Source organism: Sturnira hondurensis, unplaced genomic scaffold (genome assembly GCF_014824575.4).
Source record: "Sturnira hondurensis isolate 20B ecotype Veracruz unplaced genomic scaffold, ASM1482457v3 Scaffold0007406, whole genome shotgun sequence".
Lineage (NCBI taxonomy): Eukaryota > Metazoa > Chordata > Mammalia > Chiroptera > Phyllostomidae > Sturnira > Sturnira hondurensis.
This window is the reverse complement of record NW_028080037.1, coordinates 11450153-11559973: the sequence shown is the minus strand read 5'-3', so window position 1 is coordinate 11559973 and position 109821 is coordinate 11450153. Positions and strand designations below refer to the sequence as shown.

At 56.8% G+C, this 109821-nt stretch overlaps 3 protein-coding genes across 5 annotated transcripts in view; 1 reads left to right on the top strand and 2 right to left on the bottom strand.

Annotated features, from left to right (window-relative positions):
• Nucleotides 1–292: 292 nt before the first annotated feature.
• FAM222A (family with sequence similarity 222 member A) lies at nucleotides 293–48378 on the top strand. Its single transcript, XM_037052301.1, has 3 exons — nucleotides 293–1359; nucleotides 29568–29695; nucleotides 45936–48378. Exons 2-3 carry the CDS (start codon nucleotides 29614–29616, stop codon nucleotides 47207–47209), a joined length of 1356 nt encoding a protein of 451 aa, XP_036908196.1. The 5' UTR covers nucleotides 293–1359; nucleotides 29568–29613; the 3' UTR covers nucleotides 47210–48378.
• A 9641-nt stretch (nucleotides 48379–58019) lies between these two features.
• Nucleotides 58020–96902, bottom strand: TRPV4 (transient receptor potential cation channel subfamily V member 4). 3 transcript variants are annotated; one of them, XM_037052299.1, is made up of 17 exons: nucleotides 93768–93786; nucleotides 79990–80371; nucleotides 78731–79144; nucleotides 77085–77257; nucleotides 72430–72582; nucleotides 71526–71666; nucleotides 70638–70936; nucleotides 69107–69286; nucleotides 67178–67336; nucleotides 66924–67016; nucleotides 66564–66637; nucleotides 65704–65869; nucleotides 65390–65456; nucleotides 62470–62786; nucleotides 61034–61161; nucleotides 59176–59297; nucleotides 58020–58694 (listed from the first exon to the last, which is right to left on the bottom strand). In XM_037052299.1, exons 3-17 carry the CDS (start codon nucleotides 79111–79113, stop codon nucleotides 58537–58539), a joined length of 2613 nt encoding a protein of 870 aa, XP_036908194.1. In that variant the 5' UTR covers nucleotides 79114–79144; nucleotides 79990–80371; nucleotides 93768–93786; the 3' UTR covers nucleotides 58020–58536. The 3 variants fall into 3 exon arrangements, with proteins under 3 accessions (XP_036908194.1, XP_036908195.1, XP_036908193.1); XM_037052300.1 differs by lacking the exons at nucleotides 79990–80371; nucleotides 93768–93786 and adding an exon at nucleotides 96790–96902; XM_037052298.1 differs by lacking the exon at nucleotides 79990–80371 and having other exon boundaries at nucleotides 93768–93829.
• A 6060-nt stretch (nucleotides 96903–102962) lies between these two features.
• Nucleotides 102963–109821, bottom strand: part of GLTP (glycolipid transfer protein) — a 20350-nt gene continuing 13491 nt past the window's right edge. Inside the window, exons 3-6 of the mRNA XM_037052297.1 lie at nucleotides 109499–109557; nucleotides 108364–108497; nucleotides 105989–106139; nucleotides 102963–104112 (exon numbers count right to left, since the gene is read on the bottom strand). Of these exons, the coding sequence (XP_036908192.1) occupies nucleotides 103930–104112; nucleotides 105989–106139; nucleotides 108364–108497; nucleotides 109499–109557 (527 nt within the window). The 3' untranslated portion in view covers nucleotides 102963–103929. The remainder of the gene's footprint in view (nucleotides 104113–105988; nucleotides 106140–108363; nucleotides 108498–109498; nucleotides 109558–109821) is intronic.

Here is a 109821-nt window from a genome sequence, read left to right as displayed (position 1 = left end):
CTGCAAGTACCAGCATGCCCTGCACCACCATCTGGGGCCCCACCGCCCAGGGCCTGCGTGCTGCATACCGGGAGATGCAGTCCTTTCGAGGCTGGCCCCGCCTTGCCCCAGCTTGGGGGAGGAGGTTGGAGAGCCGCCCTGCCGGTCTTTGAATTTTGCCGCGAAAAGCGCGCGTGGCGGCCCCTCGGCCACGCCCCCCACAGGACGCGGCGCCGCGTCACCCTGGTAACCGCCTCCCGGCCTTCGCTGATTGGGTCGGACCTCAGAGGGAGGGCGGGGGGCGAGACACCGCGGCAGTTGCCGGCGCTCGCTCCTGTCAGTCGGGCCGGAGCGGAGCAGCGGGCAGGACAGCAGGGCTGGAGGCTCCGCGAAGAGGCTGCGTGCCCCAGCAAGGGAAGGCGAAGAGCCGGGCCCACCACCTCCGAGGCGAGGCGTGCGGCAACCGGATCTCAAGCGAGACGAGGCGCCGGCGCGCGCCAGGCGGCGCGAGGCTGAGGTCCCGGGAGCCCCCCGCATGCCACCCCGGGCCACGGGCGCGTGAGAGCCCGGTGCACGCCGCCCCTTCTGCACCTCGCGAGCTCGCACTCCCGGTGCACCGTCCTCCGGGCCGTCCTCACGTCCTCCCTGTTGTAGCCGGACAGATTATTTCTCGGCGCTGAAGCCCCCGGGGCTGTATCCGAGCCTCCGCCGCCCGCTGTCACCGCCTCGGCTGCTGCTGCTCTCCGCCTTCCCCTCCCCCAACACCCGGGGCTCGGAGCAGGAGGAGGAGGGGCCGGTGCAATCTCGCTGCCTCTCTTTGCAACCTGCGGAGGCCGGTGCATGCCCGGCGAAGCGCCCGGACCGCTGCAGGTGCCTGCAATTCTAAAGGAGAAAACCCTCCCACCCCTGGGCGAATCCCAGGGCTGCAAGCCTCCAGCGGGCGGTCGAGCGAAAGGAAGCAACAAAGACAGGCTGCAGCTGGGGCGGGCGAGAGGGGCCGCGGCTGCGGGGCTCCCGGCGCAGGCGGAGAGGGCGCCCCGGGGAGCGGCGAGGGCTGAGCTGCAGCCCTGAGCGGGACCCAGAGGGGAGGCGCAGCGCCGCCCGCGGGACGCGGTGAGCACAAGCCTCCGCGAGGATGAGCCGCTTGAGCGCCGGCGCGGCGCAGGTTCTGGGCGGGCGCGACCCCTGCTGAGCAGAGACCCTCCAGCCCCGACTTCGGACGGCGCGGGCCGGCGCCTGTATTGGCCTCACCGACAGCATCCCTTTCCACCCGGAGAGAGATATCGGCCCCCAAGAGGGGCCCTGTCAGGCAGCCTCTGTCACCTCTGCATGGCTGCAACCCTGCCAGCGGAGAGTCGCCGCTGAGACCTGGTTGATCCGGTGAGTCCCGCGGGGCAGGGTTGCCGGTTGGAGCTGGGGGCACCCCCTGGCGTCGGGGCAGCCCGGACGGAAAATAAAGGGAACTCGGACTGTTGGGCATTCTGAAGCATGGGTGCTTCTTGGCCCTCCTTTCCTTCCCACACACAACTTGCCTCTACTCGCCAGCAGGCCAGAGTGGAGGTTAGGGACTGTTGTGTGTACTCTGCTGGGCCCTGAGCCGGGTATATGTCACCCCATCCCTAAAGCCAGCAGACAAAAGTAGCAGGGGTAGCGGCTCTGTCTTCTCAAAATCCGCCGGGAATTCCTGCCCCTTGTAGTGTTTGAGAAGGGGGGCACCCAGCATGGGATAGCGTGGTGTTCTCCCAAGTAGCCTCTGAGATGTTCAGGGGACATTGGGTCAGAGGGGTACTTGGAGACCCAGTGACATGCAGGTGGCTGCTTTTGAGAATTGTTTCTCTGAGGCTAGACTGTAGCGGGTCCCCTTACAATCTATGTTCCTATTAAAAAAAAACTGGCAGGTATGGCAGGTGCCCAAGGCAGCCGTGGTGTGACATCACTACCAGGCCTCTGGTGTCACTGGGGTCGCAGTGGGGACACAACTTGTCCTAACCCAAAGAGAGCATGAGGGCCACTGCATCCAAGGGCGGGGCTGGATGCCTCTGGGTAGTGGAGGGGTGAAGGCAGACACCCCAACCCAAATGCAGTCCCCTGACCCAAATCCCCAGTGCCCTGATGAGGTGGGGGAGGGGGGAGCAACACCAGCTGTCCCTCATGCTCCTCCCCTCAAGGACAGGTGTTCAGCTTTGGTCATATAGCCTTTGGGGGCTTAGGACTCCCCAATAGCAACTTTCTGCTTTCAAAAGGGGTGCAACAGAGACCACCTGCTGCAACACACCCAGCCAGCAGGCTGAAGTTCCCTGGGTCCCCAGAGAGCTGTGGGTCCCCTGCCTTAAAAGGGGGTTCCTACTTCTGGTCAGGAAAACCTGGGTGCCTCACCCCCAGCCAGGGAACGTGCAAAGGAGCTGCTGCCTTCTGCCCTCCAAGTCCAGAGGGCGCCCTGCTGTTCGCTGCCAAGATAAGGGGCCTTGGCCAAGCCTGAACTCCCGACTGCCCCCACTCCTTTTGGTGTTTGGGATGATTTTGACAAGCTCCATGTGGTGTTCGTTAAGTGAATGGAGGGCAAGTCAGGCCCCTCAGTGCCAAGGTCTGAGTAAAGCATGTCTCTGCCAAGGAGCCAGTTTTCTTTATTTTTTAAAGATTTTATTTACTTATTTTTAGAGAGAGGGGAAGGCGGGGAGAAAGAGAGGGAGAGAACTATCAATGCCCCCAACTGGGGACCTGACGGGCAACCCAGACATATGTCCTGACCCAGAATGGGACCGGCTTGCAGGACGACACCAAACCCACTGAGCCACGCCAGTCAGGGCAAGGGGCCAGCACTGACCCTGCTCCTCGTGAAGGCCCAGAGGACCCTCAGGCAGCGTCCTGCTGCTGCCCCCTCGATGCCTCTTCTAAGTTCCTTCCAGCAATTGCTGCCAGTGTCGGAGGTGCTGTGATCACATTTCTAGGAAAAGGTTAGAGAACTGTGTCACCACTTCAGTGGTGCAGGGTGGGGTGAGAGCAGGGAAGGTGGGTGTATGTGAGTTCATTATGAGAGGCCAGGCCCCTTCTCTATGCAGCAAGCATTTTTTTCCCCTGTTTAACTCGGCTCTCTAGCTAGATGAACAGGTCAATAAATATCAGTGGAGCTGCCTTTGGGGGCTTTGCAGGGAGATGATATTTCTAGCTGAAACGGTGTCGTTAAACACACAGGCTTCCAAGGAAAGAGGAGCAATAGCAGATGGGGAGCGAAGTGGGAGAGGTGGGCAGAAAGGCTGTTTGCACTGCCTCTCGGAGCTTCCCAGTTTAGAAACACGCTGCGAGTGCGCCGGAGATCCACAAACACAGGCGGCTGGAGGGCCTCCACGCAGTATTTACACTTCCGAAGCCAAGGCGGAGGGAAAGGCTGTCAGAATTGGGCGATTCCTTCTGTTCCCTTCCCTGGGCTTGGCAACAGCACCAGGTGTCACACAGGAGGGAGCGCCAGCTTACCCAGCGTGCCAGCATTTCATGGGATCTCAGTTACTCTTTGCCGTGACTCACGTGCTGTAGCCCATTACACAGATGAGGAAACCGAGGCTAAAACAGAGGAAGTGATGAGATGCAGGTGCTCAGCCAGGAAACTGCAGAGGTTAGGCTCTCAACTGTGCTGGCTTCAGAGTTCCCAGGTCTTCCCACCCTCATCTATGCAGGGGAGGCACTGACACCCCCCCCATTGGACATAGTCCCTGTAAGAGTCAGGGGCCATTGGCTATAGAGGAAATTTGGCCTCACCATGATGTCTTGCCACACTGAAACCGAGGTTGGGATCAGGCTTCCCGTTACCTACAGATTGAGCAGAGTAAGCACTTCTACTTTGGCCTTGTGGGCAGCCTGCTTCCTTCTCCCCTGGCACCTCTTCCTCCAGCACCAGGGGAAGGAAGGGAGAACATGAAACCCGCCTGCCAGGAAGGGGTGCGAGAGCCAGCTTAGGCTCCTTGTCGTCTGCCTCTGTGGGCTTACCTGGGGTGGAGAGTGAGGCTGCCCCAGCCATCCCAGGGTCCCTCTCAGAGGCATCCCACTGGTGGGGAAGTCAGGAATATAGATGGGGCAAGGGCACCTTTGGTAGATGTGACCTGCTAACCCAGCCTGGTGGTGGGGGTGTGCCCTGTAGGAGGAGTGCCCTTTGACTCTCAGAAAGGGCAAATAGGGATCCGCCAGGCGGGGAGGTGAAAAGAGTGTCCTGGGCAGTGGGAGTGGCCACGGAGGGGGCCCTCGAGTGGCCCTGGGGTGTCCTGGAGGCTTAGGCGGATGGGGGAGGTTTGAGCAGGAGAGAGTCTCATCAGAGATGGAGACCCTGGACATCCTTCCAGTAAGGGTGGGGAGGGCCTCCTCAGCTCTCTGGGCCATCCTGTGTGTCAAGGTTAGCTGTCCACCCCCCACCTTCTCTAATCCTTATCACTTACCTAATTCCGTGTAAGCTCACCCATCCCGTCCCTTCTGAGTCTCACAGTTGCTCTGCACCTGGGCTGGGTAACTTAAAGCCCCGATGGTAAAGAGCCCAGCTATGGAGTGGGTCTGTCCCCTGCTGGCTGTGTGACCTTGAGTGACCAGCTTTGCCAGTCTGAGCCTCAGTTTCCAGATCTGTGAGAAGGAGCTGATAATAGCACCCACTTCCCAGGGTGTGATAAGGATTCAGTGAGGGCTTAGCACAGGTGGTGGCATACAGTAAGCACACCATAAATGCACATTCTCCTGGCCATTGTCAGCTTCAACCTCAGAATGGGGCCTTGAAAGGCTTTCCCAGTCCCTCTTGGACCCAAAGATCAAAGGCCCCAGGGCAGGTCTGGGCCTCCAACCCTTCCAGTGGCCTCTGCTGGGTCTCTCACCTAACCTACACTGGGTACCCCATATATGTGGCTTCCATCTGAGCTCCTGGGGTGGGTGCTGGGGCCTGGCCAGGGGGCCCCTCCCCAGGCCCCCTCCTGCCCTCTCAGCCTCCCAATCCCTCACAAACCGGAGGAAGCAAGCGGAGCAGCTCATATTCATGAACCGTAATTCAATCAGGCGGCGATTCCTCTGGGCGTGGGGCGGGGGTGAGAACGAAGGGGCGCGCACAAAAGGGCCGCTTTATTACCTCCCGCGGGCCAGGAATTGCGGCTCGCCCCCGGCAGCGGCCGGAGCCTCCTTTATTGTGTTAACCCATTTGCGTGTCGAGAGCTATTGTGCGCTTTCTCTGCCTGTGCTGAGCAGGCTGCGGGAGGAGGGCTTGGCGCTGGCCGGTCACCTCCGCGGGCGCCGCCCACCGCCCTGATTGGTTGCTAAGTGATTTGCATCCAAGGTAATCACTTTTATCTCAGAAGGATGTCGACTATAATTATAAGCTACTGACATCTTTTGAAATCTGCCTAATGACTATTTTAGTCTGCACCGGGAGGGGAGGGGGGATTCTGGAGGCTAAGGGAGTGGGGGAGGGAGGAGGCTGGAAGGTGGTTGAATTCCTTCCACCGGGACCTTTGCTTCGTTAGTTGAGAAATATCTGAGTGCCTACTGCGTGCCTCAAACAAAAGACGGTGCGGAGATGGGGGTGTTGCCTTCCTGTGGGCGGAGTTGGTACCATTTCAGAGATGGGGAAAGAGAGGCCGTGGGGAATGCGCCACCTGCCCAGCACCACAGGCCCAGAAAGTGGCTGGAAGCTGAGTCTAACCCCAAAATTCCTGTGATGGCACTGGAGTGGGGTATAGACAGAAATAATGGGATCATTCCTGGGTAGGGGTCACCTGTCTGGTAACTTCCCTGGGCTTATGTCATGACCCCAAGAAATGCGGGTGCTGCCCCATTTTGTCAGGGAGGAACAGGGCACAGAGGAATTATGTCGCTGCCCAAAGTCCCACAGCCAGAGAGTGGCAGGTGTATGAGGTCTGTTGGTGGCTGTAAGTGGGATTCCAGCTCCCCTCCCCCCACCCCCTCCCCGCTGCCACGCCCCGAGTGTTTCTATTCAATAAACACCTGCCATCAGCCTGGGCTGGGCACCCCGTGGGCCACTCTCTGGGTGACACAGCTCTAAGAAATCAGACGGCCCACAGCTTCCACGGGGAGTAAAATGATCTGCAACTCACCTGATTTCTGGACAGAGCCAGCGCAGGGCTAGAGGAGAGACATCAAGGTGGGGAAACTACAGCTGGTCATGGAGGGCTTCCTGACAGAGGGGGCTCTTGCTCTGGGCCCTGAAGCCTGGGTAGATCTGCCCAGAATGCAATGAATGGGGATGTGACTGGCAGAGGGAGCTTGAGAACCAAGGGGCATAACCAGTAAGATCAGGGGAAGCTTATAAGAGGGTGGAGGTAAAGGGGATAAATGAGGAGGGTGTGTGAGGGCTGGAGTATGACTGGGAGGAACCCCAGCTCCTGTCCTCTCATTGGCTGTGTGTCTTCCAACAAGTCACTTTACCTCCCTGGGCCCCATTTTCCTCATCTGTTCAAGGGAGTCACAGTGGTTTTCTCACAGGCTTGTGGGTGAAATGAGCCTGAGTGTGTGGCGCTCTCGGGTGAGCTTCGCTGAGCCTTTCAGAACTGGGTGGGCAGGGCTCAGGCCCCAGCCAACCATCCTGGCCCCACAGCAGCTGTTTGGGGCCCCGGGAGCCCCCGCCATTGTGCAGAGGGCACAAGGGACAAAGGCCGGAGAGGTCAGGGGGTAAGGCTGAGGCCAGCGGTGCACAGGCGCCTGGGGATGGGGATGTAATGACACGAAAGTTAATGGCCCGGAGTCTGTGGGGAAGGGGCCTCCTTTGGAGGAGGAGGGGGGTGGTGCAGCCACCAGCTGTCTGCTCCATAGATCTGCTCCCCCAGCCGGGTCCGCTGCCCCACGGGGTCCAGGTCTGAGCTTGGCACCGGGGAGGCCGAGGTGGCAGCGTCTCCCAGCCAAATTCAGTCCCCAGGCCTGATTTGGGGGCTTGGCCCTGCCCCTCACATCTGAATAATCCCAGCCTCATCATCTGTCAGATGAGCCAGGGATCCACTTTGGAGGGCAGCTGCGAGGCTTGGCAGTAACCGATAGCAAGTGGGCAGTAAACAGGAACTGCTATTTTCGCCCTTTATTCATCCGATCACTCAAAGAGATTCAGTGCTCCCTGCCAGGCTCCCTGCCAGGTGCCGGGGATGCGAAGATGAACAAGGCCAGTTGCCTTGAAAGGTGGCAAGGCCCCCAACAAACACATCGCAGTGCAGAGGGTTCGTTGCCACAATACAGGAATTCACGGTCTGCAGGCGCCGTGCCAGGACCTGGGGGACAGCCGTGAACAAGCCAGACTGGGGTCCCCAGGCTCTCAGAGCATGCTAGGAAATCAGAGGTTGGAATTATTGCTTCCAGCTGATAGCCAGGGATGGCTCCCTGGAGGTGGGGGCTTCTGTTTACACACCTTTGCCTGTTACGGTGGCATCTGCTGTGTGCCAAGTTGAGCTTCGCGCTTTGGCATTTTGTCCTCTCAATCCTTACATGGTTCTGGGCTGTAAATGAAGAAACTGAAGCTCAGTGAAGTGAGGCAACAGCCCGGGGCCATGTGGCAGGCCAACACAGTCCCCTTCCTTATCCACGCAAGCTTTTTCCCATTTCCTGTCTTGCGAGGGCATGGGGCTGGGTGAGGCTGTCACGTGAGAATCCTTGGGCTGTAGCTGAGAGGATCCAGTTCTAGGCCAGCTGTTGCCTTAATAAGCTACACGACCTTGAGCAGGTCACCCCCCAACGCCAGCTGGGCCTCAGCTGCGTCCTCTGGAAAATGTCAAGGATGGCAAATCCATCGCAGGCCCATCTTGCTTTACACTGCTGTGCCCTTGGCAGACATCGCCAATCAATTGCTGCCCTCTTTCCCCTGCTGAGTTCTTCCCCTGACCTTGGGTTCTTTCCAGGGCTTTGGGCAGGCAGCACGAATCAATCAGCAGGGTTCTTTCCAGGACTCTGGGCAGGCAGCACCAATCTATGAGCTGAAGCCTGCTCGCCTGCCTGGCCCTGAAGAGCTCAGGAGTCCCTCTGGCCCTGCTCCATGTGGTTCAGAGGATCAGGGTACCAGAGTGAGGGAGACCGGGGTATCTTCTCCAAGGAGATGGGTTGTTCTTCAGCCACAAGAGCTGTGCAGGTGTGAGGGTCTGCTGCCTTCCTTCATCTCCCAGGGGGACCTGTGTCCCCACCCCTGCAGCCCAGCCCATGCTCAGCATGATTGCTCTGGGCAGATTCCAGATGCTTTCAGTCTGGATGATAATGGCAGCGTTTATTGAGCTCTTCCTGAGAGCTGGGACCTTCTTGGCCGCCCTCTCATCCATCATTCTGCACACTACCTGCAGTACGCCTCTCAGCTCCCCTAGGTGGAATTCTTAGCCCATTTTCAAGATGAACAAAACGAGGCTTGGTGTGATGAAGAAGAACAAGGCCATGCACATGCTGAGTGGCTGGCTGAGTGACATTCGCACCCAGGTCTCGAAGCTGGCAGCCTGGAGCAGGGTTGGTCAGAGTGTGAAGGAGGTTTCATTCAAGAATGGTTGGCTTCTGACAGGCAGAGGTGGAGGGAACAGCGTGAGAAGCAGGTCAGAGGCAGATAGATAAGAGTATTTAGGTTGCGGAACTAGTGTGTGGCTGGATGTGGCTGGAATGTGGAGAGAAAGGGACCGTAGAGGGAGCCGGGGCTGGTCTTGGCACTTGGACTTCGCCCTCCTGTGGCAGGGAACTGTGGCAGCCCCTTGAGTAGATGAACAGCCCAGCAGTGCGTTTATTCAGCATCTCCATGAACCTCGGGTGAGGTCAGCTGGTGCTTGGGACTACCTCTGGTCTCCTGGAAGCTTTAGCCTAGAACAGTGCCTGGTGCCCAGTAGGTAGGCATCTGAGAAACTGTTGAAAGAATAAATGAATGCTTTCTGGACTGAAATGTTCCCGACCCCCTGTGGGGCCAGCCACAAGCAGGAGAGGCCAGAGTTCCCTCTTTCTAGGAGAAGCTGAACTTCGGGTCAGGGGTTGGACCTTGGGTGGGTCCCTGGGGCAAGGGTTTCCCTCCCAGTGCGGTGGTCCCTGCCCCCTGTCCCCACGGCCCATCCTAGACTTTCTAAGGGATGTCCCCGCCTCCCTGCCACTCCTGGCCGGCAGCCTCAACCCAGCGCTTGGGAGAATAAAAGATGAAGGTTCATGACCATTTTTTAACTCAATAAAGGGAGAGACAAGCTGCAGGCTGCAGGCCGGAGATATAATTAGTTCGCAGCAGTGGCGCTTTCTTGATTTAGCTTCTGAGAGAACAAGACAAGGATGTTATACCCAATTAGCAGTAACATCCAGTCTGAGGCGCAATAGGTGAGATAACAAGCTATTTTTATGACTTTTCTTTTCCAGCTTGGAGGGGGTGGGGGGAGGCGGGTATCAGGGCCTTCTTTCTTTTCATCAGGGAACAATTATTAGCAATCTCAGGATTTCCCCCAAGGCAAATGATGCATTCGCAAACCCAAACAACCAAGTATCCTGGGGCGGCAGGCTGGCCTTTTGAGTCCAGGAATTAGTGGAAAGGGTGCAGGCCCCTCGGCCCCCTTTCGGAAGCCCTCCAGCAAGGCTCTGGCACACAGAGAGCCCTTGCGATGTGCTCCGTACCTGCCTTGACTTCCCTCCCTGCTTCCAGGAGGCAGAGGGGCCAGTTCTGGCCCATGGCAGCTCTTCCTGGCACCACCCTGGGTCTCTTCTGCCAACTGGGCCAGAGATTCTGGTTGCTCAGCCTTGAACCTGCCGTTGCACTCTGCCTGCTGGACCCCCGTTATGGCTTGCACTGCCCGACCACCCTCCCGCCTGTCCTGGGTCCCAGACCCAGTCTCTGGCAGGGTCCAGGTAGTGACTAGGTCCTCTCTGTCCACCCTCATCACCCTCTGCGCCAGGACATCCTGCTCCGGCCAAGTCTCTGCTGGACAGGGAAGCCCTGCCAAGCCCCACCCCAGCTGCCTGGCCACACTCCGACTCCTGGCGAGGGCTAGGGGATGCCCAGAGAGGTGGCTGGCATGGCTGTTGTGATACCCCATCAGGCAGGCCCCATGCCGGGAGCAGGTTCCTGGGCCTCTGCCCATCCTGGAGCCTCTGGCCCCACCCAGCCCCGAGTCCCGTCTCCCTGTCCGTGTGGAGCCCCGCGCTCGTGGTTCAGACAACTGACAAACCCAGCCATGCAAAGTGGGAGTTTAATTGCAAACAGTTTTTATGGATCATGGGCCCATCTGTGCCACCATATGCAAAAGGAGAAAAAAAAAACATTTAAAAAAATATCTCCCTGCCCCACCCCCCCAAAACTGACTCCAAAAGAAACAGTTGCCAAGGTTTCTCTGGCCGTCGCCACAGAGTTGGGACTTGTCCTGGGGGGCTTCCTGTGGGGTGGGCCTGGCAGTCGGGGGACCAGGTGGGGCAGGGCTGAGAGGCCCCCCTGGAGCCCGCCTGCCGAGAGGGGGCGATGGCCTCAGCCAACTGCCGGCAGTTCCTGGGCCCACGGGCTCTCTCTGGGCTCTGGGCCTTGGCACAGGCCGTGCAGCTGTTCCGGCACTCGCTGTCCTTCCCCAGCTACCTCGCTGCTGCTGTTTGCCTGGCCTCTGGAGCAGCGCTTGGCGCGGAGTGGGCATCACACAGTGTTGATGGCAGTGTGAGAATGAGTGTGTTTGGGGGGGCCCACAGACGAGCCACCTCCTCTCCCATTTCTGGCCCCGAAAATGGACCCCAGGAGGGGTTTGAGATATTCAGTGACTGCCTTGATTTGCCTACCTGCTTCCAAGAGGCGTCAGGAGAGGCTGGGCCAGTTCCCCTCAGGGCAGCCCAGGTTCACAGAATCGCTGTTCTCAGCGGTCCCTTCTGCCATGGTGCCCAGCTCTGAAGATGAGCCCCACCCAAGAGCCAGGCCTCGTCAGTGAGGGCTTCCACCTGGGCTCCGAGTGGGCCGGTCATCGGGATTCTGAAAGGCCTCCCCTCTGCGGTGGCCTGCCAGGGTTTGATTGTCATGCCACCTTACCCCAGCGACTTCAGGCCATCGTTTCTGCCCCTCTGTGCCTCGGTTTCTTCCTCTGTGAAATGGGGATAAGTTGATGGGACACTGCGTGTGAAGGTCTGTCATTTCTCTTTCCCTTGGGAGGGTCTTTGCTTTGTTCACTGATGTCTTCCCAGCATCCCAATCAGGACACGTGATGTGCCGTGAAGTGAGTGAGTGAGTGAACACACACACCCATGAGTGAGTTGTTCGAAGGACTCCAGGGAGGGAATGAGATGTAGGCTTTGGGCTTGCCAGAAATTCAGGGTTGTTATACCCTTTTTATTGAAGTCTAGAAACCACTGGGACACCTGTTGGGCTTTGTGAACTGTGTTGTCCTGATGAGGGAAACTGAGGCTTGGAAAGGTCAAGAGACTCTCCCAAGGTCATGAATCTGGAAGGAGGCTGGAACTGGAACTGGAACCCGGATCCTATGACTCCAGCTGACCGAGTCCCTGCCCCTCACATTATAGGTGAGGAAGGTTAGGCCCAGAGTAGGGAAGGGACTTGGCCAAGTTCACACAGCAAGGCAATAGCAGCCAGCATTTGTGGGGTCCTTCCTACCCCCATTATAAGATGAGGAAACAGGCCCTCCAGCCTCATAGGCAGGCCAGCTGAGTTTACTGCTCTTCCCTCCCTCCCTCCCCTCCCTCCCTCTTCCCTAAGCCTGTGCAGGGGATCACTGTGCCCATGGGTTTCCCCATCAGCTTCACAAGCCAGCAGCACCATGTATGCCAGCAGCCAGGCCCCATGCTGGAGATCCCTGGGCCCAAGACCCCAAGGCCTGGTACTCAGTGCAGCCCTCCCACAACAGGTAGCAGGGGGAAGTGGGACCCCAGCGACCCAGGCAGGCACGGGCTGGCCAGGCCCCTGGCAGGAGCCCAGGCCAGGCACCAGGCAGCCCGTTCCCCTCCCGGCAGTGATCACCAGCTCCCGTTGTAATCATTAAAACTATTAGAAGGAAACGTTCGCTTGAAGCAAATGTCAGGCGTCGAGCTGTGCTTTGTAAACGCTCACAATTAATGCCAATCAGGCCCGGAAAAAAGCCGGCCTGGAATCCTGTCTGTTTCGTCTCGTTTGTCAGCTGGTGCCGCTTCATGTTGCACATTTTCATACAATTGCTATAAACATAAAAGGGAAACTCCACAGTGTTCCCGGGCGCCCGGATGGTGCGCGCCGACTTAATTACTTGGTGTTCTGCTGTTCACTTGGCCGCCCAGAGCGGGTGGGAGGGAAAGAGGCAGCCTGTGTGTGGCAGGGCACGGTTCTCCTGGGGGTCAGCAGGGGGGTGGGTCTGGCTCCAGGCCTGGGTCCCCTGCCTCACCCACCCTGGCCCACAGGGCTGAGGGTGTCTGTGAAACGAGAATGAAGTTCTAAAATGCTCACAAAATCCTCAAGGAGGCAGAGGGCACCAGGGCCCATTAGACTTGACTTCCAATGCCTGGTCTGTTGCCCAGAATGATCCCACCTCCTGCACAGCAGACACGGCATCCCTTGCCTGCTGGGCCTCGGTTTTGCCGTGTGTGAGTTGGGAGTAAGAGCCCAGGGGTCAGGGTGTAAGCTGGCTGGGGCCAGTCCCACTTCTGGGAGTGATAGAGCTGGGGTTTGGGCCTGGGTGGCTGGACTGCCGAGGCCATAACCACGGTGCTACCCTGCTGTGCCCTCCCTCCCAGGCAGGGTAGCCATAGGGTTGAAAGGAGATGAGGGAGCTAAAAGTCGCAGCACATAGTAGGTGTTTCATGAACGGGTCAGCTGACAGGCCAGGGGCAGTAGGGGGCTCAGGCCCTGGCCTGAGGGTCAGCACCAACACACAGGGACCTTGCTGGGTGGAGGACAGAGGGGTCTACAAGGGGTGCCACTCCCCCTCCCTCCCCAGGGAAGGGCTAAGGGGGGAGATGCTGAGAGCATGCCTGGCCAAATGCTGGGGCACTCCTGCCCACCACCCTTCCCCACCGGTGCCTCTAATCTGGCTCTGAGGTGCTGGGTGCTGGCTGCACGCCAGGCCCCACACCACCTAACTGAGCCTTCAACATCCCAGAAAGCCGGGCATGTTACTATCATTGTCTCCATTGTACAGACGAGGAGACCGAGGTCCAAACTGACCTCAGGTTACACAGCTGGGGTCGGGGGGAAGCTAGAGTCAGGTTCATCCACTCCAAGGTCTTTTTCATGGCTTTCCGGCCCCCTCCTTGTCTCGGCCTGGATGTGGCCCTGCCGTTCACTGTGAACCCTCCCCAAGGCCCCTTTGAGCTCTCTGGCTCTCTGTGGACGGGTGTTCTGGAGGCCAGGCCGGCTCTGCAGGGACACATCAGCCTTTGTGTAGGCTCGGGCCAGGCGGGGCAGCCACGATGGCCAGGGATAAATACTCGGAGCCAGGAATAGAGGCCCCTTTGTGTGGTGCTCACTGGGGGAGGGGGTGCTGCCAGCTGCTACCCTGTGTGACCAGGGAGGTCTGAGCCCTCCACAGAGGTCTGCCGCCACCCCCAGGGGACTGGCCAGGAGCCTGTTATCTCCCCTGCGGCCTCCTTCCACCATTATTTGCCTTCCTCTCATTTCCTGGGGGCTTCTGGCTCCTATGGAGCCACTAGAAGCCGTTCACTGGGTTTGCTGTGGGCCTACTATGTGCCGCCACTGGGCCAGACACTCCACCACCCTGCAGGTAAAGGGCAGTAGTCCTATGAGACACATGAAGACACTGAGGCTCAGAGAGGACAAGCGACTTGCCTTACTCCCAAAGCTGGCTATGGGGCCAGGATCTGTGCCCTGCTGGTCTGGGGGTCCCAGGACCTAGGGCAGCAACTTGAGGTGCCCACCTCATTGCCTGGATGGTCTCAAGAGGGCTGCTGGCTGTGTGTGTGTCCCTTGGATGGACACCACATGTCCGTTCCATCCTTCTGTCCTGCTCAGGCTCTGGCCTAGTGGCTGTCGCGGCTTTAGCAGGGACCCTGCCCAAGAAACCCTCCCTGAGCCTCAGTTCCTTGGCTTAAACGTGGGAATGAAACAGAACCCAGCATGGGGGATGGGCTGGGGGCACAGGTAAAGCACGAGCTCCGTGTCTGCTCCGCATGCTCAGGCTGCCCGCACGTGGCTTGCATTTCCAGCATCCCTCCTGTGTCCTGGGAGAGGACAAGCTGAGGCAGGGGGTGGGTGACAGGGATGGGAGAGTGACTCAGGAGCAGAAGGTTTGTCTCACTGGTCCCTGCCGCAGCCCCATCGTACAGGTCATCAGACTGAAGCTCAGGTCATTGAAGGGACTGGTCAAGGGCCCCAAGGAGCCAGGAACAAGGAAAGGTAGCTTCCTGGAGCCCCGCCCTTAATCTCTTCCTCACCCCCACCTGGCCCATGGCAGCGGCCCATGGCAGCTGCCCCTGCAGAGGCTGCCTGACTCCCTTTGTGAGGCAGCCCCGTGGGAGGCCCCAAACCTCCCACAGGAAGTCCCCAAAGGCTGCTGGGCTTTTCGCAGCATTTTCCAGCCTCCTGGGACCAGCTCCCACTCACCAGGCCACTCCCTCCTCTGGGCCATTGCTCACACCAGGACTTTCTCCAGCAGCGCCTCCACTAGCCCCATCCCCAGCTCACTTGTGTGTATGCGCACACACACACATGCACGCACAGTCTCTGCAGGGGTAGCTCCAATGTGCCTCTTCCCTAAATACCCCGTGTCTAGTTGAGGCTTGGGGTCCCCTCCCGGGGCTTTGTACCCTACTCAAGCCACCAGAGCCCTAGGCCTTTTCATCTCACCCAGCTCTTGGGTGTGGTGCATAGTAGGTCTCCAGTGAAGTCTGAAACAGACACAGCCCTGCCCTTCAGGGACCTAGTCCCCGCCTAACAGGACACACATATAAACAGATCATTGGCAAGGCTGCATTTCTGGGAATGGGGTCAAGTGCAGGACACCCGAGGAGCAGGAAGCTCCCTCCCACCCTGGCCCTGCCTGCTCTACAGAAGGGAATGAACACTTCCAAGCCCCTACTGTCTCCTGAAAACTCAGTCATCTTGTTTTAACCTTCCTAAGGCAACTCGGGTTTACCGATGGGAGAGGAGGCTCAGGGAGGCAGGCACCCATTGAGGCCTCACCGAGGCTCCGCCCATCTGACCCCAAAGCCTGCGCCCTTCCCCAAGGCAGGAAACTCAGGTACCCACAGGGCCAACCAGGTGGCACAGGGAACAAAGCAGCTGCCATTTAGCCTCGTGGGAACGTGGACTCAGTGGTTCCAGAGCAGCCAGTTTTGGTTTGCTTTCAAGAGAAATCAGACAATGAGAATTTTAGATGGAATTTTTGTTGTTGCTTTGCTTTTCTTTGTAGTGTTGGCAACCACGTCACAGTTTTTTATGTTTATGTTTCTTTTACTTTTTTTTTTTTTTTTTACCATAGCAAACGAGAAGAAAAGATGTTTGTGGGGAGGTCTGCCCCCTTCGAGCACATGGGACTGTCTGGGTGGAGGGCATGCGTGGGGTCCCAGGGCGTCTCACCCTCCCCATCCTTAGCCAGCAAGAGCCCCCAGAACCCAGAGGCAGCTCAAGACACCCCCAGACACCCCCAGACACCGTCTTCGCTGCCAGAGGCAGGAGGCAGGGCTCAAGCCCCACGAGGGCACCACCCAAATAGCTATAATCAGCAGCCTCGCCAAGACTTCAAACTCACCCAATTATCCTGTGAGGGAAAAAAAACACAAAATGAAAACAAATTAACATGTTTGCATAGAAGCTGCTGCAGCAACACAGCCGTGCGCACGCACACGCTGGCGCGTGCCCCGGGGAGACTCGAGACTGTGGCCGCCCTCCCCAGGCCTGGCGACCACCTGACAGTGCTGGGCGAGGTGTGCCAGGCTGTGCCTACTGCCCGGGGCCACTAGGCCTGGCAACCAGACTGTCCCCAAACCTGACTGGGTCTTGTCTCAGTCTACCAGCTTTCGGGGTTTTTTAAAAAATATAATAAACCCATCAAATTCATTATGTGCCAAAATTCAACCTCATTGATCTGAACCCCTTTTGTCGGATGGGAACCTGAAGCACAGAGAGGTTCATTGACCTGCCCGAGGCTGCACAGCCGGCGAGTGGAAGAGCTAGGGTTTGAACCCAGATGGGCCAGCTCCAGCGTCCTCCTCTGCGGCTCCCTCCTGTCTGTGGATGATGTGCCCAGGCCTCAGCCTGGCCTTCGAGGCCCCTCCCAAACCGCAGCTCCTCCAGCCTGTGCCCATCCTTCTCCAGCACACCCCAACCCTGCCCTGCACGTGCGCTCCCGCGGAGGGGCTGTGGGTGGACAGTCATGATCACAGAGCCAGACGGATATGTGTTCAAATGCCTGCCGCCCCAGTCCCTTGCTGGATGGCCTCAGGCAAGTGGCTGCTCCTCTGTGCCTCAGTTTCCCTCCTGGAAGATTGGGCACTGCCCTGGCCCCCAGGAGCATGCAGCCAAGGGGTTCAGATTCTCCCTCCTCTGGGAAGCTGCTCCTCCTGGGAATGACCCCTCTTCTCGGGGCTTCTTCAAACCTCTGTCTGACCCGAGTTCAGGGTCACTGCGGGTGTGCTCAGTCATTTTGCTGTGTCTGAGTCGTCTCTGGTCCCACAGCCTGGCACGCAGCAGGTGCTCAGGCGAGCCTTGGCGAATGCAGCCGTCCCTTTCCCCACTCTCACCTGGGCATATCTGGGGCTTGTCCCTGGGCTAGGAGGAGTTGGGTTTTAGTTCTTGAAACGCACGGGTCCTCAGGCCAGGGCTGCAGATGCCTCCCAGGCCCCTTCCCCCTCCTCTGCGGGACCCCTGACAAATCTTTTCACCGCTGTAAGCCCCTCGCTGTCATTTCTGGCCCATGATGGTGACAGCTGAGGGTGGCCATTGCTGGCACAGCAGGCACCAGTGGGCAGTGGATTTTAAGGAGCTAAGGGGGCAACAGTGAGAGTAGCCACTGCCATTGAGCGAGTGACTGCAGGCAGTGCGTACCTCGTCTGGCTTAGCCCTCGTCATGGCCAGGGGACAGAGGCACAGTTCCTAGCCCCGTTTTTCAAACAGAGAAGCTGAGGCCCCAAGGGAGTTTCTGAAGAGCGTCCTGCTGTTAAGTAGCAGAGCTGGAGTTGGAACACGGCCGTGCTGGGTTGGGGGTTTAGCCGCGGGGCTGTTTGGCCCCTTCTGGGTGCTCCTGAAGAGGCTGAGGCAGGTGAGGCTGGCAGCGCCTCAAGCATCGGAAAGTGAGGACCAGTCATAGGGTGAGGTCCTGGTGGAGGTGGTTGAGGGCTGACTTCAGTGACCTCACAGAGACCCTTTTGGCATCAGCCTCTTGGCCTATAGTCACATGGGCCACTCAGGGCTAGGCTGGTGCCTGGGGGAGTTGGCGCAGCGCCCACCCCAGGAGTGGCCAGTCTTTGAGGACATTGGCCGCCCATTTGGCATCCCAGCCTTCCCTCGGCATGGCCCTGCCACAGACTTGGACAAAGCCTCTGTTCCCCCTGCACAACGGGAGCCAAGAATAAGCCTGCACCTCCCAGGATGTGCTCAAGGCCGAGGTGTGGTGTCCCGCTGTGGCCACTGCCAGAGGAAGCAGCCCCTGCCTAGACCTCCTAAGGGGCGGCTCTTTCTCTCCTCCGGAAGCTCCCTAGCCCTTGAGCTGCCAGGGCACGGCTGGCGGTGGGGCTTGCCTCGCCTCCCAGACCGAGCCAGAGGGGAGGTTTTTGCCTACTTAGCACCAGCCCTGCGCCTCTGCCCCCTCGCTGCTGTGTGCATGGACACTCACTCGTTTCTCCGGGGTCCAGGTGTTACAGGTATGTAGAGGGGTTTGTTGGGTGGAAGCGGTAAAATGTTCAGTGAAGTGAGGAGGAAGAGACCCCAAGGCAGATGACCAGAGAGGAGAGGAGACCCATGAGCCCGGACCATGCAAGGCGTGGGTAAGAAAGAGAGGCCCCGATGTACCTCTCTGTTCACTGTGGATTGATGGAGCGGGTTCTGTGTCCCTGGCCTTGGAGCAGAAAAAGACTAGAGGCCTCTGTGAGGCCCAGCTCGATTGCCTCACTGCTGTGTGCCCCGGGGCGAGCTGCACAGTCTCTCTGGACCCACCACCTCGAACGGGCTGTGGGGAGGGTTGCAGCAAGAAGGCATTCAGCAGCAGTTGATTGAGGGCCTGGGAACTGCACACTCAGAGGATCAACTCTGCCCCTCGTCCTAGGGGTGGGGTCAGAGCCAGTTCCAGTGGCTGAGCATGAATGGCAGGGGTGTGGCTCCTTCTTGCCTACCCTTCAGAGGCTCAGAGAGCAAAAGCCAGGGGTTGGTGGCATACAAGAAGGAGGAAGAAGGTTCTTTTTCCTCCCCCAATACAAAAGCAATGTTTATTTTTTAGTATTTGGAAATGGCAAGCCGGATGCGGAAATATTCAGCCATCACCCAACTGCCCCAAGCCGAGCACTTGGTTTCACAATGGGGACACTCTTCCCCAGGTGTCGGGCACTCGGGAGGTGTTTCACGTCACCTTGCGTAAATGACTGTCTTGGTCAGGCAGGGCTCCCGGGAGTGACTGGCTGCGTGGACACGGCCAAGCCCAGGACCTGGCCCAGGGGAGTGGCCGGCTCCACGCTAAGCCTGTCCTGGGCGCTGCATCCATGGGCATGTTCTGGACTGGGCTCCCGGGCGCCACCTGCTCGCCCACCCGCTCGCCCGCCCAGCCGGCAGCCCATTGTCTGGCATGCGGGGGGCGCCTCACAGCCGCCTCTCCGCACACATCTGATCCCGTCTCCTGCACATCAGATCATTTGTAACCGTCACCAGGCAGTCGGGCCCGTCGCTGATTCAATCTCGGCTTTGTGCTGTCACAGCCGTTTTTCTGCGCTGGGCTGATTTTGAAAAGAGGCCCCTCTTCTGGGCCCCCTTTTTATAAGTGGGGGAGGGGTGGGGATCTTTACGTGTACGCATGTGTGTGTGTGCGCGCGTGTCCGTCCCTCATACACATGCGCGCACACAGACACATTAGTCTCTGCCTCTTGTCCCTGAGAGGAGAATTTGGAAGGTGGTAGGTGGGCAGGGGCCCCAGGCTGCCATCCCAATGCCCATCTTCTACCACCTGCACACCCCGAGTGCCTACTGTGTGCCCCAGGACTCAGACACAGCAGAGTGTGCAGTAGAGAAGATAGATGCTAAATCATTCGTCAATGAAATAATTTCAGAGTGGTAATGACCGTGAAGGAACTACAGTGGTGATGGGATAGTGGCCAGGCTGGAGGGTTGCTGACTTAGAGGGAGTGATCAAGGAGGGCCTCATGGAGGAGGTGACGTTTGTATTGAGGCATGAAAGAGGAGATGGAATTGGCACAGAGAGTTTTATTTAGCCTTACCCAATCTGAACAAAGATGTCCTGTCAGTGTAAAATCCACCTCAGATTTCAAAGACTTCGTATAAAAAAAAGGAGGGTAAACATCTTTTAAAATTTTTTTATTTATTTTTTAAAGAGAGGGGAAGGAAGGGAGAAAGAGAGAGAAACATTGATCAGTTGCCTCCTGCATGCCCCAGACTGGGGACCTGGCCCACAACCCAGGCATGTTCTCTGACTGGGAATCGAACCAGCGACCCTTTGGTCTGCAGGCCGGCACTCAATCCACTGAGCCACACCAGCCAGGGCAGAATGTAAAATATCTTATTAGTACATTTTGAGTATTGATTACATATTAAAGGGATACTGTTTTGGATATACTGGATTAAATACAATTATTAAAAATAATTTCTCTGGTGGATACTAGAAACTGTATTTTTTTTTGGAGAGCATTGTAGTAGAATAATTAAGCAGAAGTAAAACTGCAAATGCAAAGGCCCTGGGGTAGGAGCCGAGTTGGCCAGTTAGAGGACCAAAGAAAGGCCTAGGGGAGGGGAGAGGAACAGTGTGGGGAGGGAGAGGGCAGAGGTTCACACAGGGCCTCGGAGGATGCCGTTAGAAACTCAGCAGGGGTCAGTGGGGGAGTTGTGAGTGGAGAAGGCAGTCAGCCCACGTGGAGAGGCTCAGCCTGGCCCCCACGGGCGGGTAGGGTGTGTAGGGGCCGTGGAAGCTGGGAGGTGACCAGGCATATGGTTGCCACAGGGGTCTGTGGTAGAAATCATTATTGGCAGGACCGGCTCTGCCCCCCAACCTGAAGCTCCCTGCTTCCCTCTGCTCCTGCTCCTGGATTTCCCAGCCCTGGACCTCCCTGTTCTCCTGCTTTGCTCCCCACCCATCTTCACCTTCCCTGGCAGAGACCCGTGTAATTCTCAGGCCTGCCTCCCCTGCTGGGCCCTTCTGCCCCTTCCACTGCTGGCTTTCGGCCCTGGATAGCCCCTTCCCCCCCTCGGGCTTCTGTTTCCTCCTGGGTATAGCAACCACAGTAATTGTCTCTTCCTCCCCGGGGTGGGGCAGGTTAAATCAGGTGACGCCTGTGAAGTGCTGAGCCCATGGGGAACACTAGAAATAAAAACTAGCTCCTATTATTGCTCTTATTATTAGATTCTTCTCCTTCCCTGTTGCTGACTGAACCCTGACCATGGTGCAGGAGCCTGGAGGAGGGAGGGAAGGGGGAATAGGCGAGAGGGTGGCTGGGAGCACCCAGCCCTTCCCATCTCCTTCTGTGTTGCTCCTCCAAGGAGGTTCTGTGACCTCCTCCAAAAACACTCAGTTGAGGCCTTTCCATGGGGGCTTCCCCAGCCCCTGTTATGGCATCCGGCACTGATGGCACTGGGTGCTGATTCCCAGCTTCACCCCCCATCTCTCTGATGGAAGGTGACAGTGAGACTTGGTAGCGCTGTGATTAAAGAACCGAGGCCTGAACTAGGCGAGGGGAAGCCTTGAATGACTTGTACAGTTGCTCCTGCCCCAAACTTCCCATCTTGGAGGTGGAAGCTGGGGAGAGGTCTGGATTTGGGGGCTTTGCTCCCCCAACTAGGGTTTCCTGAAGGCTCATTTGCGTGACAGTGAGCCCCCCATTTACTCCCTAGGTGCTGACCTTCAGGAGGCTCTGGCTCTGGGATTGGGCCAGCCAGGGACAACAAGGCCCCTCACCCCATCCCCAGGCGAGGCAGCTCTGAGCCTTCATGTGAGCCCCTGCCCCCTGCCGCCCTGCATCTACCCATCCACACACACCTTCTCTTAACCTCTCCCTGCCCTAAACCAGCACTTGTCCACAGTAAGAGGGTCACTGCACCTTGAGGTTGGTTGGGCCCTTTGCCCCGTTCTCTCCATGCTGGCATCGCTGCCTGGCCTCTCGCACAGGGGCTCTCAGGAGGTGCTCACCAACAAGGCAGCTTCCCCAGCCGTTCGGAGCTGCTTCAGGTCCTCCACATACACCAGCTTCCTTCAAGTCTCCATGTGCTTGCCTGTGCATGGGACTGCCTGTCCCCACCTTCTTCTTGTAGCTACTTCCTACCTACCTATCTGTAGGTAATAGTCACCAACCATACTAACAATGTCTACCACTTAGGGAGGTACGACTATGACCCTGGCACTTTAATCGTATTAATTCATGGTGAGGAATTAACTCCTTTCTCAGATGAGGAAGTTGAGACTCAGAGAGGCGGAGGTATTCACCCAAGGCCACCGAATTAAGGGGTAAAGCTGGGATTTAGGAGAGAGATAAAGCTCAGGCATCTGGCCCCAAAGCCCAGGACACAACACTGGCGGCCATACAAGGCAGCGGGGCTATGTTTTTATCTTGACACCCCTAGGATAGGTAGGGTGGGCTGCATTATGGCTTGTTATCCTGCCTTGTAGTTGTCCCTCTGACCCCACCCCCCTCTCCCCGTCAAGATCTGTCACTGCCTCAGCATCTTCCACAGACCCTGGCACACAGTAGGTGCTTCATTTGTCACGTGCTTCCCTTCCAGCAGTAGGAGTGCTTGCTGCCCAGGGCAGATACAGCACAGTTAGTTCCCATGGAGACTGACGTCACTAGGCTCCCAGGATCCTCCCCTCCTTCCTCCAGGTCCCTAGGGCTGGGAGCTGGCCGTGGTGCTGAAGGGCCCAAAAGCGCAGCCCCCGCCCTGAGGGCAGCCCTGGGTGCCAGTGGGACACTTCCTGAGCCCCGCCTTGTCCTGACTCTGCCGGCCATCCATCCTTCCTTCAGGAGACAGTTTCCAAGGGCCTACTATGAGCAGGCACTGGTCAGAGCACCGTGAGCCTGGGGAGGAGGGGGTCATACAGGGAACCCCATCCATTCACTTATTCATCAGCTGTCTATCAAGTACCTTGTATGTCTCTGAGAAGCCCTTGAGGAACCTGGGCTTCAGCTGAATGTAGACTGAAGGGGCAGAGATGTGGAAAGGACTTGTGGGCAGAAAAGACAACTCAGGTAAAGGCCGGCAAGTGTGGCGGTGTGTGGTGTGTCCAGAGGGATGCCCGCCTGCGGACTCCGCTGCCTGCCGTCCAGAATTCAGGGTGGTTGGTTCGCTTCCTGTCCTTTTGTACTTTTTGAGGCTGCATGCAACAGTGATCTAGGGTAGATGAGGCCTCCAGCTGAAGAGGGCAATGTCCCCCACCCCCAGCCTGAAAAAAAAAAAAAAGTCAAAATCCCTTTCCGGTGCTGCGGCCCAAACGGCAGTGGGAAATAATCACTTTTCACAGGCCCCTTATCCACAGCCAGGCCCCGCACCGGTTTAATCAGCGGTGCCAGTGTGACTCGAAGATTCCGGGGCTTGAGAGATCAGGAGAGGGGTTAAAGAAAATTACCCTCGCCTCCTCCATGCTAATGTAATCTCTAACCAGATCTGCCTAGCTGCAGCTCAAATTGCTTTTTAGATTAACATTTAATTATTAACAGGGTCCCCTAGAAGGCCTCGGGCTTGGAACAGGGGTGGGGGAGGGCTTCTCCTCCAGCTGCCTCACAGAGAGACAGAACTGGGGGGAGAAGGAGGAGGGGAGAGTGGGGTCAGGAAGGGAGCAAGAAAGGAGACAGCAGGGAAGAAGGAGGACGGGAGGCAGATGGAGAAAGAGACAGGGGTAGAGGCAGGGGAGGAAGAAAGAGAGAGTTCGACCTCTGGTTGTGGGGGAGGGACTGCGCACCCAGATTTTCTGTGGCCTCCGGGGCAAATGTCCTTCTGCCCTTCTGTTCTGGACGAGGGCAGGCAAATCCTGTCCCTCGATGCTTCTGGAGGTTACATGCTGGCCCGGCTCATGGTCGGTCGTAGGGACGGACCCAGAAGAGCAACCCCCGCAGGGCTAGGGAGCCAGATTCTGACCCCACCCCTCCCAGGCTCCCAGTCCAATGCTGATTCCCCTCCCTGAGCCCTGGGCCTCCTGCCGCCCCTTTGCATCCTTCCCCGCACGTGGGAGCAGGCTCTGTGGCCAGGCCGGGGTGAAGGGAATGGGGCTTCAAGGACAGCAAGGGGGCTGGAGGTGAGAGCTCCTGCCCCCTCCCACGAAGGCTGTAGGCCCTGGGAAGAGCAGGCGTCATGTTTGCAGATTTTCAGGGAACTCCGAGTCCAAACGGTCTGCTCACCGCTTTACAGAACTGCTGGGTTTCTGCAGCTTCCCCCTCATCCCCACTCAAGATTCTAAATACCCCAAGGACAGACTGCATCTAGAACCCCCTTTGTGTGCCCATGGGCTGAAGACCTAACTCTGTGTCTCACGTGATTGTGTCTTGCGTGTCTTATACTGGATTATGTGTGAAAACCAAATTGTAACATCCCCTCCTCCAAGCTGGAAGGCCCTCATACCATCACAAGCCCGCTTGCTCCCCATTAAGATTCTGTGAGGGAAATGGAGACTGAGGTACCGTGAGAGACAGGTCTCAAGGTCGCTCAGCCACTCAGAATCCCAGCACTGGCCATTGACTGGCAGGGGTCGCCCTGAGGCCTCTGAAGCTGGCCTTTCTCTCTGAGCTTCTAGTCTCTTTGGATGCTGGGGAGGGCCTGGCATGACCTTCCCCTCTAAGCCACAGCCAGTCTTTGGCCTTGAGTGGAGCCACAGAGGCCCCAGTGGACAATACCGGGGAGGGAGGGAGGACGGAAAATGGCATGATCCTTGGCCTTCCTGGGATCACAGCCTCACCCTGCTGCGGAGCCCTAGTATTGACATTCTGCCCTGCTCCAGGGCCAGCCCAGCCTGGCAAGGGGCAGGCTGCTGATCTCTCGAGCGCATGCACCAGGGGAGAATCTGCCACCTGCTGACTCCAGGAAATATTGGCAGCTGAGGGAGAGGCCAGGAAAGTCCACTTTTTAAAGATCTTTTGATTATTTTTTAGAAAGAGGAGAAGGGAAGGAGAGACGGGGGGAGAGAAACACTGAACTGAGAGAGAAACATGAATTGTTTGCCTCTTGCATGTGCCCTGACCAAGGACTGAACCTGCAACCCAGGCATGTGCCTTGACCAGGAAGCAAACCTGTGGCCTTTCACCTTGCAGAACGACACCCAACCAACTGAGCCACACTGTCCAGGGCAGCAAGTCCATTTTCAATGGGCTAGATTTGGGAGTGGGCAGCTAGTTCTGGTTGGATCTTCCCTTTCGGCGGGACACTCTTTGATGTTCCTTCTCCAGGCTTCCTGTCTCATCCTCACTCCAGATTCTAAACCTCTCAAGGATGGATTGCATCTGGAACCCCCTTTGTGTGCCTGGCACAGGGCTGGCCCTCAAAAGATGCTCAGGGAATGTTTGCTGCCTGAATGAATGAATGAATGACAGCCACTTAAAGAGGCAGGGCTTAGGCTTTCTCAATGGGCAGAAGTGTTGTTCTGCCCAGCACGTTGCCTCTGGGAATGTCCTCTACTTACAGGATAAGGGGCCCTCCTGGTCCTCCTCTCACCGCCTCCCTCTCTGTGATTCCAGTTCCTCCAAGAGTAGAATCGGGCATTGGGAAGCAGCAGGCCTTGCTTCTGCTCTTTCCTACTCCTTCCTGCCCAGCTGGCTGGGAGCTGAGGGCTGATGAGCCCCTCACCACCGTGGAGCCAGGCGTAGGGGCTGCACCGGGATGTGAGGCCAAGGGTGCAGGCTCTGATGGCGGTGACCCCCTCGTCTCTGCCACCTCAAAGCTGTGTGAACTTGTGCAGATTACTTCCCCTCTTTGGGACCATTCCCTATTCTGTAAAATGGGGCTAAAAACAGAAGCTACCGCAGAGGCGGCTGCGGTGAGGGCTAACAGACAGGAGGCACGTGGGGCGAGGCGGAGGGGACGTTCCATGAACGTGCACAGCTATTATTAGTGCTTGTTTCGGTGTTGTCATTTTCCAGTCCCCCCCCCTCCCACTGGCCAGGGGGTGGTCCCTGAAGCCCCCCTGCAGCCAGACAGGCAGGGAGAGATGACAAAAGGCAGGCAGGGCCAAGGCCCCCAATTCCCCGTTCTTTTAATGAAAATAAAGACAGCCTGTAGACGTCCTCCTCCCATGCATTGTTCTGCCAAGGCAAGCAGCGCAGACTTAATACCTCCTTGGACTTGGAAAGTTCCTTCCATTCTCTCCCCTCCCCTGTCACATTTCCTTTATCTAAATCCTTAGCTATGAAAGGGCATATCGACAACTGGGGGCGTTATCTGGTGCAGGGGACCTTTTCCTAGAGGTGCCTCCAAGATAAGGCATCTTATCAGCCCCCACGTCAGGGCTGGTGCCAAAGCAGTCTGATCATTGAGGCTTGCGACATTTTCCTCTCCCCCCACCCTTTTTTTATTATTAAAGTCACAAAAGACCTTGGGCTTATAAACAGCTCGATTTGCAGATCAGATTTCAAAATGAGCAGTGCTCCCAGGATGGTCCGCGGCTGGGGGAGTCGTGAGTCCGGGTGGGGGCTCTACGGGGCTGGCTTTCTGCAGATGGGAAGATCGTGCGTGTTTCAGGCACCTGCTCCAGTCCTGTCCCCAGCTTGCTGTGTGACCTTGTGCAGGGTGCTTGGCTTCTCTGGGCCTCAGTCCTCCATCTGACAATAACTGATTCTTTGGTTCAGCCATTCATTCAACACCGTTTGTTAAATGGTTACTTTTTGCCAGGCACTGGGGAGAAAGAAAGAAGACATGGTCCTTGCCCCCGAGAAACTCAGAGTCTCATGGCAAGAGACAGACATGAAAATCGGAAGTTAATTTTTTAAAGATTTTATTTATTTTTAGAGAGGGGAAGGGAGGGAGAAAGAGATGGAGAGAAACATCAATGTGCAATTGCCTCTTGTGCGCCCCCCACCAGGGACCTGGCCCACAACCCAGGCATGTGCCCTAGACCTGGGATCGAACTGGCGACCCTTTGGTTCACAGGCCGACACTCAATCCACTGAGCCACACCAGCCACGGCAAACTGGCAGTTACACCTCGGTGTGATTAGGACTGTGAGGGAGGATACCCAGAGGAGGGGTGCCAGAGTCGGGTGGCAGCGCTGTAGGCAGAGGGGCAGCACAGGCGGAGGTCTGGAGGTGTGAGGCAGCCGGGCTAGTGGGAGGACTAGCAGGAAGGGAGGAGAGATGAGGGAGGCAGGTCACAGGGCCTTGCAGGCCAGGCGGTGAGGGCCGGGCTCTACTCTGAGGCCAGAAGAAAGTGTTAGGACCAGGCAGACGGATCTCAGTCTCATTTGTAGATGATGGGGGTGATACAGAAGGTGGAGGCAGTGGTCCAATTCTCCCTGCATGGCTGGCCCCTGCCTACCCCACCCCTCGCACTGGACCCCCACCTGCTCCAGCCCCAGAGCAGATGGTTCCTGGGAGAATGGGCAGTGAGTTAGGGGAACGGGGGATACAGAAAGAAATCCCCCCTCTCCAAGTGACCACCGCCTCTTAGGCTGCAGGGTGCTGCCTGCTGAGCCTCTGGAAGCTAGGGACCATCCAGGCAGCTGTATTGGATAGCTAGGCCAGGGCCTGCAGGGAATCCTCTGTGGTCCCAAGGTGGGACAGGTGACCTCTCGGTTCCCAGGAACACCCAGGCACCATTGCAGCATTCTGAAATCTGGAGCCCACGTGGAGGGCAGGCGAGGGTGTCTGGAGAGGCCCCAGGACAGGCAGCCTGCCCTCCCCTGCCAGCAACAGTGGTCCCCAGCCTGCCCCTCTTGGTTGCAAAGCATGCTGGGATGCATGGCCCCTGGGGCCTTGTGAGGTGGAGGCTGGAAAGGGGCTGGGCTTCTGGGCCCCCGGCACCCCCTAAATGACCAGAGGTGAGGTGGAGCTCCAGAGATGGGCATGGGCAGGACCCTGGAGGAGAATGCCCTGGGTGGGCTCACAGAGTCAGTTTATAAGAGAGGGGCCGTAGCTTCCCTGGGGTCACACCATGGGCACTGGCTTCGGGAGGTTCCAGGCTTCCAGCTCAGGTTTCCTTAGCTCACAAGGTCATGGCCTCCCTCTTCTCTGGCCCAGGGCTGCCCTGGGGTGTGGGCCACAGTGTAGCCCAGGGGTGAGAGGGCAGGCTCACCCAGCCTCTGCTTGCTGGGTGGCCCTGAGCTGGGTGTCACTTCTTCCAGGCTCGGACTTCCCCATCTGTGGAGGGAGAAGCTTGCGCCCTGCAGCCAGCTGGCCTTCTCCAGGCCTCCCCTCTGTCCCCTAAACCCTGCATCAGAGCGGCAAGAGGTGGACACTGCCCTGGGTTGTAGTGCGGGAAAGGCCAGGCTGTGCGCGCGGTAGCCACAGGCCTCTCACCTTCCAGGTGTACACACGGTTGAGTGTGTCTGCGGACTGCGCATGCGTGAGGAGGCCAGCGGGCACGGAGGGGTGTGTCAGGCGGTGTGGGTGAGGGTTCGACAGCGGCGTGCCCTTCTGCAGGAAGACACATTCACTGAGTGAGCATGGCTGCATGTGAACCAGCTCTGAACGGCCCTGGGTGTCCAAACGGGGCAGGGCGTGCCCGCGGGGGCAGGCGTGTCCCAAAGGGCCCCACGGAGGACCAGCCCCGCCACGGGCTCCCATCTCGGTCCCCCAGGAGCCGCGCCGCGTCCTCGCAGTCAAGGGCTTTCATCTCTGCAATAAGCCCACTTCACTCCCTTTTTAAACTGTATAATTTCTGCCTGATTGTAATGGCATATTTTAAAATTACCAGAAATCAAAGCCGGGAAGTGGATACTGCAGCTTTTATCGCGTCGCTGCGTTAAGGCTGGCGATTGGGGGGCGGGGGAGGATGAGCATCACCTCCCCTCCCCCAACCCATCCCCTACTTTCTCTCTCTCTCTCTCTCTCTCTTTTGAGACAGTAATAGGAGAAAATTGGTTTTGAAACTGAATAAAAGTCCCTTTCAGTGTAAATCATTTCTTTCAGGGTACCTTTGCTGAAAGTAAAATAGAGCGTAATGAAAGGTGGCTACGTGATTGTCTTTCATTTACCGAGAGGCCGGGGCAGACAGGAGGCTGAAACCGTCTCCGGGAAATACAAGACTGGAATAATTGCGCGGTAACAAGGAGCTTGTTGTGAAATTAGTATCTTAAGAAAGTAGTGGAAAAAGGCCTTTCCTCATGAATACTTCATTATTAGAAGAAAGCCACAGAATTTAGGGCTCCAGACACCTGTTTAGTATTAAATAACTTCCTTTTCTTCCCCTTAAACACCCCTCCCCAAACGTGCACGTGCACGCGCGCGCGCGCGCACACACACACACACACACACACTGTCTTTTTTTTTAAACCAGCATGAGGATTGAGTTGGCCCAGCTGGGCTGCTGGGGACTCAGGTTGTGGGAGTGGGGTGGGGTGCCAGGGCATCAAGGGGTGTCTGGAGTTCAGCTCTCCCCTGGGCCTGCCATCCCCTTCCTGGGGAGAGAGGGAGAGAGGGGCCTGGCAGAGAAACCCCCACCCTATCCCCATGGCCTCCAAGACAGGCCCTGTCTATGTCACCCTGCCCCTCGGGGACTCGGGGTTCCCAGGAAAGTGTTCACAAAATGGGGTTCCTATATGTGAACGCTGGGCACCTGACTCTGGGTGAACAAGCAGACGCGGTCCTGTCTGCAGCCACATCTGAGCTGCCACCCGAGGAGACGGCTGCCTGGCCCGCGCGGCCCTGCCCTTTCTCTTTGGGGTAGGGAGCTCGGGCAGGAAGCTGTGGCAGCCCTGGGGGCCTTGGCTCAGAGCTCAGTCTGAGATCAAGCCCAGGCTCAGTATGGGTCAGGGTTGGAGCCACCCTGGACATTTCCCCTCCAGGGGCGCTGTGAGAACTCCCCAGGTGGGGGGCAGACCAAGTTCCATAAACCTCAGCACTGCGTAGCCACTGGCAGTCCCTGGGCGCCCCTCCCTGTGGGTTCCCAAGGTGCCGGGTGAGGTCTTCGTCCTGGGTGGGCTCCTGGCTGACTCGGGGGGGTGTGCACATCTGCTCACAGGGGGTTGCAAAGGAGCCGGAAGGACAGCCTGCTGAGGGAACATGGAGGGGCAGGAATCGGGAGAACCTGAGAGGCCTGAGGGCATCAGGGCAGCCCCTTGGAGGGCGTGACCCGAACTCTGAGCAGGGCTGGGACAGGTCTGAACAATCAGTTCTGGCCCCATCACAGTGGAAGTCTATCACTCAGGAGACCCGGAATCTTTTCATCCTCTGAGGCCACAGATGAGCCTCTTGATGCCCCGGGGCCTAGTTGCTGGTCTGTTTGATAAGGGAGGAAGGGTGTCTGCTTCGAAAGTCTCCGAAGTTCTTTGGGGCTCTGGGAGGCTGCAGGCACCGACGCCCAGCTGAGGGAGATGGGAGGCGGGCATGGAGCAGCCCATGTGACAAGTACCTCATCTCCCTTCTCACAGGGACCCTGCCACTGAGCCTGCCGTGCCGAGGGCCCCCAGTTTAGCCATGCTGGCCTGTCTGCAGAGGACCCAGAACCCACCGGGCCAACACCTGGCCTGCCCGACCAAGAGCCTGGAGCTGCGCAAGTGTGAGTGGGCACCCTCACCCTGTACACCACCCTCTGTGCCCTCCCAGTCCCCCCCCCCACCTTGCCCCTTCTCTCCCACTCTGAGTCCACAGGGCTTGCTATCTGGGTTTGGGTACTACCAAACTATTTCCATCTCAGGCCTTTGTGGGGCAGGCCCGGGCAGGGGATGCCATCCACGCCCAGCATGTCCTCCCCTGTACGCCCGACCCAGTCTCGAACTCTGAGTGCCTCTAGGCCTCTGCCCATGTTGTGCTGCCTCCCTGGAGTCCCTCCCCTACAAGGGCACCCAGTCCCTTTGGCCGACTCCCACCAGGTGTGACAAGTAGCTTCCTAGTAGCCATCTCTGACCACTACCAGCACCGTGGCCCCAACCCCAGCCCCCCTGTGACTCCGCCATGTGCCACGTCTGTCTTGCTCACTACCATTTCCTGCCTTAGCAGAGAGTGGGATTATGTGGAAGCAAATGGTCCTGAACGGGACCCCAGCTCTGGGTCTGGTTTGCTGCGTGACCTCAGGCGCGTCCTTTCCCTCTCTGGGCTTTGCTTTTTCAGTGTGTCCAATTACGGAGATGGACTTGGCACTTCTTTTTTTTTTTTTTAATTCCAGTTTTGAGTTTTTTAAAAGATTTTATTTATCTTTAGAGGGGGAGAGGAAGGGAAGGAGAAAGGGAGAGAAATATCAATGTATGGTTGCCTCTCGTGGGTCCCCCACTGGGAACTGGCCTGCAACCCAGGCATGTGCCCTGACTGGGAATCAAACCATGATCGTGTGGATCACAGGCCCACGCTCAATCCACTGAGCTACACCAGCGGAGTACTTCTATTTTGAAGTACCATGAAGTACCATTCTTGGTACTTCTAAGCATTTTAATTATTACAGCATTATAATACATTTTTTTAAATTTTTAACAGCTTCATTGAGATATAACTCATGTACCATACTGTCCACCCATTTGACGTGTACAACTCAGTGTGTTTTTAGTGTGTTCACAGAGTTTCGCACCCGTCACCATCACTTCAAAAAGAAACCCCTTCTTAACTGTTAGCAGTCGCTCCCTGACCTGCCTGCCCCCTTCTGTCCCTGCAGGTTTCCCTGTCCTGGCCTTTCCCAAGGAGAGAATCACGCGATCCAGGGCCTTCTGTGCCTGTCTCCTTTCACTTGGCACAATGTTTTTGAGACTCATCCATGTTGTGGCATGCGTGGAACAATTTTCACATTTGCGGCTGCGCGTTTTTCCTTATTCTTCACTATCCCCCCCAGGCAGAATTTCCTTGGCTTTTTCCTTCATTTTTCTGTCTGAACTGTGGAATCAATTTATCTAGGAAAGAGCAAATGTCCTATTTGTGTTTTTACTAGGACCACATTAAATTTATAAATTAGTATAGGAAGACATGGCATTTTTATGATGATGTCTTTCCATCCAAGAATGTGATACCTTTCTGTGTGTTCTTGTGCATCCCTTGGGAATGTTTTAATAACTTGCTTCATTGAGATCTCACACAGTTTTTTGAGTTTACTTCTGAATAGTTAACCTGTTTGGCAAGTCTTTTCTTTCCTAAACGGAGTTTATTTATATAAAGGCTTTTAACTCCTGCCATCTCACTGAAATCTTTTTGTTTGTAATGGCTTTTTAATTTAGTCTCTTTGGTTTTCCAGTTTACTATTCTATCATTTGCAAGTGATCATTTTACTTCCTACTTTGGAAGTGTTAGACCTTAATTTCTTTGTCTTGTTTAATATCGTTGGCTACTATCCCTAGAACAAAGAAAAATAATAATAGTGCTAATAGACATTCTTGCCTTGTCCCTGGCTTGCAGCGAGAAGCTTCTAAGATTTCCCTATTAGCAAAATGCTGGATTGGGGGCAAATATTTTATCAGGTTAAATACATGTCCATCTATTCTTATGTTATTAAGAATTTTAAAAATCAAGCCTGGAAGTTGAAGGTTTACCAAATGACTTTTCAGAGTCTATGACAATGATCATATGGGTTTTTCCTTTAATCTGTTAATGTGAAGAAGAATATAGATTTCTTAACATTGAACCACCCTAATTTGTATTCCTGGTTGAATCTGACTTGTTCATGGTGACTATTTCTTTTTTAAAAAAAGATTCTATTTATCCATCTTTAGAGAGAGGTGAAGAGAAGGAGAGTGAGAGGGGGAGGATCATTAGTGTGTGGTTGCCTCTCGTGTGCCCTGTACCAGGGACCTGGCCCGCAACCCAGGCATGTGCCCTGACTGGGAATCGAATTGGCGACCCCCTGGTTTGCAGCCCGCACTCAATCCACTGAGCCACACCAGCCAGGGCTGAATATTTCTTTATAATATGCCAGTGAGGGATTGGCTTTACTCTTTTACTTAGGAGGTTTGCCTCAGTTTCGTCAACAGGAGTGGTCTTTAGTTTTTTTTTGGAACAATTTTTTGTTGAGTTTTGCTATAAGTGTTATGCTTAATTACTTCATGAAGAAAACAGAGAATTTCCTTCTTTCTCTATACTTTGTAAGAGTTTAACTAGGAATGGACTCTGTTTTTTAAAGATCGGTTGACCCTCCATTGAATAGTCTAGGCTAGTGCATTTATTTGGTAGCTCTTTGGTAATACTCTTTCTTCTGTAATAATTTTTCTGTTCTAATTGTTCTGCTTCTTGAATGAGTTTGGTAAATTATATTTCTCTAGAAAAGTATTCCTTTCATTCGGGTTTTCGAATTTATTTGCATGAAGTTGAACAAAACAATATACAATGTTTTTTCATGATTAATTCACCCTTATTTCTTAGATTGTGTATTTTGTAGTCCCCCCCCTTTTTTTTCTGATTACTAGTTAGCTGATGAGGTTAGCCATTCCCTTGTCCCAAAGATCCATATTTAGGATTTATTAGTAATTACCCATTTTTGGATTCTAATTCATTCACTTATGCCTTTATCTTTACTAAAATCTTTTTTTAAATTTCTTGAGTTAGAAGCTTAAAATCTTTATACTGATAAAAAAAGGGAAAATTAAGGCTATGAATTCCCTGACCACTGCTTTAGCTACATCCTATAGGTTCTGAGGCGCAGCCTCTTCATCATCCTTTACCCGAGATATTGTATAACTTCAACAATTTCCTCTTGGACCTAAGGCTCATTTGAGTTCCGTCTCTGCAGCCAGGTAGTAGGTGCCTGTGTGTTTTGTTTCTCTCCTTGTTTCGTTGCATTATGATCAAAAGGTTGTCTATGACTTCTACTTTTTTTGTATTTCATTGTTTTCTTTGCGATATCATCTTTGGTCGCATTTTGTGAGTTTCTAAAAATTTATTTTCGAGAGAGGAAGGGGGAGAGAGAGAGAGACAAGATCTGTTGTCCCACTTGATTGATGCATTCTTTGGTTGATTCCTATGGGTACCCTGACCGAGGATCGAACACGCAACCTTGGTGCTTCAGAACGATACTCTCACATCGAGCTACCCGGTCAGGGCCTGTGTGTCTGAGTTTTGAGACTTTTTACGGAGACTTGAAAAGAAGATGGGGCTCTGTTTTCAGGGTCTGGAGTTTGGCGTATACCAGTTATATCCACCCCATTAATTAATGCTACTTAGGTCTTCCATTGCCGCGCTTACTTGTCGTGGAAAGAGAATTGGGTGCCCACTGATGATGGGCTCCAGGCTGTTTCTTTTTGTGGCACCCACAGCTCTGTGGTCACTTACCACATAGCTATTAACACCGTAAGTCTTCATCGTGACTGCAGCTTTTTTTACTATACTCAATACTTCCGGGGGCAGATTCAATTTCACCTGTTAAGATAGTAACCTCTGGCCCTGACTGCTGTAGCTCAGTGAGTTGAGCATGGGCTGCAAACCAAAGGGTCACCAGTGCGATTCCCAGTCTAGGGCACATGCCTGGGTTGGGGGCCAGGTCCCCGGTAGGGGGCACGTGAGAGGCAACCACGCATTGATGTTCCTTTCTCTCTTCCTCCCTCCCTTCCCTTCTCTCTAAAAAATAAATAAATACAATCTTCAAAAAAAAAAAGGTAGTAACCTCTGCTCTTTTAATTCAGAGTTTTCTTGAAACCTCGGCCAACCCTTTTATTTCAGCCTTTCTGAATGACTTTGTTTAGCTGTGACTCATACAGGTTTAGAGCTGGATTAAGCTTTGTGATTCCACCTGAATGCCTTGTAAAAAATTTTTTGAGCGCTTAGCCCATTTACATTTATTGATATGACAGATGTCTCATCTTAGCTCATTTTGTGCTTTGCCGTAATTGCTTTTAAAAGTCTTTCCCTCTGTGCTCTGCATTCTCTGCTTTGTTTGGTGCACCCACTAATCACGAGGAAGGCTGGTGTCTTTGTTCTAGTAACTTGAAATAATGCCCTAATGTTTCCTTTCTTTGGGACAGTCTCTATTATGTTCCCCAAGGTGAACGAAACGATGGCATTAGCGTCCAGTTGACACCAGAACAGCGCGGGTTTGAACCATGTGGTTCCGCTTCCACGTGGGTTTTTAAAAAGAAACCCAGTCAGTGCCACAAATGTATTTTCTCTGCCTTAGGATTTTCTTGGTAATGTTTTCTTTTCTCTGGCTTGCCTTATTGTGAGAACACAGTAGACAATACAGAGATGTTGAATCAACTGTTTAGATGATTAGTAAGGCTTACAGTCTACAGCAGGCTATTGATAGTTAAGTTTTGGGGGGAGTCAAAAGTTTTGTGTGGATTTTTTTTAAAGATTTTATTTATTTATCTTTAGAAGGGAAGAGAAGGAGAGAAGTATCAATGGATGGTTGCCTCTCATGAGTCCCCTGCTGGGAACTGGCCTGCAACCCAGGCCTGTGCCCTGACTGGGAATCGAACCGCGATCATGTGGTTCGCAGGCCTGCGCTCAATCCACTGAGCTACACCAGCCAGGGCTTTGTGTGGATTTTTGACTGTGTGGGGGATTGACACCCCTAATCCCTGTGTTATTCAAGGATCAGCTTTCTTTTTTTTTTCTACAGCATGTCCTTGGAGTTCACGTTACCCCTTTAAACCTCTGTTACCTGACATCAGCCTCAGTGATGTTCTTACACTCCTGTCCCCTTCTCCCCTCCCTTCCATTATTAGGGACACCATTCCTGGGGCTTGTAATGTTAGCATCTGGGTACAGCACCACAATCCCCCCACCCCGTTGTTTGAATCTCAGCCTCCAGGGTAAATGGGGTCAGTTCTCACCACCAGCGCTTTCGCCCTCGTTCCCGTCACCGGAACGCTGGCCCTCCTCTGGTCTGCGGCGTCAGGCCTCACATGAACAGCACCCCTGGCGTTCCGCACGCTCAGGGCTATCTACTTGAGTGAGCTAAAAATGATCTCTGGGCCACTTTGTGTTCTTGAGGGCTTTTGTCGACCTTGCTGTGGTCTTGTGTCAAGCGTTACCACGGAGCAACTGAAGCCTGGGTTCCCCTTCTTTATATTTCATGTCGAGCTGTGTCTTTCATGCCGTTTCTTCACTAGCGTGTGTCCCGGGGCCGCCCGTTCCAGTCCGCTTTTCCCGGGGCTTGTATTATTTCATTTTCTCCCTTTTGGGGGCCCCAGTTAAGCACAGACTGGCTGGCTTTGGCCCTTCTTCCCTAGGTAGCCTCTTCTTTTTTTTTAATTTTTTATTTATTTATCTTTAGATGGGAAGGGAGGGAGAGAGGAAGAGAAACATCAATGTATGGTTGCTTCTCGTGCACCCCCTGCTGGGAACTGGCCCCTGCGGGGGAACTTGCCTGCAACCCAGGCATGTGCCCTGACTGGGAATCGAACCTCGATCGTCTGGTTCACAGGCTCGCGCTCAATCCACTGAGCTACACCAGCCAGGGCCCTAAGTAGCCTCTTCAGATGAAGCCTTTCCAACTCATTGTCTTCTCATTTTGCTCACTTCCATCCCATGCGTGCATTTCTTTTTCCCCCTCTTGCTTATACAGTAAGATTTTCCTTCAACTCATATCTTCGCTTTGTGTTTTTGCTTCATAGAAACAACTGTTACATTTTTTTTCCTTCACAGTGAAAATATGAAGCCATAATCTTCACCTCTTCCACGACCCCATTTTTATGAGGGGAAATATGTATTTGGGTTTTGTTTGTTTGGCCAATCATCCCTTTACTTATGCTTTGCCTTTCACATTTTGATTAGGTCCTATGCCGGCTCCATTTTGATTATTTGTCTCTGGAGGGTGGTGAGTTTTTCCCAGCCCAGCCATTCCCCTCTAGGACTGCCTCAGAGAGAAGCAGGTGCCTACACATATGCCGTCTCTGTGTGTGATTTCTTGTTTAGTGTTCCCTCCTTTGCTCTTTACAACCAAGTCGGGCGGCTCTGTCGGCAGCCAATGTCCCTCTGGTTTCAGGCCCACAAAGACTGGGCGTGGATTCTGCACCTCGGACGGGCGTGTCCCTCACATTTGGAAAGTGGGCTCTGCTGGCTCTTTCTGAAGCCCATCATGGCGGTGGCAGCTTCCCTCCGCCCCCTCCCTCTGCCCCCTGGGCCTCAGCAGCTTTGGGCAGCCGTGCCTGTCTCTTCTGCATGTGTTTGTCCAGGGAGTTAGCCATCTCTTAGTTTTGCAAACATGGACCTTGCGTTTTTATCCCATGCTGCTTTTGGGGTGTTCCCAGGAAGCGGGGCTGGGGGATCTTCTGATGGCGTTCCTTCAGGGACAGGAATTTAGAGAAATGCGCCTGCCCTGTAAAAACAGAACGATGCCAGATCACCTGGGAGGGCCGTCGGTCTTGAGAAAAAGTGCCTTTTGTGCACGGCTCCCTTCGCTCCTTGATGTGACCAGCTCATTGCCTTTTATGTAAAATCACATACTTCCCTGTCCCTGGCACCCACTTCAGGAAGTGTACGTAGAATTCACAGTAAGAAACAGCGCTCTTTCCCAGAGGAAACCAGTGTGAGCGGCTCCTCACACACACCCTCCTGGGAAACACATGTGGGGGGTGGGGGCGGGCAGGAAATACTTCTACGGAAACGCTCACAGCCCTGTGCTGTCCCCAGCTGCTTGCCTTTTCCCACCCTGCCTGCCTCTGAGATGATTCCCCACCCCGCCCTAAAGGAAGAGACCTCGTTCAGCATTTCCATGGTATGACTCAAGGAACACTGATAATGTTTGTAACCTTCCCGTTGATGGACATTTAGGTTGTTTCTAGTCTCTTGCTATCCTGAACAGGGTTGTAATGAACATCTGTGTACCTCTGCCTATACCTGTCCATTCCAGAATGGACTCGCCAGCTCCCAAGATCTGTGCAGTTTTCCCTTTGGTTGCTGCTGTCCAGCTGCCCGGGCTCCCGGCCTGGACCTCTGCTGCCAGCTGTCTGGGGGCAGGGCCTGGGCATGATGACCTAGGCTGATCCGTCCTGGTCCAAGGCTGGGACCAGGGAGTGTGGAGGACGCCCTGCTTCCCCGCCCACTCAGATCCTGTGACATCTGTGCACTTATTGGAAAAGACACGGGCTCTGCCTGTAATTGAAGAGCACAGGAAAGAGAGAGGCAGGAAGGGAGATAAGCAAATTGAATTGGGCGCCCTGCCGCCAGTCAAGGCCTGGACAGTCGGCAGCGGAGGTTCCTGCCCTTCCCTCCAGAGCAGGGTCTGGGGCGACCAGCCCCCCCTCCCCCCGCCGTCCCTGCGGCTCCCCAGGCAGAATTGGGACAGGAAGCTCTGGCCCTGAGTTCTACAACCAGACCTTGAGCTTCACTGTCTCTCCCCAAAGAAGAAAGGTCTGGATTGGGCCGTGTGCACCGTAACCTTGGACAAGTCAGCCTCTTACTAAGGGCCTGTGTCCCTCCTCCCATAAAGCCAAGGATCAGATTGAATGGACCCGAGAGGCTGGCGGCTCTGACCATCTGTGAGGACAATGTCAAAAGCCCAGTGAGGGGAAGACATGGCCAGTCTGAAGCACCCCTCCCTCCTCCCCCTGTAAAATGGGCCAGAGCAGCCGGACTACTCAGGGCTGCACCAGAACTGGCCACTGCAGACATCCTGAACTTGACCACCAAATCAGACACAGCTGCGGCTCCCCTGTCCAGGATGTGAGGTCAGGCAGGTGGCTTGGGTGGCTGGCAGGTGTAGCCTGCTGCAGGTGCCTGGGAAGAAAGGAAGGAGGGGGAGTCCATTCTGCCCCACCCCTGCCTCCAGCCTAAGGTCTTGGACTACTCCCTCCGGCCAGGTCCTGGCCTCCCAACAGGACCTGCCTGCCCCTGGGACAGACAGACACCTGTTTTTCTCAGTTGCTCAGGACCTGCTGATAAATATTTGACTTCCTCTCGTGGTGTTGGCCCACAAGCTGTGAGTCACGCACTGCTGAAAGTTCAGGCTGTTCAGAGAGGCCCTGGGGGCGGGGCTGGGTGGCAGGCAGGGACCTGTCATCCAAGGAGGGCGGGGCTGAGGCAGCTACCCCAGATCAGTGTCCGACCTGGGCCTGCCCCTTGCTGTGGCACACCTCGAGTGAGCAGTGCGCACTCTCCCCCTCAGGCTGCCCCTCTGTCAGCGAGGGCAGCCTGCCCACTCTGCCCTCCGCCCCTGTGAGCCCCCAAGGTGCAGGCTTGAGGTCAAGATGGCCTGGGGGTCAAATCTTGGCTGAGCCCTTCCTAGGTCATGGGCATGGTGCTGGGCATGTGAGGGACAGGCCCTCCCTGGGCCCCAGTTTCCCCTGCTGTCATGTGGGAATAAGAAGGAACAGAAGAGAATCCCCAAGGCCTGGTGGACCCCAGCACTTTACCTGCCCCCATCCCTTCCACAAGGGATGTCAGTGGGGCCTCCCCTCCCCACACCCACAAGGGGGCAATAGCATTCCTGCAGGTGCAGCCGCTCCCACGGACACTAATGAAACACGGAAGAAACAAAGCAATTTCAAATTCCAATAAAATTAAAAACAAACCTCTGGCCTCGCAGCAGATCCAATTATGTAGCTGCTGCCGAGTGCAGCCCTGGGGGACGGAAGCAAGGCCAGCACCGCCCCGCTGTGGGAGCTGAGCCCGGAGTGCACAGAGGCTTGGCCACGGAGGGCAGGGAGGAGGTGGCAGGTGGCGTGAGCCCCACTTCACGATTCAATAAATACAAATAAGCTCTTAGCAAACCAGGGAGGCAGGTAACTCCCTTCATCCACCACAGAGTAGCCAACCACAGTCCCCAGCAAGCCAAGCTGAGGACCGATAAAATCGAGGGACGACAGAGACCCGCATCACTGCCTCTCCGTGCTGCACGGAGTCCTGGCTGGCTCTGGGAGACCAGGAACGTCAATAACAAGTTAGAAGCATTGGAGAGAAGCAGGACTCCCTGCAGAGAAACCCAAGGAGACTGAGAACTCAGCCAAATGGCAGCTACAAGACCCACACACTCAGGCAACCATCTTCCTCTATACCCGAAGTTGGCAGACTCTTTCTGGAAAGAGCCAGTATCTTTGACCACTCCACTCTGCTTCCACGCACGTGTGCACAGTCAGAGGGTGAGAGAGAGGACCCTCTGTGCTGTGTGCAGAAGTGACCGCCACCCTGGGCTGCCCAGCCTGGCCCAGAACGTGCTAGAGGGCAGCCAGCCTTTCCTATGCGTCTCCTGTACACCAAGCCTTCCAACACGCATCCGCTCATTTAACCTCCCCTCTGCCCCCTGAGGGGAAGCCGAGGCCTGGAAGCTGCAGTCACATCAGCCCGGAAGATGCACACCCACATCGGAGGTCAAACACCTGGACCAGTGGGCTGGGAGCAGATCTGGGTGGCCGGAGGGCATCCTGCCCCTTGCCAACAGCCCTCGCAGCAGAGAACAACCGCACCTGCCCCAGTCCGGCGCCTTGCCCCACCCCCACCACGTGGTCCTGAGTGGCCTCATTAGTGATTCTGCTGGTGCCACCAGCTAATTAGTATCATGTTAATTGAGCATGCAAGAGGCTGCCACCTCCAAGGGCAGAGTGTGGGCTGCCAAGGAGAATACAGATGTGGGCTGAGGGCCGGGCCCTGCGCCCGGGGGCCACTCCTGTCCTGAAGCAGCCCTGGATGTCCCTTCCCCCATCTCCTCACAGACAACGCCCACCACGACTTCTTGAGTCCGAAGGGAAGGACAGGAGGTTAAAACCTGTGACAGCGTGGTAGAGATGGCACTTGCTAAACCCGACCGTGTGCCCGGCATACTCTGAATTCTCCCCACTCCCGCGGGAGAGCTACAGTCGGGCCCGCAAGGGAACCGCCTCCCCTGGGGGTTGTCCGGTAGGTCAGTGGACACCTGTGTTCGACTGCACAGTGACTTAGGGTTGGCATATAGCCACAGCGGGCACCTGGGGTTCATAGATAACGCCGGAGTATGGGACCAGGAATTCTGGGCTTGTGCTGTGCCCCTGCCCTGTCCACCCCACCCCCCTCCCGTCCTCACCTCCTCAATGAACAGGCACCACATGCCTCCCAGTGCGGAGCATCACTTGGACCACAGCAGCCGAGACGTGTCCACCCTTCACCCCCTCACAGAGGAGAGACTAAGGGTCACGTGAGGGGCTGCCCAAGGTCCCCCACAGCAAGTGGTAACGCGGGACGTCAAACCACGGAGACCTGACTCCAGCCTGAGTCCAAGCTTCTCATCTCTCAACAGCAGCGCCACCGCCTCCCCTCCCCCGCACCCAGCTTCCACAAGCAGGGAGCCTCCGGGGTCTGCTTCCATGTCTCCCTGTAGCAACATAAAATCCCACTCAAAGGGCTGCTTTTAATTGGCTTAATACACTCGTTAATAGCTGCGCCTACCTAAACGCACCTGTAAAAGGCTCATAACATTAACTTAATGGCGGTGATGCCCGGCCCGCACTGCTAGCCAGCCAGCCAGCCTTTTAAACTTGCCGACAGGGCTTTGACAGGGGCCACGTGGCCAGAGACAAGGCAGGGGAGGCCCAGTACAGGGTGAGCACCTTTGTTTCGGCACATGGGAGCCCAGGTTCTGTCTGGCAGCTGCCCTGTGGCCTCTCGGGGGCCTCAGAATAGGGAATTCTCGGAACCCTGCACCTTCCTGCATCCGTCCTGCCCACCAGGTGTGTGGTCTGCCCCACTCAGTGTTTGCCCATCATTTCAAAGGTCTGCTTCTCTGGGCAGAGCGCTCCCTGCTCACCTCAGTCTGGGCCCCGCCGGGGCTTTCTGGCTTGTTCCCAGCCCGTCTGTCCTCCAGGGGTCAGCAAAAACATGGGAATTTGCATTTGCAGCCCCTGCTTGGTACTGTGTTCCTTGGTGTCCAGCTCCTCTTCTAAAACCCAAGGCCTGCCTCCCAAGGATGCCCTGAGCGCTGGGCCTGGCCAGAGGCAGCCCTGAGCCTGTGAGTGGAGGCACAGGGCCATGGCCATGGCCAGGGCCCGCAGGGTGTGGGGAGGGCTGAGCCGGGAGGCTGCCGCCATGAGTGCTGCCTGAGCATCTCAGTTCACACCAAGGTGCTCACGGCAGGGTTTTACGAGAGAGAGGTGGCTGGGAGCTCGGAGGTGGCACAGTCCACCTGCAGTATCATCTCCCCCTGCTAGACTGCCAGCCCTATGAGGACGGGGACTTGGGTTCGCTTTGATTGCTGCCGCATCTCCAAGGCCCAGGGCAGCGCCCGCTGTACACAGGAGGGGCTCCGGAAGCTCAGGTGGATGCGGGGCTGTGGGGGGGAGCCTCTGGAAGGCACCTGTCCACAGGGCTCTCTCCGGCCTCGCCCCTCCCAGGGCTGACCCCCAGGTGTTCTGACTGGCCCTGAACAGGGGCTCCCAGGCTGCCTGGGTTCCACTGGCTGCGGCCCCATCGTCCATGTGACACGACACTTCTCAGCACCTATTATATGTCCGTGGGGACAGTGAACAAGGCAGCTTGGAAGCCCATGTCCGGTGGAGGAGAAGGACAAGCCCACGGTAGGCAGAATCAGTGCACGGGGGTCCTGGTAGGGCCCCCTGCCCAGCTGAGAGAGCCAGGGAAGGCACGCAAGGAGCAGCGTCTAAGCTGGGTCCTGGGGTCTCCCGATGGGCCCACAGGGCCACGGGCCGCCTCCCCCGCCACACTAGCCCTGTGACTGCTGCCCCCCCCCCCCGCCTCCCCATTGCTTGAAAGCCCCCTGCAGACAGCCAGCTCAGCTGGCTCCTTCACGTGAGGCCTTGTTCTGTGTTGTTATATTTGCTGAAGCAAGGCTGCCGGCGGCACTGAACTGGTGGCTGGGCCCACCTCCCGGGGAAGGTGGGGAGCCTTCGACTGCACTGGGCTCAGGGGCCCCACGTCATAGCCCCCCCTCTGGTGGAAAAGGCCATGTTGGGGGCACCTAGGGTGCTTCAGGAGCAAGGTGTGAAGCAGGGGCCACAGCAGCACCTCAGCCAGGCCAGGTTTGAGACTGGGACTCTGGTGACCCACAGGTCCACCCGGAGTCTCTCACCCAAAACACCAAAGAGCAGGCCCACCCAAGCACATGTCCAGGCGTGACTGGCTCAGAAGCCAAGGCCCTGAGCTGCCCACCCGTGCGGGTCGCCCCCTGCCCCTCTGGGCCTCTACAGGAGGAACTGCAGGCCGGCTCTGTCTCTCCTCCCCATTCCGTGGAAGAAGAAGGACAGGGGGCGACCAGCAGCACCAGGTTCCCGGCTTCCGCAGGGGCCTGGCTTCAGGTGCAGGGGGAGGGGTGGGAGGCGGGTAAGACGACTTGGGGAGCAGACCAGGCCAGACTCCAGCCCTGCCCCTTGCTGGTCATGTGGTCCTGGGAAGCTCTGAGCGCCCTTTCCCTCCTCTGTGAAACGGGGTCCTGTGTTGGTTACCTACTGCTGTGTAGCAAGTTGCCCCAAAACGCAGGGGCGCTCCTGGCTTCTGTGCATCAGGACCTCAGGAGTGGCTTCCCCGGGCAGTTCTGCTCTGTGTTGCTGCTGAGGCCGAGTTGTCATCTGGAGGCTTGACCGGAGCTGAGGGACCCACTTCCAGGAAGGCCCACATGCTTCTGCGGGAGGCCTCAGCTCACCCCCACGTGGGCTCCCTCCGAGGGCTTCCCCCAGAGCAAGTGGTCCAAGAGAGAATGAGGGAGCAGGAAGCTGCGGTGCCCTTTGTGACCTCGCCCTGGAGGTCACACTGCTTCACCTGCACAGCATCTCCCAGGTCAGCCCCGTTTGCAGTGGGAGGGGGACCACAAAGAACATGAATACAGGGATGTGAGAATAATTGGGGTGGGCAGCGTGGAAGGTCTTCCAGGCCACCTGCCTAATGCTATGACTCGTCTGCTTCTTCATCTCTCTAGTGGGGACCACTCCCACCTTTCAGAGCTGGCAGGGGCTCCAGACAGGGGCCTCTGAGACAAGCCATGGGCTTGGCACCCAGCGGGTACTAAGCACCCACCCAAGGGCAGCCTGCATGTTACGCCACCACCATTGGCTCCGACAGAGTCCAGGGGGACCCCCGCCCCCCTGCCGAGGAGCCCCGTTGAGCTGTGAGAGGCCAGACGGGCTCCTTCTTTCAACGAGTGGGAACTACGAAGAGGCCCTGCTTCCCCCAGCCCCCTTCTCCTTAAGGTTTTAAACACCTAATTTATTCCATCCATTAGATAGATTTTGTAGATTTAATCATTTTCACAGTTGGTGGCTCATTGGATACTCAAGATAAACTCCAAATGCAAGTATAATGGTGAGGACAAATGAGTTTTCACACCACAATGGCAGAAACTTGCTTGGGAAGAGAGTTTAAGGGGAACAAAAATACATACAGATATAATTTTTTTCCCCGGCAGCTGCTTTTGCTGACTATAGTAGGGTTACCGCAGTTAATTTCACCAGTTTTGTTCATCTGTAAAATTGCATAAAAGTGACATTTTTGTGCTCATTATAGCAACTGCTGATTTATGGCTGGTAAATGAAGAGCCGGTCCCTTTTTTGCGGGACTCTCCGAGCGCTGCTAAGTGCCCATGAAATTGCTTGTATAATGTAGTTTAAATCCAATCTCAGAGAAAGATTCCCCCGTTGGCCAAAGTGACATTTCCATTCTCCACACTGAGTTTATTTTCGGCCACTTAGGTGGGGGTGGCCCCAACAGGGTCAGGGCGGGGGTCCCTGGCCGGCTCCACCTGCCTGGCCCAGGTCAGACCACACCCCTGCACCCTGGGACAGTGAGGAATGACCTTTCTGACATGTGTGCCTGTCCCTGTGGTCCCCTGCTTAAAGCCTGCCCTGGCTGCCGATGCCCTGGGGGACAGGACTGCTGCCCTGCGGTGGGAAGCATCCCCCTTCCATTCTGGCCCCACACATGCCCTGCCCAGCACAGAAGACCCTCTCTGGGCCTTCTCCGCATGCTCACTGCCCCAGGCTTCTGCTCGATCCCTGAATCGTTTACAGTTTCCACCTGGACACACTTTGTCACCTCTGGACCTTGTCCCAAGCTGCTGCTTCTGCCTGAGATAGGTCTCTCCCCTCCTCCCTCCATTGCCTTAACCAGGGTGCTCACTGTCCCAAAAAGCCACCTCCGAAGCCCTGGCTGGGTTGGCTCCTCAGGGGCCCCACACTGCCTGCCCTTCCCATCAAAGCCCAGGTTGGCTGTGAGCCCATGAGGGGGTCGTGGGCGAGGCTCTGGAAGGGTGGCACGTGGTGTCTGCACTGTGCCAGGCCCTGCCCCTCCCTGTCCCAGAAGGCCTGGCCCCAGGCAGAGGGCAGAGGGCAAACTCACACTCAGGGAGCGCCTGCTTTTGCTGACACACCACACTCGGACGACTTGTTACACCCGCACAGCCACCTGGGGGGTCATGTTAGCAGCGGCACCCCCATTTCACGGACATGGAAACTGAGGCTCAGAGTGGAGTCCCCCAGGGTCACTGGAATGCCCTCTTCACCCGAGAACCCAGACAGGCCACTACCTCCCTGCACCTCCTGTGACACCTCACCCCCTGCTGGGCCATTTGGTATAATCGTTCCTCCAGGTCACCCTGCAGACCTGACATGGTCATTACCCCCTTTCCATTGGTGGGGAAACAGGCTCAGCTGGGCAAGCAACGTACACAGGGTCACACAGCCCCACCACCAGGCCAGCCAGCTCCAAAGCCCAGCCAGGGCCTTCCCACCAACCTCGTGCAGGCCCCCGGCTCCGAGAGGGTCCTGGGCAGCTCAGAGGGACCAAGCGGGGCCTTGGGTGGGAGGAGAAGGTCAGCCTCTCCCTGACCCACATCCCCTGTGGCAAGAGCCAGCTGTGCCCCCAGACACACACACAGAGTGTGGCTCACAAACAAGGCAGCGGTTTTGCAGGCGACAGGCAGACTCAGGAAGGGGCTGGGTGGCCACAGGGGTGAAACCGCTCTTCACCTGCCTACTGGCCACATAGGAAATGTGAGCCCAGATGAAAGCCCACAATAGGGGCACCCCTGCCCCTCCAGGGACAGGCCCCGTGCTGGGCTCTGCCCACAGAGCCACCCATGTGACAAGTGAGGGAGGGCAGGCACCGAGAAGCACGGGGGTAGGAGGCACAAACGCCCACCAGAGCACTGTTGACATGAGAGACACCACCACGCACGGTCGAGAGTGTGAAGCCCTGGGCACTGCTGAGCCCTGCCGATGGGCACCTGCCCTGGCACCGTCACTCTGGCTGTGGGGGCACTGTCTCCTAAAGCACAGCCTTCACTGTCCCTGCACCCTGGGGGTTCTGCTCCCAGGCACGCTCCCAACAGAACTCCCAGAACACGTGCCCCGGGACCAGGGGGCCGTGTGGGTCAGCCCCAACCTGGAACCGACTCCCACGCCATTAACAGGAAGGACGTGTGAACTGCGATGTAGTCACACACGGACGCCACACGCCAATGTGAAAAATGAACCATCACCCCGCACGCCGCCTTATGGGCCTCGTAAATACAGCCTTAAGTGACAGAGGCTTACGCACGTGTGTGTGCGCCGCACGATCCGTCTCACCACGGACACAGACCGGACTCCGCTAGTCCATGTCGTTAGAAGACAGAGAGCTGCTCCCCCTGGGCGTGGTCGGAGACTGGGAGGGGGCGTGGTCGGAGACTGGGAGGAGGCACAGGGGACTCACAGGGGGGCTGGTCATGTCCTGTGCCCGGACCCAAGTGTCGTTATGTGTGTCCCATTGGTGCAAGTGCAGCCATTTGACAATGAGGGCTGATTCCTTTATTTACACTGATCCCAAGCTTAAGAACTGGGCAGGAACAGAGCGAGTGAGTGAATGGAGATAGGAGGAGGGAAGGGCAGCCAGTACCCCAGCATTTACTCTGGGGAGCAGTGGGGGTGTGGCTCCAGGCCTCCCTGTCACCCCGTCAGTGCTCACCTGTGCTTTCCTCTCCCCGCTGGTCCCCACAGGTGAGACAGCGGCCAGCTCCATGCATTCCTCCCGCTACCCGAGCCCGGCCGAGCTGGACGCCTACGCGGAGAAGGTGGCCAACAGCCCGCTGTCCATCAAGATCTTCCCCACCACCATCCGCGTGCCCCAGCACAAGCACCTCGGCCGCACCGTCAACGGCTACGACACCTGTGGCCAGCGCTACAGTCCCTACCCACAGCACACCGCGGGCTACCAGGGCCTGCTGGCTGTCGTCAAAGCTGCTGTCTCCTCCAGCGTAGCCACACCCACTGGGCACACCAAAAGCGTGCTCAAGAGCGCTGAGGGCAAGCGGACCAAGCTGTCGCCAGCCACCGTGCAGGTGGGCGTCGCACCCTACCCAGCGCCCAGCACTCTAGGGCCCCTGGCCTATGCCAAGCCGCCTGAGGCGCCTGCCCCGCCACCAGGCCTGCCCGCGGCAGCCGCCACTGCGGCCTCCGTTATCCCTTTGCCGGGCCGGAGCCGGGCCCTGCCACCTTCCAACCTGCCCTCCATCCACAGCATCCTCTACCAGCTCAACCAGCAGTGCCAGGCCCCGGGCATGGCGCCCACCGCCTGCCAGGGCGTGGCTGTGCCCCTCCCCAGCCCCGCCAAGCACGGCCCTGTGCCCAGCTTCCCCAGCATGGCCTACTCAGCTGCTGCCGGCCTGCCCGACTGCCGGAAGGGCGCTGAGCTGGGCCAGGGAAGCACAGCGGCCTTGACGTTGGCTGCAGCCACCAAGCCTGCAGGGTACATGGACGGCGGCCTGGATTACCTGCTGTGGCCACAGAAGCCGCCCCCACCGCCGCCTCAGCCACTGCGGGCCTTTAGCGGGAGCACAGTGGCCAGCAAGTCCCCAGAGGCGTGTGGGGGGCGGGCGTATGAGCGAGCCAGTGGCTCACCCCTGAACTGCAGCGTGGGGCTGCCCGCCAGCTTCACAGTGGGTCAGTACTTCGCTGCCCCCTGGAACAGCGTGCTGGTGACTCCCACCAGTGACTGCTACAACTCCACGGCAGTGGCGGTCTCTGAGCTGGGGCCCGGGGGTGCCCGGGAGCTGCCGGGGCCCCCGGCGGAGGCCCTCTCAGGCCTGCCCAGCAAGAGCGCCTGCAACACTGCGGTGCTGAGTAGCAGCCTGCAGTCGCTGGAGTATCTCATCAATGACATCCGGCCGCCCTGCATCAAGGAGCAGATGCTGGGCAAGGGCTACGAGACGGTGGCCGTGCCCCGGCTGCTGGACCACCAGCACGCCCACATCCGCCTCCCCGTCTACAGATAAGGCCTGCCTTGTGGGCGCATGGACAGAGGGACAGGGTCCTGGGGGGGGGGGGGGAGGCAGGCCGGAGAGCAGTGGCCGGCGCACAGGGGCCTGTCGATGCTCACAGGGAAGCCGCAGCCACGTCTGGGGAGGTTCGGCAGGGTGACCTTGCTCAGCGAGGCCCCTCCCCACCCTTCAGCTGTCCCGGGACACTCCCGACGCCCACACCTTCCTCCATCCACGCGGGCAGACGTGGGGAGAGAGAAACCACTGACAGCCAGGAGTGCTGCTTTCTACTCTCCCAGGGCTGACGGGCGGAGCTCAGGCCAGGGTGGGGTGCAGGAAGAAATGTGGCGGTTTGGAATCAGGGTGGGGGTCAAAGTAGCCTCCAGGGGTCCCATAGCTCCCCCCACGAGCTGCCCAGTCACCTGGAAGAGGAGCAGGGGAGGTCACTGGTCCCACAGTGTCCCCCACTGGCCAGTCCAGGTGATGACCACTTTAATAGAGGCTCCAGGGGCTTCCCAGGTCCCTGCTCTTCCTCCTCTAGACTCGCCCTCTCCTTCCCCTCCCCCACCCCTTCCCAACACGGAGAAACCACACTCCACACCCTTCTCCAAACCCTGGACTGCCCCAGCCCCTCCCCTCCCTCACTCTCACAGGGCTGCGGCTGCAGGTGCACAAGGGCGCCTCCTGCAGGACACACACGTGCACCCTAGACTTGTGTATTTATTGCGGCGATTTCCTGAGTCTCGAGGATGGGGTGCCATCGCCCTGTTCGCACAAAGGCACCACAGGGGTTAACAATGGGCCTGCCGTCTTAGAGCCTTGCCTTCTTTGGGGTTCTCCCCCGGGAACCAGCGAGGAGGTAACCCACCCGCTTTAACTGTGTGACTCCATGCAACTCCTTGCCTGCCGGCTGCCCTCCAAGGCCTGCCCTGCACCATTGGGGGGGGGGGGGCACGGGGAGGCAGGCAGGGGTGCCCCCCCAAGGCCCCACTTCCCAGTCCTGGCCCCTCTGGCGCTCCCGAAGCGGTACTGTATCTCTCTCCAAGGCCTGTTCTAGCACTAAGTGCATTTACAAATCTCTGAGAATGTTTTTTTTTATACTAAAATTGACCATTATATTCTACTGTGAGAAGTGCAGTCTGCACTATATTGTTTTAAAAACTAAAAGAAAAGAAAGGAAAACACAGATGGTGTCTCGGCTGTGGGGTGGTTCTGTAGCTTGTCTGTGCTCTCTTCCTCCTGGGAGGAGCAGAACCAGCTGGGTCCTCTGCACACGGGGCTCGCGCCCTCTGGAAACAGGGCGGGGCCTCCTGGCACCCCCAGCTCGAGGCCACTGTGCCATCCGCCTCCCATCTATCCCTCCCGCTGTCCCGAGGTAGACACTGTCATTTGTCTTGTTCACTTGTCTGCCACTTAGTCAGGCCAGAGAGCCATCCCTAGACCAGCTGAGACAGGGCCCCTTGGCTCCTCCCCTGAGTGGTATGGAGGTGGCCTGGGGGTAGCGTCCCCCCTGCATCCCTCAGTTCCTTCCCAGTGCTCCCTCTGTGCCTCACGTGTTCCAAGCTCCCATGGGGGTGGGCCACTGTGGCTGGGCCTCGGCTCCCCCACCCCAGGCAGGGCAGCACACCCCCGACCCCACACTGTGGTGCCTGGGAACTTGGGGGCAACTGCTGCCACCCCGAGGAGCTCGGGATTTTCCAGGCACTGCCTGTGCTGGGCATTTTCATGTACATTCACATGGGGTATCGCGCAGGGGTCCCACCACCCTTCACGAGGCAGCAGGGGTTCTAGAGGAAGAAACAGGCTCAGAGATGTGAAGAGACCTACCTGAGGTCACACAGCAAGTCTGCAGAAAGTTGGTGTTCAAACCCATGGCATGGACTCCTCCTTGAGTCCTGTCCCTGCCTTCCCTGGGGCCTGCCAGCCGGACACCAGGGCAGGGGACACCGGCAAGTTCCCAGATGCGGGCCTCCCCTCCCAAACAGGGGGTGGTACATGGGTGCCCAGCATGGTGAGGTCCTGGCTTAGGTGGGGACAGAGGAGATGCCCTGGCTGCAACCCTGCCTGGGGGCATCCACCTCCCCAGCTCAGGCCCCAGAGCCTGGCAGCACATAGAGGGGGAGAGGCAGGCTCCAGGGGCACAGGGCTGTGTCCAGAGAGGGACCCAGGCCCCTCTGAGCGGCCACCCCAGGCCCTGAGGGCAGGCAGGGTCCTGCAGAGGGCCGAGCTGGGAATGTCGGTGCTGAGCGCAAGGCTGCGGGGTGTAATCACACACGCTATATAGACAGCAGGTGGCGGAGCACTTCTCTGACCTCATACAATTTAGTCTCCCAGCATCCCTCCCAGGTGTGCAATGAAATGGTCCTGTTTCACAGGTGAGGAAGGACAAGGGAAGGTGAGAAACAGCCACGGGGATGGGATCAGGGGGTCAGGCTCAGGCCTCAACCCCCTGCCCTGCGTTGGGCTGTCTCCACCCTCAGGCACAGCTGAAGCCCACCTGGGGGCGTCACAGTGCGGAGGCAGCCCAGCCCTGCTAGCTTCCAGAGTGAGTGAGACATGGGTTCGAATCCTGCTGTTGCTACTCCGAGTTGCCCTGAACCAGTCTATCCCCATCCAGATCAGAGATGGAATTCAAGGAGACAGAAGCACGTGGGTACTTGGGAGGGGGCAGGGCAGCAGGTTCTGCAGCCATGTTCAGGGCTGGGCGTGGGCCTGTGGCTCAGCTGGTCCTGGGGCCACCACTGGAGCCACGTCAGTGCCAGCACAGTGTCGGGGTCGCCCAAGTCTCAATGTCCTGGGCCCACCCATCCGGGGAAGGAGGTGAGGCTGGGGCCACCCTCCAGGCCATCCCCCTCCTCTCCTGGGAAACCTTTCCATCCTCTGCCAGGTGGGTCACCAAGCAGGGAAAGTGAGGGCACACAGCACAGCCAGTCTGGCCCAGCTGGGGTTGCCCTCCCTGGGAGCCGAGCTAGCTGATCTGAAATGGTCCCCCAGCATCGCGCCCTCTATGCCATCGATCACCCATGATTACAGACAGCCCTGGAGGAGCAGTGCGGTGACAGTGGGAATGTCACCCCCACGGCTGCGATTCCCAACAGCCCACAGCCACGGCAGGTGCACTGGGCGCCCCGCTCAATGTCTGCAGGGTCCACGACTTCACGCAAAGTGAGGTGTGACGCAGCCAGTGGGACCACAGGCCCCCTGACACAAACCAGCACGAAGTTCCTGCAGCAACTCATCAGTTTCATTACAGTGAAACACCGTGGGGCAGACGACCTTATTCTAGGGCCCGCTGCCCTGAGGTCTCACAGGTGCATGCAATACAGGCCAAACAGGCGCACCCTCCCACGTTATAGATGAGGCTAGAGAGGCCCTGAGAAGGGCAGGCATTTGCTCAAAACCACACAGCTGAGCTGAGAACAGAGCAGCAACTGGGAAAGAACAGGGGCCTTCTGCGCAGTCTGAGCTCTCAACCGCCGTGCTGCGCCCGACATACAAAGCCACCGCCAACCCCCAAGTGTGGCCCATCTGGCTCTAGACCTTGGTCCAGCCTTGGGTCCCACACCCCTGGGTGAAGAAGCATGGGGGGAACCTGCCATCCCACCCAGCCCCTACCCCCAGGGACACTCCTTTGTCCGTCTCTAAGTCTCTTGAGCTACCAGAAGACCCCCTTCCTCTGTATTTATGCAGCTGCCTGGGGCTCACACCTCTTAGAGCTGAGCTGTGCAATAGGGCAGCCACTCGTGGCTGGTGCACAGTGTCCACTGTTACTTCCTCTAACTGCCACAACAGCTATGAGAAGGCCGCAGCGTCTTACGGAGCCATCAGAGCTGCCCTGGGTGGTGGGAGGGCTTGCAAGTACACGTGGCGAATGTATCGGAGGACTGAAATAGGGACACTCACCTTTCCAGGGTGGCTCCTGGTTTTCTTGATTCACATCCCAGCCCAAGGGCACTCCCCTGTTTCTGGGAAGGGGAAGCTGAGACAAGCTGGCCCCCTGACTTGCCGGCAGTGACTTCAAACTGGAGCCACTCAGCTCCCAGCTGCGGCTGGGATTCGAGCCTGAGCCCACGCCCCCACTGGCGCCCGTGCCCTCCTCACGGGCTCCACTGTGCTGCATGGCACCTGCGTACCCTGGCTCTCTTAAAGGGCCCAGGGGGTCCCCCAGACCCCTGCCCTGGCCCCTGGAAGGTGGAACCTAGCCAGTGCAGTGGGCGAATCCAGCATACAAAAAGTTTTCAGTTTAAATCACCAGCATCACCAGCTTGGTCTGCCCATGACAGGAGGAGATGAGGCAAAAACAAACAACAACAAAATTTAAAAAACACACACACACAAAAATCTAGCCTCTTATCACATAGACTCCCTGTGTAACCCTGGGCAATTTGGGTGGCCTGAACCTCAATTCTTGACTTGTCAAAGCGGGTAGTGGCACTGGAAAGGGGGATGGCACCAGGTGCTGTGTAATCAGAATGACAGGTCAAATGAGTCCTGCGAGAAAGGGGCCACCTCCCTGACCGCAGGGTCCTTACTGGTCCCAGTCCTGTTACTGACCCTCGCCAGCTTGCAGCCTTTGGCTCATGAGCGCCCTCTGTGGGCTGCTGCTTCTCAACCAGAAAGCAAGGCTAAGCTGATGGGGGTGGAGCCCAGGAGATGGGCAGTCCCATGCCGGGCAGCACAGAGCCTGGCCCATCAAAAATGCCCCAAAAGTCAGGTTTGTTATTTCTGTCATCACTCGGCCCAGCTGATTTTTACCTTGGAAAGTGGGTTTCCAGGTCAAATGAGCTTGAACACCAGACTCTGACCCTCCCTCCCTCCCTCCTGGAGCGACACAAATCACCGTAGCCCATTAAATGCTCTGAGAAGTCCCGCAGGAGGATGCCCTTCCAACCCTCACCCAGAGGTTTCCCAACTCTTCGGTCACCTAAGCTTTTGTCTCTGTCGACTTCCCAAGGGATGAACCAGGCTTCAGGGAACCCTGAGTCCTACCTGTTGAGTTCCCTCTCCTGTCTGGGCCTCCTGGGCTTGCCCAGCTGCAACGCAAAGACACTTAATGAGGTTGCAGCAGAACCGGGGCTGGAATCCAACCCCGGCCTGGAATCCAACCCCGGCCTGGAGCTGGGCCTGTTCTGGGGCCACCACGTCCTTAGTGGTCTTTATCCATCTGTCAAACTAGGCCCATACGTTATGTCCCTGGTAAAGGGTCCCAGGGAGAGAGAGAAGGAGCCCTCATTGGTGAAGTGGGGGTAAGAACTTATCCCCTATTTGGAAAAAGAAAAGTAAGGTTCAGAGAGGGGAGGCAAGTTGCCTACTGCCACACAGCAATAGACGCCCCAGAGGCCGATCTAGGCGGCTTCTCTCCGTGATGACAGAGATGGGGGGCATTTCCTGAGTCTTACAGCCCCAGGGCACACTAAAGGGGAGCCCAGCTAGCAGGGCTCTTCCCCGCCAACTTCTCTGGTTCCAAGCTTCCACAGGCCGCCGCGGAAGAGGCCCTGGGTGTGACTACAGCGACCCCTGGTGGCCAATCTTAGGATCAGCTGCCCCACCCTGCTGAAGCCGAAGACTCTCCCCCCACCCCACCCCCACCCCGTTGCTGTGTCGGCTTTGGAAAGTACTCCGTCACTTACAAAAAAAATCCTACCAACCCCCAGAAGGTCTCTCCTCCTAAGAGAGAGTGTTCGAATCCCAGCTCCACCATGTCCAGGCTGTGTGTCCTTAGGCAAGTGTGTTTACTTCACTGGGTCTCACTTTCTCTATCTGTAAAGTGGGGGTAAAAATTGCTTCTTGTATCTGCATGAATTGGGCAGAGTCATAGGAAACCCTGACCTTTAAAAAAGAAAAAAATGATCTGAAACAATCATAAAAAGACCAGGGTTGGTCAATTCAGCTGCTCAATGGTGTCATCCGGGACCCACGCCCTCTTCACTCTCCTGTTCCACCAAGCCCCCCCATCCTGGGTGCAGAATGGCTGCTGCGGTTCCAGCCATCACATCCAGGCCTGAGCGTGCCCACCAAAGGAGAAGACAGCATGGTCCCACAGGTCCCGGACTTCCTCCTCCTTCAGACTCCCCCCCTTGTCTCATGGGTCAGAACTGGTTCCCGTGGTTATTGCTCTGCAGATACCCAGTAAAGGCAATAGTCACGGTGTTGCCAGAGTGGAAAACGCTACACAAACCCAGGTGCTGCGAATCAGGAAGGGGGGCTTGATTTCTGAGGAGGCATCAGCACCAGCCCATGAGCTCTGCACATGGCTCCTGAGATAGGAATGCCTGACACATGGTAGGTGCCTTATCCACATTCATCTGCTTCCCCCTCTTTGAGGTTCCTCCAAGCACCTAGGACTCCCAGCCAGGCCTCTCCTGACCCAGCTGCCTGAGCCCCCTTCCCGGGGGGCTTGGGTCTCCACTGCCCAGAGCCCCCTCTCTCCTGTCCTCTGCTTCCATCACCACCAACCCCTTTGGTCTCGATCTCTACGCTTGGGACGAACAAAGATCTCCCTGTTGTCCCCAGCGACTTTGGAACCCTAAAAAGTAAGAGGTAGGGGGTGCTTGATTCTCATCAAATGTTTTTACCGAGGATTCGACTAGTAACTCCAAATGGAGACCTGGAATATATAACTGCCCCATCCAAACAACTGCAGTGCCCAGGATACCCTGCTGCCTGGGCGAGGTGCAGAGACCCTCCGCCCACTAGGACATCCAGGAAGGTTAGGAGCATGCGTTTGGGGGAGGTGAACAGTGTGGTAGAAAAATGGCTCTTGATTTAAAAAAATCCCCAGCATTCATCGAAAACAATAATAACAGCTAATAATAACAGGGCATGTAATAATGAACTATTCACAGGCATAAGAGGTAATTGTTCAATTAAGATCCGAGAGTTCCCGAGACTGTCTTTCCTGATGGGGCCCCATTGTTTTTGACGCCAGTAGTGCTAATTATTTCCCAGTAGTGCTTTCAACTTGGGATGAAAAAAGCCCTCTTGTCAAATATGACATACAAGTGCTTTATCATTATGAAATACACATGCATGCACATAACAAGGAACGCTTGCTGAAATAAAGTTCGAGGCAGGTTCAAAGGGAGTGGGTTTGAAACGGGGGCGGAGGGTCTCGGGCTCAGCAAAAGGGGCCGGCAGCAGCCCGGGTCCTTACACAAGCGACCTGGCCTCATCCCTTCTCATCCCTCAGGGGTCAGTGTTCTCTTTCCAGGCTGGACTCTGAGGACAGAATGCCTGGGTTCAAATCCCACCTCCATCACTTGTCAGCTAGGTGTCCAGAGTAAGAATTTTCATTTCTCTGCACTGTTCATCCTCTTGGTCCCCAACACAGAATGCAGCGGACATTCAATTTTTGGCCTGCCCGAGTTCTGTTTACTGTTTCTCTAGAGCCTGAATCCATTATTGCCACAAAAATCACAGAAACTCAAGGGCATACAAAACCAGTTCTTTCTCACGCATCTGTGGGCTTCCTCTGATCTCAGCTAGGCCTGCCTGGGAGCTAGAGCTCTGCTCCAAGTATCTCTCATCCTCCTCCAGGGGCAGGGCTAGGCATGTCTGCTAACATCCCATTGGTTAAAAATAAGTCATGTGGCCCTGGCCGGTGTAGTTCAGTAGAAGGAGCACAGGCTGCACACCAAAGGGTTGCTGATTTGATTCCCAGTCCGGGCACCTCCCTTAATTTCGGGCCAGGTCCCCAGTAGGGGGTGCACAAGAGGCAACCACACATTGACGTTTCTTTCCCTTTCTCCTTCCCTTCCCCTCTCTCTAAAAAAATAAAATAATTTTTTTAAAGTCACACAGCCAAGCCCAGGGGTGAGCAATTACACTTTGCCCACAGTGGGGGGACACCACGCAGTGATGCTACAAAGGCATGGACGAAGGACAGCGTCAGGCACTGGGGCCGCTGGGCAGGTACTGACAACTCTCCTTTCCTGTCGGACCCTGGGGTCTTGGGGAAGCTAACACCATCGCTGGCTCTAACTCTGCCTTTCAGGGGTCCTGAGCCTCAGGCTTCTCTCTATTAGAGAGAGATTAGCAGGTGGCGGGGGGCATTAACAACGCAGAAGCATCCAACAGAGACTTTGTCATAATCAAGAGGGCAGAGAACCGCAAAGGGAGTACACTTCCCTCTAAGTGACTCTGCCCAGTGTGCCCCCTGAAAACGCTGACGCACACCACCAGCCTGTGTCCTGTGCTCCGAAGGACACTGGGAAAGGTCATCTCTAAGACCTTCCTGGACCGAACTGGAAACCTCGACAACTTAAAAACACTGTCAATGGCCCCTAATCAGCTTTCAAATGATAAAGATTCAAAACCCAAACCACCAAATATTTAGAAAATCACAGTTGAAAAAGTTACTACAAGCTTAGGTAAAAATGTACTCAGAGGAAAATTCATAGCCAACAATTCTTTAATTATTATTATTATTTTAAAGGCTTTACTTATTTATCTTTAGAGGGGAAGGGAAGGAGAGAGGAAGAGAAATATCAATGTACGGTTGCCTCTCATGCATCCCCTGCTGGGAACTGGCCTGCAACCCAGGCATGTGCCCTGACTGGGAATCGAACCGCCATCCTCTGGTTTGCAGGCCCACACTCAATCCACTGAGCTACACCAGTCAGGGCTATTTAATTATTTTTTTAATGAGTGAATAAAGTATTCCCATTGGTAAGTTAAGGAGTCCCTTTGAGTGGAGAGGGTGCCTTGACTTTGCCGGCAGGCCCATCCCATAACCCCCTAGAGAAGTGACCTTGTCACAGCCCCAGAATGAACCACAGCCATTTTCAGTGACCATACTGGTCCCCACTGGAAAGATGGCATGGAGGTGGGGCAACTGTAGCAGATGCTACTGGTTGTCCAGGCGGTAAGTGATTCCTCCATTCTCCTTCCCTACAGAACCCCAGAACTCACCAGGGAAACAAACCTCCATAGGGCCCCTGCTCCTCTAGGCCACGCATGGCTTTCCACCTGCTGATTGGCTGGAGCATGGGACACGTGACCTAAACCTGGCCAATGTCACAATAGCGGGGGTCAGCAGGGGGACTGGGGGAAAGTTTGCACCCTCATAGAAAGAGACATAGAATCATCTGTCCTCTTTCTTCCTCAGGGAGTGGCTGAATCTGGGTCTGATGCTTAGAACACCGGTGACATCCTGCGTCCTTGAGGGGGGCCGATGAGAAACCATCAGGGTGGGCGGGGCCTGGGTGGGCGGGGCCTATCACAGTGCCTGAGAATGGAGTGACAGGCAGAACCCTCCCTCCCTCGAGACTTCCTGCTGAGGCAATAAATATTCCTTTCCCTTTAAGCCAGTGTAAATTTTCCGTTACTTGCTGCCCCAGACGTAACTGTATACAAACCACACTACAATCCTCTCTTCTTTAAAACGCAAGGAATCACTGCATCTTCACAAAGGCTGTGCCCTGTTTTACAGAGGAGGAAACTGAGGTTCCGAGTTTAGGGTCTACCCACAGCTCCCGGAAGGCGTGGCTCAGCCAGGAAGGACCTCCCATTCCCTGACCGTGGGATTAGCTCACACAGGACGTGGCCTGAGCCCAGCACATTGCAACGGCTGTTAGGACAACCCCCCGCCCCTTGAGAATGCTGGATGAGGACGCCGCTCTCCATGTGTCAGAACGGAATGAAGAAGCATGCGGGCCGGTGCAAAGCTGGGCCACCCATGGACCGCGAGAAGAACCCATCAGCCCTGGAAGGCAACACAGGAGATGGAGAGAATGGGCCCCTGGAAAGCAGGATTCCCCCTGCCACTCTTGGTGGTGACACGGTTGGCCCCCCTTTCTTCTCAAAGAGACTTACGTCCCTCCCGTTATCAATATCGATTGCCCTCCTTCTGACGGATGGGGACACGGAGGCCCAGAGAGGCAGAGGGACCCATTGCCAAGACCCCATACCTGGTGCTTTCCCCTCTGCAGCTGCCCCTGGCCAGGTCCTGAGGTTCATGGTCTTCTCAGCTGAAGCTTCTAAGGGAACCAAGATCCCAGCCCTGAGCCAAGCCTGGGAATTGGGGAGGTCACAGGGGCACTGCAGCTAGCTGCAGGTCACCGAGCTCTAGGCAAGGGGCGGGGGGGTGGGGGTAGCACATAGCCACAGGGCGGGGTGTGGAAGGGGAGCGGGTCAGACCTCAGCCCCCACTCAGTCACAGCCCTGATGGAGAGAGAAGCAGGGGGCCCATTCCCACCCCAGATGCCCTGGCACTTCCACCTCTCCAGGTGCCACCACCATCCTATGGCCACCTCGTCCTCCCCGTCACCCTGCAGCTAACACTTGATGGCTCACCCATCTCCACAGCTGTCATCTCCATCCCTGCTCTGCCCCGACCCAGCAGCTCTCCTTCCCCCCCCCAGCCCCCCCAGCATCACTGTGCTCCAGTGAGCATCACACCCCCCCCACCAGCATCCTTAGCCCCCAGCTAGCATCCCCACCACCTCCCCCCGCATGACTAATCCCCCAGCATTGCTTTCCCCCCAGCATGACTCAGTAATTGTTACTCCCCAAGCAGCATTATTACCCCCATCAACCTAACCCCCCCACACCAGCATGACTCTCCTCCCAGTCCCTGCACCTCCCCCTCCCCNTCTCCTCCCATTCCCTGCACCTCCCCCTCCCCCATCATCCTTCCAGTCATCTCCATCTCTCAGGCCACCACCCCCCATCCTGTGCAGCCAGCCCCCAGCCACCCCCTTAACCACCACCCAGATCGCTATAACCACCCTCATCCCCCTCCACAGGATTTCTGAGCTCTCCCCACTCCCTGCTGTCATCCCATGCCCGGTGCCACTCCCCCACCCCCCACCATCCGTACCATCACCACCATCAGTGAATGAACATTTATTGAGCACCAACAAACCCCAGACCCTCTACAGAACGCACAGAAGGGGTGGCCCACCCCAAGGTCCTGGCCCTCAGCAAGGCCACCCAGCAGCAGCACATGGTGCTTGGCCAGTGCTGCGCCCTGAACGGGGTCCTGGGGCCACTGCCAGGTTCCGTTGGGGGCAGGGACCATGTTGCTTTCCTGAGCAGAGCAAATAAATAATGGAGAGGCAGCGGGAGCCCCTGTGGGCGAAACGTCCTTGGCTCCGGCTCCTCTGACTCCATGGGAGTGAGACAGGCAGCCAGGAGCCCCGTGCCAGGTGGGGACGCAGAGCTGGGGGCAGGAACCTGATGACCAGAGGGTCCTAGGGCCAGCCCAGCAAATCCGCCTGGCCCTCACCTCTGGGGGTCCACGGAGCGGACCGTGAGGCTGAAATGTGGGTGGACCAGACACGGGCGGGTGGATGGGAGGGGGCTGGGCTGTAGGCAGGAGACCGCGCCCCTGCCTGCAGCCCCTAGAGGGGGGCGTCATCAGTCCTCCATTTGGGAGGGTAGCTCTGCTTGTGGCCATCACAGCTGGGGCTCCCCATGTTGTCCAGAGGCACCACCACCTCGTCTGGGTTCGAGTTTTTGTTCAGTTCCACCACGCGGGGCACCACGGAGGACCAGCGATCTGTAGGGAGCATGGCCGAAGTGAGGGGTGGCGGGGAGGGCACATGCGTACATGCAGTGTACTACTGGGTTCCAGTAGGAACCCAGTGCCTACTGGGCGCTCCACAGTGATCTAAGGGGGGAGGTCGTATTATCCCATTGTATAGAGGTGGGAACTGGGGCTCAGAGAGGTCAAGGTGCTTGCCCAGGAGCACACAGGAGGAAATTGTACAATCAGAATTCGAGCCAGGTCCCAGTGCCCAAGCATCCGTGTCTACCCCGCCTTGTCTCCAGCCCTCAGTGCCGTGGAAGTGAGGTGCCCTGGGCATTCACAGGGGACACTCGGTGGGCAGTTCACCTCACCCTCCCATTCAACAGATGGGAACACTGAGTCTCAAGCAGGGACAGGGCTGCTCAGAGCCAACCTGTGATGAGAATGGCCCAGGGCTCCAGCTCTGCGCCCTGGAGTCCGCCCCCCTCACGCCCCGAGTCCTTTCACTCACCCCTGCGAAGGCGGCCCATGGTGTGCGAGAAGCCGTAGTACTGGTAGCTCTCGTTCTTGCCCGGATCCTCGTTGATGATGCCCAAGTTCTGGTTCCAGTGAGACCAGTTCACTTCGTCCACCCTGGCGGGGCCACAGCAGAAGAAGGTCACGGGAGCCCCCTCCCTGCACACCCTCCTCCTCAGCACACCTGCCTCCTTATTTTTTTTAAATGTTTATTATCTGGTCCTTTATTATTTTTTTAGATTTTATTTATTTATTTATCTTTAGAGGGGAAGGGAAGGAGAGGAGAGAAATATCAATGTATGGTTGCCTCTCATGAGTCCCCCGCTGGGAACTGGCCTGCAACCCAGGCATGTGCCCTGACTGGGAATCGAACCGAGATCGTGTGGTTCGCAGGCCCGCACTCAATCCACTGAGCTACACCAGCCAGGGCACGCCTCCTTATTTTTATTCTGGCAAAATATACATAACAGTTGCCCTTTTAACCATTTTTAAATATTCCATTCGGCATGTTAAATATATTCCCAAGGTTGCACAACTATGGCCGCTCTCTAATTCCAAAACTTTTTTTTTAAGATTTTATTTATTTATCTTAGAGGGGAAGGGAAGGAGAGAGAGAGAGAAATCTCAATGTATGGTTGCCTCTCGTGTGTCCCCTGCTGGGAACTGGCCTGCAACCCAGGCATGTGCCCTGACTGGGAATTGAACCGAGATCATGTGGTTTGCAGGCCCATGCTCAATCCACTGAGCTACACCAGCCAGGGCTAATTTCAACACTTCTTTATCACCCCAAACGGAAATTCTGTAGCCAACTGCCCCCTCTGCCAGCCCCCGGTTTCCTCTACTCTTGTCCCTATGAAGTCCCCTATTCTGGACATTTCACGTGCATGTGGGCCTTTGGGGCTGGCTGCATTCACTCAGCAGATGACTCTGAGGCCGGTCCCCATCGCAGCATGTGCCACACGTCCTTCCTCTCCACGCTGAACAATGTTCCTTCGTACGAGTGTCCCAGTTTAGGCTTACCCCCTCATCTGCACCCTCTTACCTCTTATTTTTGGGACACCCTCAGAAAGCCAGGTTACAGCCCCTTAAGCCCAAACTAGCTCGACGTCATTTTTCCCTTTTTAAAATGATGTTGGTTGTTTTCACTCAACCTCCATTTCTTGAGCCATCGCTCTGTGTCTGGACTCGGCAAGGAAAACACCTTCGCTGTTCCCAGCTGACAGGTGAGGGAACGCGGAGGCTTGGTAAACTGCCCGAGGTCCCAAAGCTGGTCAGTTATCTGGGATTTGAATTTGGGGTTCAAGGTAACCAAGATCAACCAGCCGGCCTGTGAGCTGCTACTATCGCCCCCCACTGCTCAGGTGAGGGAACTGCGTTTGCCTGACTCCAGACACGACCGAGGGCTGTGCTGGCCGAGAACGGGTCAGCTTGCGAGAGAAGACTGGCCGGGTGCTCCCCAAGGAAGCCGGTACTCCCTGTGCATCTGGGGAATGTCCGGGCCCTGGAAGCGGCTGATCCCTCCCTTTCTCCCTTTCAGCCACGCGCCCCATTGTTTTATCAGTAGAGCCTGACGCCCTGAGATGAACCTGCCTCCCAGTCTCTGCTGCCGCAGCAAGGGACAGAGGAGCAGAGTCACACCCGCCACCCTGCGGGTGTCTCTCTGATGTGCGCTGGGCACTATCTCAGCCCTAACCCCTCCAATCCCCACAGCAGGCCTGGGGGTGGTATGACCGTGGCCTCCATTTCACAGGGAAGAGATGGAGGCTGAGAAGTGAACAACCAGCCCGAGACCAGCCAGGAGAACTCAACTGCCCCATCTGTGGGGAATGTGCCACCCCACCCGCCCGCCTCACCTGAAGCACCACCTGCGGTCCGGGGTGCCATCCGAGCTCTTGCCCACCGTCACCATTTCGCCGGAGCGGAAGGCCTTCCTCAGGAACACGGGGAAGGAGCGCTCGATGTCCAGGATGGTGGTGGCCCACTGTGGGGAGTGGGGAGCGGGTCAGGCCTGGGATGAGCCTCCCCCCACCCGTGACTACTGCCCTAGGGGCAGAAAGGACTCGATGGGGGCGGGGTGGGGGGCGGGAAATAGGCTTCCTAGCTCCTACTGACCCAGGAAACAGTGACAAACGCCAATACCCACCCAGGGGCCCTGCAGAAAGAGCGAGCGAAGCAGGATCAGGCGAGAAAGGCCACAGCCCAAGCCCCATGACTCAGTGTCAGCGGCACTAGGGAGGGGTAGGGACTGGGGCCAACCCGGGAGCCTGGGCCCAGGATAGGAGACGGCCACCCGCCATCCACCTGAGCAGGGCCAGGCCAGAGTGTGAGCCCTCCTTGCCAGGCTTCCAACTTTTCTTTTTTGTTTTTCTCTTTTTTTCCATTCCCCCCCCCACCACCACCCAACTTTTCAAGAAAGGCCAGAAACCTGGATTTTTATAGGAACTCTCTTGATTTAAAAATGTTGCATTAAGTTTTTAAAAGTGAGGTGATACAGGAAAAAAATCAATTTTCACTGGTCAAATAGGGAAGAAATCAATCTTTGCCGCTCCAACCCAGTCCACAGGCTGCCCCAGTGCATCTTGGAACTCACACCCCGAGGGGGAGCTGAGGCCAAGGAGGCAGAAGGGATGCAGTTTCGGGCAGTCTGCATGCTTCCCGGGGGGCCAGACTGGGGAGGATGGCCTTGGGGTTTCTTTCTCTCACTGCGCCACTTCCTTGAAATGCACCAAGTCAAGGTCAAAGTGGGTGCCGCATGCCTGGGCCTTGAAAAGTCCCTCTTTATGGTGGAAACCCAGCTTCCTGAACTTTGCGAGGCCCAGGCAGGCAGGCTGGGCCCCCAGGGCCTGTGCTCCCCAGGATCGCACAGAAACCCTTGGGCAGCTGAGCAGCATCCCCACCCCCACTCCCGGGCCAATGAGGCCGAATCCATGTTGTCTTCTGCATGGCAGAGCGCACCCGGGGCTCAGTGTGGACCCCTGCTGGCATGCTGACGCCCTCTGCTCATTCCCTGTGCCCACAGAGGTCACTCCGTGGTGCCCGGGGAGGTCGACTATGTCTCGCAAACTGGGCCACAAGGCGGATCTGAGACCACTGCGGGGGGGCAGGCAATAGGTGGCTCTGGGAAGCAGGCGGCTGCCTTAGATGCCCATTTTATGGGCAGGGAAGTGGAGGCAGGAGATGGTGTGGCCTGCCCAGGGCGGAAGGCTGAGGAGGTGCAGTGGGTCAGAGCTCCCTGTCCTGCAGGGAGCAGAGTGGCAGGTGGGGCGGGGCCAGGAGTCCTGGGCTTCACCTGCAGCTTCCAGATGTGCTTGCTCTCCTTGGACACCTGGCCCACCGTCTCCCCCATCAGGGCGATGAGCATGTTGAGGAGCAGCACGAAGGTGAGGATGATGTAGGTGACCAGCAGGATGATGAACACCACGGGGTACTTGGTGCTGCTCAGCATCTCCAGGTCGCCCATGCCGATGGTCAGCTTAAAGAGGTCCAGCAGGAAGGTGCTGAAGGTGTCGCTGTCGCGGCAGGAGGGGTACGTGGGCACCGTGCAGTTGGTGTGGTCCTCGTTGCACACCTTCATGTTGACGCACGGGTTCAGCAGGGACACCAGGGCTGTGGGAGGGGTGGGGGTGGGCATTTGCTGAGTGTGAGACGCAAGCTGAGAGATGGGGAGAATCGCCCCCATTTGATGGAGGGGAGAGCTGAGGCTCGGGGCCAGGAGACCACTGCACTGGCCCTGGGTTACCCAGCACATAAGCCAAGCCAAGGGTCGACCTGGGTCTTCTTCCTGGCTCTAAAGCATTGCTCTTCCCACAAACCTTTGCTAACAGGGAAAAGCTTCCTAGGGCCTAATCAGGTGGTTCTCAATCTGGGCCAATTTTTCCCCCAGGAGACACCTGGCAATGTCGTGAGACATGTCGGGTTGTCACAACTGGGGGGGAGCACTACTCACAGCCACTCGGCAGAGGCCACTACACATCCCACCACGCACAGGACAGCCCCCAGTGTGCCCAGCGCCAAGGCTGAGAAGCCCTGAGCTAGCTACCGTTCCGAGAGGTCTTGGGAGCCTAGAATGCCAGCCTTCCTGGAGCGGACTCCCTCTCCTGCTGCTGTTTCCTGGCCCACACCAGCTCCCAGGGGAAGAGTGGAAACCAGGGCCCAGTCCCAACTGGCCCAGAAGCCGTGTACACTGAGGCCCTTACCCCCTCCAGACCTCTCCACTGATCATGGTGCCCTTCCCTCCCCACTGAGCTCAGATGGAGCTTCAGAGCCCTTTTCAACACAGTTTAGCAGCAGCACCTGCCCCTACACTGTCCAGGGTGGAGAGCATGAGGAGACCCAGCCCCTTCAGTCACTGGGGACAGAAGGTCAGAGTGCCTTCAACCTGGGGTTACAGTAATGAGGTTTCTACTCATATGCTAATGCTATTCAGTTGTGTAGCAGCTGCTGAAATGTGTGTTGAAAAGGATTCTGAGACCTTGTCTGGACTCACCAGAAAAAGAGTTCTGTGATCCATTAGCAATGTCTGCTATGGGCACAAAATGTGGAGAATAGAAGCGTGTGTCTGTTTGTGTTGGGTCAGTCTCAGACTAGGGACCTAGTGTCCCACAGCAGGAGAAGGCCTGGGACCAAGCTGCCCGCAAAGGTGCTGCTTTAGCCCCCAAGCCTCTGCCTCAGTTTCTAGAACCAGGACTGCAGTGGGGCTGGCCTGGACCTGCATCCCACACCATGTGGCGCCCCTGACACACTGTCCAGATTTTCCAAGTCCTATCACTGGGAGGGGACAGCTGTGCCCTGTCCCTCTCTCCCCAGCTAAGGTGACAGTTCTCGTTCCCCAGAATAACCCAGGCAGAGGCTTTGCCCCATCTGGGCTAAAATCTCACTACCATACTCCTGCTTCAGCGCTCGTCCCCAGACCCATCTCCTCAATGGGAATGTGGCCAGGGAAGCCCAAGTTGGCCACTCCCTTTTGGATGCTGGGCCCTGAATGGCAGATCACCCACCCCCTAGAGACCAGCTCAGTGGCTTGGTCAGTTTCTCCATAGCCTGGAACACTGAGGTCCCGTGGTATTGTAACACCACAGAGAAAGCGTCTTGGAGGGAGCCAGTATCGAGCTTTACAAAAAGACCTGGGGGCCCTGGCTGGTGTAGCCCAGTGGATTGAGCGCAGGTCTGCAAACCAAAAGGTTACAGGTTTGATTCCCAGTCAGGGCACATGCCTGGATTGTGGGCCAGGTCACCAGTGCAGGGCTCATGAGAGGCAACCACACATTGATGTTTCTCTCCCTCTCTGCTTCCCTTCCCCTTTCTCTAAATAAATAAAATAAAAATAAAAAAAGACCTGGACTGATAAACGAATTATTAAAATGCACTCTCCCCTGTATCTGCACCCCTTCAATGTGGCTTTCCAGCTCCTTTTTTTTAAAAAGATTTTATTTATTGGTCTTTAGAGGGGAGAGGAAGCAGAGAGGGAGAGAAACATCAATGTATGGTTGCCTTCCGTGTATCCCCTGCTGGGAACTGGCCTGCAACCCAGGCATGTGCCCTGACTGGGAATCGAACCTTGATTCTTTGATTCACAGGCCCGCACTCAATCCACTGAGCCACACCAGCCAGGGCTTACAGCTCCTTCTATCAAGAAGTCTAGTCTACTTCCCCACCCGCCGAACAAGGCTGGCCTTGAGACTTGCTCTGGACAGCAGAGTGAGGCAGAAGTGATACCATGCCAGGAAGTGACCTTGAACACATTCTCAGACCCCTCAGACCACCATGTGACCAAGCCCGAACTAGCCGGCTGGAGAACCAGGGACCACAGGGAAAAGAACGAAGTCCCCCTAGCTGAGGCAGTGAGCCGGCTGCCAGCCCACTCCCCAAACACAGGCACCAGTGCCTGTCGAGGTCAGCCAGACCTGCTCTGGGTCAGCACATGACCCACGTGACCGTGAACTTGTGATCAATAAACAAACAGTGGTTGTTTTAAGCCTCTAGGCAGAGACGGCTTCTTCTGCAACAACAGCTAATAATGCCAGTATTAGCATTTCCTAGCTTTTAAACTTGGGTGAGATATTTAAGCCTCCGTTTCCTTCCCTGTGAAAGGACATAATAAAGACACTCACCTTACAGACCTGTAGGGAGAATTAAATGCCAGCTGTTGTTCCACTCCTCGCCCCGCCCCGCCAGCCCCACCCCCTCCCCGGGCACCCAGAGTTGCTCACCTGAGGCATAGCCGATCATGAAGAGCAAGTAGACCAGCAGGAAGCGGAACAGGTCCTTGAAGAGGATCTAAAGACCCCAGTGGGGTGACGGAGGCAAAGACGGGACCCGTGGCTTCTCCCTTCCCCAGTGCCTCCATCCCAAACCCTCTTTCTACTGCACCCCCGTCTCCCATCCCCTGGTGCCCAGGCCCTGCCTGCTGCCCCCACGTGCCCCTCATCCTCAGGCCCAGGGCGCGGTCTGCACACCAGGGATGCGGACAGGGCGTGCGTGGCTCCCTCCGGGGCACACGGTCCGCCAGGCCCCCACGCCATACCTTCTGGATCATGATGCTGTAAGTCCCTGTTAGTTTCAGCCCGCGTGTGAAGTAAAGTGCGTTCATCCAGCCCAGGACCAAGGCAAAGACCATGACGGCCAGGTAAGCCTCCACCCCGGCCAGGTAGAGGGCGGCCGCGACGATCACCAGCACAGAGTAGATGAAGCTGTGGGCAGCAGAGGCCGCAAGGGGGGGCCAGAGGGGAGAAGGGACAATGAGAGGCCCCAAAGGGGGAGACACGCCCGGAGCCCTCCGGGTGCCAAGACATCCCGATTCCCTCGGAAATGCAGAAGATAAACAAAGTGGATTCCCTGGGTTCCCCAGCATTCTGTTAAGGAGATTACTTGACAATGACTATGTACAATGACTCCGAGGCCCTGCCAGATCCCACAGTGCTGCCCTTCGGAGCTGCCAGAGAAAGATTCAGTGGTGTTCAGAGCAGATTTCGTGGCTAAGGGACTGCGTTGCTCCCTAAGTCTAAGGCCAGGGAAAAGATGTCTCACACGTGTACTGACCACCGTTCCTCGGCCCTAGGCAGGCATCATTCATCAACCGCGGCACTCTCCCCCACTAAACACAGTCGTGGCACTCCGGGCAGACATTAGCAATCAATCACCACCACCAGAAGTTACTTCTATCCATGGTGAATGTGGGGACTCTCTAGCAACCAGAATCTTGCTTTAATCAGAAGACCCTCTTGCTTAACACTGACTGGCCTTGTCTTGACTTTGGGCTCCAGATGTCCAGCTGCATAAACTCACTCCTAATAGAATCACACCCCCACACCCCCATCTGGATGACGTCCCAGCCCAACCCCATCTTCCTAGCCCCAGAGCTGCCAGCCCCTGGCCTCTACTCACTAGAGTAGCTGGAAGGAGCCATCGATGAAGAGGGAGTTCACTCCAGGGCATTTCTTCATGAACAAGTCTTTGATCTGGAGGCGGGGAGGCGGCAGGTGAATGGGGTGGAGCCGCAGGAGTGCAGGGGAGCGGGGTGGGGAGGAAGGGAGAGAACAGCGAGGCGGGCTGTGGTACAGAGAAAAGCCGATGGACTCGTTTCTGTTGGGAGAGGAGAGAGCAGAGGCGCGTACAGGGTTGGAGAAGGAGGCAAAAGAATAGAAGGGGGGAGGGGGGAGTGGAGGAGAAGGAAGGGAGAGGAGGAGAGCGGAGCTACAAGACGTGGAGGAAATGGGCGGACAGGTTTGGGGGCCCAGCACTCACGTTGGTGAAGAAGAACAGGACCCCGGTGAAGAGCGTGATGATTTCCCCGGCCAGCCTCAGGTAGTCCACCGTGGTGTGATAAGGGTAGGGGGGCTAGGGGGCGGGGACACGCAGGTCGTCACCCAGCCCCTCCAACTTCTGGCCCCAGGTCCAGATGTTCCCCCAACATCCCCCACATCTGGGTCCCAGGAGCCTCCTTCCTCCTTCTCTCCCCACTGAGTGTCCCGGCCCCTGCCTGGCTCACGGTCACTCACAGCGCCCTCCAGTGGCTGGTGGTAGGCGGTCAGGGTGAAGATGACCATGGCGCACAGGTAGGAGACGACGTTGATGTAGAAGGAGACGGCCCCGAATTTGCGCCACTTGTCACGAAGCAGCTCGTTGATGGGCTCCACGGCCAGCATCTCGTGGCGATTCTGGGGGAGCCAGGGCGATTCAGGGGCCCCCCTCCGCAGGGACAGGCAGACTCCAGCCTCTGCCCTGAGAACGTTTTCTCCTCCCAACCCACTCTTCTGCAGTACTCAATGGTAGGTGGGGGGCGGCCAGAATCAGCCCCCACCGCTGGGCTCAGCGATCAAGGCCCCGCCCACCTCTGCCCCAACCTACCTTTCCAGCCTCTTCTAGATCCCTAGCACCCAGCGCTGGAAAGCATCCTCACAGCCCCCAAACTCCATTCTGGGGGTGGTACCGAGCTGCCGGCAGCAAAATCACCCGTGGAGTTGCTCGAAGCAAAAATCCCTGAGCTTCAACCTCAGAAAGTCCAGTTCAGGAAGCAAGACTGGGAAATGTAGCCCCAGGATGACAAATACCTGTCTAACCACAATTTTCCAATGATGAACCGGGGCAGACATCAACAATTGAGTCCTGCACAACAGTTCTCTACACGGTTCCCTGGGCAGAAACTGCCCATTGTTCAGCTTGCGCTGAAAACGCTCACCCTCCCGCTACCCTTGCTCGAGGTCAAGTCCGTCACTGACTTCCCAGTGAGGGAAGGAGCTCCAACAAGAGGAAGCTTCTGTCCGAGCACAGCAGAGCCAGGGCTGGGGGGACAGTCTGCGCCCGGGCCCCCACTCTCCGCCCACTCCCGGAGCACCGCTTCCAGCCAATGCCGTCAGTTTCTTCACGACCACATGGCTGTGCAACCGCACAGCTACAGACCGGTCATGTATTATTGCTGATGGTTCAAGGCAGAAACAACCCCAAACGACCAAGGAGAGAGTGACAGTTCATTAGAATGTAGCACATGTGCACGCAGCAAGGAGAGTCCAGAATATTTAATGGTGCAAAACGATGTTCGCAAAACACTGCTACGTGGAAAAAGAAAANCACCCTCCCGCCACCCTTGCTCGAGGTCAAGTCCATCACTGACTTCCCAGTGAGGGAAGGAGCTCCAACAAGAGGAAGCTTCTGTCCGCCACCCTTGCTCGAGGTCAAGTCCATCACTGACTTCCCAGTGAGGGAAGGAGCTCCAACAAGAGGAAGCTTCTGTCCGAGCACAGCAGAGCCAGGGCTGGGGGGACAGTCTGCGCCCGGCCCGCACTCTCCGCCCACTCCCGCAGCACCGCTTCCAGCCAATGCCGTCAGTTTCTTCACGACCACATGGCTGTGCAACCGCACAGCTACAGACCGGTCATGTATTATTGCTGATGGTTCAAGGCAGAAACAACCCCAAACGACCAAGGAGAGAGTGACAGTTCATTAGAATGTAGCACATGTGCACGCAGCAAGGAGAGTCCAGAATATTTAATGGTGCAAAACGATGTTCGCAAAACACTGCTACGTGGAAAAAGAAAAAGAGCTTTCGAAACTTCGTGTAACAACTACTAATGATAACAGCCGTCACCCAACGTTTACTCTGTTCCGGGCTGTTCTAAAGTCAACTTATGTGGTCCTCCCAGCAGCCCCTTGGGACAAGCACTACCCTTATCCTCAACCTCAGAGAGGCTAAGCCACTTGTCCTGAGTCACGCAGCATGTGAGTCGCAGAGCCAGAACCCTGCCCCAGTCCGGCCTGGCCCTGAAGCCCCGCCCTGGAATCCTCTCATTTCCCCGGGCTGGAGGTCTCTCCGAGCGATCGTTCTGTGGGCACCTTCTTTCACACGCTGCCCACAGACCCGCCCATCTGGCCCAGGGACACCAGCCCTGAGCTCAGCCGCACCCCCTTCCCTGGGCCCTGGCCCCGCCCACCTCGATCTTGCTGTTGTAGACCAGGATCTCCAGCACAGAGGCCTCTTCCCCACACGTGTCCAGGGAGGAGAGGTCATAGAGCGAGGAATACACGGGGCCGTAGGCCCAGTCCTTGAACTTGCGGGACAGGTGTCTGGTGTCCTCATCCGTCACCTCCCGACGGATGATGTGCTGAAAGACCTGCAGGGGAGAGAGACGGGGTGGGGGTCCTGGGGAGGGCCATTATTGGGAGGACCGGCACATCAAACGCTACATCCCCAGAGAGCAGGAGACGGGGGAGGAAAATATTTACTGAGCATGCGCCGTGTGCCAGACCCTTTCCTCACATCATCTTGGTTGATCCTCATCCTTGCTGTCTGGCTTTATGAGTAAACGAAGGCTCAGAGAAAAGAAGGGTGTTCCCTGGGGCCGCACACACACAGCGGAAGCCAGACTGAACCCAGGCTGGCCTTAACAATGTGACTTGTAATGCGTATCATCTTTATGTAACTATTAGCAATCAATCTCGCTTGCTACTACGTTAATCCCACTAATAACTCCCATACCAGCCCTTCCGATCACCACTCCTACTCTTGTGGGCTTGCACACAGGGACACTGAGGAACACAAAGGGGTGGGAGTTGCCCAAGGCCATGCAGTTTGGTGGGACACAGCCAGAATTTAAACCTGGCCTTTTCCACTGCCTTAAGACTGGTATAAATGGCAATGGTAGTAATTTTTGCTATATTTTTAATAGTGATAATGACCTCTACCTTTTATTGAGCACTTACTACTCCTCTCAGGCTCTGCACTGACAGTTGTAAGCCAGTCACCTGATCTAGTGCACAGAACAACCCTGTACCTCAAGGCACTGTTAGTGTCCCCATTTTACAGATGAGGAAACTAAGGCACAGGGAGAAGAGGTGAGATGCCTGAGGTCACACGCTGGGAAGCGGCAGAGCCAGGCCTTGAAGCCAGGGGACTCCCGACTCCACAGTGTTCCAGGTTCGCTCCTCGGCCAGGGCAATCACGGCCCCCAGCACACAGTCTGGCAACATCTAGAGACAGTTCTGGTTGTCACAGTGGTGGAGGGGCTGCTACTGGCATCTAGTAGGTTAACTCTAGGGATGCTGCTCAACAGCGCACAACACACAGGGCAGCCACACGCCCCGGAACCATAAGCCCCAGAGGTCAGTAGTGCTGAGGGCCCTGCTCAGGGGCCTGTGCTGTGAGGCCCAGAGAAGGGAAGGAACTGGCCACCCAGTGGCCCAGCAGTGGGGGCCTGCAGGCCTGGGACTCAGGCCTGCAGGTGGGAGTGGGGTGGGGAGCCTGCAGGGGGGTGGGATAAGGAGAGGGGCTCTGGGATGGAGGTGAGTAGTTCGGCCAAACAACAGGGAGCCACGGCAGGCTCTGGAGCCGGGACACCTGCACGCTGAGGCTGGCATGATGAGAGGAGCTGCGCGTGTTTATACAAATGTATGCAGGCAGCGGCTCCTCCTCTGTGTGAGCAGCAAGCGTGGGCGGGCCGGCCGTGCCCCCCGCCCCGCACTCACCCCGATCTTGCCTGCCTTGGCAGCCATCATGAGGGGCGAGAGGCCGTCGTTGTTGAGCACGGCCTCCAGGTTGCTGTCGGGGAAGAGGCGGGCACACTTGAGCAGCAGCAGGTCGTACATCTTGGTGATGAACTTGGTGTTCTCTCGGGTGTTGTCCGCGATGGCCACCAGCGCATGCAGCACGGTGTTGCCGCGTGAGTCCTGCCGCCGCATGTCCGCCTTCTTGTGCGGGTTCTCCGTCAGGTAGTTGACGATGTGGGGCTGGTTGGTGCAGGCGGCCAGTGACAGCGGCAGCTCCCCTGTGGACCAAGGTGGGCAAGGGAGTGTGGTCAGTGAAGGGGGCCCAGGGTGGGACTTCGCCCGCAGATTTTCAGGACACAGACACCAACAGTCAGTGGAACCGTGTCCTGTAGCGACCTCACATTTCTGTGGGTGATGCTGGGAAGACAGGGTGTGGCTGTTTGGGAGGCATGGCCATGCAATTTGGAGGCTGTGAGAGACTTTGTCCCTGAACCCCACATAACACATGCCTTTAAGCAGTGTTAAAGAATCTTGAACACATTCAGAATCTTTCCTTGGTCCACTGGGACATGGTGCTGATGACGTTTGGACTCTGCTCTCTGACCATAGGTCCCAGCATGCACTGGACTAAAGGATGCACACGAAAAGGCACAGGGTGCTGACACCCCCCGATGACCCCATTGTACAGATGGGGACACTGAGGCTCGGCAAAGTGAGGGACGCTCTATTTCTCAAAGGCAACACCTCAAAGACCAAGACCAACACATGGCCTATGTACAAGGCACCCTCTGAGCCCTGGACATCTGGGGAGGGGTCAGGGCTGTGGAGACTCCCACGCACCTCCCAGCCCCCACGAGGCCGCCTCACCGAAGTAGAAGTAGCCCCCCTCGTCCTTGGGCTGGAAGAAGCGGCCCCGGGCCTGAGCGTGGACGTCAGCTCCCTGGGCCACGAGCAGCTCCACGTAGTGTTTGCAGCGGCGCTCGATGGCGATGTGCAGGGCGGTCTGACCTGGAGAGGGGGTGGGGGACTGTCACCCAGGGCCCCAGCAAAGCACAGACCAGGCCTGTCTTGAAGAAGGGTGGGGTGCGGAGTGTGGAACTCAGGTCGGGGCTGCAGGCCAGAGCCTTCGCTGGTTGTATCCAAGGACAGCGATGGACCTTCAGACAGATGGTCCCCAGATGGGGCATCTCGGCTGCACGAAAGCCCTAGATCTCCTGATAACGTTCGAGCAGCAGCTCAGGTTCAGAGGGCCCCCCGCTTGTAGGATCCCAGATGGGGGAACCTTTCAGACTCACAAGAGGCCTTAGAGGAAACAATGGCCTTGTGGTCTCACAGGATTGTGGGCTCAGCTTATAAAGTTCATGGAATTGGAATCCTCACATCCGGGAATCGGAAAGGTCAGGCCTGATTCACAAAATCTCAGAATTCAGACCCAGGAACTGGGACTCGTGACACCTCTCCTTCTTAGCCCCGCTGGCCCACAGAACTATAACCACAGAGCCTTACTGCGTCCAGAGCCAGAGCATCTTAGGTCAGGAATTCCAAGTACAAGGACCACTAAGCTCAGTGCATCTCAGTATCTTGGCACCTTTGATTCTGAGTGCAGAATATCAGAGTTCATTCATTCATCCATTCATTCATTCAACCATCGGTTTCTAGGCACATGCTGGCCCTGGGGCCCAGTCCGAAGCTCTCAGAGGTCAGACAGATGAGGATGGTGTCCCCCACCCCAGCCACCCTCACATCCCTCCCGCCCCGCCCAGGGCCCCACCTCGGTAGTAGATGTCCCGGAAGGGCAAGTTGATGAACTCGCGGGTGTTGCCGGTGCGCTCCGCGATGTCCAGGAGCAAGGGGATGGTGTCGTTCCGCCCGTTGCTCAAGTTCAGCAGGGCCTTGGGCAGGCAGGTCTTCCCGGTGGACGGCTCTGGGGAGAGAGACAGAGTGCAGGGTGAGGCGTGCTGGGCCTGTAGCCCGGAACTCCAGGACAGAGGCGGGTGGGGGGGGCACTTGCCAGGGGACCAGAGTTCCTGACTCTGTCATGCCGCCTCTCTGAAACTGTCCCCCACCTGCCCTGCATGGAGCTGAGGGGGTCACATAAACTCGGGGGCTGAAGCTCTTTACAGTGCAGGAAGCTGCAGCCTGTGGAAAGGTTGGCATGTACAAAAGCAGATTCAGAAGGAATTTTAAAACTCAAACAGATGGGGGAAATGCTGGGTGAATGAAGCCAACCGCATTCCTCTCCTACAGGGGCTTCTCCGGGCCTAATGTGCCAATGAGGGCAGTAAACCTCTGAAGGCCAGACACCTCGGGGCCTTGGCCCACCTCTGTGAACATAGATTCTCTTGCCTCCAGTCGTTTACAACAGCGCCCCTAGAGGGGAGCAGAGGAGGTGCAAGGTTCCCCAGAGCGAGGACTGCTTGCCACGGCGGACATGAATTACCTTAGGAGGGAAGGGAGGGGACTCTGGGGGTTCCGCAGATGCAGCAGTAATAACACCATAAGCAACGTCTCACCCGCTGTCCAATCTCTCTCATGAAGTCAGTCTCTGGTACTAATGGGTCCGTAACACCCGCCACTAACACTTGCTAATGTCCCTTTGCAATTCTCTTTCCCCTGTGTTATTAACTTTAATGGTTATGAGTTGATTTACACCTTAGAAGAATGAGCCAAGGAGAAGAGAACTCTCCTGTGGATCAGGCACGTGGCAACACTGTGCCAGGGCTCGCGACCAGTCAATGCAGGCATGGGATCGGGGGTGGGAGGTGCAGGTGTGGAGCCAGGTGCCTCGGAGTTCACACCTGGCTTTGCTCCCTCAGTTTCCTTCCTAGCTAAACTGGGGCCACACAGGGAGATGGACGAGCTACAGACATTTGTGGGTGAGCCCTGCACCAGGCAGATAGAAGTTCTCCACAAGTGCTACTGCTTGTGGTCACTATTCCACGGAGGCAGCTCAGGAGCCACACCCAGAATGCCGGGATCGGTGGGCAGAGCGTGGGCTGGACGACTCGCAGGGACCTCAGTGCAGTCCAGGCGTCCCCAAGAGTAAGGCCATTGGACCAGCCTCACTCCTGGCTGCCTCCTGCTGCACCCTGGTGCCCAGCTCAAAGTCAATCCCAGGTGACAGTATCCTGAATGAATAAGGGACTCCAGTTCCCCGTCTGCCTAAGCAGGAAGGGGGCTGCCCCAGTGCCGGCGAGGCCCCTGGGAACTCTGAAGTGCTTGGGCTGCCGCCACCCAGGCCCAAGCACCATCTTTCCTGCTTCCCAAGGCACCTGCCTGGTCTCTACAAGCCCCTCTGGTGTCCTTCAGGGATAATTATCCTTCAGGGATAATTCGACCTAGCAGGGGTAGTGGTCACACCGAGGATAATTTTGATCACAGTGGGCCACAGGGCCTTTGCACATGCTATCCCTTTACCCCCACCTAGTCCCTCCTGTTTTCACCTGGTTAACTGCAACTCATTCATATTCAGCTCAAGTGTCCCCTCCTCCAGGAAGCTCTCCTAGATTTTCCCAACTAGGTCAAATCCTCTAACACAGTCTCCTGTTGACACATGTTACTGTTTGAAACTCTGCGTTTATTTCTGTGATTGCTTGATCAGTGCTGGTCTTAGGCAGACTATGTGCAACTTGAGGACAGGGTCACATCTGCTTCACTCACCATTATTCACCCTATGCTGAATGCCGCACTTAACANCCTGGGAACTCTGTCCAGACCCATCCACACTCACTCTAACCTCCAGGCGGCCACTGTGAGTTCTCTAATTGTGCCCTATTTGTCAGGCAGGTCATGACTCTCTAGGCTGCCTTCATCACCTTCCCCTCCCCAAAGCCCCTCCCAGACTCCCAGGCTGCATGCAACCCCTCCTCAGAGGATGGTGTCCTGAGCCACACAAAAACTTTTGCATCTCTCTTGTCCTTGTCCTCCCTTCGTCCCCACACCCACCCCCAGCATGTCTTCCTGACTCGACCTGTGTCTCCAGTCCCTCCACTGCTCTCCACCTCCGCTGCCGCCACCCAGGCCCAAGCACCATCTTTCCTGCTTCCGAAGGCACCTGCTTGGTCTCTACAAGCCCCTCTGGTGTCCTTCAGGGATAATTATCCTTCAGGGATAATTCGACCTAGCAGGGGGAGTGGTCGCACCGAGGATAATTTTGATCACAGTGGGCCACAGGGCCTTTGCACATGCTATCCCTTTACCCCCACCTAGTCCCTCCTGTTTTCACCTGGTTAACTGCAATTCATTCATATTCAGCTCAAGTGTCCCCTCCTCCAGGAAGCTCTCCTAGATTTTCCCAACTAGGTCAAATCCTCTAACACAGTCTCCTGTTGACACATGTTACTGTTTGAAACTCTGCGTTTATTTCTGTGATTGCTTGATCAGTGCTGGTCTTAGGCAGACTATGTGCAACTTGAGGACAGGGTCACATCTGCTTCACTCACCATTATTCACCCTATGCTGAATGCCGCACTTAACACACAGTAGGAGACCAGTACGTTAATACACATTCAATGACAGGTGAGCTGGGCATCACAGGTAATGTCAAACCACAGGCAACCCAGAGTGTAGGGCACAGAACTAGACCCTGGGTTTGGGCTTCCACACCCGAAGACCTAGACTATAGCATGGTTGGGGGCTGCCAGCCTAGAACCTGGAATGAAATGCCAAATACAGTGCCTTCCCAGAAATGGGAGGGACATGCAGTTCCACGACACGACCACCAGGTGGCGAAGTGGCTCTGCCCACAAGGAAGGGTGGGGCTGCTGAAGCAGGGCCCTGTGTTAGAGGTTGTCAAACTTTGGTGGTGGGGGGGGTGGGGGGGGTCAAAGATGAGCTCATGAGCCTCTGGCTGGAAAAACATGCAGGGGCAGATCCAGGCGTTGTGGGGCCCAAGACTTACACAACGTGGAGGTCTTATTTACGAAAACAAACACACAAGTATCAACTCAAAATTCAGTCGGAGCCTTAGAAGGGGCTGGAGCAAGGGAGGGGCCCTGCAGCTTCATTAATGGGTCTCACAGTCAGTCCCCCTCTATACACGCGCAATCCTCTACAATTTCAGGGACCCCCCCCAGCCCCCTTAGAGCCCCCCACCCATGTTCAAGCACAGACACACTGGCCTGGGGGTTCCCAGCCTGGGCTAAGCCCTCCGTGGTGCTGCCAAAGGCATTGGCCCCACGGTGCCCGCGTCATAGGGGTCTGCTCTGCCCCGAGGCTCCCCACTTCTGGGAGGGGGCAGGGGGCTATTTGGCCAGAGCTTCTGTGTGGGCCACCTCCAGTGAGATGATTTGCACTCGGTCGCTGAGACCCCCGAGGGCAGAGGGGACCCCCATTCTCCCCCCCACAGCACCAGGCATGTGCCCCAAACAAGGCAACACCACCCGGCCTGCACCAGGAATGAGAGTTTCTTACAAATACGGTACCTTATAAATCTTACATTTTCACATTTCTGACCGACACAAGGTCACTGCATTGACCGTGTCGGTGTTCTGAGAATCGGGGTGATAAAAGAAAATAATATACCCCAGACCAGTCGCCCTGCTTGGGCACTTACTCTACTTAAAGTTCCCGAACTCCCAAAACGGCCCTGCTGACTTCCCTGATGCTTCGGTGGGACCCAGCTGTGGACTCTGGCCCACCTTCCTGGGGCAGACCCTCCCTGTCTCGGGTAACACAATTCCTGACATTTTACGTTGATTTGTGGGGCCCCTGGCCAGTGCGTTAGGGCTCACCTGGTGTCAGGCAAAAAGCAGGTGGCTGACGGGTGGAAGGGCTCGCAGGCCACCCTGGGGCAGCGGAGGGAGCTGGCGCCCTGGGGTGTCTGCACCGTGGGCAAGGCTGGAGGGCGGGCGCTCTGCGCTGGGAGGTCCTGAGCCATGGTGACTAGGCCTTCAGCCCAGGGCAGGAAGCCAGAAAGCTGGGCAGGGATGGGGCTGAGCCTGGGAGCAGAAGCAGAATTCGGCCCGATGCCCCACCCTACCCTGAGCTCCGCTGAGAGGGAGCAGGGGCTCCCCCAGAACCCCAGGTGCCCTGTGCTCAGCACTACGGAATTCTCCCTGCTTGGAGGCAGGACTGTGCTGTTATCATTCTCCAGGTTACAGATGAGAAAACTGAAGCTCAGAGAGGCCACAAATCCCTTCCGTGGTGGAGGCGGGATGTGAGCCCTGCTAGGTGAACTCTGCTTACCTGCTACACTGACACGTTCTTAAACAAAGGCTGAATAAATGAACGAATAAAGCTAGCAAAGGCCCAGAGAGATAAAGTAATATGGTGAAGACACACAGGACCAGACTCCCTGCCCAGTGCTCTTTCCATCCAGTGCACCCACTGACCCAGAGGAAAGTGGTAAGGGAAAAGGGGACCCCTGTGCCAGGCCCCCTCTCATCGCCGGCTGCCCTGCCCACTGTCCCTGCCTGGGTGGCTCACCCCGAAACTCCTCATCAGTCAGGCGCTTCTTGTGGGTCAGCAAGTAGGGGAGCAGCCCATCCAGGTCAGAGGTGGAGCCCCGGGACACGATGTCGAAGAGGATGGGCCGGTTGAAGACTTTGAGGATGGGGGGCGGCTGGGGCGCAGGAGCTTTGGGGCTCTGAGGCTGCTTCCTGGAGTGGGGAGGGCAGGGTGATGGGAGGGCTTGTCCCCTGCCCACCCCACCATCCCTTGAGGCTGGTGGGAGGGGGGTAGCAAAGCCAGAGCCCTAGGGACAGACTCAGAGGAGAAACACAAAAGAATGTTTTATCCAACACACTTTACCTAGTACCAACTGTGTTTTCGGTGGAGAAAGATAGACAGAAACACACAGGCCTGCCCATCCATCCATCCATCCTTCCATTTGTCATTTGTTGAATACTTGCTAAGGCAGAGAGAGGCTGAAGGAGACAAAGATACTGGGAAAATAAAAGGGGAACACCAGACTAAAAGGTAAAGCAACTCACTCATTTATTCAACTGTTCATTGACTCACTAACATTCATTCAACAAACACTTGGCAAAAATGGGGCCATGCACACAGGTGCCTCATTCAAGGCTCCCCACACAAGTAAATGTTAGCTGACACCACTATCTGGTGCCTGCTGTGTGCCTGGCGCAGACAGAGGGGCAGTAAGAATGACAGGCAGACTTGGAGGGAGAAGAGGGGAAGGGAGCCAAGAGAGGAGGAAGACCACCAGGGGAACAGGGGGTGGGCGGGGGGGAGACTGAGGCCAGGGCAGACTGTGGGGCAGGGGCAGGGGGAGAGGTTGTAGGGGCAGAGAGAGCCCTCACCAGACAGGCCCCTCCGGTAGCAGGAGCCAGGGAAGGAAAGGGGGGCACTGTCCTGATTATGGGAACACAGAGGCTTGTGTGGCCCCTCATGGCACCTGAGCAGCCCCCATGTTATCTGCTCCTGAACTTGGACCTTTGAGCCAAAATATGAAATGAAAAGAACACGCTTGTCCCCAGCTCTCTGCTGGGGTATCTGCCAGCAGGAGAAGGTGGATGGATGGATGGATGGATGGATGGATGGATGGATGGGAAAATAAATGAAAATATGAGTCAGTGATTAAGCAAATGAATGAATGAATGAACAAATGGATGGACAAAAAGCTGGGGGAATGAACGGGGAGAAGGAAGGAAGGAAGGAGGGAGGGAGGGAAGAAGGAAGGGAGAGAAATTAGGAAAATATTAGAAATGAATGAATGAATGAATGATGAACAGTTTGACCGATAACTGGTTGGATGAACAGAAACAGTGAGTAGACGAGAGGATGGAAGGATGGGTCAGTGAGTGGCGGGTAAATGGAAGGACTGTACCAGTAAAGGGCTGGATAAACAGATGGCAGATGACAAATAGATGGGTAAATAGGTATTTGCATGGTGACAGACAGATGGATGGGACAAGTGGATGGACATGTAGAAAGACAGGTAGCTGGATGAATGGATGAACAGACAAGTATATGGAAGGATGAAGAGGTGGATGGATGAATGGATGAATAAGTGAATGGATAGATGGATGAATGGACAGGTGGGTGGGTGGACGGATGGGTAGATGGACTTAATAGAGGAGGAGACCACTGACCGGGTACCCAGCAGTACTCACTCCATGACCTTCCGCCTCCACCGCTTGTTGTCACTGGGGTGGTGACGATAGGTGCCGTAGTCGAAGAGAGAATCCATGGGTGCCTTCTTGGGCCCAGGCACCACGGAGGACTCGTACAGGGTGGACTCCAGCAGGTCGATGGGGTTGGGCACCCCCTTGCGGAAGGCGCCCTGGAACTTCATGCGCAGGTTTGGCCGCCCGTCGCTTGCGCCAGTGGGGCGTCCAGCGTCCAGTGAGGGCACAGGGGAGCCGTCCTCCCCCTCAAACAGGTTGGCCAGTGAAGAGAGGGGGAAGGCCTCCCCACCAGAGGTGCCACTCTCATCCCCCAGGGGCTCCACCACCTCCGTGCGTCCCTCGAGGGGGCTTTCGCTGGGCTCCGCCATGCTGACCCCGGACCTGTGTGCACTGCTGGGCCTGCAAGGCAACAGGAGAGTCAGCGGAGCCAGGCCAGTGTGTGTGTGTGTGTGGGGGGGGGTTGCTCCAGGAAGCCCCTTCCCACGTGGGCAAACAGCCCTGCTGCCAGCTGCTTCAAAGCCACCCTTGTAATGACAGGGGAGCAGGGTGGCCACTCCCAGATGTGGTTGGCGGCCAGCCCAGGGCAGCAGCAGCAACAGGCGCCTCTTTTAGGGACCTGGAAACACCACCCGGCCTCGGGTCCGGCTACCCTGGACGCGAGCTGGAGGAGGAAGGGCCGGAGTCAGCCCCATGACCCCACAGCAGGAGCCGAGGCGGACCTGTGACCAGCCTAACCGGCTTCAGAGCCCCACAGCCCGGGGCGCAGAGCCAGCCCCGCACAGCCTTGGCCTTAGCACCTGTGAACCGGGGGTTCAAGTGCCATGCCTGACTCACGGCAGCACCTACAGCACATAACCCCAAGCTCGGGTACAGCAGGTGCTCGGGAAGTCCCTGCGAACCCACTGTGCCCTCGGCAGTGAACCCAGGAGTCCTGTTTCCTCACCCAGCACCATCCTTCTGAGCCCCATTTTCCAGGACAGGAAAGCAAGGTTCCAAGGCTGTAGTTGACTCCCCCTCCATTCCCACCCCTGCACAAATGCCACCTCCAGTGCCCAAGGCTGTCCCCCACCAACCCTCTTTGCCTGACTACCTCCCACCTGTCTGTGGTTCCAGTTCAACGGCCCCTCCCCCTGGGAAGCACCCCCTGACCATTTGTTTGTAGGATGGGTTCATTCCCGGGGTGCACCTGCTTGGCTCACTCCTGCGTCCCCAGCACCTAGGAGAGTGCCCCACGGACAAACGACCTTGTAATGAAGGTATGACTCGTTCCCACTTCTCAGATGAGGAAACTGGAGCTTCCAGAGGGGCAGCCACAGTCCACGGACGCACCTTGACGCGGATGCCAGAGGCTGGGGGCGCTGGGGGGCCGGGCGGAAAAGTAAAGGGATGGAGAAGTGCAGTTGGCGGTCACAGAACAGTTGCGGGTGTGACGTGTGGCCCAGGGAACACAGTCGGCATTCCCCGTGGTGTCGCGGTCACACAACAACACAGCGCAAATGGCCGAGTGTTAAGAACTGTGCGCACACGGGCTCTGGTGCTGCTGGGGACGGCCACTTTGCCCGTTTCTGTAAATGTCTGATCACTGGGCTGGGCACCGGAAACGAATATATCATCTGCCAGCTGTAACTGAAAAGTGAAAAATTATTTTAAAGATCAAAGTAAATAAATAAAGAAAAGAGGGGCGGTCACATCTTGGAGGGAGACGTGCTGGACTGGAACCCAGGCCTCTCTGGCTCCAGGCCCTGCCGGCTGGCAGCCTGGCCCCCTGCAGCACGCACTCCGCCCGGCAGGCAGGGCTGGGCACCCAGGACTGGTTTCCTGGAACCCTCACCATCCCACCCAGGCAGCAGGGAGAGGTCTGAAAAGTCCTCTTTCTCTCTCCCCTCCCGCCCAACACATCAGCAGAGGAGTGAATAAAGCCGGGTTCCCACCGTGTTTGCTCTGCGGCTGCAAGGAGGGAAGGCCTAGGCCAGAGGGGGGGACGCGGGGGGGTGCAAGAGGCTTCTCCCTCCTGGCAGGCACAGCGGGGCACAGAGATGTCAGAGCCGGAGCCGGGGACCGGCCCCCTCTGGGCAGCAGTGTGGAGGGATAGCCCACTTTGGAGTCATTCGGGCCTGGGCTGCAGTCGCTTTTCACAGGTTTGCAGGGAGAATGAAATGACACCAGGCACACCCAGCACCGACCCTGGGGTTAAACTGGGGGCTGTCAAGGATTATAATCAAAGGAGGAAGGAAGAGACAGCAGCACAGGTCCTGGCCCTGCTAACTAGCAGCAGGGTGACCTCGGGCAAATCACTTCTCTCTCCGGGCCTCGGTTTCCCCCACTTGTAAAACTAGCAACCACGCCTCCTCCCAGAGTTCCTGGGAGATGCTAGTGACCTCAGCGATTTGAAGCGCCCACTCAGCGCTGGCACCTAGTAGGACCTCAGGAGGCAGCAGCTCCTGTCCACCAGCCCGGTGGGAGATGGAGACCTGGATCCTTGTCTGCTTGTGGCAGCCTCATAACTCTGGGATTGTCCCGCAGGAATGCGGGGGCACGTTGAAGCAGGAAGGGGTATCCGTTGTGGGTAAGGGCATTGAGGGGGGAAATTAGACTTCCCCCGTAACAGCCACCAGGGACCCCAAGGTGGGGGGGGGGAGGCGGAGGAGGCATTGGGCACTTGCCTTCACTGTCAACGCCCTCTTCCTTCCCAAGGCACCCCTCCCCCCACTGGGGCAGGGCCTCGCAGACACCACCACCTCAGGGAGCTCCAAGGCTGGAGGGTCCCTCCAGACCCCCCACCACACCTGCACCCCATTTCCTAAGGAACCGCAACCCAGACAGTATCCAAGGTTTTGGGGGGCTGCACAACTGCGGGCCTGAAGTCGGCCACTCCCAAGTTCAAATCCCCTCCCAGCCACTCACTGGTGGTAGCCTCGGGCAGAGCACATAGTGATCACTAGTAGCATTGTAATTGCGACGGAATCGTAATCGTGAGCTACATCTCTCTCATTATCAGGATGCTGTGGCTTTCGCTCTGTGCCAGGCAGCGGCCTACGCTGACCCTGGCAAGCTCACCTGACCCTCGTTCAGCCCTAGATCAGCAGCTCCCGGGGTGGGTTGTTCTGCCCCTCACAGACACTCGGCAAAGTCTAAGAGGGAATAGGGGGCTACAGCACCTAGTGGGTCAAGGCCAGGGACAGTGTTAAACGTCTTACAAAGCAAGGACAGTCCCCGTCACAAGGAATGATGCAGACCACGGGGCCATCAGTACTGCGGTTGCCCAAGCATGCCTTGCAGGTAGGCACTGCTGAAATCCCCATTTCACAGGGGAGGACACTGAGGCTCAGAGAGGATGAACTGCCTGAAGCCCCAGAGCCAGTTGGCAACGGAGTCAGGATTCCAGGCTGGGCAGCGGGCTGCAGCGCCCGGGCTGCCCTGAGCCCTCAGCTGACGGCACAGCGTGGGAGCAGGCACCACACCGAGCCTTACGGCATCTTGTTCCAGCTGCAGAGTAGCCCTGGGAGGGGAGGATTATTGCTACCAGCTCCAACTAATCTCTCTGGGCCTCAGTTTCCCACCTGTCAAATGAGAATTGCAGTCACGGCATCTATCCACCCTGGCCAGTGTAGCCCAGTTGGCTGGAGGGTCCCATAAACCGAGAGGCCACAGGTTCGATTCCCAGTCAGGGCACGTGCCTGAGTAGCAGGTTCAGTCCCTGGTCAGGCATGTTTCTCTCCTCTTTCTCCCTCCCTCCCCCTCTCTAAGACCTATAAGCACGCCCTTGGGTGAGGATAAAAAACAAACAATAACAGCGTCTGTCCCTTAGGGCTGCTGTGACAGAAGGCAGGTGGGGTGTCTCTTGGGCACATGTGAAGCATTTGAAAATGCTTTAACCACCAGCATCACCACCACTGCGATACAGTCTGGATGACCCGTCCCCCTCACCCTGCCCCCCCCCACAGGTACAGAGCGGCACTCACAGCCCTCCTTAAGCCCACCAACACCTTCCCAGCCACGCCCTGGGTCAGGCCCCCAGAGCCACGAGAGCAAAGCTGGGCTACTGCTCCCATTTCAGAGCTGAGGAAGCTGAGGCCCTGAGAGGACACCCAGGGTGCGGACGCCTCTGTATCCTAACCCTGGATTCCTGCCACACATCACACCGCCCAGACCTGTGTGCACACCAGCGCACACGGGTACAGACGTGCACACACACACACACACATACACACACGGCCTGCTCGGCTGCTCTGTGGCAGTTCCCTCCCCAAACACTCCCCGGTTCTCTGCGGTCGGGGAAGGAGTTCACTCCCTGTTCTAATTTGCCCCATGGGCTGTAATTACACATTCCAACCCCGTGCCAGACTCAGAGGGGGGAGGGGAGAAGGGGTGCAGGCTGCGGCAGAGGCTAAGAGTCCCGAGTCCTCGTGTGCGTGTGTGCTTACTCGTGGCACTCAGCGGCTCCACCGAGGACACTGACACACGAGTGTGGACATCCCCACACCGTTCATCTCAAGCTGCCGATTTTCAAATGTTTTTGTTTTAGACATCCACACACTTTGTTTGTGTGTAGACACTGGACTCCTGTCCACACACAGATGATGGTTGTACCAGGATGAACAGGAGGGCGGGGTCTGAATGTCTGGGCCCACGGAGCAGGGTCAGAAGCCACCTACCTATTCATCCATTCAACAAGTATTTATTTTTTAATCCTCACCTGAGGATCCATGTTATTCGTTTTAGAAAAAGAGGGAGGGAGACAGGGAGAGAGAGACATCCATCAGTTGCCTCCTGTACATGCCCCGGCCAGGGACCAAACCAGCAACCTAGGTAGATGCCCTGACCAGGAATTGAACCCACAACTTTTGGTGTATGGGATGATGTTCCAACCAACTGAGCCACCAGGCCAGGACCATTCAACGAATATTTACTGAGCGCCTACTGTGTGCGGGGTCCTGGGGACACAGACCTGAGCAAAACGGAGAGAAATCCCTGCCCTCCTGGCTGATGACCTTCTGGGGGCAAACAGGGGAAATGGCCGGACAAAGCAGAAAGCAGAGCACTGTGTAGACCAGCAGAGCTCAGGCCTGGCCAAGTCCACAGGGGTACAGGGGTGCAGGGGTGCAGGCGAGGAGGCTGAGCCACAGTCCCCACGCCATCCTCTCTGCTCTGATGGCCCTCGAGGACTCACTTGGGGCAACCAAACCCACTTCTCACCCAGTGGGAGCCCTGGGGCCTGGGAAGAGCGTGCATTCTGACATCACACAGCTGGGGGGTGGCTCCCAGGCACCTCCCATCAGCTGGGCGAGCTGAGCGAGTTCCTGGGCCTCCCTGTCCTCAGCTGCCCAGAGAGGCACCTTCCCCGGGGTCTCCACTGGGTCCTTGTGAGAATTACAAGAGTGGAGTCCAGCCCCTGGCCCAGAGAAAGCATTCAAAGCCCTCAATAAACAGCAAACTGCCATCTCTCTGGGGATCCTGGGTTCACAGGGAAGGGGGGGAGGCTGGGAGACGTCTCCTGCTCCATCCCCCCTTCCCTCACACTGCACACGAAGAGGGTGGAGGAGGGGGCCCATCCTCTCCTCACCCACTCCACCCCTCGTGGCTTTGCCTGACCTCATGGAAACCCTGGCAAATATTTGTCAAATCCTATCCTCCTGATTACGTGATCGAGGAAAGCTGATTAAATCTGGAGGCAAGTTTGGGCGTGTGGGGCCGCTCGGGGGGGGGGGGGGATTCAGCGAGCGGGTTCTTCCTGGCTCCTGCCCTCTGGGACCAGTTCACTCCAAAAGGCACCTTTTGGGTGCCACCCGCAAGCAGAGCACGGTGGAGGGGGGGGGGCAGCACCCAAGAGTGGAACCTCATTAAAGAACCTCGGAGGGAAGGTGGGTGGCTCTCCCGGCTGCAGGCCTTTGCCAGGCCACCCCGTGCCCGGCGGCTCCCGCACTGGCTGCCTGCCTGCCTGCCTCCCTCTCTCCGGGTTTCTGCAAAGTCTTGCTCTCGGAGCGATGTGCACTCCCTTTACAGCACATTTCATGATTAAACTTTTACATGCACATATATTATCCTTTCTTTCACCTCCTGTCTTCTCCTCTAGCTCTCCTTCTGCGAGGTAGGGACTATTTTGTCTTTGCTGCCCCTGCANTGCCCGGCGGCTCCCACGCTGGCTGCCTGCCTGCCTGCCTCCCTCTCTCCGGGTTTCTGCAAAGTCTTGCTCTCGGAGCGATGTGCACTCCCTTTACAGCACATTTCATGATTAAACTTTTACATGCACATATATTATCCTTTCTTTCACCTCCTGTCTTCTCCTCTAGCTCTCCTTCTGCGAGGTAGGGACTATTTTGTCTTTGCTGCCCCTGCAGGCAGATTCAGACATTCCCAGACGTTTGCCTTCTTATAAGACAAGGGGCCCCTGATGTTGGGGGAGGGTGCAGGCAGGGGAAGAGGGTGATGGGGACAGGGAGAGGGGCTGCGAAGAGGAGGGGTCTTTGGACTGGGGCTTGACGAGGTGGAAGTGACCGGGACAAGAGGGCAGAGGAGACAGCAAGGTCAAGGGTGGAGGAATGGTGCTGCCTGAGGCACTGGGAGGTGAAAGATTGGAAGGAAGGTGGGTGGGGGGGTGGGTAGGAGGCAGGCAGACCAGGGGACAGTGTGGGGCTCCCAGACAGACCCAGGGCACTTCCTCCTGCCCCAGCCTGGGGCTCCTGCCAAACCTCTGGGGCGCCACCTCCTGCAGTACCAGCGCTGGGAGCACCGGTCACTCTGGATGGTCTTGGAGGGTGGTATGGATGGGGAAGGGAGTAGGAGGACAGGACCCCAGCCCAGTCCAAACCCCCAACGTCCAGGCAAAGAAACAGAGGCTCGGAGAGGTGCAGTCAATCCTCGCTCATCCTGGGCTGCCCAGCTCCTGAGTGGGGTAAGCAGGATTAAAACCCACGCAGCCCCAGGACCCGTGCCTTCCACAGATACTTGATGGGGTCAGGGGACTGGAGAAGGAAAGTGTGGGTGGAAGGAGGGGGCAGAGGAAGTGGCGCAGGGTGGGTGGTGGGGACCACACGGGGAGGCAGACCACCTGCTGACTCACCAGCCGTGTGACCCTGGGCAGGTCACCTGGCCTCCCTGTGCCTTGGTTTCTTCCCCTGGAAACGGCGATGATCCCAGTACCCACCCCAGTGGCTGCTGGGAGGCTTACACGCCGAGCCCAGTGCTGGCAGAGCCCACATACTCAGTGAGGATGGGCTGTTGGTATCGTTGGTGTCACTGTGATATTATTAGAGGTCAGATGGACAATCCGACTGAGGACCGGGGACGTGTGACTGCCAGGCAGGGCAGAATGGCTGCGCCCAGAGCTTGGGATCCAGCAGCCACCTCAGAGCAGCCACCACCGCTGGGACCTCAGCCCCTGGGCCAAATGAAACCTCCTGCCTGCCAGGCTCCCTGGCCGGCAGCAGTGGCGGGGGGCACCACGCCACGCTGGGCACCTTCCCCGGCCCGCCTGTGTTTACCTAACGGGGCCCAGCCCGCTTCCTGTTTGCTGCACAGGGGCCGCCTGTCCAGGGTAGACAGAGCCCCAGTGTCCTGGCAGGCCCCCCCCCCACCCAGGAGGGTGCCCCCCTCAGGCTCACACCACCTAGGCGGGGCAGGGCCGGGTGACTCACTGGACCCACAGAGGGCAAGGTCAGTGTGGCCACGGCAAAGACTTGGTCATTCTGCAGACCCCTGGCTGGGGAGGATTCCATCAGTGTGCACAAATATCACCCCTGCCCCCCCCAACTTTTATGGGCACCCATGCAGGTCTGAAGGGCCCCAGCCCGGGGTAGGAGCTGCTGGGAGGTAGTGTGGCTCCATTTTATGGGCAGGCACCGTGGGACACCGAGGCCACATATGCTCAGGTTCCATTTACATGGAATGTCCAGCATAGGCAAATCCATAGAGACAGGAAGCAGATTCATGGTCTCCAGGGGCTGGGAGGGGCAGGGAACAGTGACTGTGAATGGGCACGAGGCTCCTTTGGGGGGCAATGAAAAGTTCTAGAACTAAATAGTGGGGATGTCTACACAACTCTCAATCCGTTAAAAAAAAAAACAGTGAATTGTACACTTTCAAAAAATGAGTTACATGCATGTGAATTATACCTCAATAACCCTTCCTGGCCCAGGGCTCTTGAAGAGTGGCTTCCCCTCTCTGAGCCTCAGTTTCCCCAGGAACACACAGGGCCTGGCACACAGCAGGGGCTCGAGGACATGTGGTCCCTTCCTCAGCAGCCCCCCCCCCTTGGCCCCCTGCGGTCAGCACACAGCCCCAGGAGCCTGCCCTCTCAGGCTCCGTCCCACTAGAGCATGACGCTATCCATTCCAGTCCAGGCGGGGAGGGTGGTCTCCAGCCCTTCAGAGCCCCTTCTCCCTGGCCCAGCCCCTCTCCTGGAGGATAGTCACAGTCACAGAGACCCCCCCCCAGAGTGGGCTGTGTAGCCCCCGNGCACAAATATCACCCCTGCCCCCCCCAACTTTTATGGGCACCCATGCAGGTCTGAAGGGCCCCAGCCCGGGGTAGGAGCTGCTGGGAGGTAGTGTGGCTCCATTTTATGGGCAGGCACCGTGGGACACCGAGGCCACATATGCTCAGGTTCCATTTACATGGAATGTCCAGCATAGGCAAATCCATAGAGACAGGAAGCAGATTCATGGTCTCCAGGGGCTGGGAGGAGCAGGGAACAGTGACTGCTAATGGGCACGAGGCTCCTTTGGGGGGCAATGAAAAGTTCTAGAACTAAACAGTGGGGATGTCTACACAACTCTCAATCCGTTAAAAAAAAAAAACAGTGAATTGTACACTTTCAAAAAATGAGTTACGTGCATGTGAATTATACCTCAATAACCCTTCCTGGCCCAGGGCTCTTGAAGAGTGGCTTCCCCTCTCTGAGCCTCAGTTTCCCCAGGGACACACAGGGCCTGGCACACAGCAGGGGCTCGAGGACATGCGGTCCCTTCCTCAGCAGCCCCCTCCCCCCACCTTGGCCCCCTGCAGTCAGCGCACAGCCCCAGGAGCCCGCCCTCTCAGGCTCCGTCCCACTAGAGCACGACGCTATCCACTCCAGTCCAGGCGGAGGGTGGTCTCCAGCCCTTCAGAGCCCCTTCTCCCTGGCCCAGCCCCTCTCCTGGAGGATAGTCACAGTCACAGAGACCCCCCCCAGAGAGGGCTGTGTAGCCCCAGAATTGTGTGACAACCTGTTCTGTTCCCCACCTGCTACTCACTGGCTGGGTGGCCTCCATCCAGCAAGTCACGTCTCCGCCCCGGGGCCTCGGTTTCCTTCTCTGTAACATGGGGGAACCCTGCCACCCAGGAGGGCTAAAGCAGTGTTTGCTTTATAATTGCTTGTTGGACTGCACAGACGTGCTTTAAATTAAAAGACAAAACGATAGCTCCGACCTACCCCAAAGGGATGCTGTGTGGATTCAATGCAATGAATCAAGAGTTCAGGACACAGCCTAGTATACAGTAAGCGCTCAACAAATGGCAGCTGCTTTTCTATGGTTGTTAACATTCCCTCAATGTATATATAGCCGGGGAGACAAGGCCCAGAGACGGCAAGGCTAAGCGGGCGCTGGGACCCCGACGTTCACTCTGCTGGGAGAAAGGGTTTTCTCGAATCCTCACTTCCACCTCTCGCCACCTCTGGGAAGCGATCAGGACAGGTACTGGCTCATTTCCCACCTGGGAGACTGAGGCCAGAGGGGGCAGGACACCCACCCACCCATATACACACCCCTCCACCTCATTTCCATCGGAAACAACCCAGAGGAGAGAGCAGACAGGCGGAGTAAATGGGCTGGGCGCGGGCAGGAAAGGGAGCCTGAGGCAACGGAAGGCAGCGTGCGGTCGGTCCTCCCTGGGCCCTGGCGCCTCACCACCAGCCTACGCCAACTGCAGGCTGGTTGACTGCCCAGAGCAGGGCTGACGCCAGTGCCCGAAATCCCACCTGACGCAGAGCCGGCTCACCCTGCACCTTCCACCTCTTTTAATCCAACAATAACTCTAGAGCTTAGTACTGTCTTCATTCCCAGATGAATGAACCAAGTCCCGGGGGAATGGAGGTTGGGGCTGACATTTACCCAACACCTACCATGCTCTGAGCACTTTCACCTTCACCTCCCTCCTGAGGTAGACGTTACTGTTACCCCGATTCACAGATGAGCAAACTGAGGCTCACGGAGACCAAGAGACCCAGCAGAGGTCACAATTCAGCAGGAAGGGAAAGCGGCCAGGAGTCCAACCACCTGGTTTTAAACCCATTTGAGTTCATGCCTTCGGGGTCTATGAAGCCCTCTCTGGGGCACCCTGCTAAATGCCACAGTCCTTGGAGCTCACAGGATGGCTGGCACGGTGGGGAGGGGCAGAGATCCCACAGGCAGACAGGCTTGGAGTTCGAATCTGGGCTTTGCCACCGTGTGACCCCAGGAAGATCGCTTCACCTCTCTGAGTCTATTTCCTTGTTTCTAAAAGGGGGTGAACCGAAGCACCTGCCTCTGGGTTTCTTGGTCACTGTGGGCATCAGCCCCAAAGGACTGCGTGCAGAACAACGGGAACCCGAATGCGAGCTCCTCCGGTCACCCCTGAGTCTCCCTCCCTAGAACAAGGCCTGGCACAAAGTGGCTGCTCAAGACATACCTGCCGAGTGACCAAACCAGTGACCGGAGGAGCGAGGAAAGGAACTCGTGGATACGAATAAAACGAGTCAAAGAGAAGCTTAGTCATTCTCAACAGGGCAGAGAGACCTCCAAAGCCAGACCTCTACCCAACGAACTGGCTAACTTCCCCCTCCCACCTTCTCACAGGTGATTTATTGAGCACCTACTATGAAAGCCAACACCCGCCCCTGCCCCATGCAGAGAGAACAACACCTATCACGAGTCCATTTCTGCAGATGAGGAAACTAAGGCTCAGAGAGGCCAGGACACTTGCCCAAGTTCATTCAGTCTCGGAGCCAGGGCCTGAATACGAGCAGGGGGTTTTTTTGACACCCCTGCCTGGTGACCTGTCTGTTCAACCTCTCCTCGCTTCCTTCCTTCCTTCCTCCCTTCCTTCCTTCCTTCCTCCCTCCCTTCCTCCCTTCCTGTCCCCCTTCATTCCTTCCTCCCCCATGCCTGTGTGTTCCCCAGCCTCTCCTCCATGCCAAAGGAGACACATGACCCAGGCCAACAGGTCCTGCCTGAGGTCAGTTGGCCCCTTGCCCGCCGGGGTCTCCCCCAAGTCCGTGGGCTCCATCTGGCGTGGACGCTGGAAGTGTCCCCTCCACGCACACACATACCCACGGGGAGCTTCCCAGGAGGTGGCCAGCCCTCCTGGTCAGCCGGGTGTAACCCAGGCCACTCCGCCCTCAGGAAAAACAGACGCCTGGTGAGACTGAGCAGCCCTTTGTGTGGGGGCTGGCAGGGCGGGGGGTGGGCAGGGCTGGCAGGGAGGGGGTGGGCAGGGCGGCCGTTACTCACCCCCAAGAAAAAGGAGAGCATTCCCATTTGGTCAACGGCCCGCCTGTCATGGCCGCCCTCCTGCCCCACCTCCTTCTGGGGCCTTTCCTGTCCACTGACCTCATCTGGAGCAGCGGTGTGAGCATTTATGGGGGGGGGTGCTCCTATGCCCCTAGCATGGTCTTTGTGACCCACCCTCACTGATGAGGAAATCTGCTCCTTGGGGTCACACACAGACAACAGTGACCCTGGCTTGGGGCAGAAAGGAGAAGCCAATGGTCAGAAAAGTCTCCCAGGCAGGAAGGAAGTCAGAGCCACAATGAAAGTAAGGGCCTGGCCTCCCTTTGCTGTTCCTGCCGGTCAGGGTGTTGTCAGCTCATGGGCCCCGAGGGCACCCAAGGCAAGGGGTACCCCGGCCAGGGCAGGAGTGGCAGCTGGAATACCCCAAATCCCCCTCACGCTGGCAAAGCTCCAACTTCCAGCAAACCCCAGGTGGCAGTCCCAGAAACAGAGGTTAAGCCCCTTCCTGAGGTCACACAGCAGCAAGTGGCAGACCTGAGATGTGAACTGAGGTGGGACAGACTCCAAGAGGGGTGCGTCCAAGGTGGCTTTCCAGGAAGGATGCTAAGCCAGTCACTGGACTTTTCAGGGACCCAAGGGGGCCAGAGCCACTCGGATCTGGCTTCCCGTTCAGCTCTGCCATACGCATGCCTGGGCAAGCTGCTTCCGAGTCTGTTTTCTCAGATGGAAGTGGGAGTCCGCCTCCCTGCCCCTGCCCACCTCCAGGGGAGGCGAGGCTACACCACCATCTAAGTGAACATCAGCACTGGACACTGGCTATGAATTAAACAGTCAGTTGCGCCGAAGGCAGTCGGCAACCACCCCACAAGGCAGGCACCATCATCGTCCCGGTTTTACAGGTGAGGAAACTGAGGTCCCGGGAGAGAGGGAACTGGCAGGGAGCCAGGCCCCAGACTTAGTTCTTCAGCATTAAATCAGGAAAGTAGGAAACGCCGATGGCTCCTGGCACTTAGCTGATGCCCGTAAATACTGCATGGTCGAACAGGCATCAGCCCCGGCGAGGGCGGAGCGGGCCCAGGGATTGAACTCCTGTCTGAACAGTTTAGGTTCTTATCTCTGTACTGCAGAGCGCCTTCCACATGACTGCAGACCCACACAAATGGGGACAGGTCAGCTCCGAAGTAAAGGGCATGGATTTTGAAAAGGAGCTCCGTCCCGGGTCTGCCCCTTTCCAGCGAAGAGACCCTGGGCAAGCGACTTCACTGCTCAGACCTCAGTTCCTCCCTCTCAAAAATGGGTACAATCGGAGTTTGTATCCAAATGTACTAAGGGTATTTGACTCAGTGTCTGGCACATAGTAAGTGCTCGATAAATAAATGCTCACTACTGTCGTCATGACCACTAATGTAGCCCCCGCTTGGTGAAAGCCAGACAGAACCTCGTGCCCAGAGTTCAGAGTGGCAACTGTGGGGCTTGGGACCATAGGTATCTCAAGAGATCTGAATTAATCTTTAACAGGTGAATTCCTCTCCAAATGAGCGATGCAATGCATTCCAGAGGGCCAGCTGGCGTGAAGTGTTCTCCCAGCTCCCCTGACCCTGCATGTGACAGGACACAGCACTGTTCCCTGGGTCCCTAGGACTTGGAGAAGAATCTAGAGTGCCTTTTGCATGGGGGAAACTGAGGCAGGCAGCAGGTCAGGGGTCTGTGAGGGGAAGAGGTGCCCATTCCATGGGGGACCCCCTCTCCAGAAACAGACAAGAGCTCAAAGGACTCCCCTCTCTCACGATGTGTTCAGTCACTCAGCGCAGCCATAAGCATTTACTGAGCACCTACTATGTGCCAGGTGCAGTGAGGCCACCCCTGTGCATCTCTGTCCCTCTTACGCCTCCTGCCAGCGGCCCCTCTCCAGTCAGACACCCAGGGCCCTCCACCCAGAGCCTCACATCTCCCACCTGGACAACTTCCCCAGCCTAGGGACCGGCCTCCCTGCCTGGCCCGCAGTCAGTAGCCAGGGGTACCTTCCCACACCACACATCTGGCACGTCCTTCCCGCCTGGACTCTCAGGACCTCTGGGTCTGACCTCACCCCTGCCTGTCTGATCCCTTCCCCTCCCTGTTCACATCACACACTCCAGACGAACAGAACGATTTTCAGCTCTGCAAGCCCAAGGTTTGCTTGCCTACTTATTCCATTTCAACATGACCCCATGTGGTTTTACAGACCTGAACCTGACCAGCCCACGAGTGCCATTTGCCACCTGTTTGGGAAGCCCCCCACCCCGATTTGCCAATAAAGGTGGAAAAGAGGGATCCCTAGCCTTCCTGGTCCCCACTGTCATTCAAACAGAAAGAACTGGAGAAATGTGGACCTGGTCAATTACCTTTCTTCACCCCTTCCTGCTGAGAAGGTGTTTGGGCAGCAACCACCCACACTGAGCTCCAGGTGGGCTCCCGGCACTGCATGGGGGCTCCTCTCAGGGTCTCTGGACAGCTCAAGGGGTCACTTTGTGCTGCCCCCATTTTACTGAAGACAGCTAAGGGACTAGCTCAGGAGTCACAGAAGTGGGTGGCAGAGGAGAGAGCTGGTCACACAGGTTCTACACAGGCCCCACTTTTAACCCAGCAGATGGGGGACCTGTCCCCTCCACCTGACCTCTCTGAAGAGGCCACCGCTCACCTTCCTCGGGAAGCAGTCACTGAGTTAGAGCCCCCTCCGCTCCCAGAGCTGAAGCGGCAGAACCAAAATCCCCAAGCAGTTCTTAGCATCCAGGGATGAAGCCCACTCAGGACGTCTGCTTAGGATTTCAGAGGTTCGTGCCCCCCACCCCCACCCTGACCTAAGGCTCTAGTTTTGGAGAAGCTGAGCCAGAGTGGCTATGTGCCCACCCCATCCCCAACCCCGCCCCTTCCAGGGCACCCCTGGGTGCCAGGCAGCCGGCTTCGGGCTGGACAGCCCTGGATTTAAACTCCACTTGGCTACACCCTGACCAGAACCTATTTCCTCATCTACAATTGGGAGGTGGGAGCACCTCGACCAACTGCCCGCGGCTGGTATCCGGGCGAGTCAGGGCGCTGGAGGTCTCCCCCCAGGCCTCCCGACCTGGGCCCCTGGACCTCCCGGCAGCCTCCTCCTCACAGCTGGAGGTTAAAGATTTTCCTGCCTCCCGGGAAGAGCCATCTCTCTGGGACTCAGTAATCAAAAGTGCCCTTTGAAGTTCCCTGCAGCTTGCTCCGAGACCCAGGGTCGACTGAGCACACCCCCACCCACCCCCTCTTCTAAGCACCCCCAAACGGCGATGCCCTCCCAGCTTGGCGTCGGGGCTTCCTTGAGGACCTGGCCTTCCCTCTCCCAGACCTGGAACCTCCAGGGCCCCTGGCAGTGCCCCATCACAGGTGATGAAACTGAACCCCGGGAAGCGGTGCCTGGCCCAAGGGAACCCAACGGGACTCCGCGCTTCCCACGCCCGGGGAGAGCCTCTGGCGCCTCCGCGACGTCCCCCGGAGCGCCAGAGGACCTTGACTGTCCCAGCCCCGAGGGCTCAGACGGCACTCACCTCCGGGATCGCACGGCGCCGGCGGCCGGGAGCGCGGCGCTTCCTGAGTCCCCACGGCCCGCCCGGCGCCCGCCCGCCCGCAGCCGCGTCTCTCCTCCCCCGGCTCAGGTTACCGGCCGCGCGCCGCCCCCGGGCCTGCACCCCGCCCACCCGTGGCTCCCGGGCGCACGCAGCGCCCGGGATGGAGGGCGTGGGATCTGCCTCCTCTGCAGGGGAGGGCGTTGCGGGGCGGACCAGGAGCCTCAGTTTCCTCACCCAGAACACGGGCATCACAGTCCCTGGGTGGAGGGGCAAGCGCTTCTTGGAGAGGGCTCCGGTTGGCATCTCGAGATTTCGGGCTGCTCTCTCGGCCACCTAGGCGCGGCTTGCTCGTCTGGGAATGGACCGACCGATGAATCCGTTCGTTCTTTCGTTCACTCAGCAGACAGTTCGGAGACAAGTCCGCGTGGGTCGGTCTGGGGCTCAATAAATGTGAACTCCTTTCCTTCACCTCTTTACAAGCGCGTAGCGCGGAGCCTGTAGGACTCAGTGCCTGTGTTTTTATTGGATGGTGAAGGTGAGCCCACCACGCACTCATCTCCCCCAGCCACTTGATTACCTCCGTAGATCTGACAGCTCACTCCCACCAGATTGGGTGGAAGCCTCATGTGCCTGAGCTCCAGAGTCGCACTCCCTGAGCCCAGGTTTGGCTCTGCAACTCACCAGCTGAGCAGCCAGTCCCTTTGCCTCTCTGCACCTCAGTGTCTCCACTGTAGATATGTCACCTCACAGTCACGGAGACAATGCTGCGTGCACCAGGTCTGTGCGAAGCCCTGGGAACATTTTTAGTCCTTTTTAGCCCTACTACGTTTATTCAATTGAGCTGATGGCCCCATTGGTAAGAGCGTGGAATTTTAGAATTCTTAGAAAGAGAGAACCAGAGCAAAAGTGGTATGTTCAAACCATCAGTGAGAGAAATTAAAAAAAAAAGAACCTTGAAGATGAACTCACTGAGCAGCAGGGCTTGAGTAAACCTTCTCCCAACCAAGCTGTGAGGTCAGGATTGCTGTGCCCACTTTCCAGATGGAAAATTGAGGCTTGGGGGGATGTGATCTCTCCCAAAGCTGCTCCCTCCTTTAGGGCATGGGGAAAGGAACCTTTTCCCTCTGGAATTCCAGATTCTTAAATAGAGCCAACAGGCAGCTTAGCTATCTGGCTGTGGTGAGGAATGTAGACAGAGGGTCCCTCCTGTCTCCGCCTTCCCGAGCCCTGATGGGTGGTCTCTCTGCTGTAGAGCCTGGGGCTGTGGCTGGCCAGGTTGGGAAGCAGGGGAGTGATGGGCAAAGTAGTCTGGGGCCCATTTCTGCAAAGAGGCACGTCTCAAAGGGAAAGAAATTGACCGAGGGTGAACCAGGCTAACAGGAAGTTACTGGAGGAGACTGGAGAAGGGGCTGGGGCATGGTGCTGTCTCTTCTCCAAGGTCAGGGAAACGAGGTGTGAGCCGTCAGCTTCACCATCGTTAACCCAACTCCTTCCAGACCCCCATTTCGCAGACGGGGAAACTGAGGAAGTGGCTTGTCTTGGGCCGGGTGCCTGGATCCGAGCCTCTGTTCCAGACGCCTGGGTTCAAACTCCGGCCTGCCACTGATTAGGTGGTAGCCCCTCCCTCTCAGCGCCTCAGTCTCCCCATCTGAAAAATGGGTATAAGTTTCCAAGCAGCGAGGACCATGACTGTCTTATTTACAGCTGCAGGATCAAGTCCTGGCACTTAGTAGGTGTTTTGAAACTACTGGTTGAGTGAGCTGAAGGGAGAGAGGAATAGAAAGATACTGTTTGGCAGGTACGGACTTTCAGTTTTGCAAAATGAAAAGCGTTCATGGGAACGGATGGTGGTGATGTTTACACAACAATGTGAATGCAGTTAATGCCACTGAACTGCGCACTTAAAATGGTTTAAGATGGCAAATGTCGATATGTGTATTTTACCACCATAAAAAAAAAGTGCTGGTTCATTGAAAGCCCGGAAGGGGTGAGTCGGAGGAGAAAGGGAAATCCCCAGCCCCTGGGGAACAAATACTCTGCGTTTTCCTAAAACGTGAGCAAGGGCCACTGCTGGGGTGTGGCTGCCTCTCCTTTACCGGTTTGGCCACTGGTGAAGCTTCTCCAGACTCCATCCTGGAAGGACAAGAGACTCTTGAGAGAAAACTTTTCCTCTTGGAGAAGGAAAAAGTTCCAGCACAGGCTGAGAGTCCAACCTGTGGAGGCAACAGGCAGCCCAGGCCTTGGGCCCAAACAGGTCCTCTGCAGAACGCCGCAGTGGGCTCCGCTATTTCCACTAAGAGGAGTTCCAGAGCAGCACCTGGAACCTGCACTTAGTGAGCGCCTACTGTATGCCCGACTCAATGCCAGGCGCTAGGGAGATGGTGAACCGGATGGGTCAGTCTGTCGGGGACTTTACACCTGGTGCACCTGTCCCCACTCCCCCCCACCTCGGTCACTCAGCTATATCAAGACATGTACCTCCCTTTGCACTTGGAACAGCCCTGATGCGGCCACCAACCCATTCCATCTCTGGACAGCCTGGAAGGGAAAGGGACTTACGCTACTTTCTAGAAAAGGACACAGACGAGCTACTTGCCTGAGACGCCACAGCTGGCAGGATTTGAACCCCAGCCCAGCAGACTCTAGAGTGTAACACAGTCAGTAAGAATATGGTCTCAAAAAGACAGACAATAACAAGTGTCGGTGAGGACGTGGAGGAATCAGAGCCCCCACCCCCCCACCCTGCTGGGGGAATGTAACCGGAAAGGGGTGGGGGAGGCCTCTTCGGAAACAACCTGGCAGTGCCTCCCGAGGTTAAACACGGTTGCCATACGAGCTGCAGCTCCTCTCCCAGGGACCTCGCCCAGAGTGATGAAAACACTGACCGGACAGACACTTGGAACCAAGAAATGCGCGTATCAGCATCCTCCGTCACAGCCCGAAATAGAAACAGAGGTGGCTGTGTAAATAAAACGCGGGTATCCCTGCAATGGAACAATACCTGGCCGTAAAGAGAACCGAGTCCTGGTACACCCCGCGACAGGGACGAGCCCTGGGGACGTGAGGTGCAGTGAAGGACGCCAGACGTCCAAGGCCCCCAAGCGGTGTGACTCTGCGTCTGTGAGGAGTTCAGAAAAAGCAGATCCGTAGGGACAGAAAGGAGCTCAGGGGTTGCCAGGGGCTGAGGGTGGGGAGGTTTAAATGAAAGGATAATGAAAGGGTTTCGCGTTTCTCCTTAGGGTGTTGAAATGTTCTAGAATCAACTGGGGCGATGGTTGCTCGAATCTGTGAGTATAAAAAAGCCAAACTGAATGGGAAAATGGGGGAACTGTACGGCATGTGAATTGCTCTCCATAAAGCCATTATGAAAGATTAAAAAAAACTAAACAGAACATNAGACGTCCAAGGCCCCCAAGCGGTGTGACTCTGCCTCTGTGAGGAGTTCAGAAAAAGCAGATCCGTAGGGACAGAAAGGAGCTCAGGGGTTGCCAGGGGCTGAGGGTGGGGAGGTTTAAATGAAAGGATAATGAGAGGGTTTCGCGTTTCTCCTTAGGGTGTTGAAATGTTCTAGAATCAACTGGGGCGATGGTTGCTCGAATCTGTGAGTATAAAAAAGCCAAACTGAATGGGAAAATGGGGGAACTGTACGGCATGTGAATTGCTCTCCATAAAGCCATTATGAAAGATTAAAAAAAACTAAACAGAACATGGTCTCTCTGGAATCAGAAGGATGCAGGTCTGGCCCCGGCCGAGGGGCTCAGTGGGACGGAGCGTCACCCTGCACACCAAATGGGCTGCGGGTTCAATCCCAGGTCGGGGCGCAGAGGGGAGGCGACTGATCAGTGTCTCTCACATCGAAGTTCCTCTCTTGCCTGCCCTTCCTCTTTCTCTCTAAAATCAATAAATATATATCCTTGGGTGAGGACAATATGTGGGTGTGGCTCTAGCGCACGTCTCAGCCTCGTGACCTTGGGCGGGTGACGCTGCTGCACTTCCTCGCCTGAAAACGGGGCTGGTGACCACCCCCACCTCAGCCAGCCGGGGGTGTTAAACACGTTAGTGCTCCTGAGTGCTCAGTACACGGTCCCGTGAGGTCACCACGCTTCCCCGAGACTAGCTAACGCCCTCAGGATCACCCTCACCCGCACCGCACACTCTCCCTTACGCTACGCCACATCTCTCTTTGTGGTCGTCTTGTGGGGTTGGCGCTGGGGTTCCCTCGCATCGTCTCCATCTCACAGATGGGAACCCCTGAGTCTAGGGGACAGCAGGCACCCCGGCCCGGCTCTCCCCCAGATGCCCAGGCAGTGATTTGCCTCCGCCCTCTTCCCTCTTTCTCTTCCACGGGCACTCCCTCCGCCCGGCCGGGGGCCTCACAGCTCCAGAACTTGGCTTAGGCCAAGAATGGTGTCCATGTCCCCGGGGGCCTGGGGTGGGTCTCTGAGTTGCAGGTGCAGCCAACACCACCATGCGAGACTGGGTGCCAGGTCTCTCAGCTCCTCCTCCCCACGACCTTCAAAGGGATGGGTTTTCTCCAGCCCTTTTTGCAGATGGGCAAACTGAGCTTCCACGTGGTGAAAGCCCTTTGCCTGAGGTGCCTGCTGGTGGCAGAGTCAGGATTTGAACCCAGGCCCGTCTGAGCTCAGTGGCACCCTCCAGCCCCTAGCAGCCACCTTGCACTGCCCCGTGTGCCTTAGTCCCCTCACCTGTGACACAGGGAGCCCTGCTGGCAAGCCCCTGGATGAGATCTGGAGTTGGGGGGTGGATTCTGTGCAGGGAGACTTATCCTCAAGTATTCATTCCAGCCACAGGAGAAGCAGCACACTCAGAGAGAGGAAGGAACCTGCCCGGGGTCACAGTCACAAGGGCCCGGGGTCTGGCAGTCTTCCTGCCCCAAGGGACAGCGATGCCCCGGAAATCACATCTCCCCACCTTTACCAAGAAGCCATGGAGACGGGACAGAAAGCAGCTAGAGACAATCAGCTGGTTTGTCTGCCCGAGTCCTGCCAGTAGCTGACTTTGGCCCAGAGACAGAGGCCCTGCCCTGCCAGGGACCTTCAATGAGGCTCTTCTGGAATTCTCCCTGGGGCTGAAACCTGAGGCCAGGTGGAGAGGGGGGCCCTGCCCCTCAGAGGACTGTTGTCATGGGCACAGCCACTCAGCCACTTGCCGTGATTGCAATCTGCCGGCAGCAACGGCCTCCTGGCCAGTGGGTGTGGCCAGGCCACAGCTGGCCACGGGCATTTCAAAGACAGCCTTGGTCTGAAGTTGTGGTGTCAAGAGGGAGGAGGGCACTGAGTCTAGGTGTCAGCAGGGTCCCAGTAATTCAGTGGGGTCCTGGGTGGGCTACCGGGGGCCCTGGAGGCCCCTAGAATGGTGAGTGAAATTGTGAGAGAGGTGAATGAGCCCTTTCTGGAAAGAGGCCCTTGACTTTCACAGAGGCCTGAGAGCGGGAGGGAAGACGGGACCTTGCCTCCACGTGGAAGTAATGAAGGCCCAATTTTCCCAGCCAGCAAGGGGCAGGCATTGGTCAGGAGGGAGACAGCCCCTTTTCTGAGTCCAGGATCCTAGCTAACAGCTTTTCAAACTGTGAGTTGGCTCTATCCTCCTCTACTCAGAGAGGCTTATAACTTCCCCTGCTCTTAGAGCAAATACCAAACTCACGCTGGCCTCCGCATCTCTAGGTTTCATCCCTCCCCATCCGCCCTCCTTGATCTTCAGGCTCCACCTGCTCGGGACTCACTCTATCCTTAGAACATGCTGCTTTCTCTCCTGCCTCAGGGCCTTTGCACTAGCTGCAGCCCCCTTCTTTCTGTGCCCTGCTCTTTCTCCCCCTTCAGGTCTCAGCTCAAACATCACCTCTTCAGAGAGGCCCTCTGACCTGCCCTCTCCCAGCCAAATATCTCCCAGGGGATCGTGAGCCCCTTGGAAGGCAGGGCCTTGCCTGTCTTGGCCCTTCAGGAGCCCTGGGCCTAGCCCAGGGCCTGCCTCACTCATAGCAGGTGCTCAGCGAACAGGAGTGTGTGACCTCACTGGAATTAGGAGTACAAACCAGGGGCTGGTTACAGTGACAAGCCGTCCAATGTAGATTGTCAGAGCTGGAGGGAGCTTTAAACTGTCCGGTCCCCTGGTATTAAAGATGAGAAAACCAAAGTCCAGAGGGAAGACGGGACCTAGCAGACCAGGGCAGAGGGACCCAGCAGACCAGGGCAGAGGGAGGAATAGCGGCCAGATGCACGACCTTCCCCAGGGTGCTCCTGCCGGTGGGTGACACGGGTCCTGCTGCATCTCTAAGGGCCCGAGTCAGTGAGCATGCTACGGTTTAACCACATTTGGGGCTGGGTCGCCCCTTCACGGGCCCCAGCAGGCCATAGCCTCAATAAATAAAAATATTATTAAGAGCCATTTATTGAATGTCTACGTGTCAGTAGACACGTAGACGTGTGTAAAACACACGTAATGTGTGTTTTACACACATTATTTTATGTAATCTTACAAAGTAGAAGTGGCCCTTTTTATGGATGTGGAAACTGAGGCTCAGAGTGGCAAACTGACCTGCCCCCGATCACACTGGGACAAGGTTAGAGAACCTGCACTGGAATCTAAAAAGTGTGAGGTGGTGGTGGTGACTGCGATAAGGATCCTGACCCAGTACACACCTTTGCTGTCCACACACACGGGGGCCTGAAGTCAGAAGTCTACGGCTCCCGTTTGAGAGGCTCCAAATTTCCCCAACAGTGCTCAGACGGCGCTCCCCATTTAGCCCTTAGAAAACCACCAACACGTTAGGGTGGGTAACACACCGCAGCAGGAGGCCCGGGATGCTGGGAGGGGCAGACCAGCAGAGGCTGCGCGGTCAGCAGCGCCACCTACCGGACTCCTAGGAATCTGCAGGCGGTCAGCATGCTGGGGCAGAGGGAACCGGGGAACTAACTCATCATCACCCAACGCGCAAACCCACAGATCTGTTTCCCCCCCATTCGCTTATTCCCCAGCCCGTGGGAACGATGGCTGTCAGGCGACACAGAACGATCTCGCAGTCCATGCCTGCCCAGGCAGTTTCACTGACTCGATGAGCTAGGAACGATTAGGATCCTCGTTGTACAAATGAGGAAAGAGGATCAGAGCCGAAGTGATTTATTTGTCCAGGGCCACTCAGCTCCTCAGCAGCGGCGCCAGGACTCCAGTACTCTGTCGCGTCGCCATGCACCCTACATCCCTCGAATATATCCGCACAGTTTCATTCAACACTTACAAAGGCTACATGCTATGCTTCAGACATTTCTAATTGCTTTATAAATAGTAACATTTGCCCTGGCTGGTGCAGCTCAGTGGATTGAGCACTGGCTGTGAACCAAAAGGGCCGCCAGTTGAATTCCCAGTCAGGGCACATGCCTGAGTTGCAGGGCAAGTTCCCAGTAGGGGGCGCGCAAGAAGCAACCACACACTGATGTTTCTCTCCCTCTCTCCCTCCTTTCCCCTGTCTCAAAATAAAAACATAAAATCTTTTTTGAAAATAGTAACATTTAAGCCTCACAACCTGTAAGGTATGTTAGTAGCAAGACTCCCAAGTCATAAAAAACTGAGTCTTTTTTCGGTGGAGTGATCTTCAGTTACTTGTTTATAACAGAGACGATTACAGCGTTTTGAATGACTGCTCCGTGAGTGAGGTTTAACTGAATAAATCAAGTCACTAAATGAGCTGACCCTTGTCAGGCCTTGGGGCTCATTCAGTTTCCGGGCACGATCAGACTCACCTGGGTCAGTGAGGCTGCCCTGGCAAGAGAGGGTGCTAGAACAGACACGCGCATGGCTGAGGGGAGCTACGCAGTGAGACGTGAAACCCTGGTGCCCCTCGATCCTGGCTGGGTTGCCCTGGTGACTTCTCTCACCCCGCCCCTTCGGGGTTCAGTTTCCTCTTCTGATACACTGGGCTCCTGATGCCTACCTCCTAGGGTGGTTGTGCAATGAGCTGTGTTAAGCGCTTGTGCGGGGTCCAGTATACAGCTGGTGCTCAATGTGTGTTCCTTCCTCCCTGCCCCAGGCAGAACTTTGGCAAGGATAAGATAGGGAAGGCACAGATGTCTGCTGGCTTTGTCTCTGGGGGCCCACAGTGCTCCCAGGGGCCTGGCAGGTACCAAGGAGTAAAGGAAGCTGTCCTGGGAAAACCCCCACCTTCCACAAAGAAATTGCCTTCCCAGTCTCATTAATGTTACAGACCCGAAAAAAAAAGTTCTTTTTTAAAGGAAGATACAGAATTCTTTTAATTGGTTGGCATAATTATATATTTCTATAAAGCCCAAAAGGGAAAAATAACCCTACAGGGCAGCTGGAGCTTAGAAAGGTCAGTCGTATTGCTATCACTAGCAATATTAGAACATGTTGTAGCAGACACAGTAAAAACAGTTCAAATGTCCATCCCTTGGTCATAACAGAGGGAACCTTCCACACTGGGTATCTGACTGGGTTGTGCACAAGACCCCTGAAGGTGTTCCATAATTTTCAAGGTCAAGTTCAAATCCCTTGGTAGCATATCTCACACACACACACACACACACACACAGCCTGCTCTAAGTCAAGCCACCAGGTCTTTCTTTGCCTTTGCCTTGAAGTATCCCATGCCCAGTCTCCTCAGCCAGCCTCCCGCCCTTCCATCAGGGCCCTGACTCCCTGAGTTGCACTGTCCCAGGACACGGCCACCCAGCTGTGTCCCCAGACTCCCTCCAGGCACTGACTACTCTAAATTTACTGCTCCATCTTGCCCACTAGACTATTAGTTCTGTGGGAGCAGGAATGAGGTAAAATGAATATGGCACCTATATTTAACCTGAGTATCAGAAAAAACATCAGCCCATAACAACGTGCAAGTAACAACAGATCACTGGGGATACATCAGGGACTGGTGGGGACTGAGGCAAAGTGGAGAACACATATGCCCACTTATCCTGTCCAGCTAAGGAGGCAGCCATCTCTCAGGTCCTGCCAGGTAGTCCGAGTTTTCAAAGGAAACTGGAAGTCAAGACTCTGATGTGAAATTTCCCCAGCTCCTCAATGTGGCAACCAGTTATATTTGTTTTAAACAAAAGCCAGAAAACGGGTCCTTGGCTGGTTCCCAGCAACAACCTCTAATCCAGGAAGAAAAAAAACTCAAAAACCAAAAACAGCACACAGAAATGATTCCAAAATAGAGATTTCTTTATTAAGAATGATTTAGTGTCTGCATAAAAATCACCAATTGTTCCTCACTGGGTTTTTAACACACGTCAGTTCTTTGGGGGTTCCTCTATTCACCCCCAACACTTTCCAAAATACAGCTCTTTTTAGCGCCGGCAAGGAGAGTTAAGGCAACGAGGCGTTTCCTGGGGTCTCAGCATCCGGGGGGCTCGTGGCCTCCCTCGTGAGAAAACACACAGGGCGGGCAGTTTCTCAGGTTGGAAGGGCTGTCCCTGAAGAAAACAATTATGCAGAAGAATGCAAATCCCATCATCTCTGGTCAACTGTTTGTGCCCGATAGCTGTGACATAAAGTCCCCTTGGTCATAGCTATCAAAGGCTTACTGGCTGTTTTCAGCTATAAAAACCTGTCTGGAAAAAGACAGGAAGAGCAGGGTCTGGGATGACAAGGCCGTGAGGCCGGCGCAGCCGCACGAGAACACTCACCAGTTTGCTTTAAAAAAAAAAAAAAAAAAAAAAAAAAAACCACAACAGGGGATAATTTCAAATCAAACTCCTCGTGGTCCTTAAAATACCCAAGCATCAGCATGCCGGATCCTCCGTTTAAAGGGAGGCGTATGGCCTGAGGGGACCCCCCCAGACATGCACCCCATGGCGGGGAACCAAACAGCCTAGGACTTGATTCATCAGCAACACTAATTGATCTTTACCACACTGAAATGAAGGCACAGCAGTCTGTGCTGCCGTGAAATCCGAAGGTGATTAGGAAGTGGGGTAGTTATTTATTGCTCCCTTAGGGTAGCCACCCCCAAAATGACTTGTACCAAACCGAGGCCCTCCCCCGCAGACCCCAGCCAGGCTCTGGGCTGCTCTGGGGGGCGCAGGCCAGGGGTGGCCCGCCAGCTGGATTCACAGTGATTCGGGTGTGCCTGTTTCTGCGAGCGGCGGCGAGCAGCCACTGGGCACGCCTACACCTTGTAGTTGAGCTCGGCGTTCATCTTGGTGTACATCTCGTAGATGACATCGATGGTGGCCGTGTAGTTGACCAGGAAGAGGCGGACCTTCTCCAGGCACTCCTCCTCTGTCACGTTCTGTCCCTTGGAGAGCGCTTTCAGGAAGTCGGACTTGTAGGGCGCTGCATACAGCGCTGCCTTGAGACGGGTGAGAGGAGAGACAGTGGTGTTAGGGGGCCCGGCCCCTCAGGCCAGGCACGGGGGTGCTGGCTCTGGGAGGGCACGTCCCCGAGGGCCCTGTTGGCCAGGGGGCTGTGCTATCCGTGGCATTGGAAGGGAAAGGAGAAGGCAAAAGGTGATGTGTGTTCCCTTCTATACCCCCGTGAGGGACAGCAGGAAGAACTCACTAAGCTGTGAGCCTTGAGCAAGTTACTTAGCTTCTCTGAGCCTCAGTTTCCTCATCTGTAAAATGGGGATGATCATGGCACCCTTCTAACTGGGTGGCTCTTGTGAGGATTAAGAAGGTTGTGCAAAGTGCTCAGCACAGAGCCTGGCACACAGTAGGTACTCAGCATAGTGCCAGGCATACAATAGGTGCTCAGACACACAGGAGGTGCTCAGCACAGCGCCAGGCACACAGGAAGTGCCCACCATGGGTGAGCCCCTTTCCGTCTGGGTTAGCCTGCTCTGCGAAGGTAAACTGCTTCTTTGGAAAACCCATGTTCTGGGCAGGGGAGATGGCCGCTACATCTGTGACCACCTTTGTCCTTTAGGGGGTGACACTTGCCCAAATTCCAGGGCCTCTCTGCCACTTGAAAAGTCCAGAGAAGCAGAAAATTAGAGAATTTCAGAGCCAGAGGGAAAACATGCTAAGAGTTTGAGGGGGCGAGCAACTGACAAATAACTGTCTTGTCATTATGAAAAGCAGCAGCTTTAGCTTCAGTACAGAGTGTGAATCACGTGCCAAGCACGTGTCACGGATTAACTCGTTTCCTTTCACGACGACCCTTTGAGGCAGGGCCTACTTCTCACCCCCTGAAAGAAAGTCGAGGACACTGAGGCTCAGGGCACAGGTCCCATCTCCCATCTTCTTCCTGTGTGACCTCGAGCAAGATAACCTCTCTGAGCCTTAGTTTCTTCATCAGTGAAATGGGGGTAAGGGAAGCACCTGCCGCGCGGTGCGCTGGTGAAGATTACACACCACAGGCTAGCCACACAGGACGTGCTGCCACTGCTGAGGGGACGGTTGCAAGGTCCTTGGGGGCAGGGGGAGGTTCCCACGGGGATGGGCCCTGTGTCCAGACAGGGCACATAGCCAAGAAGTGCCCTTATTTCCTGCCTGGTGACTGGCTCTCCTGCCCACGGCCTGTCCCGTGTGGAAAGAGGCCGGCCCATGAAACCCCAGTGATGGGAGTGAGACTGGGCAGGCGGAGGGAGCTGAAGAAGGAGGGGCGGCCACGACGGGCTGGGTGGGCCAAGGAGGCCGAGAGACGCAGGGCGGCCAGTGACGGTACGGGGCTCCCTGAGGGCCTCCGAACATCTCCCAGCAGGGCCTCCCAGCCTGGTGACCCTGGGACCCCTCAAGTATCAAGGCTGGTGTCCGAGCCTGTTTCCAGGAACAACAGCCAACGTCACCCCAACAGAAGCCACCGAGGGCCCTGTGGACCAGTTTCCTTTCAGCAGATGCCCCCCTGGGCTCTGCGCCCGCCTCCCCCACTGCCCACAGTGAGGATCCAGGCTGAATCTGAGGGGCCAATCACGCCAGCCCACCATCCCCCTGAGGTCCTCAGAGTCCAGACCGGGTTTCTCCCACGGCCCCCGATCAGGCCCCCTAGGACGAGGTGCCACAACAGAGCACCACAGAGAACCTGGCATGGCCCCTCCGTGGCCGCTGATGGGGCCGGGCACGAGCTTGTGGGGGGCCCCTCCCTCAGTGTACCAGCCCCCCCGCAGGGACAGGGGAGCCCTTCCTGAGCCTGGGGGACAAGCGCAGTCTCTGCGTGGCCACAGCTGAAGAGCGGCAGAGTGGGGAGTGGCCCCTCTGGCCTGGGGACAGCACGGCCCCCCGGCTCACCTGGAAGATCTTCTGCACGATCCAGCCATGGTACTTCTTGAGCGCCATCTCGTAGGCCTTGGTGGCGTTGACGCGGATGAGGTTGGGGTGGTTCTCGTCCCGCTCGCCGTCGCAGATGCTCTGGAGGAAGACCTGGATGAATCGGAGGCCTCTGCATTCCGGGGGGAAGACAGAAGGCTCTTTAGGACACTGCCCGCTGCTGCCTGTGGACTGGCCAGCAGCCCCCGCACACAGCAGGCCCCGACTCCTCTGAATCGGGGCGCCTGCTGGGTGCCAGGAATACACACACACGGAAGGGGGTCGACTTCCCAGATTCCATCTTTACACCTGGCTCCCATGTCATGTGACCACAAGCTCAACAGAGCATCGCCCACGCTCCTTGTCACATGAAGCCTGGTGGCAGCCGCTGAACACAGCGCCTCCCGGGATGTAGGGCTGGGCCTGCTCACTCATGTCCTCAGACACGCCAGGTCTCTTCTGCCCTCCCGCCTCAGCAAGGCCTAGTTGGCCTGGGACCCTCCTGCTACATCTTGGAGACTCTGCTCCGCCACCCTCCTCCAGGAAGCCCTCCTGCCCTCTCTGCTCCAGGCTCTGATATCCTGCTGTCAGGATCCACCCACCAGCCTGACACCCTGCCCAGATGAGGATACCCTAGGAGGGTCCGTGCCTCATCTGAGGTGGCGCCCCGCTTGGCATGCACCCCGGGCAGTACATAGCTCCCTACGTGCTCCACTTGTTGGTGTCCGCCTGCACCTGCCCTCCCAGCAGCCTGGCTCCGCCCACGCCCGATGTGGACTCGAACAATCTGATCAGAACGTCACCCTCTGCTCTGCTCCTCTGAGAGACCCAAAGGCCTGCAATGGGCATTCCTGCTTCTGGGTCTGTGGCTCTCTGTGCCTGACAAAGGTAGTACCTTGGTGGGGCAATTCTAAAACACGCCGTATGGGTGTTAACAACAGGCTACCTTCCCTGATGTCCACATGGCCACACCCCCATTTTACCCAACAAGTGCGTGTTGGGGGTTGGTCTGTGGTGGGGGCGCAGACAGGGAGGGGCACCCCTCTGGGCTCCAGGCCCCAGAGAGAGGCAACATTGGGCCCCCTGGGGGGCAGGGAACGGGTCCCGGGCTTCGGAGCAGCTGCCAGGCTGCAGCGTTTGCGCAGCTAAAGGAGAACTCTGTGGCTGATGGAGAGCAGTGTGAGCTGAGCAAGGAAGCTGCCTGGCCTCTCAGAGCCTCGGTGGCCTCATCTGCGAGACGGGGACAACCACACGGGGATTCGAGTGTTTGCTGCCAGGACAGTCAATGTAGCAGCTACGAGCACTGTCGACTCTGGGGTCAGGTCATCTGGGTGCAAATCCCTCCTCGGGGACCCTGCCTCCAGCCCAGAGATGAACTCGTGCAAACTACACAGATGCTGCATTTCTGCCAACAAGCTGTCGAAACACACAAATGCACCACGTGCACGACACGACCGGCCCAGACCAGGTGTCTCTGGGCAGCCCACCCGGGTCTGCCCCGTGACCTGGGCACATGATTTGGCCTCCAGAAGGCTCAGGGGCCTCCTTGGAGAGATGGGGGCTGCACCACGCCTGACTCACAGCACAAGAAATGTGATCAGGCTTATAAGGACCTCAGCACAGCGCTGGCCAGGTAGCTCAGTGAGTTGGAACGCCAATCCGATACACCAAGGGTGCAGAGTCAACATCCCCCCAGTCAGGGCACACACAAGAAGCAAACAACGAATGCCTAAGTAAGTGGGACAACAGCCCCAGCCAGTGTGGCTCAGTGCACAGAGTGCTGGCCGCGAACCAAAAGGTCACCAGTTTGATTTCAGGCAGGGCACACGCCTGGTTTGCAGGCCAGGTCCCCAGCTAGGGGCATGTGAGAGGCAACTAACTGATATTTCTCTCCCTATCTTTCTCCCTTCTTGCCCCTCTGTCTGAAAATAAATAAATAAAGTCTCTTTTTTTTTAAAGTGGGGGAAATTTTTTAAAAAGACACGTAACATTTTAAAAATAAAAAATTTTTTTAAAGTGGAACAACAAATTGACCTCTCCCCCTCTCTCTCTAAGAAATCAATTAAACAAACAAACAAAAAAGAGCCGAGCGCAGGCCCAGAAGGCATGCTAGCTCGCTCTCCCTCTGACCAGACTGGGACAGGGGACTGTCGCCAGCAGGCGGCCCCGGCCCCTGGGCTGCTTGTTCCCAGCCACCAACAAGCATCGAGGAAGAAGAGCACCGTGTGAAAGGAATGAAGCACCGGTCCTTCCCCACCAGAGCAGACGCAGCGGGGCAAGGGCAGGGAAGGATGCCTCCTCGGCAGTACAGGCCCCTGGGACTGACAGCACACCCCCCTGCCACCCAGGCCCGTCACCTTTTCAGCCACATCAGTGCCAGCGTGGCCCCGACTTTGGGCCACTCCGCCCCGTACATCTCCTTCTCCACCTCCAGGATGTTCTGCAGGGTCCGGAACTTGGTCGGGTCGGTGTCGTACACAGCTTTGATTTTCTGAAACGGAGCACACGGGGTTTTTCGTTGGAAAGGCAGAGCCCACGGACAAGCGACCGGCAGGTGGGGTGGAGGGGCGCCAGCACCGAGGACGGCCACCGGGCTTGGTGTTATGGTAACCATCGGGACCGCTCACACGTATCAGCACCTGCCATGTGCAGGACGTGCTGAGTGCTTCCCGGGCGCTGCTGTCCTCGATGCTCACAGTGGCCCTGATGCTGCTCTGTCACCGTCCCCATTTGCAGGTGAAGGAATTGAGACTCAGGGGCAGTGCCGTGCCCAAGGTGACACAGCTGGTACCAGTCTGCACGGGTACTGGAGCGGCTCCTGCCCAGGCTGGCTGTGGGGGCAGCACCCCCGACAGCAAGCACCTGGAGTTTCGCTTGTGCGGACCAGCGGAAAGACACTCAGGGTTCAGAGAGTCCAGGAAGAAGGCGCCTGAGGGGAGCCGGGCAGTTTGGGCCTGAACCCCACCTACACCACTTCCCCACTGTGTGACCTCAGCTGAGGCCCTCAACCTCTCTGAGCTTCCTCATCTGTAAAGCGAGGATGACAACAGAGCCAGGCTCAGAGGCTGCAGCTCGGCCAAGGCCCAGGACAGGCCCTAACAGGGTCGTTGCGGGGAGAGAGGCTCAGATGCTGGAGTGCAGAGCCGGGCACTCCCAGACGGAGGGTGGGAAGGGCTGGGCCAGTGCACCGTGGACTGAGAGTTTAGCTCTTTGGGGGTGTCAGGGGTGGACACAAGGACCAGTGGGCTCCTTCTAGGTCAAGCCTCAGACTGCGGTCCCAGTCAGGCTGTGACTGGGTGGCATGACTGCACACTGGGACCGACGGCCTCAAGCCCCGATTCAGGGGAGCCAGGGGCCAAGGCTGTCTTCCACATCCCCTTCCCGTCCCTCGGCCCAGGGGGCTTAAGGCAGGGGGCAGGGTCTCGGTGACTCGGGGCAGGTTTAGATTCCTGATGGGGTGCCAGGGTCACAGCTGCTGGGCCAAGTACGTACCGTGATGTTGCCACTTATGTCCGACTTGATGGGCGTAAACACCGGGGACCCCAGGCAGTCTGGGGAGAAAAACAATACGAGGCATTAGATCCCCAAAAAGGGCCATGGAGGCCTGTGGTCAGGAGGGGGGATCCCTCGACTTGTTTAAGGAAAGGCGGACCCGTTTATAGGTGTAAAAACGTCCCTGGGCAAGAACACTTGGGGTGCTCGGCTCCCGGCAAGACCAGATTCCCACTGCAGGGCTTGTCAGAGCCTTTGCAATGTGGCTGGAACACCCTGGGGAGCGGCAAACTCCTCAGTCCGAGGCGCCCTCTGCAGGAGAA

What these genes read in the sequence shown, in the direction of transcription:
- FAM222A (XM_037052301.1), top strand. Translation starts at nt 29,614, where the DNA reads ATGCTGGCCTGTCTGCAGAGGACCCAGAACCCACCGGGCCAACACCTG. An exon ending in GAGCCTGGAGCTGCGCAAGT is followed by an intron (nt 29,696 to 45,935) that starts GTGAGTGGGCAC and finishes TGGTCCCCACAG; the next exon opens with GTGAGACAGCGGCCAGCTCC.
- TRPV4 (XM_037052300.1), bottom strand. Translation starts at nt 79,113, where the DNA reads ATGGCGGAGCCCAGCGAAAGCCCCCTCGAGGGACGCACGGAGGTGGTG. An exon ending in TGGAGGCGGAAGGTCATGGA is followed by an intron (nt 77,258 to 78,730) that starts GTGAGTACTGCT and finishes TCCCCACTCCAG; the next exon opens with GAAGCAGCCTCAGAGCCCCA. An exon ending in GGCTCCTTCCAGCTACTCTA is followed by an intron (nt 65,870 to 66,563) that starts GTGAGTAGAGGC and finishes TGCTGCCCACAG; the next exon opens with CTTCATCTACTCTGTGCTGG.